Genomic DNA, 144,179 nt, shown 5'->3' on the forward strand with positions numbered 1-144,179 from the left:
TTACTTTATAATCTGGCTATATTTTTCAGTACCCAGTATCACAATGTTGTGTTGCGGAAAAGTGCCTGAATTAGGCTGGTCTATAGAATGGATTGTGATGGGAGAGAGCAGATATATGCTGTATATAGAGAAGAAAGCCTCAGGCACAGAGCAAAGTTGTATAAAGAGAAAGCTGGGCATACACACAAGCACACACACATGATACAATATTCCTATATCTGTGTTTACTTTCAAGAGGTATTTTTCTGAAAAATAAATTACAGCAGTAGGTGAAAAGCCTACAAGGTAATCAGATAGATGTACAGTGCTGCAGATGTACAGTGCTGCCGGGGAACATTGTCTCCAAGGACGAGGACAAGGCTGAGGTACTTAATGCCTTCTTCGCCTCAGTCTTTAATAGCCACTCCAGGTATCCACAGGATATTCAGCCCCCTGAGCTGGAAGACGGGGATGGAGAGCACAATGTACTCCTCATAATCCAGGAGGAAGCAGTCAAGGACATGCTAAGCCACCTGGACACCCACAAGTCTATGGGGCCTGATGGGATCCACCCAAGAGTACTGAGAGAGCTGGCGGAGGAGCTTGCCAAGCCACTCTCCATCGTTTATCAGCAGTCCTGGTTAACAGGGGAGGTCCCAGAAGACTGGAGGCTTGCCAATGTGACTCCCGTCTACAAGAAAGGCCGGAAGGAGGATCCTGGGAACTACAGGCCTGTCAGCCTGACCTCTGTTCCAGGGAAGATTATGGAGCGGTTGGTTTTGAGAGTGCTCACAGGGCATCTGCAGAACAGCCAAAGGATCAGGCCCAGCCAGCATGGGTTCATGAAAGGCAGGTCCTGCTTGACCAACCTGATCTCCTTCTATGACCAGGTGACCCGCTTAGTGGATGAGGGAAAGGCTGTGGACGTTGTCTACCTGGACTTTAGTAAAGCCTTTGACAGCGTCTCCCACAGCATTCTCCTGGAGAAACTGGCGGCTCGAGGCTTAGACGGGTTTACTCTTTGCTGGGTGAGGAAATGGCTGGATGGCCGAGCCCAGAGAGTTGTGGTGAATGGCGTTAAATCCGGCTGGCGGCCGGTCACGAGTGGTGTTCCCCAGGGCTCGGTTCTGGGACCAGTCTTGTTCAATATCTTTATAGATGATCTGGATGAGGGAATTGAGTGCTCCCTCAGTAAGTTTGCAGATGACACCAAGCTGAGTGGGAGTGTTGATCTGCTGGAGGGTAGGAGAGCTCTGCAGAGGGATCTGGACAGGCTGGATCGATGGGCAGAGGCCAACTGTATGAGGTTTAATAAGGCCAAGTGCAGGGTCCTGCACTTTGGCCACAACAACCCCATGCAATGCTACAGGCTTGGGGAGGAGTGGCTGGAGAGCAGCCCGGCGGAAAGGGACCTGGGGGTGCTGGTTGACAGCCGGCTGAATATGAGCCGGCAGTGTGCCCAGGTGGCCAAGAAGGCCAACAGCGTCCTGGCCTGTATCAGCAATAGTGTGGCCAGCAGGAGCAGGGAAGTGATTGTGCCCCTGTACTCGGCACTGGTGAGGCCACAGCTCGAGTACTGTGTTCAGTTTTGGGCCCCTCACTACAAGAAGGATGTTGAGGTGCTCGAGCGTGTCCAAAGAAGGGCAACGAAGCTGGTGAGGGGTCTGGAGCACATGTCTTATGAGGAGCGGCTGAGGGAACTGGGGTTGTTTAGTCTGGAGAAGAGGAGGCTGAGGGGAGACCTTATCGCTCTCTACAACTACCTGAAAGGGGGTTGTGGCGATGAGGGTGTTGGTCTCTTCTCCCAAGTAACTAGTGATAGGACAAGAGGAAATGGCCTCAAGTTGCGCCAGGGGAGGTTTAGATTGGATATTAGGAAAAATTTCTTCACTGAGAGGGTGGTCAGGCATTGGAACAGGCTGCCCAGGGAGGTGGTGGAGTCGCCATCCCTGGAAGTGTTCAAAAAACGTGTGGATGTGGCGCTTCAGGACATGGTTTAGGGGACATGGTGGTTCTGGATTAATGGTTGGACTTGATGATCTTAAAGGTCCTTTCCAACCTAGTGATTCTGTGATTCTGTGATTCTGTGAATTCTGTCTCCTGTACAAAGGGAAAGTATACATCATAGTTACTGTCACCATTGACTGTTATAAGGAATCAAGAGCAAGTGCAACTGCTGGGCTTAAAAAAAGAATAATAACAACTGTCTTAGTGGCACTGCAGCTTTGTGAGCTGCTGAGAGGTTAGGTTGGTGGACAGAAAAAGAGCTAACATATCATTCATAAATCATTGACCCTGAGCAGAGATACAGTTCCTTGGCTTTTCAGACAATCAGGAAATCAACCTCAATTTTCAGTAGTACAAATGAGAAATATTGCACAAGGACAGTCACAGAATCCCAAGTTTCTACAAGACAGATTGATAGAGAATATTCAACTTCAAAGTGCCAGTTTGTACTTAAAATGAGGAACTCATAAACTGTCTTTAAGTATCAGTTCCATTGTATATGTTATTTAGGTTAAATACCTTTTACAATATTTTGGATTTTGAAAGATTATACACTCATCAAGTTACCTTTTTCTGGAATGCCATTGAATATGGTGGGAGAGGAGGCTAGGATGTAGAGCAGGTTATACAGTTGATTTGGTCTTGCTTACAGGCCCTCAGTAAATATAGACAAAAATAATTAGAGAGGGTATAAACTCAAAAGATATGTAGAACCTGGGATGCAACAAGCCCTTTCAACATATCTTTCAAGTTTTAATTTAACAGATAAGGATTTTAAACAAGCAGGTACTCAAAGAAACTTCTCAGCAGCTACCAGTACACTAAGTATATTGCACTCGTGTTCTAAATCAGTAGGAAAAGTCAAATGTAAAACATATTCTAAAAAACACCCAAAAAACAGGTCAGCAAAATGCAATTCTAATTTTGAAAAGGTTGTCCGTCAAATCTAGACCTTGGAAAAACTCTGTTCTGTCCAGCTCCCTGTACATACAGGGTCGTTCAGTTCAACCCTCAGAACCTTGTCAGTTATTGTATTTCACAATATAGTATTGTACCACATCTGTCAAGGGCAAGAATAAATCACTGTCTAAAGTTTTACCTCTCTGACATTCCTAGTTTAGATTGTAATAGCTATGCTGAGGTAATCTTTCTAGAACTGAATACATCCTTCAGTTTTAGTTTTCCTTTTTCTTCATGCAACGAGATGATAAATCACAGGTTTCTTTATCTTTGCATGTCCAGTTTTCATGTTTTTTTTTTTTAATGTTTCATGCATAGCAAGTGGCAGCAAAAGAAAATGTAGCAATTATCAGAGAATATATTCCATAAAAGAACAATACAGGGGAAAAAGAAAGAGTTACAAGTGATGAAGTGGCTTTATAAATTGTGTCTTACACAGCAGGCAGATACAGTTCTAACCTGCCAAGGAAATTATTCACCACTGAACAAAGCCTGAGCTTCTTAAATTAGCAAAACTCTTATTGACTTATAGGCAATAAGAATTTTGCCTGATAGGGCTTGATGTGGCCCTATCTGAACTAGCTAGGACATGAATGTTAAATAAGATTTATGGCCTGATGAGCGTTTTTGTGCTTAAGGCTGTATTTCCAGTGTGTATTTATATATTCAATTTTCTGCATTCAGTAGTTGTACTTTGGTAGATATATGAGTTGCAGAGTAGCTGCTTCATGGGTAATGTGATCCTTCTTCCACTTGTACAGAAACACATAAAGAAGCCTAAATTTCATGCAGAGTGCATAGTGCCCACCTCATTCCATGTGCTATACTTCAAGAGAGTACGTAATTTTCATGGCTTTCCTGAAAAGATTTTTTTTTTCAAACGCTGACACAAAACATCATTTTATTACAGCTCACAGCATTTGTAAAGAGCTGGACAACTGAATTCACGTGCTACATGCCCTGAAGATGAAAGTAGTGAAGAAATGTGCAAGGAAAAACACAGTCTGTCAGCAGGAAAGTATTTTTGCTTTAAAATTATATTTTTTAAAATTTAACTCAAGGCACAGTAAAATTAAGCTAAAGCAAACAGAAATTATTTTTGTGCTGTTTTGTTTATTGCTTACCACCCATCTTTACCCAATACTCATATGTTATTTTCTTATTTTCTTTATTTTCCAAAAGTAGATATTTTGAAAACTATCATGTGTAAACTGTAAATGATTGACTATATCTTAAACCCCAGGTATAGTAAAAAAATAGAAAAATCCAATTCCTTATGAAAACCTAATTCTAACTTTGTATCATTAATAGCCCATAAATACTCATCATATTGTTCTTGCACCTGATGTACTATAAGATGATATACCTTAGAATTCCTAGATAATTTACCATAAGCATTTGTAAATACTTCTTAAAAACAAATGCAACAGTTCATTGTATCATTTACAAACATAGTAAGGGGAAAAAAAAAAAAAGAGATATTTTTATTTAGGCAGAACAGTTCTGGATGTTCTCCAAACTGTTTTTCTGTGATATGGAACAGCTACCCAATTCTAAAAATGCTCTTGTTTGTTTAATTTACTTAATTTCAAAACCTGTATAAACAACAGTACCCGAAGGTCCTTTTGTTACAGTGTATGATTTATCTGTCACAGTTGCATAAAGATTTTCTCTGTGCAGGCAAGACATATAACATGGGTAGGAAGAGGATAATGTGCCACAAGAGAAACTTTTAGAGAGCGGATATAGTCCCCAAGCACCAGGAAAAAGTTAGAAGGGATTGGTGAGGTACTCAGGCTGGAGGTACTCTAGTTGTTGAAAAAAAAAAAAGAAATACTCCCTCTTTTAAAAAATAAATGAGATGTTACAACATTCAAACAAGCTTCACTGCCACCTCAGGAGAGAGCACTCAAAAACTGATTAACACAGATTCAGATGTTAAAACATACATGAAGAGAGAGACAAATGCACACATATACATAGACTCATAAAAATATATTAAAACTAAGTATTCTACCCAACTTCTCCAAATGGCCAGGCTTTGTTAAAAAACAGGATAGGGACCTGGAGTTTAACCAGTACCTCTCATGTTTTATTCCTTTCAGATACAAACATGTCCCTGCAATTTGCAAATTTGTGCCTTTTTCCTTATCATAACTCATTTCATGTGCAAGAACTCATTACCCTAACTTACAGCATACGCAAATATGTGAACTGTGACTCATTTTTTCCACTGAAGCAGTTGGGGTCAACACAGTTGAATACCTTTAATCAATTAGCTACCAGGTTATGACTGCTTAAAAAACTGATAGTGGACCTTTTACAGAGCAACACATCTTTCATTCTCTTGTCTAAAAGGAGAATACCTATGAACGTTAGCTATGATCATCTTAAAACTGCATTAAAAGCTTTATCTTGTCTGTCATATACAAAGAACAATTCCTCAGACTCATAACTTTCCTAAAAACCAAACATCATAGTTCCAGAATTATTTTGTATATTTGTTTCATAAGTGTATTTATCAGTATACTTTCCTTCTCTTAGTGTTTTTTCCTCTTTTCAGGGCTAAGAATGAGTAACACATACTGAATGTACAGAACACCTTAGACTCATCTTACTTTTAGGGATCCAGGTAAAAAATAAAACTCCTGTCTCACTGACAAATTAAGAAACCACATGACTGCAATGGTAAACTGATTGAATAATGTATCATTTTCAAACAAAAATGACAAGTATTGTGCATAACAATGTGTATCATCAGAGAGACCTCTTTTCAAATTGCCTCCTGATTACTTAACACAAGTTTAAGAGAAATGACTATGTACTGGTTGTAAATTATTAAGTTTATTTAAAAAATAAATTAGCCAGAATAAACACTTGCTATATCACATAGCAATTATATAATTATCCCTCCTTCAATCGTTAACTGAGAATTCTTTTGTATGGGAAAGACACGAGAGAGAATTCTCCACAGACAGGAGCCTATGGTTGCCTTTACTAAGTGTTCTTTCCAGACCGCATATCACTAATTTTATGTTGCAGTGGGGAGTTGTATTGGATACAGCAAAATACATTTTTCCTGCAAAGAAGCTCATGAAATTTCCCACGTTGGCTGGGGTAGATTTGATCGGCAGATAAATGGGAAAGTAAATCAAAGAAAATCTCTCAGGGTTGTAACCTAAGCTTGTATTTTCAATCCCGCACATACAGGACCTGTACTGACATCTCAGATATCCACGCTATTCTTGCTTAAGGTAATGCAAATTTTATGTGCACATCTTTGGGTGATTTGATTTGGTTAGCTCTAAGTCCAGTAAAAACAATGTTCTTAAACACTCCATGGATTAAATGGTGTCTCCCATAAAGCGAGTGGGATCTTCAACTTTGGCTTCCACAAAACTGAGATTTTACTCTGTCTCTTTTCAAGGTGGGCTACTGCCTTTGTTGAAAGAACAGATTCTTTCTTTTTTTTGCCTTTTTTTTTTTTTTTTTTGTGTGATTTGTTTTGAAGTAAGTACGTGTGAAAGATACTAGCCTTATGGTCCTGGACACTGATTTTTTTTATTAGCTTCTGAGTAGTTTCAGCAAGGAAAAGCTTTCTCTTACTAACATACCAATATGCAAGGACAGCATCTAAGAGTTCAATCTCTATACCTCTTCAGCTTTTTCTCTTTTTTTTTTTTTTTTTCAGGATAGGTATCACATGTTTGTACAGATGAACACTCTAGCTCAAAGACTGTAGTAACTTTCTGAGAAAGGATTGCTTAGGATGTTTACCCAAATATAGATCTGATTGGATAGCTATGAGATTTATTCAATACCTAGCACTACATAAACTGCATAGTTTTGTCATGAATTATTGATGTCTCCTTGATTATTTTTTTCTGTAACCAACCAGACTAAAGGCTGCTTAATGTTTCTGAGTCCATGAACAACATTAAGTAGACATTAGTATTAAAAGAAGGGAAAAGATGACATTCTTTTTTCTTTTTTTCACCTCTGTATACATCATGATGGTTATATTCAGGCTTCAGTGCTCCCTAACTGAGATATATTAATTAACACAGGAGCCATCCCTACCAAGTTGTGTCAAATAGTGGCCAACGTTCGCATTACAAACTCAGGTCCTTTGCTGCTGCCTCAAGGCTTGTCCTTGATATGATGTTGATTTAAATGATAAAACTTAAATCACTTTCTCCATAATATAGAGGAATATGACTTCTATATACTTCTTAGTATATACTTGGCATGTACTTCTCTTACATACTTCTTAGTGACTTAATATGACCTTTGTATACTACTTAGATCCTCTTAACTTCCATCGACGTACGAACTCCCTATACTCAAGTACAATTGTATTGTAATACAAAAAGCATAGGCTAAAACTCGAGTGGCTATAATTCATTAGCTGACAACATGGCAATTTTATGATACAGATACACCCTGGCTGGCAAGTATTGCCACTCTGCCTACTGGCAACACATAAAGAGAAATCACATGGGGAACTCTGTCCTGGTGCTTATTTTCCACACTGAAAATAAGGAAAAATCCCCATATTTATATATTTTATTTCATGATGTGACAGTTCCTACTTCAGTGTGAAGGGACATATCCCTTGCAGGAAATATTTCTGTTTCTCTCTGAAACACTATTTCATGCTTGGAAGATCCTTGCAAACTCTTAGTCCATTTATGTGCAGATTTCGACTGTCCTGTTTGTCACTGTCCTGACCTCTGTTGCAACTGCTGGAACAAATATTGCCAACAAGAGCCAAAGAATAATAAAAGTGTATGATACACACAATCACATTTGTTACATGACCAGTTCAGGAAACTTGACATTGTTGGCCGCCTAACAATATGAAGTACAGGTGATTTTTTTCAAGGTCCTCTTCATTTATATAGCTTATCTAGACACCTTATGCTACTCCAACTGTTCTAAAGAATTGAAACAATGTTGAATGGAAATAAAGCAGGACTGCAATTAGAAATGCGTGAAGTTTAAAACTGGTGAGTATTGACCTTTTATACAATGCAGGTTGGCACTGTTCTGCAACTCTATTTAGAAAATGAGTCTAATAGGATTTTATTATTATCCATCAATAATCACTCAAACTCAAATCATTCAACCATTTTATGTTAAGACAAAAAGAAATAACAATCACAGTATGCGTCCATTTGACTCTGTATCTGGTCTCTGACACTGGTCACTGAGGATGCTGTAGGAATAAACATTAGAATAAAGGACAGGTAGATACATTATTCCATCCATGAGAGATTTCCAGCTTAAGGATTTCCCATGCTAGAGCTTTCATCCACTTCTATGTATGTGGTCAACAGTCCTTGTTAAATTCTTTATAAATCACTCTACTTGCCTTTTGAATCTGCTTGTACTTCAGATAGTTGTAACATCTTGTGACAATAAATTATATGATCTCAATGTCCACTGGACATGTTTTCTTAATCTTGTGTTTGTTTTGAAACTTCTGTCTAAGAGTTTCTTTCATTTAATACCCCTAGTTTCTGCAGCACGTTAAGTAGGGAAGAATTTTCTTCCATTCAGTTTCTCCATATCGTGCATGACTTAGTGTGACCTCTGTTATATATTTCCCCTTTTAACTACCTCTTTTCTAAAGCAAAGAATCCTAAATAAAAATTTAAAACAGTTATCTGTCCATAACTTTTCCTCATTGTTCTCCTTTATATTTTTACCATTTCTGCCATTTTCTTCTTTGGGCTGGAGCAGAAGGTGTGGGGAGGGACAGAAGGAAGAAGCACAGCATAATTTTACTTTGCATTCAAAGTTGTTATGCTACCCAATTTTTTGGTTGTTGTTATTTAGATCTCCATTTATCCACCCTCAAAAAATCTACATTCCATTTGCCTCAGACCACTGCTGGACACAGAGCTGTCATTCAAACATAACTATACAAAATGGCTCCTAAATGTCTTAGCAATAATATCTAGTTCAGCTAATACTTTACAGGCATTTACTTGGTGCTGTTTTCCCTTATATGTGTAACTTTGTGTTACACTGGATTTCAGTTGACATTTTATTGCCAATGACTCAGTATCATAAGGCATTCCTGAAACTCATTGCGGTCAGTTTAATTTAAACTAAACTGAATAATTAAAAAAAAAAAAATCAGCAAATTCACTTATGTTGTGTGCATAGAGATCCCTGAAGGATGCCAATGGTAACTTCTCTGAATCAAGGCAACTTACCATTTTTTCTACTGTTTGTTTCCTACCTGTTAGTCTATTATTAGTCAACAATAAATTCTTTCCTTTCTTCCCATGTCAGCTTAGGTCTACAAGACTCTTGAAGAAGGTTTTAATCATAAACTGTCAATATCCAAATGTGATATACAACTGCATTCTCTCAATTCCATAACCTTTTTTTATATGTTTTTATAGGCTAATTCAAAGAACTTTCATTGATCTGCAGGTCCATACTTCCTCCAAAGCCACATCATTGTTTCTTTATTATCTGCTTTCTCTTCACATACCCAGTTCTCTTTGTTACAGTTTGCAACAGATTTCCCAATATAGAAGCCAACCTTGTTGGCCTGCAGTTTCCCTAAGTCCTCTCAGAGTCTCATTCCCTCAGTAATGCCATTGGTTATACAACACAATTATAATTTTAACGTTTTTTTATAGCTATTCCTTTAGAAACACTAGATTAGTACCAGGTAATCTAAGCAATATATTACTAAAAAATTATTGATTTTTCCTCTGAAAAATTTTTAATGGCTCTTCAATTTGAGAACTTTTCCACCCCATGTGGAAAACATCTGCTATGGAAATCTCCTTGATCACTTCTATAGAAAATACTGAAAAAAAATATTTATTTAATTTTCCTGATATGGTCTTATTTTCTCTACGAACACCTTTAACGTTTTGACCAGCTATCAGTCTTGACTTCTTGGCAGACTTTCTGTTTCTGATGTGCTTGAAAATGTTTTTCTTAAGATTTTTAGTGCCTTAACATCTTGTATTACAAAGTATTTTATTATGTTTTTTAAATTTTAAATTGCATCTTTTTAAGATCATTCCTGTTTTCCTCATGAGACTTGACTTACTTTTTTCTCTGTTTTAAGGACATAGTTATATTTGTAATAGCTGTTTTATTTTGCTGTTTAATGGTACCGAATTTTTCTATTCCTGCTAAAATCTGTTATTATGGGTCACATAAATATTCTCTGTCTTTCAAAGAAGGGATCTTTAAACCTTATCCACACTCTTCCAGATTTAGGCAAGGTATTTGATTTTATATGGATTCACTATTACTGGTTGAGACAGATCTTAACTTTATTTGACTTTAGGTTTTGATAATGATACCAGTTCTGTATTGGCCCAGTTTATTCTGTCATTTGTTATATCTTCTGTCTTATTGTAGTGCACCAATGATTATCTGCCTCCTGCCAGATCCCTAAGAAACTTGTCATGTCAAGATACTCCCAAAAAATCAAAACCTCTGTTTCTTTGTCCAAGTTACTCAACTCCAAGAAAGTCTTATCTTCCCTTTTCCTATACGATTTTTCAACTACATAGTGATATCAGGCCTGGATCTGCAATTATTACAGAGTATGTTAGTAAGGAGATCTTAGTCTTAGGCATTTTACTTAACAGTTTGTTTCCAGAATCCTTTTTTGTCATATGCATAATGCTATATTGGCTATGGTCAGTGGATCATCTTTATGCTTGTCAGATAAGTCGTGACACTGTCCTCACTGAAATTACAAATTCCACTTTCTTAATATACAATAATCAAAGTACTTCTCTGTCTGCTACCCTACTCACCACCACAAAAAGGTTTTTGGTCGTCACACAGTGGAAGGGTCTTTTCCAAAAGATCGCTCCCAACTCCTTGGCTTTCCTGCCCAACACCTCCATAGTGCAAATGACCTATTTTTTCATGCCATTTGGTCATGAAATCATATACTAACCATGAAAGGGATGACTTGGACAATTTTGTCATTCACACAGAGGAAAATGGATAATCAGCCTTGTGTGTCAACATGAAAGGGATGGCCACGAAATGAAGGAAGCAGGCTGAATGTCAGGAGATGTGGCTGAAGACTTGGATTTTGAATGCGATAGTCTGTGATCTTATGCAAAAGTGGTTGCATATGAGAAAAAACCTTAACAGCCCCTCAGTAATGAGTCTCTCCTCTCACTACAATAGCAAAAAATGGTAGGAATGGAAAACACCTAATTCAAAATTCAAATCCTGATAGACCTCAGGTGTCTTTATTAGTTTCTAGTCCATCTTGGTAAAAGATATTAAAGGATCAGGGATAGTAGAGCCTAAAACTATGGAAATCTTTGTTGCTCTTCAACTGGGGCTCTACTCTTGTTCAAAGAGAATTTGCATTTACTTGCCTTAGGTAAAAGGTCAAATACCCACTTCACAAGTGAGTTATCCATAAAACTCCCTTCCTCCACCCCAGTTCTAATGGATTCCACCCTTCTACCGGGCAAAAGCAAGCTAACAATTGCAGAAAGACTGGGACACCCACAATAAATCTTTCCTCTAAGGTGTGCAGCTGGGCCTATCTCTTGTTTGAAATACATTTTAGCTGGCAGTCCTGGAAGAAGTCAGTATTCTCAGCAAAATACCCAGAAACCTCTTTTGATGCCATCATTAATCAGGCCTGTTGGTTAAAATGCCTAAATATTTTTTTAACGTGATTGAGGACAATGGCATTTTAAATGCAATATCCCAACACTCTGCTAATGCATTCTTAGACATCTATTTTATCATGAGTGAATTTGGGCCACATGAACAAGATTTTTTTAAAGAATCATCTAAAAATTACTATGCAACAAGTCTATTCTCCCTGCACTTGGTATGTATCACATATAAGAAGTTCAGGTATAAGTGCTGCTGTAACAACTCCTTAAATCTGACACTTGATTTTTTATTATGTTTAATGCATGTTGAACTAAGAAAGGGGGGTTTGGTCAAGAAACACAATGTGCTAGTAACAGTCATACAGAAATACGAGGTGATATGAGATATTTTAAAGTACTATCCCAAAAGGCAGTGGCCTGGAGAGAAAGCACCAAAGCCAAAGAATAATCTGAAACTTGTATTCCTGTCATCAGACATAAAGGACAATTATAAAAAAACACATCCACAGCACAGGCATTTTGTGTGTGATCTATTTCAATGCAGCAGCATATGAATGACACCGAGGCACATTCTGTGGAGATGGAAGAAGCTGTTGCTTTGTCAATAAAGCTGTATTTGTTTACACAGGCAAATGACAGTGAAGACTGTCTTGTTCTCAGCCAGCAAAGTAGGCTGGGTGGTAACCATACCCTCTGCCCCCAGCCACCTCGCTCCATTCCTTGACATGCCCTGTGTGCAAAAGGTAAAACTTGGCTGTCCTTGTCTTCCTGTTTGCTTCAGGCTGTTCATTTAGCAGTTACATTTCTTAAATTTTGCTTAGTACCTTAATTCTAAGTCTACATAAAATGTGAGTTTAGCCCAAAGTGCAAATGAAAATGCAATAATAACAGCACTGGAAGTTGAATGATGCTTTTCAGATCACCCAGTTCCGTTCCCTACAAACCCAGGTTACTTTTTATTTTTAATTCTTGCTTTATGTTTGCATTCACTATCTTGGATTTTAATAACTTCATCGCCTAAAACGAATCCATAGCCGGGAACTTCGCCCTGATATCCAGCTTGTTTATGCAAGTTCTTTGTCAGCTTACAAGCCTCCTGCCCTCCTAACTCAGTCAACTGTTAATTAATCACCACTGTTTCCAGCAGTTTTCAGTTCAGAGAGTGTTTCTCTCCACAGCTGTCTGGCTTAATCTGCCACAGAAAATTTCACAAGATAGTGTCAAATGCTATAACAGATTACTTCAAAGAGGTCTCTTTCCCAATAGTAATATTGTCTCACATCACTATATATATGTGTGTGTATAAAATTATACTTTTCAGATAATATTCTTTATAAACTAATAGTACTTGTTTTTCATGTTACCACAATAAAAAGGCTGAAAGAAGCAACCAGAACTTTGTGAGTGAGGATCTAAGCTTCAGTTACGTTTTTAGAAAGAGTAGGCAATATTTGGGAAGCACAAAGGTGAATGACAACTCCTAGTGTTTAAGAGCTCATTCTATTATCAAAAAGTGCTTTAATTTAACCATCCCTTCATTTGTCACATGTAATCATGTGCCAGCACTCAGCTTAACCTAATGGTACGTAAAAAGCCTATCTGTGCTAGGGCATCCAGAAACATATTACCAGAAACATTCGGGATGGTTTGTGAGTTATTATTTATACAAGAAGCTAGATAATTCTTGCTGGTCACTGTGCACCACTGAAAAGAGCCTGGCTCCATCCTCCTTCTACCCTCCCTTCAGGTATTTATATACGTTGATAAGATCCCCCTGAGCCTTCCCTTCTCCAGATTGAACAGCCCCAGCTCTCTCAGCCTTTGCAGTCTTCCATCATCATCATCTCTACCTTTAATTTTACCTAAATCCAAGAAGCAATGATGACTTTAAATTTCTGGTACTAACTGCTGCATTCAGACCTGGTGGGGTGCTATCTCACCTGTGGGAGCATGACCAGCCCTGGGGTTGTCCTCTGCTTCCTGCTCACCTGCTTTTGGTATCCTGGTTTCAGCCAGGATAGAGCTGGTTTTCTTCACAGAAGCCAGTGTGAGGCTGTGTTTTGGATATGGGATGAGAAAATGTTGATAATGTGCTGATGTTTTGAGTTGTTGCTGAGCAGTCAAGGACAGTTCAGCTTCTTGTGCTGGCCTGCCAGCGAGCAGGCTGGGGGTGCACGGGGAGCTGGGAGGGGACACAGCCGGGACAGCTGACCCAGGCTGGCCACAGGGATATTCCCTACCATACGACGTCATGCCCAGTACATAAACTGGAGTTGGCCGGGGGGCGGGAATTACTGCTCGGGGACGGGCTGTTGATCACCGAGTGGTGAGCAATTGCTGTATTGGGCATCACTTGTTCTTGTACGTTCCTTTGGCGGTATTATTATTGTTGTTATCATTGTTGTTTCCTCTCCCTTTCTGTCCTATTAAACTCTTTTTATCTCAACCCACGAGTTTTTTCCCAATTCTCTCCCCCGTCCCACTGCGGGAGGGGGAGTGAGTGAGCGGCTGCGTGGTGCTTAGTTGCCGGCTGGGGCTAAACCACAACATTTGGAAAGCAGCCTCCCTCCTGTTCCTGCCTTTAACTTTACTTCTTCTTCTACTATTTTCTATGTGAAATCTAATAGTTTGTGGTTACTGCTGCCATTGCAGATTAGTTACCCACAGCCCATGTGGCCCTTTAAACAATTTGACATGTTCAAACAGGTTTTATCAGATACATTCCTCACAGAAAACTGGGGCACAAACTGAACAGTTATTTTCATACTTGTGAACAACCTTTAGTTAAAAGTCACTGATGTTGTCATCCTGAACACTTTGATCTAGAAGGCTTGGAGGGGATAAAAAAAAAAAGAAGAAACAACCCAACACCCTATGTAGAAATGTCTCCTCAGCACCTCTTGAAGTTGATTTATAGGTGTCATTTGCCTGCTTTACAAGGCCATTTTCCTTCAATGCACAGTATCCAGAGTACAACAGTTTATCATTCCCAGTCATGAGAAACAAGGGACATGTAATTGAATATGAAGCTGATTCAGAGAAGTTTAATATATTTAGGAGAATCCTTTATTGGGAATTGTGACGAGGATACAGGATAAGCACTTGAGGGCAATATTTGCAAGAGGAAACACTTAACACTTGTTTTCCAGTTGAGTCCTTTTTTTCCCCAAAGAAATTAAAAATTCTCCTTAGAGATACTTCTGATCAGATTCAAGTTAGCAAGACTGAAAATGTTTGTAATTACAGACCCTCCATTACCTATTTCTGCTCAAAGAACACCCTTAATTTGATGAACTTCTTGTGTTTATCTATTTTACAAAAACTTGATCAAGACATTCTACAAGGGCTAAAACATCAATCTCCCAGTCCTAACAAAAGGCACACGCATACAAAATCAAAATGACTTATACTAGATTTATGTAGATAAAGCTTCTTAGAAATCTGACACCTGCTTAAAACTTGAAGCCTCTCAACAGCACATAACGTCCCAGTCTTTGAGTTGAATTTAGAGAAGGCATAACTAAGATTAAGCAAAGCCACATTCAGGACCAAATGGAAGTTAATGTGTGTCTTAAGCAAAAAGGTTTCATGAGATGCAAAGAATTAATTTGACTGACTTTAAGGAACAACATATAAATACTTAGATGTATACACAGCACTTACTTACTTACTTTTTTCCTTAATGGTTTTACCAAGTCATGCTATCATTTATGTACTTTTGACACATACTTTGTGGCTAAAGATGGCGACTGGGGAATTAGTAGCAAGGTGGATAATCTGAGGTAGAAGAAACTGATGATGACAGTCCAATGATAGGTACACTTTGTGCCAGGCACTGTGCATTCATGTGACTGGTCTGAAGTTTCAAATCTGCTTGGAAGCAAAGAGGTAATTTGAGGAATGACAGGTCATTGTCAGTTGAAGGAGTGGATAATAGTCCTTGAAAATGAAAATATAAACAACATCCGACTTCACTGAGAATGTAAATTCATTTTTGAAGACAAATATGTCTGTCAATTCAAAGGTATCTTCTCTTTCTCCTTGTTTTAAACTTTGATTTCCAGCTCAGATTTACTAGACATATTTAAAATTTATTCCTGTGATGCTATTTTTACAAGTTACATTATAGACTAGAACTGCAATTTTAATAGGCTCTAAAAATGAATCCTTGTCTTTTTTGTACACAGAACACTGTGTACTAAATGCAATGCAGTTGAAGTTGCACAAAATACATCAAATTTAATACTTTTTCTCTGCATTTAAAAGTAAGAACTATAAGAAGCTTGTAGTTCACATTTTTCTACAAAAACTGGGATGTAAAGATTTTCTTTAAGTAAGTGTTTGATTATTTTTCCTTCTTGTCCTCCACACAATGTAAATGAAGTCTGAGAAGCTGTTTGTGAAAACAGTAACATTTATCACACTATGTATATTTTGAATTATAACCCTTATGCATAAAATGCAGTTTTCACTTAGAATGAAACAGAAGTCTACAGATGTTAGAGACACAATAGTAATAATAGAAATAATAGGAAACACTAAATAATAGAAATATTATTTTTAGAAAAACACAAAATAAATAATAGAAATATTATTATTTTTTTAATACATGGTCACTTGGTCCAGAAGTACTTCTGCTTTTTGAATCATTTAATTTGGAGAAGATCTCTTCCCAAATTCACTATTTCTGAGGAAAAGGGGCAATTAAAAGTGTCATAATTAAATTATTCTATATGTATTATTAATGCAAATAATAATTCATAATAACAGAACAACATAATCATAATGTGATTAAATTGGTATTACAGTAATTCCTTAGTTTTGGGGTAGTTTACTTAGGTTGCTGATTAATTGTGTCATTAATGCAAAGTATTCTGGAGTAGATGCCATGCACAACTAGAGTAGTTAGCCCAGAGCATTTTAAGTACTTCTGTTCTGCTTCACAGTTAAGGAAGCCGATATTTTTTAGTTTGGAATGGAGCTAACAAAGCCCTGTATATGCAAGCTGGCCTCATGCAAAGCTATTTTGTACGTATTTTCATTGCATTCCCTAGAGTTGAAGTTCTAGCAAGGTCTTATGTTTTATGGCAGATGCAGGTGTCATTTATTGTTACCTTCTGTTTGGGACTACCACAGAAAGTCCATTCTAGAATCAGATCGCTGGGTGCAAAGATGTTCATGCAGATCTGATGAAGGCTCAGGCACCCTATCTCAGCATTTAATGTACCCATTTTTAGGCTACTATTGAACACGCAGATGCTTTCTTCTCTCTCCCTTTATACCATCCTAGGTAACAATGACAATAGTAATATACTTCCAAGTCTTATGTTTTATGTTGCATCTTGAAGCGATGGACACCAGACTTTCTTTGAGGAAGCAAAGCAGAGGTGATTTCATCAACTCAGATACAGTCATTACTCAACCAAACTATTTTGGAAGTTATAATTTGTAAGCCTTTTTTTTTTTAAGACTGTCATTCACAAATTTTAGAGTTATTAGGTATAGGAGGTATCACCAAATTACTGGGGTTGATCTCCAATGTGTCATCAGTTATCAGGTAGCACAAAGATTCTTCTCTAACAAATCCAAATATTGTAGATTCACAAAAGTATTTTAGTTCTCTAGTTTGGATCTACTTCAAATAATTCTAATAGTGAGTGTCCAACATTTTTCTCTGAAATTAAAACTATAGATTAGTGGCCCCACATCTAATATAATGCTTTCAAACACACAAAGAAGATGAACAAGTATCCAAGAGAGACATTAGATGATTTCTACAGTCTAGAGACTGCAGTGCAGGTAATGAACAGCTTGGACTACATCATGGAAGTTGCAAAAACTCAAAGCAGCCCAGTCCTATTGATCTTACTACAGCATTAGCTGGCTGTTTCTAAATGCAAAACATGTGTTAAATCTAAGTTAATGTGGTTTCTGCATTAATTCAATTCTTTCTTGCTTCAGCAAAAAATGCTTGTACTGTACAAATCTTACTGTTGCAGAGCAATTCTTTAGCTATAAACAGTTTGGCTGTTCTTAATGTTCTCTGTACTGCTGAAGATCTCAGAAAAGCTGCAGAGATACATCACGGTAGTCATTAGCAATCAAGAGTTTCCAATTACTAAGTCACACCTACTTGTCAAGGAGTTTGTCCTGGTTTCGGCAGGGATGGAGTTGTTTTTTTCTTCCCGATAACTGGTATCGTGCTGTGTTTTGGATTTCGTATGGGAATAACGTTGATAACACACTGGTGTTTTAGTTGTGGCCAAGCAGCTGCAGTGCTTATAGTCAGTCAAGGACTGTTCAGCTCCCCATGCTCTGCCACGGGGGGTGCACGGGGAGCTGGGAGGGGGCACGGCCGGGACAGCTGACCCGGACTGGCCAAAGGGATATTCCCTGCCATACAACGTCATGCCCAGCACATAAACTGGAGTTGACTGGGGAGCGGGAATCACTGCTCAGGGATGGGCCATCCATTACCGGGCGGTGAGCAATTGCTGTACTGGGCATCATTTGTTCTTGTACATTCCTATTATTATTATTATTATTATTATTATTATTATTATTATTATCGTTGTTTCCTCCTCTCTTGCTGTCCTATTAAGCTGTTTGTATCTCAATCCATGATTTTTTTTTTATGATTCTCTCCCTGTCCCACTGGGCGGGGGGGTGGGGGGAGGAGTGAGCGAGCGGCTGCGTGGTACTTAATTGCTGGCTGGGGCTAAACCACAACACAGTTGATACAAGTGAAGAAAAATGAGGAGTTTGTATTTAGCAAGGAGTTTTCTAAGAAAAATGAACATCACACTTCCAGAATATTTTATTTAAAATGCAGATGCATCACCAGAGAGGCAATTCTACCACACCCGTTTAGTCATGTTACCTTAGCAAACCAGTTAACTGGAGCCATAGTGTGATTTGGAAATTGAGAGAAAGGTTACAATGACTACAAGTGTTTAATCCAAAGGGGTGGTGACTACTCACCTCTTCGGCTTTCCTGAACTAGGCCATGTATAGCTACTGCATTAGCAGATCCTTATCAGGTACAGCAGTGCCTACAGCTGGAAAGATCTCTGACAGATAAAAAATATAGAGATTTGGGTGATGTACAATGAAATAATTGCAATAAATAAAGAGGGTTTTCTTTGGAAGAATGCCTGAAGGCTTCTAAGTACTTTTGCATAAAATCAAATTGCAATTTTATATGAAGTTTTACCAAACTGATGTCATGTAGAAATTCAAGAGATAATAATGATCTAAATCAAAATCTTGTTCTGGGCAAAAAGGAACACATCAAATATGGAGCTAAGAATTTATTTTTAGTTGCAATAATGTTTTCACAGTCTAACAGTCCAAAATAATGCAGAAAAATGTAGTTAATAATACAGTTAAAATTGGTACACAATTTCTATCCCACCCTTTTCTCTGTTGTGATGATCACGTTTCCAATGTCCTTCTGAATCCCGAAGTTCAACAGCTGAACCTTTCTCAACTGCCACAAGGGTGGTAGTGATAACAAGTCATCAGCAAACCTGAGGACTTTGCATGAAGGAATATAATGTTTATGGTGGGAATTTCTTTCCTTTCAGTCTCAGCTATATTTCTACAATCTTTCTCACAACAGACAGTTTCCTTTCCATTGACTCCCAACTCTTCTTCACAGAAAGAGCTATTGTTTGTCATGCACTGACTCCCTAGGCCTGTGGGACTATTGCTACACAAGTACTCAGAGAGGTTAAGGTAACACACTTGGAGTGAATTCACCAGACAATTGTTGCAGTAAGCTAAATCTAACTCAGACTATACCAGCCTGGGTGAGACCTGAGACCTTGCACTGGCCAGTGAATGCAAAGCCTGTCACCTTCTACTAGGGATGGCAGAAACTCATATTTACTGGGCTACAGCTGTCACCAAAGTGAACAGAAACATACCACTGACTTTCTTCTGATGGGATCTGGCTCAGTGTATTCATCCCATTGGGTCAAATGGAAAGCAAAAGAATTGTATTTGTGTTTTCTGAATGTGTGTTCAAAATCATTTTTATATACTAAATATTTTTATATACTAGAGAGAGTTCAGAGGAAAAATGTCAAATCTTTTTTTTACATTCAGTATAGTTAGTGTTGTGAAGAAAAGGGACTTCTTTCAGTAGTTTGAGTGTAAAATTGAAAGTATTGAAACATGGTGAAAGAAAACAAAACTGTCTTCTTTTCTTGCTAAATTGGAGACTTGAAATTGTAAAAATTGAACAATGTGTTCAGAGGCAGAATTGGGAAAGTGGAGGTAGTAAAAAGAAGCCAACTTCCAAAATCTATAATCCATTTTATATTTATTAATCTAGAGCTTGTTTCTAAATAGAGCTGTTTTCTTATTTACACAGATTTTTGAGAGTTAAGTAAGCTAAACCTATGAAAGCTCCTTTTGAGACTGGCCTCTCTCAAATGTGGAATCAGAAATGTTATTAACTTGCAGTGTCTGATGCCAGCGTATGGTTTTGTTGTTTTCTCTTTGAATTAAACAACGCTAATTTCTATATATCTCCATGTTGCTGTTTTCCTCATAGTTAGTTAGTTTACTCTTTAATGTTTCTTTGTTTCCAAATCTTGTTTGAGACCATTGAAAATGGGAAGAGAGTTATAAAACAAATATGTTTGAGATGAATAGCTACATCTTTCATAAATCTGTTTTTTAATTACAAATGAGCTCAACACAGTAATGCATTTTACTTTAATTACGATTTTGATGACCTTCTTAGAGCTGAAAGCCATTTCTCTTTATTTAATGACATGCATGTGTGTGTTTGGGGAGTTTTGTTGCTAAGTGATTTCCAGGAAAGCTAGTGAAGCAAACTAATGAAGTGTCAGATAATATTTTGTAGTGTTTTTATGGGATGGCATTATTGGACCAAAAAAAGACCTGTCTTGCATTTGCAAAATCTTCAGAGTTTGAAGGTTTGAGAGAGCATATCAGACCCAAATTTGAAAAGAATGCCCCATCTCCCCGTTTTACCCTATCCAACATGTACATTTGATCATATAATACAACAATAGGCTAGTGACAGATAACTGCAATGCAGATTTGTCCCATTAATTTACAATAGAAAGTGTGTTTGAATCTTATATTTGGCTGTTTCTTTTTGTTGCTCTTTCTTTTCCTTTCTCACTGTTTCTTTTAAAATAAACATCACCATTGCTCTTTCCTACAGCTTAAGTGCACTGTATATGGTATATAAATTCAGCCTGTAGATACAGAACTTGTCAACATTGGAGTGAATTTGCAGCAGGTGGAAGTGACACAACACTGACTTCAATACAGTTCTGTCACAATGATGATGGAACCTGGGCCAGCTCCACACACAGTTTAAAAACACTTTTTATAACAGAATTGCTCATAAGCAAGCTCTTTCACAAAGGCAACCCAAAAGATTGGGTTCTTAATATGAAAATGCTTAAGCAATCCTAGAAGACAGCTGGTGGAGGATTCTTACAGTGCAGCTTGTTTTGGAGAAGAAAGGAAGCTGTGTAAACTTTGTGTCCTGGTTTGGCAGCAAGGATTTTAAGTCTTCAGTTGGGAAGCTGAAAAGGTGTTAATAAGTTACAGAGCATCTGGGTAGCACTTAGGCATACCCTAATGAAGAGGTAAATGATATGTCCTTTCGTCACAAGCTATATATGGCCTTATCATGCATGTTTCTAAACTGATTCTTTAAAACCACTGCTAACACACGGATAGTATCTGAAGGAAAAGGAATAACTTTCAAGGATAACTGAATGTACAGAAGACAACCTCTACCCCATTTCATTAATTTAAATTTTATTAATTTTTTTCCTAAAAAATTAACTACAATTTTTTTTTTTTTGAGAGTGAAACCAAAAGTGTTGTAAAAAGCACAGAATTTAAGCTAAATTGATTTAAACTTTGAGAAATTCAGGGGACATCATATTTTGGACATCTCCTAATTTAAAAAACATACATAGATTTTCTTTTTCACTCTGGTTTTCCTCTATATCTTCTTGTTTTCACTTAATAAACTATCTCCCCGAATTGATCCTACCAGACCAAAACCATGTTTGTGTAATACATTATTAAAGTGGTGTCAGACTCATGATATAGTATGCTTGGGGCTTTGCAGTAACATTATTTTACTCAAGGGATTCTAAGGCTCAAGGGATTCTAGATCCTTCCACAACATACTGCATAACCTGTTTAGTTGTCTACCATTATGTTACTAAACAAAACCAAAGGTGGTGGTGTTTCCTACATTCTACTTCAGTGTTACTTTCTGTAGGCAGGCTTTTTTCTCCCAAAGAAAAGGCCTAATATTTGAGAGATGCTATGTATTTATTTTACTAAATTTGCCAGTGAGAAGTCACACAGATGGTGGTTAAAGAGAATAACCTGCCATTTCACTGTGAGAGCATGTACCAACCCTGAAACACTCTCAGTTGCTCATGTACCTGCAACTTACAATGTGCTCCTGTTGCAACCTTCTCAAAGGGCCATGCACACCACCCTAATTAGTTAAATGAACTGAGTCCTGCCACTTTTCTCAGGTTTGAAAAGCAAAACACTTCTCATGTTTCTGTGTGACAGAAGAAGGTTGTTCTTATCTACAGAGGAAAATGATACCAGAAAAGGGCATGTATTTCCATTGCAAGGATTCAATGGTAAATAAAACTGATATCACAACACCAATATGCAGCATGATATGTGGGTAACGTATGTCCTGTTAGTAGGAGCGGTGAAAGGGTTGCCGTTTTGTGTCATTCTGTATGTTGCAGTCTGGGCCAGGTAGAGCTCTCCCAAAGGAGAGAAAGGAAGTTTGTGCCCCAAAACAACCGAACATGTTCAAGCAGAAAACTGATTTCTGTCAACTGTATTCTGCCCGTGAAAGAGAAAGAGAAAGGCAGCAAGCTGAAAACTGAAATACAAATAAACTGAAAGTCTTCAACAAAGAGCAAGGGGAAGGTGTGTACGTGGCCCTCAGAGGTGAAAAGATGGATTTTTTCCCAGGAGAAAACGGGCAACTTCCGGAGTAGCGGAGAAGTCCAGAGGAAATATGTAGAGTCTCATAATGCTAAGACTTGCTGAACCAAGAGGAAGAGTGAAAGGAGACCCACCCTGAAACAATATGTTGTGCAGATTTTATTCTAAGCTCTCTTGTTTTAGTGTTACACACCAATTCAGATTTTTGCTCTCAAAAGTTGATGTGGGCTAGTCGCTCTTCCTGTACAGGAAGTTTGGAAATCAAAGGCCTTTTGGTGTCTTGTACCATGCCCACTTTTAGGAAAATCTCAACACCATGGCTTACTAGAGGAGTTCCATCTTTGGAAGATAGTACTGAAATTAATGGTTTACCTGTATTCAGTTTGCACTGGAAGGTCTGAAACCTATAATAGTGCAAAACAGTCATGTTTGAACACCGTCCTCATCCCTGTGTCAATCAAGGTTGGACCAAGGAAAAAGAGTGCAATATTACTTGTCAACAAGATGTTTCTGTGATTAGTAGATATTAGTGTTGCTTTCATACCCTACATAGGCAGTTTTCTTCTGCTGATACTGCTATCAATACTGGCAGTTAATACAAACTGTGGTTTTCGGATTTGTGATTCCAATTCTTGTCTCCTGGGAACTGAGCAGAATCAACCTAATTACTTAATATTTGTAACAGTAGTCAGATAGTTTCCACAACTGAACTTTGACTGGAGCAGACTGGCATATGTGTCAGTTAACTTTTCCTCTACCCACACTGAAAGTTTAGCAACCATCATGTTGCCTCCAGCTAACTTCATAAACAAGTTGTAAATACAGGATTGTAGTATTAGTCATGATGGCCTGGAACAAAATTCTGTTAAAGCACTGAAGATGTCTAACATTTGATTTGTTCTGTAACAATATATTCTGTTCTCTAATAAAAAAAAAATAAAGCAAGGTGGACTTTGTTAGTCTGAGGGTAATGGATTTATCAATTCCCTACAGTCAAGTCAGCTAAACACTTATCAAGTATATGAGTACTTGTTACACCCACGCATAATAAAAAGTCAGACATTTGAAGACAGAAAACAATGTAGCACATTACAGTTAATGTATTTTTTTGAAGGGGGGATAAGTAGATGACCGGTACTTTGTTGTGTCCCTCTCTTCTCTTTCCTCCACCTTCACACCGTCTTCCCTAAAAGTCAGACCTACAGTAATACCTGTTCTGTAATTTAGTTATAGTAATCAAGACATATAATCCAATGAAAGACTGTGTACTACCGTATTCTTCCCTAGTGGTATTGGTGTATGTATGATCTTTGTAGAGGATCGCAACAAAACAACGTTGAGAAGAGTAGTAGGTAAGCATATACAAGGCTGAGCTGTGTTTTAACTCCTTTGTCTGTTTTGGGAGTCACGCTCCTGAATCAGAACCTCCAGTCCCTCTCTCTTTCCCTACAACAATCCCCACACTTCAAAGAAAGTTTGAGGTCCAGCAGGAGACACTCAGATATTTCATCTCAGTTTACTTTTCTTGCCTTTCCCTCCTCAGGGAGGTATGCTACACTATATTTCAAATTTAATTTCTTTTTTAGCCATGACTTTTAAGAAATCACTCCTATTAAGTGAAACTGCAAAAAAAAATTCTCCATTTTTTAGCACAAAGGAGACATTTTGCCTGTGTATGTTTGGTTTTTTGGGGGGAAGTTTTGTGTTCAGAAATAAAATCACTTCATCTGAATACAAAACAAACAACTGTATAACGGACAATGTGGAAATTGTTATTGCTGCATCATTAACAAATGTCTTGTTTGGACATCAGAAGTGCTTTCTGTAAAAGGTGAGCTCTCGTTCACATTACATTTATTCATCTGAAATGTTTGTCTTCAAAAATACATAAATAGGAGCCCAAAGGGAAGTTTTAGAACTGTATGTTTTGAAACATTGATCTGAGCATTGTTAATGGAATTGTTATCTAAATCTTGTAGAAGTAATGAAAATTTCCTCAGGTGTTAAACTGCAGAATCTTCTGTCGCTTTGATATAAGGGTTAGACGACAAAGTGGATTGCCTTGTCCATCAAAGTGTGGCTGAAGAAAATTTCACTGGCTACTGAGGTAGGAGTGACAAATATACAGGGAAGTTCATGTGGAATTTACCAAATTTAAAGGAACTAGATGCTAAACTAAATCCCAGGAAAAAAGCTAGTGCAAGATGATGTTAAGTTTGCATTAATCCATTTATCTCAGGAATAATTTTAGAATTGGATAACAATGGTGACTGCTGAATGAAAGAATGATGGCTTTATCTAAAAGACACATTTAAATTTACTTGATTTAATTTCTTTAACATTGGCAAAACTGAGAAGAATATAACCATATGATTTTCACAGAGAGCCTAAAAGAAAGGTGTAAAGACTTTGCTTAAAAATGTACTTGCCTTCATCTTTCTTCTATAAGGCTAGTCATCATCTTGAGTTTTAAACTGAACTATGAAGAACAGACAAAAAGTAGAGTGTACAGTTTTTTTGAGTAGAATGATTTCCTTAAAGACAACACATTATTTGGCTTGAATTATTGGGTGTCACAGTGGCCAGATGGAAAACTCAATTTACATTTTATTTTAACTGATTTATCAGCTATTCCATTGACAAAGAGATGTGTTACTTTGGTGAGTGAGAAAAATGTTATTTTCTGCTTATAATTGCATTAAAATGTTACAGTATGTTAGAAGTTTTCACTCAAAGCCTTTTCATCACTGTTGCTGTTTCCCAGACTCCTCCATTTTTAGCTGTTCCTAGAAGTGAGAGCTCTATGTGTTACTATGGCTGACATTTTTCTGCCATTTTGTCCATGCCTCCCCATATATTGATGAATGCACAGGATATTAAAAGGGCTGCATATGTTAAGGACTTTGTCAACCCACTGCAAGGTCTTAATTGGTTTGTTGAGACAGTATGGATATTTCTTCAATTTCCTTCAGGGTGACTGACAGCTTAAGAGAACAAGGATTTGATCGTTGACTTCCTAAATCTCTCACCCTTGTTATATCATATACTTTTTTTCAAGAGAACAAGTCAAACACCTAAAGATTGACTCAATCTCCAAAGCTAAGCAGGAGCTTTTGCTCTACTGCTTGACAGAGGAAAAGACAGAAAAGCAGTAGTTAAATTATGTTTTGGTCCACTTGACCTTCCTCTCTACTTGGACACAGTGCATACGCGTTCCTCCTTTGCCTTGCTTACATTTCTCCAACAACAAAGAAAACATGTATTTACTGGCCATGAACAGTATCAAACATCTTTTGTGGACTCATGCTTGTCTCACAAATTCGGGACTACAGAACCATGTCATCGACTCTTTTTCCAGCAGATATAGACATCCATAGAAAGTCTTAGTGTCCGACCATGAGAAAAAGCAATTTTGTACATACCACTTGTTTTTGGAGTGTGTTTTGCTGGTTGCAGCAACGGGGACATCTATGATTTGAGATCTATTTGCTTTTTGCACAGGTTTCCCCCCAAAACTCTTTCCTCTAGAACCTTATACAGAAGCATGCATGGGGTCTGAAATGCTGCAGAGCTGGACCAGTTGATTTAGAGGGTTTTATTTTGTAATGAGAAAAAGAAAGGGGCAAGATTTAGAAAGCATGAGAGGCAGAAAAACAGCCTACTATTTTCAACGGTATTTCACATGCTAGTATGGAAACCTTCAGCACTCCCATGTTTCTTGCGAGAGGGCTTGTATAAGTTCAGTGACATGGTAACTCTTTGTACTCTTTCCTTTAAATTCTGGGAAAGAAAAATAAGAATTCTGTTTAAAATTAGGAGAAGTCTTATTGGCAGCAGCTTAATTCTCTCACAGTAGAAAATAAGTAGGGGTACATTGCAATGAAATATTAGAACAACAGTATTTGAACTGGAGACATGTTTGCATTTCATGACATGCCTGTTTGATTTCCTTTGTTATTTTATTAATGATATTCTTCAATCACCCTGATTTATTAATTTCATGTGAAATGTATATTTTAGTTTGAGCAAATGAGGGTACATTTGAAAGCCATATTTTTGAAAAATCTCCACTCTGACTGATGGATATTGATAATCTTGGCACGGTTGAAGCAGAAATTTTGCAAGCACCAGAAACAAGGTTATTTATTTATTTATTTATCTATCTATCTATCTATCTATCTATCTATCTATCTATCTATCTATCTATCTATCTATCTTTCCCAGGCTGGTAATAAAAGTGAAAATCTTGAGGAATACATCAAATGTAAAGCATGTTTCTCTAAAAGAGGACCTTTCCAGTGAAAACTGGGGGTTAAAAATCTCCTGTTCTGAATTGCAGCCCCAGAGGCCTAAAACTACATTTGATGACAGTTAAAGAAATGCCACAGAGAAGGGAAAAAAGAAATTAGAAAAAATGTTTTGTATTACTTACAGTTCATTCAATTTTCCCCCTAGGCAAATAAACCATTATCTTTGGTGACAGCAAAGTCTTTAACATTATATGAAATTTTCTTATTTTACTCTAACCCCAAGAATAACATTTCTTTAAGAGGTGGGTGAAAGAAATAAGAAATTGATAAAAGAAGTGTTCAACTTTTAATTAAGTTTAGCTGAGAACAGTCAGATTAATGATTTGCTTTATTTTTCCTTCAATATCAGAAATCCTATATCAAAACCCTTAGTTCTGTAAAATGTAGTTTACCATGCAGAGAAACTTCTATGGCTTCCTGCATTTCCATAGCTAATCTTTTTATTATACTAAAGCCAGATTTTATAGCCCAGAGCAATAATTTTTATCTACTGAGGGAGTTTTAAATGGGCATCAATGTTGGGCAGTCTCCCTCCCTTTTCTTCCTCATAGTCAGAAAGCACGCTAAGCAGCTAAAGTATGTCTAAACAACCTGAAATATGTTCACTTACATCTCTCCAAGCTGTGTACTTTGGTGTGGTTCAAAACATCATATTAATATGACCATTCTGCAAATTCAGACTGATTTACGTTTTCTATAGCTTTGGCCTATTTGCTCTGGCTCCTTATATGCAGCACCAAAAAGCTTTCAACTAATTTGTCTTCTAATTCATATTCTTATTTTAGGGCATTTGCGATTTCTTCTCCACATGTTTTAATGAATGTTTTGGTTGAATAATCAAGATGTTGCAAGTGACAAACAGGGTGCTAGCTCACTGTTATACAACAGAGAAGAGAGTGCTGTTGCAGGCTACATATCCTGATGATGGCCCATTTTCACTACTGTGAAGTCCTGACTACATTTGTAAGTGGGTCTATATTCTTCACTTCCTGTTTATCTTAGTATTTGTTTATAGAAAGGAATTCTACCTGCTCTGCTTTGCTGGAATAGTAACCCCTATTTGGATATCATTGTGTGTCCCAGGGTCAAAGATGAAGAGATTAAACCTCTTTCTAAGAAGTAGAGCCACAGCATCTTGCAATTTGTACCATATGGTTCAATCGACTGAATTAAAGAATCTAATTCCAACAAAGAAGGGGGCAGACTCTGAGCTGTCTATAACCATTTCAGTTATAAAAATAAAGAGGCAGTTTAATGCTCAGTAGCATTAAACCCAAACAAACCAAATTGTTTGGAACTGGGAAAGGGAGAGGAAAAATTAAAACGTTATTCTGCTTCTGGGAGTTGATTATGTATGAAGATCTAAGTTGCCTCATCCTGATAACTGCATGTATTTTGGGTCTTCATCTGCTTTGCTCTCCTTCTAAAAAAAGAAAAAGATTTGTAAAACTAGAAGGAAAATAAATAAATGGAATAGGAATGATCCAAGTTTTGAATTACCTTCCATATGTAGGACCAATTAGATTTTTACTCTCCTCATAACAATCTCATTGGGTTTAAAAATGTTACGCTGTTACATGGGAATTAGTTACTTGTCCTCTCTGGTTTATGTTTCTACAGTGGCACAATTTCACAATATAACTTAGTGAATATAAGTGTGTATAATTTAATGAACTTCTTAGCATACAGCTGGGAGTCTTGATTAGGATGCCAAATCATTAGGACAGCTTAGAGGTCTAGGATAAGAACGGTAAAGTTTGTTAATTTCTATCCTACAGATTATCAAAACATGAGTGGAATTAAAATTTTAAGATCAGAAAGTTACTTTGTTTTATAAAAGCCTCTTATTTGAGACAACAGTTGCTTCTTCAGTGTCCTAAAGCTGCATTTTTGCATTTAAGATTTATGGAATTGGCAGGTTTGGGCATCATCAAGTTTGCTGGTGACACACAGAGATCTCCTCTTTCCAAGCTTTTCAGCTGGAAATCTAGCTGGTATGACCAATTTTCTATGCAGTGCTCTTGAAATAGCATACCACTGTCTTTCTTTTCATGTCTTGTCAAGGTTCTTAACCAGTGACTGAACTGAACGAAGTGTGAAATTTACACTTGTAAAGTTTTTTCTAACTGGACATAACAGCACTGGTCAAATCTGTGACAGGACATTCTCCCCCAAATTCTTGGCATCCTTGTCATCTTCATGCCAACATCTTATCTCTGTTCCCAACAGTCAGGTCCTCCTTCCATTCGCTAGTGAATTAAATGGCAAGTTAAGTAATGCTTAATAGTGAATTAAATAATGTTTCATATTAACAGGTTTGCGGATTTCTTCCTGAGCACCCTTCCCCACTTTTAGCTAGATCAGTCACCTTTCCCATTAAGACTAGTGTCCTGTACTGTGTGTTCTGTTATTTCTCCCACATTCAGCAGAATATGTTTAGAAGGCTAGAGTGCTAATACACACCTTGTAACAGCATGCATTTTTGGACAGGCCGCACAGCAGCTGCCCTTTCTCCACAGTAGGGAATATACATTTTTGATGCATTAATGAATAAGGTTGTCCAGCTCTCTCAGTCTGAGGCTGAAAAGCAGCTGCAGGATGTACAGACAATACACCTATAGATACAAGGGCCATGGCTGAATGGCAGAAAACTAAGAAATAATTGAGTAGTTTAGGGCTACAAGCATTTCAATATTTATCGGCATGAAAGGCTTTTCTTAAAAGCTTTTATAGTTTTAAAGGCCACCTTTTGGAGAGCCAGAGGTACAGCTATCACTGCTAGACAGCACATACAAAAATGTACACATGTGTGAATTGTCATATATAAAGTAGAGAAAAAGGACATGTGTTTGTGAATGAAGCTTTTCCATAAGAATAATCTCTTCAATTCTGCTTTTTTAACAGTTATCAAAATTATGCATAGCTGGACTTTCACAACTCTCAGAATTGCATGTCTGCCTTTTACTATCTAAGAAAATGAATAAGACTCCTAAGAAACATGGTGGTATTTTCAAGCTTTCATAAAAATCAGACTTCACCCTAATTTATTTAATTATAAAAGAGGACAGAAAAAAGAACTTCTCTCATCTTTTTTCTTTAAAACAGTTAACTTAGCACACCCTAGATTTAAACCTAGTATGATCTTTATTACTTTGTAAATGGAACTTCTCAGAGTTATTTGTCTTTGGAACAAATCAAGAAGGAAACCATATGTACCGCTGCAGACTATCTCAAAATGCAGCTTCATAAGCCCTTATTTCAATTGAGATGGGATAAAGAGAATCATTTATTTTCATAATGGCTCTATTAGGGCAGACCATGCCTCTACCTAGAAATGCCCTGTTAGCAAAGCTGTCATCCAACAATGATCTCTGGGAAGGTGAATGAATATAACACAGACTGTTCCTGCATTCATTTTAGAATAGTCAATAACTCCCCCCATGCCTCCACTATTTCACAAAGCATCATAATTTCTTAAGGTTTATTTTTTGTTTAGTAATAATGCCCTCTCATGGACCAGAATTCGATCCAAAGTGAAAACTTGCCTAAGAGGGGAATTATACACTAGAGAAATATTTACAAGATCTATTGTAATTTCTCTTGCAAGCAGTCTACAGAGTCATTCTTCAGGCTGTGTGAAGTTGATATACTGAATTTCTTCTCCCACTACCCCTGGTCATATTCCAGGGTGATATATGACTGTTCAAGGCACTATAGGGGTAAGAGCAAGGAGATCCAGTTTCAGAACCAAATTCTTTGTAGGACACTTGGGAACAGGACATGCTAATAATAATAGGTTGGACAGCTACTGTGAAAAGGTGTTACTTGGGAATATTCAAAGCTTAAGGGGTTCCAGGAAAGCATAATCTTTAAATAAGAACCCAAGCCTCACTGAACTCAGGGTGTCCTTTGAGCTAAAGACTGGATTTTGCATGTCATTGTTCACTACTGAAATATCAATCTAAGATGGACTTTTCATTTTCAAGATTAAAAAAGGAAGAACACTTTGGATTTCCACAGAAATTTTGGATTATTGCACTAGCTTAAAAATGATTCTCAATTTCTGCTGGAATAACTGGTCACATGTGTTTCAAATGCAACAAATTACATGCAGATTTGATTTCACAGGATGAGGAGGGGAAAAAACGTGTTTCAGTTGTGTAACATCCTAAATGGAGTATACGGAAATGCAAGACACGTGAGAAATAATGTTATTCTATTTTTAAATAAAAAGAAAAATGTGAAGCAAAACAATTGTAATGATTAGTTTGACACTGACCAGTGCACATGCAGAAATAAGATTATGATACGGTAGATTATGATGAGCCACAGAACATTTACTTCAAAGTGTCAACAGAAAAGTTTGAAGAACAAAGTTAGATTTATAATGAGAAGACACTGAGTTGCTGGAGCGTGTCCAGAGAAGAGCAATGAAGCTGGTGAGGGGTCTGGAGCACAAGTCTTACAAGAAACAGCTGAGGGAACTGGAGTTGTTTAGTCTGGAGAAGAGGAGGCTAAAGGGAGACCTCATCACTTTCTACAGCTACCTGAAAGGGGGTTGTGGTGAGGTGGGTGTTGGTCTCTCCTCCCAAGTAACTATCGGAAGGATGAGAGGAAATGACCTCAAGTTGCACCAGGGGAGGTTTAGACTAGATATTAGGAAAAAATTCTTTACTGAAAGAGCAATCAAGCATTGGAACAGGCTGCCCAGGGAAGTGGTGGAATCACCATCATTGAATGTGTTCATGGCCCTTCGGGACATGGTTTAGTGGGTGGTGTTGGGTTGACGGTTGGAATTGATGATCTCAGAGTTCTTTTGCAACCTCAATGATTCTATGATTTTATGATTCTGAAAGTGCCAGTTTATAGTATGATGAGAACAAGAGCTGATGAGTTTGAAATTATGATGTGAAATATCCTTTTTACATTATGGTATCAGTTTATTATGTAATATCTTGGAAATTAACCTTTTATGGCTTGTTAGTGGTCAAATATCTATACTGTGATACAGCTCAGAAGTTTGTGTTCTTTGGGTATCTTTGCATGCATAACAGCATTTGGAAATTGTTTAGGTAAGAAACTGAAGAACTGAAGAAAGATTTTAGGTTTTAAGATGAATACACTATTTGTGCAATTTAGTTGCTGAGAGTTGCACCTAACTACAAAAATACCCTATAGAACAGTGAATTTAAAATGAATTGCTTAATCTTAGGTCTATCTTTTTTTGTTTAAAAAAAAAGAAAAAAAGCTTGCAGGAGTTGAAGCAGCTATTGGGAGAAGACTAATCAATCCACTAGTCCAAAGTCCCTGGTTGTAGTGTACTATTATGATTTGGGTGCTCTGATCTTGAAGCCTGAATTGATGTAGGAATTTACAACGATGGCTCTAAAGGGCTTTAGATCAAACCCAGCTTCACTAATCATGGACTTTTTTGCTGTGGTAAGGAGACATTATCCCTCACATCCTTAACTCGTCTGATCAGCACTGGAAAATAAATGCTTACAACATCCACAACCCTCTTCTATCTTAAAAGGAAAAAGATTATAATAAAGACTCCGGTTCAGATGTCGGTTCAGATACAAGTTCTTAGCATAAGAAACCATGACAGCTGTAAGGGGTTAAAACAACCGCTGTTCTAGAATTCTGCAAATTCCAGAAACAACAAAAAAACAAGTCATAAGAGCCAACAACTTTGGAATTGTTCAGAAGTCAATCTTTATATATCTCTAAGTGAAATCAATATTTTCTCTCACTGGATATGCTACTGTTATTTTACTAAACAACATCACCTATTGCACTTAACTCACTGGCAGGAGTAAAATTCTGTTGCTCTCTTTTCATGCTTTGATGTACATTTTCCTTGGTGAAACATCCATCTACTTATTCTTGATACTAACACGAACACACTTGGTGTAGAATACGGAAGAGGAATAAATGCATAGAGGTAATTACTGGCTCCTGATTAAGCGTTGACAAGAGTAGTCCTGGCTTGTACTTGGATTAGTCACTTTCAGGTGACATTGGGTAAGAAACTTCAGATCTCTCTTTTAGGGATGAAAGGCAACAAAACCTTTTTTGTGGATCTGGCCTGAAGACAGTGTCAATTTGCATCAGCTGACACTGTGACAGACTGTGAGTAAGTGGGCATAAGATATTCTGTCACCAGACAAAGTGACATTAATATTGTGCCTCACCATGAGTTATCATGGCCACAAGCCATTAGTTCCAATTAAAATAATGATTTTCTCTTTTAGGATGCAACGCCAGACTTTGTATCAGGTCAGTGATTAACGCATGTTCCTTTTGTGCCTTTAATGGTGAAATATAAACAGGGTAGGCTAATCATCCATCTTCCTTCTAACGGACATTTTTAAGTAGGACAAGCACACACTGGATGCAGACGTTCACTTAGGTGTAGTAACTATTTAGTGAACACAGGCATTTGTCTCAAATTCAACCTGGGGCTTAGAGGCAGAAGTTCCAAGAGATGCCAGTTTCTGGTGTTGATTATCTACAAAGTACTGTATTTTTGAAAAACACTAGATAACTTTTTTTTCTGTCTTCATGATTTTCTAAGTAGAAATTCTCCAGGTTTTGGTTTTTATGTTTTCTTTCCTTGGAGAGATCGTCAGTGGATTTTACATCAAGTTATTCCAAGTGATTCATCTAAGAAGGACTGAAACACAATGTCATGCTGTCACAGTTTTAACTAGCTATTGCATGTTGACTATGACATGGTGTTAACTGTCTATCCTTATTTTTGTTCAAGGCATACACAAGATAATAAGATATACACAGCTCTAACGAAAGAGGGTTCAGCAAACAAATTACCTAGTGTTTACTGTGGGCTACAAACACAGATACGATTATTAAATATTCGTATTAGTTTGAAAGTGACAGAAATAGTATGTTTATAAAAACCAAAACAACCCAGAGAGATGATTTGCTGTAACTAGAAGTCATACAGCTCACAATGTAGGTTTCAAATAACCTTTTGTATCTACACTTCTGAAAATCATGCAAAACAGTTTTTAGGGACTACTTTTTTGAGCTACATTCCTCAATACTTTCAGCCTTCTGTCTGCAATTTTAATCCTCTCTATGCCTATAGAAGGGCTGCAGTTAGCTGCCACAGGGCACAGTGTCTAGTGGCCCAGGAAGCCATCTTAGCATTTCTCTAATAGTATTATTTGCTTTGCTTTGTACATACCCATATTATGTATCCATGCCCTGGAAGTCTTCTTAAGTATAAAGGAAGCGCAGAGCAAATAAATAAGTTGTTCGTTTTGGAGACTGTAGTAAAAGATTGTATTAGGCAGTTCCATATTTGAATTGTTCAAGCACCAAAGACCCCTGGAAGGAATGGGCTCTTGGAAGCTGCCTCTTCTCAAGTGGTATTTGTCCATTTGCTCAGATATGTTGCAGGGGAGGGACTGTGCATGGTTTTGGAATGCATCTTACCAGCTTGAAACTTGTCTTCCCAGTTTAAAGATTGGTCACCTAAACTGGAAAGCCAGCATCCCAGCAGCCTTGTTTTACAGGGTTTAGCATCCTGTTACACCCCTCCTTATCATTGAATTGTGAAATGAAGTCCAGTGTAGATAGAAAGATTTAAAAGATGCTGTTCCACTCTTATCTCACCATGCTTTCCTCATTGTGGTAAGATAAGCCTCCTATATAAGAACTGGCATTTTCCTAAATGGCTGGAAGAAAAGTATGTCCAAAATCACTATCATGTGCTGACAATAGATATGTGATTAAGAACACCTGTAGATAAGATATTGAGAAAACATTGCTAGGAACTGCCTCTATTAAAACACAAGTGTAGTTTTACCACATCTGACAGCTGATACCAGCACCTACTTCATTTGTAGTTCCAGGAGCAGACATTTCACCCTCATTTCCATTTCACAGTGTCCAAGGTTTGTAATATCATGGGAAAGGGTAGGGGATACCAGATCAATTATGCCAGAAAACTAGCCCCTTCACTGCTAAAGCAAATCAAATGTTTTTAACATTTTAATATGGAAAAGACTGTTGTTAGAGAAGGATTTTTTTGCTTGTTTGGAAGGGATGAAAGCTTGATCAAAATTCGTCTAGCAGGGTGAATTTCTTAGATAAGGGATTCCTTACCCCATAATAAACCAAGAAAGGAACCCAAGAGCCAGGTATTTGCTCCACTTATTAATTCTCTTGGCAGATTAAAAAAGAAGAAGGAGGCAGAGCATTATCAAAATCCTCAAGACAGACTACTAGAGAGGGAAAAATGACTGAAAACTATACTGCAGTAGCTCCCAAATAGGATCTTACCACATCTCCTACTTAAGTCACTATTACTTGTTATCAGAGAAAGCAGAGACAGCTGATCGATATGGTACTATGCAGAGAAACAACTGAATTTTGCTTGTCATGAGGAAAGATCTCATCTGATGAGGCCAATACAGTAACACGCAATGCATTCAGGATACATATCAAGTTGGAGTTTTAAAACTCCTGAGGTTTTTTATGGAATACTAAAATTCTTGCAATCTTTTAAAGAAAGGGAGGGGAAGAAGGGAGACTAAATATCAATTATTTCAAGTTACTTGATCTGTGCCATCACAAGCAATAAAAACAAAGCCTCCTCTTCATGTTTACATCACTATTCGCAGTACCCCCACGTCTCCATGGATACTTGGGCATGTTTGAGTCTTTGAGAGCAAACTCGTCACACCAGGAGTACTAAGAATATCTGGAACTAAGAGAGCAGCCATGCAGCCAGGGAACAAGATTTCTACATATACCATTGGTGTTTCTTTGTAAACTTACATTAATCAAAAGAGAATGTTAGTTCCATTTAGAAATGTTCCACTAACAAGAAAGGTAGCATTTTTATTCACCAGACCCCCAGCTACATTGATTTTGTCAGTTAAAAGTATTGTTGTCTCTCAGGATTAACTATAAATCTTAATAGGGAAGAGCCGTTGTCTTTTCAGTACTGCTGCCATGCAATTCTTCCCCCTCCCTCTTCAAAATGACAGAGAAAAATGGGTTTCTGTCCAAGCCTACAATGAGAAACAAATGCAGTTCTGCTCTCAGTAATCTCTAGCTCAGAGTATTTTCTTCAGTTTTCTTCCAGGACTATTTCATGTTCTGGTTTTGTTTTCTTTTCCTCTTTCCTCCAATAGACATCTGTTTCTTTTTTCCCAAGACAGGTTAGTTCACAGCCTCAGTCACTTTGGCACTTGAAGTCTCCACCAGACCGCCTTTCTATATATCTGCGAAGGAGTTTGCTTTTCATTCCGCTTTAATAGAATCATAGAATGGTTTGGGTTGGAAGGGTCCTTAAAGATCATCTAGTTCAACCCCTCTGCCATGGTCAGGGACATCTTACACTAGAGTAGGTTGCTCAAAGTCCCATCCAACCTGGCCTTGAACACTTCCAGCGATGGGACATCCACAACTTCTCTGGGCAACCTGTTCCAGTGTTTCACCAAGCTCATAGTGAAGAATTTATTCCTTGTATCTAATCTAAATCTACCCTCTTTTAGTCTAAAACTACCCCTTGTCCTATCATTACACACCCTTGTAAAAAGTCCCTCTCCAGCTTTCTTACAGGCCCCTTTCAGCTATGTCCTTCTTTTGCTGGTGGCCCCAGAACTGAACACAGTACTCCAAGTGGGGACTCATCAGAGCAGGGTAGAGGGGCAGAATCACCTTGCTCAACCTGCTGGCCGCTCTTCTTTTGATGCAGCCCAGGATACAGTTGGCTTTCTGGGCTGCAGGCGCACTTTGCTGGCTCATGTTGAGTTTCTCATCAACTGACATCCCCAAGTCTTTCTTGGCAGGGCTGCTCTCAATCCATTCTCCTCCCAGCCTATGTCTGTGCTTGGGCTTGCCCTGACCCATGTGCAGGACCTTGCACTTGGCCTTATTCAACTTCATGAGGTTTGTATGGGCCCATCTCTCAAGCCTGTCAAGGTCCATTTGGATTGCATCCCTTCCCTCCAGTATGTCAACTGCACCACAGAGCTTGGTGTTGTCGGCAAACCTGCTGAGGATGCACTCAATCCCACTGTCCATGTCACCAACAAAGATATTGAATAGTGCCTGTCCCAATGTCGACTCTTGAGGAATGCCACTCGTCACTGGTCTCCACTTGGACTTTGAGCTGTTGACCACTTTCTTCTCCTACAATGATCTGTGCATCCCTGTTACACCTTTGAAACTGGTTTGACACCGGTCAAAACAGACTTAGTACTTAGTGTCAACTGGTCTGCACCCATGCAAGACGATGCTTCAGAAGAAACTGCTGCCTCTTCTCTACAAAAATCAAATTATATTTTTTTCAGGTGCCAATAGCAAACACAGAAATAATCACTCAGGCAAACTGTGTCTTCAAAATTCAGGAGATGCTATGATGCAAACCCTCCCGTGATATTGCACACGGAATGTAAAATTCTTAATGGAAATTTTTTTTATTCAGGTATTCAAGTTTGACAGGATACTGTCGCCAGTGACTTGAAATTCTGTCCTTCCATGTTATTAGTATCCTAATGGCCTGGGGATGGCAGGGGGACAGGGAAAGGAACAGTATGAAAGAAGCTGCCTGCTTTTCCAGAGTAGACCGTAATTTTGCTTTTCCAGCAAGCCCTGTGACTCTCCAGAGCTCTCACTGTCCATCACATGTCAAATATTAAAAGGCTGAAGTGCTGGGACTCTTCAAGGACTGCAGCATCTCTGTTGAAAATGCCAACTCGGATCCTAGGGCTAGCATAGCTTAGAGAGGGTTTATAAACAAGCAGGGTCAAGCACAGCAAAGACCGTGGCCACTGCAGCCTGCAGACTGGGACAGTGGCTGCAGTCTTGTTTTCCAGTGGCCTGAGCTGAGGAGGTTCCCTCTCCACCTCTTACTTCTCCTCCCTCACAGAGCTTCCTTGTGGAGAGCCTGGGCAAATAAGCTACTGACACCACAGTTGTCTGCTTAATAAAGAGCCAGTTTGCACAAGCTACCCATCTTTCTAGAAGAGCCCCAGACTGCATCTAGAAGGACCATATCCACTCCTGATGTCATCACACAGTTGACTTCAGTGGTATTAAGTTGCTTCCATGTAGGCCTAAAACCAGCCATAAGACTCTGTGATACAGATGATTTCTTTACTGAAAAACAGTGAGATACACATTAAAACCTTTGCATTTATGCTTCATATGTGTCATTGTTTTTAAAAGAAAGGGAAAGCTAAAGCAATTGAAAGTGAAAAAAACATTTGAGTGGGTTAAAGAGTTTTCTGATGTTGTTAAAATGATTGTTAACGCTACCAGTATGAAGAAAATTTCCTGCTTTTCATATGTCCATGCTACATGGAATCCACCATAAGCATACTGTATGTAATGAATGAAGACCTTCATAACCTGCTTGAATGGGTTCCTGTATGATAATGAAGAATGCTTTTGTTTAAGGCACGGCAACTGGTCATTTTCTCATGGTTACATTGCAAAAAAAAATTAGACAAAATACAGTGAAGTGGTTGTAATGAATGTGAGCTAGAAACTTTTTTTTTAAAGATTGCCTCCTTATGTTGGAGAAAAGCTATTATAAATTATACTTTTCATGATGCATGCACCTGCATGCCTAAAATTTCCTCATCATAAATGCTAAAATGAATGATAATGATATTAAAGGTTTTTCCTGAAGATCAAAGCTATATGTTAATAAGAAACTACTTAAGCTGAATTGCATTCCATGTAGTAGTTTTATCACTGTCCTCTCTCTATATCTGTTGCAGATGAAACTAAAAAATTGTAAATGCTACAGGAAAATGAAAATACTTTGTATTTGTGGCTGCTTTCTTGTTAGGCTCAAGCAACAGTCTTCTAAGATTGGGTAGAAGTCACTGTCTTTAATTGCAGTAGAGGGAAGAAAGTTAAGGTCTTCAGTTCCCTGTCTGGGTCCCTGTAGATATGTGGATCACTGTCTGCTTCAAAGTGGTGCTACCTAAAGCTTGCTTGGGGTCCTCCTAATCCCCCCCCTCACCTCATCCATGGTGCTAGCCTGTTCTGCTCTTCAGTCCTAGACCAGCCCTTAGTCTACTGCTAACATTCAAAGTTGTGCCAGATAGGTCAGTTGGCACAAAATCCAGAGCCTAAAGGGTTTCATGTTCTTCCCACTGTGGGATGTTTTTGTGCTGGAGCTAATGTTTCCTTTAGAACTGCAGATGTTACAGGCTCATGCTACAAGAAGGCCAAGGTCGAACTAGGGCCAGGCAGTATGAGTTTCCAAGTGAGCTTTCTCTCATGCTTGAACCTGCTCTTTCCAATGTTGCTACACAGACAATGGTTTAGCAAGTCCCAGCAAGACACAGAATCTAGTACTGGCACATTTAAATCATATTACCTGTTTATGTAAAATATTTTTCTTGTGGAAGTAAAAGGACAGTCTAAGTCTCTAATAAAAACATAGCTTAAAACCAATACGTATTTTTGTTTTATTATCTGTTGCTGCAACAGCGTCCCTATTACAATCATTAGTCTTTCCAGGGCCAAACTTTATTTGCAGTGTGAAGGCTCATGCAGTGGTCCATCTGGCTCCTGGCTGGGAAGAGAACCTTTCATGCCAAAATGCACCTCTGAGAGAAAGCACACGGGATGTATAATGGGGCCCAAGCTAGCAATGTCAAAACATTTTTCATATCCTCATATTTGTGGCATCAATCATGACAAAATCTGGATGTCTCTCAGTATTAAATATTTAAAAACTGTATCATGTAACTGTTCATGAGTTCTGTCTTATTTGTGAGCAAGCAAGAAATTTCACTACCTCAAACCACCTCAAGCCTCTGCATTCAAGTCTGTTGATTTCTGAGTGAAGAGACCTTCAGAAGCAAGATATACCAAAAAATTTGAAATTGTAATTGAAAGCTCTGTCATGTTTTGGACATGAACATTTTTTTGGGCAGGGGGTCTGTTGTCACTGCACAACATGCCATGCTGATATAATGGAAAATATAAGTAATTGGAGAGATGGTGTTCTCTTGGTTTACCTGGGCAAACACTAGTAGTGAAATCTCTTGTGCATCTACAGTCCTGGTATCCACAAAGCAGCTTTATTGCACCTGAGGATCTGAACTTTGGTTGGTTAATTGGTCTGAATTTGAGCTTGGAGGTTTGTTCGTCACCTGTAGCTGTTCCCCTACCTGACTTGTGTCATGACATAGAGAAGAATGAGTGAAGAATAGTGCCTCTGTGAGCAGTGGAAATGTATCCTAGTCTCCAGACCTTACCTGTTAACTGAAATTAATCATATGGAAAGCAAAAGCTTATGCTATGTACCTGACCCTGAGCAGTGTTAGCTGAGGAGTAAAGAAAATGAATAGTTCAATGAGCAAAAAGTCCCAGTACTCTCAGCATTTACAGGGAGGAAGGGGGGAGAAAGAAAAAGCAGAAAATACCTGAAGGATAAAAATTGCTAGATTATATCTCATAACAGCTCAGCCGCCATGGCTAGTGTTAACGATCCATGTGTGAGGGGCCCAAAGGTTGCCACGTATGAACTGTGCTCTTTTCTTACAGAAGTGACAAGCTGGAAAAGTTCCATTACTGCTCCAGCTAGATCCATAATGACTCCTCTGCCTTTTTTTCTGCTGTAGGTAATGGCTTACCCAAGCAATTACCTTCTTTTGTCTTCATAGAGTTGAGGATAAATTATTTCATCCTCTTTGCAGGGGGCATTTTAAACTAAAGTTATTTTTAGGGAGAAATAAATTCTTTCATGTAAGATGCAGGAGTTGTTGCTCCTCAGGCAGCCGAGAGAAAATGAAAGGCACTTCAAGTCTTTAAAACCTGGGTTCTGATGTTTAGCTTGAGATCAAAGAAAGAATGGGGAAAGGAGGGGAAGCTGAGTTTCTAGTAAGCTAACAGTATATACAGCCTTGTATACGCGTCCTTTGAAGGACTTACCATTGCATTTCTGATCTTTGAACTCTTTTTCTTATTTTATGAAGGTGAGCTGAATTTCTCTTCAGTTGTCTTATTGTGAAACTAATGACTATGCCTTAGATGCCTTGAGAAGATTCTACTAACCTGAAAAAGAAAGAACACAGTGTCTGGAACTTGATTATTACAGTCACACTTTTGTTTGTGAGAAAAATGCCAAAGTAGTTTTAAACGATTAACATCCGAAAATAATATTTTGAAAGCACAATTCAGGGTTTTGATGTCACACCATAGTACTTTAAACTCGATGCTGTTACTTTAGTATGTTTATTTTGTTTGCAGTAACCCTATGTACTTTCTTTTGAAGCTGCTTTATTTTTTGAGTGGTACATTTAAAATTCAAAATTCATTTTTTTGTCGCTTTTCCACACACTTGCAGAGCTACTGCCGACTCGCACGAAGCATAATAACCAAGCTAAATGAGCTACTAATAGCATTTGTAACTAATACAGATGCCAGACAAGTGTCCCTGGCCCAGCAGAATGACAAAACATTCTTGTTGTTTTTGAGATAATGCTAAGTATACCGCTTACTTTCTGACACTTTGAGGAAAACCGTAGCTAATAGCATGTAACTGAGGGCAGTGCTGTCTATTTATCAGCGTACGGAGCCAGAGAGATTGGTTGTGGAGTTCAGAAGCAAGCTGTATTGATCTCAGCTACGGTACACTCTTATTGTTTCCTACACTTACCCAACCTGATGTTATTCACTGGGACCAGGAATCAATTAGGGCTTATAGCTTCTGCTATGGAAAAATAAAAGATATATTTTCCAATACTGTGTGGGATGCCAAATATTTGGTGTTCTGACAGGAACAGAACTAACAAAAATAAGAAGCAAATTCTTTTAATATTTTCATGTGGTAGTAACGGCCTCCATTAATACAAATCTTTTCCTTTGTAGTTCTTTAAGACCTTTACTGAGATGGGGAAGGAATGTAATTCTCATTGTTTACAGCTTGTGAAATTGATATAACAGAGGGAAGAGCTGCCTTGCTCCAGGGGAAAAGAGATGGTTGAAGTAAGAAAAGTGGAAGCATACTTGCAAGAGTGGTTTGAGTGCTTATAAATATTGATGCAATAGTGTCTCACATTGTGATGATTTCTGAGCTTCACAAACTCATATGAAATTCTTGTTATGTTACTATGTGATTTTGTCAATAGAGAATGATAGCTTTTAATATAAAAAACAGTACATTTGCAAGCATATGGTAGAACCCCTGGAGAGGTTCTGATTTGGATCAAATGAGCTGAGTGATACAGAGATGATAACATGAGGAATTGTTTTTTACTCCGTGTGTTGAGACCTGTTTGTTTATTTCTGGGACAAAGACTGAGCGCTTATTCACTTACAGCCTTCCCTGTTTCTTCATTGCACACCCATATCACACATCACAGGAATGGTATTACGGAAAACTGTTCAACCCACTGACAAATCAAGTTTTCCAGCTACGTATTATTCTCACTGTCACTCAAGAAGCCTCAATGAAGGTAGGTGCAAGGCTGCAACAAAAGATGGAAAAAATGGCCCTAAGCTCAGCACTGATTGTAGCGCAAACAGGCTGCTTAGCAAAAGTAGAGAACATTGTGTAAGTTTCTGGGAAATTCAGAAGATCCACTGCCCAGCTGATGCAGATTTCTGTAGGATCACCTCATGTGTCCTTGGCATGTGTTAAGTGGGAAAGGAAGATGGGGAAACTCCAAGGATCTTTGGAAAAATTTCATATATCCCTTCTTTGTAAGCATTACTTTTCCCTGGGGAAGGACCCCAGCTTGTGAAACCCTGTGGGAACACCCCTGGGATTTCTGGATGCATTGAGGATGTGACTGGGAACACCATGGCTTCATGTGGTTATGAGGTTTCACAACACATAGGCTATTGTAGCTATGGCAACAATAATCACCTTAGCACAGAACGCATCAAGAAGTTCAAAGGCACAGCTGCTGGAAATTGAACACATTATCACAAAGGTACCTGCTGACATTGCAGATACATACTGGAAGAGGATAGAAGTAAGTACTGATACAGGTGGATGAACTGTGGGAAAAGGACAATTGCATCTTCATCTCATTCATCCTCCCAAGTCTCCTGCCTATTATTGCAACAGTCTGGGACCTGGCCTACCTAGGCTGACACATCTCTGCCAAGCAAAACAAAACCTAAAACCTGCTAATTTCCCTACCGTCTCATTTCTACTGCACGGTGTGTACCAGTGCTCCTGATCTGCCAGATGAGACCATCACCATGGCAGATCTAATGTGGGCCTCTTCTGACTGAAAGGCTGGAGACATGCTGCCTTTGGTCCCTACGAGCTCAGAATAATGAAAGCAGTAATCCCTAGAATTACTTACTTCCTCCCTTTGTTCGCCTCTGATGCTCCCAGGCTGCCAGGGCTCCCAGGGCTCCTGCTGTTCCCTGTATCAGGAGGAGCCTGTGCAAACCCATGGATCCAACAAGAGCCAAAAGAACATTCTGGGCAGAGCCCTCCTTGCACAGGCACCTCAGGCAATGGCCATGGCAGGCTTTGCAACCTGCTTGAGGGTTAGGTTTTTTTTCCCACCTGGTCTTCATCTTTTAACTCTCCTACCAGGTTAGCTGAGGTGAAGTATCTGCAGGTGAACACACTGGATGGTCGCCATCATGGTTGGATCCCTTCCTAAGCTTTTGCCCAAGACCTACTCAGATTAAGCATAGTTCCCAAACTTGTCTCTGTCATAAAAGAAAAATCTACTGTAAGCTCTTATGGCATTGATCTCTGTCTTCTCTATCCTACTAGCTAATCAATCTGCACTTATGGCATCTTAAAGTTCTGGAAAAAATCCTGCTCTTGCTAATTACCTGCTTATACTTATTGCTAAGCCTAAGGCAGGGATGAGTGTATGGGGTTGATAATCAAAACCCTTGGGTAATTCTGGAGATTTCGTGGTAAGTTGCTAAGACAACTCGTCATGAACTAGGCATAACTAGGGCTGAGGGAAAAAGAGGGAGAGTTCATGTTTCTGAGAAGTGGGAACTAATCACGATGGTCTGGGCATGGATAAGATACGCATGTTGTCAGGGATATGCATACTGTACCTGTGTGATGGGATATCCTGGTTGTAAAGGAATGGAACAGATTTAGATGCCCAAAGTGTAACAGGTATTTGTGGGTGAGAGGCTGGTTCACTGTTAGGAGAGAGAAACTGCACACAGACTCTTAGATCTTCAGACATCTAAATAATGGTAAATGAATCCCACTGACTTAGTGTGAACGTTTTACAGTAAGCAAGTTAAACAGCTTAGTCTTCATTATATTCCCAGAGCAAGGTTGGATCCTGAAGCAGGATCCTGAAGGATCTGTATCCAGTGGGGAGAAGTGAATAGGGAGATAGGAGAGGCCAAAACTGATCAAAAAGCCAAAACAACATGTTAGTCCTGATAAATACCATCTCAGCTCATCAAGTAGGAGAGCTAAAGGAGGAAGATCAGCAAAAGGTGCCCAAGGTTGCATATTTTAATTTTGACAGTGATTTTGGTTACATAAAGGGGAAAGGCAGACTTCATGGGTTCTATAAAAGCAGCAAGAAAACATCTCAGTAGCTTAAGAAAAATATGTTGTATAGCGTTTCTATTTTCAAATCTGATTTTATCTTTCAAATTCTCTTCTGTACTGAAGTTTTTTTCATGATCACAAAACCAGAAAATATTTTTCTCTTTCAAACAGTTCAACACAGATGAGTATGCAGATAGTAAAGGGTCAAAACATAAGCAGTAAGCAATTTTGGAAATCTATAGAGGGAAAAATTCTCATTTGTTCATACCAACAGCCTGGAAATATATTAGACATAGAAAAAAACACCAATTGCTTGGGGCAAGAAACATTGCAAGGTTATGACCTTGGTGCCTATTCTGTCTGCAACAGAGCCTTGGAAAGCCTGGCTTGTTTGTTCTGCAAGGCCTTTTAGAAGAAGAAGTATCAAGTTTTTAATCCCCTGATACTATATGCTTCAGGATACAACTGTTCAAGGTAGTAACCTAATCCAAGTGCACGGGTTTGTTAAAAAGGATGGCTGTGTGCACCAAAGCCATCCTCAACCTCAGCCCAGGTATCTTACATTGAGTAAGTTGCTGAATTTTTTTATATCTCCATTTTTCATATCCAAAATGGAGTAAAATATATCTGTCTAAGAAGGTATAATCAGCAAAGTGATGTCAAATATCATTGGGTACAGAGTCAGAGTTGTTCTGACTGTATCAGATGTCACATAGCCTTTCCCATTCTTCTTCACTCATACCATTGGTTTCACCAGAAAGATGCTGCTGTGATTTTTCTGCAGGGAAGCTGCAGGATTCCCCTTTGCTAAGTTTGCCCTGAAATTTGCAAGAGTATAGGACCAAGCTGCTTGCTTCTTAGCATGTACTGATATGCATATGTGTGCTATGTATGTATACAGATTCATGTAGAATTTGTGAGTAAGGCTATTCAGCTGTCTCTGTGCAAATAAAAAAAAGGGCAAAGTTCTGAACAGTTTTTTTTTTCATTGTAATTCTCCTGTTAAACAGCATGCACTTAGATATTCAGAGGACTATAAGTTTCTAATCTGTGCAGAGAATTCAGATTGATTTAACCAAAAAGAGACCCTCTCACTGAACCTGCAAGCCACTGGGGCATTAAAAGGTTAAAGAATTTATTCAGTGTGGGAAACCTAAAATACTGAGTGACCACACAAATGGCCTACTTTGCATTTTTGCAAGTGTGTCTCAGATCTGGATGTGTTGCCAGAAATCCAATGCCACTTCAACTGCAGCGCAGCTTCCAGACCAAAATATATATCAAATATATTTTACTATTTTTGAGTATTTCTCCAAATCCAATCTTAGATTATTCCTCATAACAGTTTTCTTTTTTTTTTTCATTTTAAGATCTTTTGGAAAGTTTGGATTCTCACTTTCATGTACTTGTACCTACAGATTTGGAGGAGATTATTTTCTGTATAGGATCAAAAAGCAAGTGCCAATGGATATAAAGCAGCTGGCAAGCAGACAGAACACACCATTTGTTATTTTTTTTATTTCATTAACTTCATGTATATTTTTCTGCCTGGCCTCATTTGACAAAGATTGCACACAGTAGATGTGAGAAACATTTTAATGCAAACTACCCTCAAAACTGCTGTTTTTAAATGATAGGGTCTATTTCCAAACACGAGCATGTCTAATTGCAGACAGACAACATCACCAAGTAATTTTCCTTAGGTAATCTCTCTTTATTATAAATTCAACCAGAAACAATAGATGAGATTATCCTATAAGCACCAGCATGCATTGCTATTAGAACCGCACTGGCCCAAAGAGCTGTTTCTGGCATTAACCCTTCTCTGAGAAACACGGCAAGACTGTATTTTTCCTGATGTCATTGAAATAGAGTTTTTAATTGCAGAATTTTGATTTTTCTCCTTCCGTCTTCCACATTGTACTGTTTTTGTAGGTGGTGTCCCTACATTCCAGGAATGTGGGTGTCAACATGGTTAGGTCAAGTCTTCTCATAATAACATCCCCTTAAAAAGACAATTGTGAATGGACAAGCTGACTTCATTTTTGTTCTGATGGTTTCAGTCCCATGGGATGTCCCCTCCCCAAGATGTCTGATTTCTTTAACTAAATCCCAGAAAATCAAACATACAAAAATACCAACTACAGCTAAAAAGAGAGGTCAGACAACTAGAGCTTCCATGAATTGCCTAAAATGTTCTCTTCTTTTCACAATATTTTTTCTATTACTTTGTGATTTCCCATTTGCTTCTTACACTAAAGGAGAGCTATATCCTTGTGAAATTAACTCATAAACTTTCCTTTATCAGCTTTAGATGTTACTGAGGAGGTTGAAGGTTAATTTGAGTATTTATCTTGGCCTGCTCCATTGCTCACCTTCCTCCAGTTCCTTTCCTGCCAGAGCTTATTAAGCTCAAAACTGGATTTATTCATATAATCATCTCTGCTCTCAGGAAAATAAAGTAGGTTTGAGGCTAGTCCTCAAGTTTATTCAGAGGATACCATGCAAGGATTTTTATTTTTTTTAAAGACAACACACAACATCAAAGAGCAAAGCAGGCAAACCTGCAGCCTCTTAGTTTTCATTTTTCAAGAAAACAGTGTAGCTCAGATGGTATTTAGGTTTTCCCCCTTTACATATTGAAAGTATCAGTTTTGGTTTTAATTGCTGATTTCTTTGTCGTACCTGTAACATATCAGATGAAGGCTTTAAAGGAAGAAGTCGAATGTCATTTTTGCAACTCAAATACTGAACTGATCAAAAGCTCTTCAGTCTTGTCACTTAAACTGATTAAAGCTCATTTAAAAGATGTGTGCAAAAAACTTGAGGAATTTAAGTATCATGGCAGATAACTGCACTGAATGGTCAAAAATATGTTGTAATGTCTGCAGGTGGCACAAATTTTACACGGCTGTGTTGAGGACACTCAGTGGTTACAAAGCAGACCCCATCCTGGGATCATGTCCTCTTTCTCCTATTCCTTAGTCTGTATAGTCTGTATTTTCCAAACCAAGGACTCACTAGGTTTTCTTTTTGTACTTTAGCACATCCTTAGCTGAAGAACTGTTGGACATAAAACTTTGCTTTGTTGCCCTGTTGCTTAAGACACTGTCTTGAAAAATGTGAATCTTCTGGTAAAAAAAAGAAAAAAGAAGATTGAAAGCAAATCTCCTGGTTTCAGGGCATACAAATAAACCCACAAAGTTTTTCTTCCATGTGACTTTGCATTGTGGGAGGTGGGGTTGTATTTTTCTTCTTCTACCTATATTTTAAAATAAAAAGAGTAATTGACCAAGTCCTTGAAGAAAATCTGCCTTAGGGCTGAGGCCCGACTAAAGGACCAGAAGAGGCTTGCTGCGTGTCTGGTTTTGTTGGCAGCTTGTGGTGGGAGTCCTGCCTCTGCCTGGCTGCTGTGCAGGTAGGGTAGAAATGTGCCGGAGAAGGGGGCTAGATCCTGTACGGTGGAGGGATGGAAATGGAGCAGGTGACCAAGATTTAGGCACTGCAGCATCTGACTTAACAGATAAATTCTAGCGTTGATCCACACATCTACTCAGCGCTCTTCACATTTCTGCAGCACAAGGCAGAGCTGAATCCAGGACTCTCGAAACCAGAGTAGCAGCCTGTACATTGAACTACCCTTCATACCAGTATAGAAAGCACATTGCTCTCCTCCTCTCCCTCCCCCTTCAGCGTACAACAAATGGAAGATTTCAGTTCCTTCTGTTCATTTAAGGTTGGAGTGACTATCAGTGAGGCTGCAAAGATGGGTAACCCCATTAAAACTCAGAGTGTATAAATAATTTTTGCTCTGCTCGTATATTATTAAAACTGTGAGGCCAGATTCTTAACAGGGGTAAAGTGATGTAACTCTGAGAAAATCAATTAAGTTATGAGGATTTAAGCAACAGAGAATTTCACCCCTATGGCACTTGTATCTTAGACGCTAGTACACTTTTTTCAGATGTGATTATGTACTTACTTGCTAAGAATCACAGCTTACAGAAAATGTGAAGTGGTAGGAAGTACTGCCACATAGAAAAATCGAAGAAAAAGCAGCAGAAGAAAGAGTTTCCCCAGCAACAATCCCTCAGTGTTCCAGTTTTCCAGCTTAATGATACATAATTTTAGCTTCTTTAAAAACAAATCATGGTAATGGAACCTCTGATTTGTGTTTCTTTTCTTTTTTAAAATAAAGTGTTTAAATATTTATTGCCAATAAGGGCATTTATATATTACATTCTGCAACAGCCCTTCACTAACAAATAGTTTCCTGCATGTCATTTGTTGCTGTAGAGTTGTCACTGCCACCATTCACTAACTGAGAAGCATCATAAACATCAGACTTTAACATCTTTGCATTTTCTGCCTCTCAGATGGGATTTGTGTTTCATTTCCAGCTTCTAATACGGGATGCATTTCCCTGGTTGGAAGGGGGAAAAAAAAACGGAGAAGGAAAAAAGGTACAAGCAATGTTTTTATTAAACCTTTCTCTTAGCTTTACTCAAGCTTTTTTTTTTTTCCTTTTGTAGACTCCATGTATTTTTAATGATTTTTCTGTTGCTTATAGAAAGTTGAGAGGATGAGAGAAGGAAAGAGAGAGCACTCAGATAGAATAATTCAATTTTCTACTTTGTGAAGAGAAAAATCTGTCTTTGGGCTACATCTAAAAAAATAATAAAAAATGATTTTTTCCCTTTGTAGCCTTTAATACATTTTATTTAAAGAACAAAACCTTTTTTAATCTCTGCTTCCTTTTTGGAAAATGAAGTCATGTGCTTTGCAAAATCACAGACGCAGATGATGCACATACTTGAATTTGTAAGGAAACAGGACAATTGTACAATGGAACAGAAGACAACTTACATGAAAAACAAGCTTTTGACAAATCAAAGTCACAGATCCAGTATACTAAGCCCTTCTTTTGTGTCACATAAGGGAAGTGGGGAAGAATGAAAGAGGAGGAGAGAATATAATGTGTCTTTCTCATACCATAATTAGATGGCTTAGTAGTCATTTTTGCTTAATGACAATTACATTCTTGAACACTATCAATTTTTTGCAATGTTTTTCTGTGTCTGTCAAAAACAACATTTTACACAGAGGAGCTGGGGTTAGTATCCCCAAGTATATCCAAGTACTAGCTTTTGGTGGGAGTTTGATGCTGAGGAAACGGTACAAACTGCTACTGAAGGTGAAACCAGTGTTCTCCATGCCATGTTTGGGAAGGAAAGCCTGGCACTGGTGGTGTTGCCTATGAGCCATGATAAGTAGAAGCCCACCACCTCCAATGTGAAAATGTATGTGGGACCACTGATGGCTGCACCTGATGAAAGGCTCCAGGCAATGCTTCTTCCAGCACAGGGACTGCATCCAAAGTGATGGAAATTTGACATCTTGAGGGTCAGAGCAACCTCGGCAACTTTTACAAATTTAGTATGCCTTTACCTCTCACACTTATAGGGTAAAGGACATATATACGTATTTTTACTGATACAGAAGCATAGAGTGGGAGAGCAAGCTCCAAGCTCCTCCCCTGCATTGCTCAGGCTTGGAACAGGAAGATGCAACACAATAAAGTATAGAATTGTCTCTACTCCACCTATTCTGTTTTTCATATCCTTTGGACTAATGTGCATTGAGAACTGGCTCAATACACTCTCCTGAGAAAATAGGATCTGGAAATTTATTCCAGCATCTGCCTATGTTCAGATCTGGCTTTTGCAATAGAAAGTGTCTGGAAGTCTTTGTATGCGTGTCCATCAAACTAATGACAGCTCACCCTGTGGAACACTGGTGACTGAGAGGAGAAACAGGTACAAATCAAGGAGAGTTTTATTAAATTGCTACATAAAAAGAGGTCTAAGCTTGATGAATCAAACTGGTTTACATCTTTGTGTCAAATTTTCCACTATGCTCAATCCCTTATTCTGATATTGTAATGTTTGAAATGCATTCCTTTCTTGCTTTTCACTGGAAGTGGGAGAAAAGAAGTATCAACATTTTCTTAAAAATGTAGAGCTTATGTTTCACAACTTGTATGATGCAGCTCAACATTATTTTTATTATTACCATTGCAAGTCGCTCTCAATACAATAATTTGCACTGAAATAGTGCAGGCAAAACTCAGTGTCTGAACAATGACAGCAGCGGAGCTGTGGTTGTACTGCATAGAGTTATTTTTCTGCTTTAATGTTTGCTCAGGTTGAGCATCACTTTGTGCTTAGGGTAGATCATGAACCAAGTGCTCACAGACATCAGTGGGATTTGATCTGGGTGTAAAACTGGGCTTGTGCCTGACTTTTGGTATATTTATCCACTACTTACTGTTACAGGGAAAACCCTGCTCAACTCATGTGGTTTAAATCAAATCAGGTTTGAAGCAGTTTATTCATTTATTGACAGCATATGATTAACTGGAGAACTGTGAACTACGTATTCAGGATCAATATGTACAATATTGCAGATGGACCGCAACATTAGTCACTTCCAAAATGTTAATAAGCACTTAAAATTTATAAACACCCCTCTGTAACTAATCCGCAAAAGTTTAACCCCACAAAGACACATGAACGTGTTCTATTCCCACCTCCACCTGCCCTGTGACCCCCAACACATGTGTGCCTCTGCAAGGCCCCCGCTGCAACCCCTGGTGTGGGTCTCCCCATATCTTACTCCCAGGAGTGGAGCACAGGCTGCGCCCAGCACCCATCCCATGGGAGGGGGCTCTGCCTGTCCCAGGTGGAGAGGGCGATGCTGGCGGGGAGCTGCAGGCAGTACCCAACCTGGCTGCCTGTGCCTTCCCTCCCCAAGGTCACTCTGTTCCTGCTGAGAATTATCACGGTTCTTTTAAACTTCTTTTCAAGCTTACTCCTCATTTTCTCAAAAAAAACCCCCAAAACCCAAAACCCAGAGCAAATCCCTAGTAATTCCATGGTTACTGCTTAATTGTGCTGATGGTTGTTTTGTGCAAACTACCATCACTGGTAATTCCTTCTTAGCTTTACCAGTTTTGGGGCACCTAAACTTGCCACACCATCTTTTGCATCCCTATGAGGTCTGCTTAGCCAGCTCAAGGAGGCTCCTGGCAATGCTGAAAGGGTTTTGATTAACAGACTCATTGACACTACAGTAACTCACGTTTTAAAGAGCTGTAGCAGAGACCTGTTTGGGCCTAGTTCTGCTTAATGGCTCTGGCTGAGGAATGAAAACTCCCTATCTGCTAACAACTGCATTTTAGAGAAGGTGAATAACGATTATTGACACTTAAAATTACTAACAATTTGCTGCTGAAGACCATTTTGAAACTCCAGCTAACCCCACGTTAATGCTTATCAAAGGTACAAGTGAGACAGTGGATTTTAATAGTAGAGCTCAAGGACTGATGCGTTTAACTGCCATTAGTGTTAATAGGAGTTATTCACCTGAATCCATGCATATCGAGAAACAAAGTCTTCCTTGTACATAAGAAATTCAAGCTGCCTTATTTGGAGCAGAGAAGAACAATTTACTAAGAAACAGCTGACTCGTAACAAGATGGCAATTCTGGCTCTAGAGGCTCTTCTCCAAGCTGCAGACTCCCCACTTTTCAAAATATCTACTGTTTGCTGCTGTCTGCAAAGAGCATCTAAAGGGTTTTTTCAAGCACTTTGAGTCTGGCTTCTCAGTCAGGAAAGAATCTTTTTGGTGCTGAACTGCTACTGACACATCTACCTGGTGTCTTAAAAACAGGAGGAATTCCTGCAGCATTGCAGAGTTGTGTGGTGTTGGGTTGTTACTTGCAGGAAATTAGGGTACATTTCATGAATTAGAAATAAACTAAAAAGTCTAAAAAGTTCTGTAAGCATTTTGAGGGGCTAGCATAGAGTCATATTCTTTTAAAGAAGACTATTCTATTATTTTATTCATTTTGATTTACCCAAAGGAATAAAGGTTCTTTTTAAATTCTAATTTCCACAGCAGCCATAAAAAAAAAAAAATCCCATCAGCTGGAGGAATATAAAACAGATTTTGGAATGGAAATCTACAGCAGACCTAAGATCATCCTCTTATTTGCTACTCAAGTTGATTAATGGAATTAACAAAGGTGTCGAATAGGGGAAACCCAGCTCCAAGTTTATTATGTGAATTGATGATTACCTATTGTTTCTTGTTCAACTGAGTATTCTCATTTTACCTAAGGCTAATAGTCCTCTAAAAGCTCTACTGTCATTGGGAAGAGAAAAAATCCCCCAGGAGAGCAATTCAGAGTGGTTAAACTGGGCTTTGGCTCTAAATTGCCCATTTCGACAGCATCTCTCTTCTCTGCTGACTGCAGATGGAGCCTGTGAAGAGCTGGCTGCCTCCCTAGGCAAGAGTTAGTTTATGGAAATATCCACCTCTGAGTCTTACTGGCTCCTTAAAGGCCTGGAAAAAAATACTGTCCAAGGGAACTATTTTTTAATGGCTCTTTCCTAAAGGCTTCAGATTTTCTATTAAGATTTAGAATTTGCCATGCTGCTTCATGTTGGTTTTGCCATTAAAAATATTTCAATGTATTTTTCTTGGTAAATCCAGTTTGCTGTAAGATAGAGAGTGTTTCTCATGAAAAGCAGAGCTCCTGTACACTGCTGGATACATTTTTTTGTTGTTTGTTTTAGTGTTTTGGGTAGATATTAACGTATTGCTTCTCTGCAGTCTTAATGATTTAGTTCCAGGTTTGTTAGGAAATGTTCTTGGGGTTGAGCGTAGGAGAATGTGATACAAATCGCAGATAGCATTGTTGCTTACATGACTTTCAGTGTAGGACCCTTGGGAAGTATGTACTAAACAAATATATTAATATGACAGGACCTGTTTCATTGGATTTGTGTCCTGAAAGACAAGGTGAAATAGGAAATTGAGCAAGCAGGTAGGATGAAGTAAGTGATTTGAGGAGAGCTCCAGCTGATATAATAGCTCAAATCCACCAAAATCAATAGCAATCCATGAGGCCTTCAAGACACCGAATGTCTCACTGAAAACTTCATGAATTCTGTTTCTTTCTTTTAGAGCTTCTATTCTGAGTACACTTTCAACCACAGCAGTAAAACCAGTTCCTGTTACATGTGAAGAAGTAATCTTCTTTTTGATGTACTCTGCCCATTTATCTTTATCATTTTACTGGATGAGCCTGACCTGTTTGATACTATTGACCATGAATGTAAAACTTTTAAATTATGATTAAAGCAATGCTTTCTTCTTTCTGACACTGCATATTCTTTGAGGTTCCATTTATTTTTAATTAGGATGCCATCATTTTCCAGTCTGCCAGACAAATCAGTGCTTAGCAGCAGGAATAAATACTGGTGTGGACATAGGAACATTTTGCCCTCTACTGAGCAAGGGGAAGAATACTTAGTGTAACCCTTATCATTTAACAAAGGATGGATCAGGACACTTCCATGATGCTCAAAAGAGCAGTGAAAGAAAGACCTACCCAATGTGCAAATCAGATTTCTTTTTCTATGTCAGATTGCCTGCAATATGCCATACAATAGTTCATCTGTTCAACCACTTGTTGGTTGAACAAGTGTATCCAGTCAGACTGTAAATGCAGGAGAATTGGCTGGATAATTTTAGGATAATAAATGGTTGAAATCTCAATAATGGCTTAAGTCTGTTCCCACTCAAGCCAGTGAAAAAGTCTTCTGGCTTTTCACCATCGAAGTAAGGGTTATGCCAACAGTAAGTCAATTTTGAAAATCTTATCCTTAGCACATAATGTATAATCATTCATTTCTTGCATCCAGTCTGTTTCATTTGACTATTCACACCTACCTTTGGTAACATGGTATAGCACAGCTTGCTAGACCAAATACGAAACATCTTCTTCGATAAGCAGTCAGCATTAGTGATGATTCAGATGTTATTTCAGGAGACTACTCTTAACAACTCAAGTTGTTCACAATTTGATGTGAAATTTTGCTAATTTGTGGACTTTTGTGAATTCAGTTTTGCAAGACATCTTAAAGTGCTGGCTGGTCTGCAGGTGTACAACTTAACTATTGTGTATATAATGTCCCTAACTTATTCTAACTTTGAATGTATTGAAAGTTTCAATAATTCTCCAGTTAATATTTAGCTGGCAAGCTGCTAGAGGCTTGGGGAATCTATTTAAATAATCATATCAAATTTATCCAAATTCATACATTGTACCAGGAGTCGGTTAGCACTATAATCAGAAGATCTTCTTTGAAATTCATTAGGCTCCTGCTTGACAGGAAGTACCACAGAAACAGCTTTTCTAATCGTCTTCCATTGCTTCCTGGGTAAAGGAATGGTTAAAGTACAGCAGTACATAAATGGAGAAAACTTTTTCTAACTTTAAAATGTTGCCTTTCATATGACTCGCGTGCAAAGTATTAATACTCTACTCCCAAGTATTCCTCTAACCCCAAAATTCTGCCACCACTATGTCTGAGAGAAATATTTTTCTTTTGCTCAGGTGTCAGGGACCTTTGGTTTTGGAGTAGGAGGTTGAAAATTCTATTACTCAAGGTATAGGCTGATAGCAATAATTTACTCTTAGGTATTCTTTCTCTCTATGCTGCTCTGATTCATTATAATGTGTGCATATCTTCTACACGAGCAAAATGGACTACTTTACAATTGTCTTTCAGTGAATCTTCCCAATATTCACATTTAAAAACAAAGAAATGTAACTGTTGTTGTCCATAAAGACTTATTTTTTTAGCTTTGTATTGTATCCTAAGTATGAGTCATGTTTCTCAAGTGGAATGGAAGCCTCTTCATTCAAAAGTTTTTATTAATGCCCTTTGCTGTTTCTTATAAGTGGCATACATATTTCCAGTTTAAAAATTATATTGATGTTTGATCAGAGCTTTAGACAAGGAGCGGGAAATCTCAGGACTGTAAGTCTTTAGGAAGTGTTCATGTCTTTAATGTGCTTCAGATGATTAGTATTAATGGTTTGGGTGCTGTGGACACTGTGGAGGTGATTCTCAGAGTCTGCGCAGGAAGGAGATGGGGGCATAGCTCCTGCAGGGTCTCCCAGTCACTGTGCCAAGCTTCCAGCCTGTCGGAGAGGAGAGAAAAATATTTTTCTCTCTAGTTCTTCAGCATTGTTTTTATTGCTGGTAATGACAGCTATCTAAAAATAATGACTATGCGTGCTCAAAGTCAGTTACCTAAATATATATTTAGACTCCTGAAAAACTTTATTAATTCTTTGTAGATCCTCACTTCTTTTCACAAGTATCTGTTGTTACAGCCCCTTACAATGCATTTAGGATTACTAAATCTAGAATCTGCATTTGTATACATCGTCTTAATTACTTTCACAAAATGCAACTGAAGCAGGAGTGCTGGTGTTTGTGTGTTGTCCATGTAGTAAGTAGGTCATGCCAATGGCATACTCTTGTGCCTATCCACACTCGCAGAGTGTGATGGCTTCCTGCTGCTGTGCAGATACTAAGGCAAAGTCAAAGGAGTTTATTACCAAAGCAAGAGACACTGATCCCACAATGACACTATTTTATTGCATTTATATGATGGCTGTGTCTTTATTGCATGACATGCATGTCTACATGGATACATGTGGACAATCAGGAGTCCAGCCTGCCCCTGCTCGGATCAAGTTCCTTGTTAAACAGAAATCTGACTTAAATTTTGTGTTCTCATGATTTTGAGTGAATAAAGATCTCGTCTGAACAGCTGGGTCAGATGTGACTTGAATTCTGTATACAGCTTGCCCATTTCTGAAAAGAAGAGTATTTGAGTACTTCAGAGTTTTTCTAATATCAGAAAGCTATTTTGCTGCATTCTGGAGTATGAACTAATTAAGCTCAGTTTTAGTTCCATTTAATTTTGATAGAAATAGATAAATTACATATTCAAAAGATTTTATTTAGTAGAACCCAATTATTGTGAGTGAAAGGAATATGGGGCAATGATTCATTGCATTTACTGCTGGACAAAAATCTCATCATACAGTTTAATGTAAAAGTCTGCCTGCTCCCTAGTTAGGACACGAAAAAGCCAATGCACCGTTTAATGCACATCAGAAACAAAAAGAAAATATAGCTCAGAAATTCTGCAAGAGAGGAGGAACTCTTTTTTTATTGAAGAAGAAATAATTTATATATTTTAATTCACATGGAAACTGCAGAGAACATAAAAAGCAAATGTTTTAAATTTAAAATTAAAAAGAGATACAGTTCAGGCTGATTGTTGCCTGCAGGAAATCTTCCAGGCTGTTTTCTGACATTCTAAATATAAAATATGCCATGTGAGAAATGTTTGATTCATTCTGAAGCCTGTGATGAATGTTTGCCAGGAACCATTGACCATTGCCTCATCTCAAGTGGAATCAAATTGGAGCTTTCCCAGAGAAAGCAGAGGTAGACCTCTGAAGTTCAGTATTTAATCTAACTTTCTTGTACACCTTTAATCTTGCCTGAACAGATAAAGCAAACTGCCTTCACAGCTTAGTGAAAAATGACCACTGTTCATTGCACAGTGAGTCTGTAACTGTGGAAATATAATTATTTGTAAACAAGGACAGTGGATTGGTAGGAAAGTTGCTTACCCTTTTTTTTTTTATTCCCTTTTTCATTCAAACTTTTTTTTTCATTCAAAAGAATGGAAAAAACCCACCCAACCCTGCCTTCATTCAAAAGGCAGGAGGATCCTGTCTCTTGAAAATGGTCTTTGGAGATTTGCCTCTTTCCTTGTCTCTTTTAACAATAGGAATTATAGACAGAAGTTGAGGGTCTGCTGTTGAATGTCAGAATACAACAGGTGAAAAGACAGGTACAAAAGTCCATACACATGTCTTGTTTATAGACTGTGTGGTCAGAAAACACACACACAATCTTAAGGTATTTTGAACATTACATAGTACAAAGATAATTGGACTGGAATCCCAAACTGAACGAAACTTTCCTAAGTATGGGAATATAAACAACCTCTGCTGTGAGATTTAAATCACAGTTTGCACGAACTTTAAAGAATAATAATAGACAAAAGCAACATCTGAATGTGTGATACTTTTGCAGAATTGTGACCTGGCATTCATACTAATATTAACTGTTCAAACTTATTAGCATTTTCTTATACATTTCCTGTTCTTTTGAGAAACTTCTGGGTTTTTTACTGGCTACTCCTCATATTTTATTTTTCTGGAACCTCTCTTTCTTCCTTCCAGAAAACCTAAAACATGGGAATTTCAATTTAAAAGGTCAAGTCAGTATTTGTTGCCTTTTAACTACAGCTTTCTATTATAAAATGTTGATGAGAAATTAATTGGAAAAAGTCAAGAGGGTATTCTTCATGACATTATTCCAGGGCATAGTTTTCAAGCTGTTTACTACAGAGACAACAAGTTACAAGTTCTGTCCACATGTAAGATAGCATGCACTGGGGCATAATGATAAGCAGATGGCATTATTTGCAGTGGAAGTAATAGCAACTAGAAGCATTGCTGCCTACATTATTTTGCAAATGCAAAATTATGTCGTGTTGAAGTGTGGAACTTTGTGTGCTTTCCCTATGCAAGGCATAGGTATTGATAGTAATTAGTAAGAGAGCTGGTGGTGATAAGTAAACAGGGAGTAGCTATTCGGAAGTAGGTGGTATTTAAAAACAACACAACCACAGCAGTCACTAACAAAAGATAGAACAAGACAGAACAAAAACTAGTGAAATATGTCAGGAAATAGAGGTAAGATGAAATTGGACACTCTTTCTGTCATTAAAGATGTTGTTTCTGAAAGTCTTTATATGAATATGCCATTCAGAAAATCTGAAGCTTCTAACTTTTATTACCAATGATACTGCCTAATTTACCACCACCATCTGCCTGGCAATTATTGCTGGAAGTAGTGCATCCAAGCCAGATTATTTCAGAGAATGACTTTATAGGACATGACTGCACTGTGAGATGGAGTGCGATAGGGAGATTCCCAGGCTAACAGAGACCTAAATTACATATTTTACATACATATGCACACACAAATATATGCAGGTGTGTGCATAGATCTGCAATATGTTTCTATGTATGGACAGATACATAATAGTATAGAACTGAGACTTATGCCATTTCATTATGATAGAGCTTTGCCAGGTTAGTGCAATGTTCCCCTCTTGAGACTTAAATAAAGCTCTGTGTTTGAAAAAATAAAGAAAACAATTTAGAATTTTATTAAAATTATTTCCTTTGGAAAGACATCTTTACATGAACTTGGAGTTATATTTCCTCTAGACATATGTCCTCGTTGTCTCCTGCACGTAGAGCCAGACTGTAGCTTTTTTAGAGTCACCGATACATTGAAAGTGATGGTGCAGAAGGGATTTACATCTGTGGTAAGTCCCAAAGGCATTCAGGCTCCAGAGGTAACAGTGACAACAGTACCTGCTGGAAGACTACAGCATGTCCTTCCTCAGGTGGTCTGGAAAAAGGATGGGCAATGAACACAAGTCAGACTGTTCCCTGCCGTGCTGTAGAGCACAGCAAACTGCTTTTCTTTCTTCTCATCTCTGCAGTGAAGAACAGGATGTTGTGTCACTGCAGACTGCAACGGGAGGAGAACATCAGGCACTGCAAATTCACTGCAACTGCTAGCTGGCAGGAAGGACACCAGAGCTGAGAATCTACTGTGTGTGGTACATAGTGCTGTACTCCACAGAAAAAACAATCAGAGGACAACCACCATGCTCTTGGGAACTGAGACTTCCAGAATGAAAGGAAGACTGTGCACCCAATCAGAGGAAAAATGAAATTATTTTGGAATAATCTGCCTTTGTAAACTCTTCTGGTAAAAAATTCAATAGTAATAATAACAATAATAATAATTTTAAAATGGCAGTAATAGAGACACAATTAATTTCCAGGCTCATGTTTTGGGCATTGTTCCTGATAGGAAGGGTCACCAAAGTAATTCAGTATCCTCATTTATTTGTATGCTGGCAATGGCAAGGGATCTAAGAACGTAGAACAGTCACTCAAGTAATGCAGTGCAGGGTGCCCTCCTTGCACTAAAGAGTTTACAGTCTAAGCAGGTGAAACAGGCAAGAGACAGGAGAAGGAAAGTACCTGCACCTCCATTTTGTGCATTGGAAACAGAGCCTCTGCCCCAAAACCTGGTATTTCCTGATGCCCGTGGAGCTTGGACTGCAACCTGGAAAGACGAAGCAGCATGTGCTCCGTCGCGCAGGAAGCTCTCTAGCACTGAAAGCAACTAACTGCACCACAAAATGTTAGGATCTTTGTTACCATGAGCAGCTCAAGGATGTAAAGGGCCAAGTTATAACTTAAACTAGGATCCACCAGATGATTTAGCCACAAGATCACCTTCTTCTGAAGCCCGATGTCCTCTCTAGGGTTCTGCTAACACCACTGTGACTGTAAATCGCATACACAAGCACAGGAGCTCTACGTTAGCTGTGCTGGGTACTCTCATCCGATTAGTCATGTCAGCATGGACATCAGCAAAGGCAGCATTTTGCTCTTGGTGCTGACCCTCTCTGCTGCTCAAAGCTAGAGTTTTAGCTGAGCTAGCTAGTGTGAAAGTAGCTTGGCTACATCTGTGGCTCACATCTGCCACAACAACTTCAGCAGACAGACTCCAAGATGCGAAAAGTAACATCGTAGTCAGTTAGAAAAGTTATACTAGCAAGAAAATAGCATAAACAAGAAGTACTAGCAAAGGTCCTGAGGAAACTTGCAATCATTCAGACCTCTTAAGCTTACATGGAGTATTGTCTACATGAACTGAACTGTTGCAGTCATAAAAAGGCTGTAACAGATTGAAGAGAGAGTGATTCTGTTCTATCCATAAGAAAAAAAAAATCAACATGGGAAAAAAAAGTGCCAATTGTAAAGTGTAAAAGCTGTGCCAATTAGTTCTCTAATATATGGCTTTTTGAAGAGCCAAAGAACATTTTTAAGCGGGACTTTTTAAATTTTATTTGAATAGATGGATTGCTTAATTGTACAGAAGCAATCACGTAAAGTCAAAAGACTGTATTAAAAAAAATAAATTTCTTTTTAAGTCCAACACCAATGTGTTATAAATTTGAGGTACTCTATTTTCATAAAGGATCCTGTCCATCCAGCATTGTACACTAGCCTAAACATTGCTGTTACGTTGAATCAGTGAAGGTACTTCACTCTAAACAAGGGAACAATGTGACCCAGTGAGCACCAGTAAAGTTTGTTTTAGGCTGGGCTCTGAACTGAAGTCTGCGTGAACATCTTCTCCTCACAAAGCTTCAAACTACAGTACATTTGTTTCTCTCACACAGCTCACATGGTTCTGAGTGGCAAAGTATTAGCAAACAAACAAACAGGAATGTTTTTTAACACCTGCTATGCTTCAAAGCTAAATACTATTTTTAACAAATTGATCTCTAGCTACTGATCATACAATAATGAATAAAATTAAAACAGAAATTGTTCATTCTATTATGTACCTACATGTGAATACGTAAGAAATCTACTGCACTGAAGATGTAGCTTTTGTCATACAATTTAGAAAATGTATTAATAATGGCTTTGAATGTAACTGCATATATAATGGCACGTATGACAGTCAGTGAGAAGAACAGAGCAGGAGCAATACACATAGTCCCAAACACCAACATCATTTTGATTCCTAAAATCTTCTCTCCCTTGACAAGTAATGGTGATACCCAGAAAATTCTTGGTTACCTGTGGGATTTTGCAGCAATTCTCATGACTTTCAGATGATTAAAGTTGTATCCATATGTTCTTCAAATTTTCACTGCAGTGGTTTTTGCAGTCGTAAGTGGAAAATGAATTGAAATGAATTTTGTAGGAGCATGTGGGTTAAAACTGTCTGAAAGCCTATAAACAAAAGATTATGATAGTGACTAGGGTAAAAACATCTAGTAGGGTAATGAAGGGTGCAGTTTCAGGATTGTTCCTATTTAACATCTTCATTAGCAATCTGGGAGAAAGAATAAACAGCATGTTAATGAAATGCACAAATGATACTAAATTAGGAAGAGTCACAAATACTAGTGAGGACAGAAGCATAACGCAAAGGCCCTAGGGAGAAATGTGGGAAGGAAATAACAAAACAAGCCACTAGTCAGAAAAATCCATACTAATACTTTAAAGCTAGAGCAGTGTGAATCAATGTGAGGGAAAATCCACAAAAGTAGTAACACTGGAAGAGAGTCAGTGAGCAACATATTAGATACGTGTTGTAATGTGATATGCTGGCCATAAAAGCCAATATACTCTGGGCCATATAAGCAAAGGAATAAAGTCATGGATCAAAGAGGCCATAGTTCCTCTAAATGGCTCTCTGCCTACTAAAAATTGAATATTCTTTTATGGGAACAGAAGAGTATTGATACTGAAGAGAGCATAGCTATGCTCAGTTGTAGTGGTAGGTGTTTTGGTTAAAAAAGTTCTGCAAGAAATAACAGGGAAGGAGTGATGTATAAATGTATGGAAAATGTATGATGATGATGAAATGGAAGATAGGTTAATGGCACGAAAAGTACTTGGCTAAATTCTGAAAAGTTTTTTTTTTAACCATTATTCCAATCAATCTCATTTTCTTCTTTAATGAAAGACAGCAGATGACAAGACAGCATGTAGCTTGCAAAAGGAAAGCAGTGATCACTTTCCTATTGGTAAAATATTTATCCTCCCCACTCATCATCACCTATGTTATAAATCTAAAGAAAGAAATACATTGTGAAAAACTTGGGATCAATATAGTTCTTCACACTGTGATAATCTTATACCTGAAATCAGCTGAAAGTTGATTCAGTTGAAAAGTTGATCAGCTTGCTTCTTTTTTAATGAGAAAGACTATAAGGTCATAGGAAAAGGGAGAGAAAGAGTGGTTAAAATCTATCCTAATATTTCTGGTTTTTAAACAGAATGCAATTTAAGTCTGCATGTCACATGAATAGACATTTTCTTTTGAACAAGAAAGCATCGCTTTTTTTGCAAGATGGAGGGGTACAAAGAAAAGGAAGAAAGAAAGAAAGAACAAAACCCAACAAAGCCAGTTGTGTCATTGAACTAATCCATGCTACGTTTATGTTTTTGACACTGAATGCATTCTAATTCTACTTTCCTTTTCTACTGCTCACACAGAATATAATAAAACTGTAACTGAGTAAACTCAGTTGAACCATAGAGTAAACAGTAAAATTACAATATAACTGTAACTGAAAAAACCCTCATGATCCTGGGAGTGATGCTACTTCTACAAAAGGAGAGATTGAATAGATCAATATTCTTCAGTTTGTAAAAAATAGGAAGGCATCGGTAACATTTATTATTATGCACATTCATATAAATACGCTTATTGATATGAAAAATATGGAAGAGTGAATAATCGCTCCTCATTCTTTTTCTTCTCACAATAAAAGAATGCAAGAGTAGAAAATGAGAAGATCAGCCAGCTGGTGTAAAACAGAAAGAAATATTATTCTGCACTGCGTATAATTAAACCTCAGAACTCATTACCAGAGGATGGGTGCAAAAGGAGATCGGAGAGATCATGGAAGATAAGGGTATGGAGGGACACTGAGAAGAAATTTTCACATACAACTTGGTGCTCCATGTGTCCCTGAACTTCAGTTTACTGGAAGCTAGGACTATATATGAAAAACATGGGGGTCCCTGTGTTCATGTTCACTTTCTTACTCTCTTCCGCATGTGTTTCTACCTATACACCAGGTATGGTATAGGCCTTGTACCATTAAGCTGACCCAGTGAAGCCTTCTTTATGCTAAAAATTACAATAATAATCAGAAAGAATCACAATGAAATACTCAATCTGTGATGACACTTTTTTTAACAAAAGGGCAATAGGAGGAAATTTTGAACACATACACACACACATACAAAAAAGGAGCAAGGATTGGCAAAGCAGCAGAACTAAGAATTAAGAATGGGTTTTTGGAGGAAGAGCAATATTAATTGAATGTCATCTTGCCAACTGCTCTTTTGCCATCAGGATCTGCATTATGGTGCAAACACCAAAGTCTCTGCCTGAACATCTGAGAAACAGTTCACTGCTTTGGGAAATAACCTAAACGCCAAAGCATTTAAAAAAATATTATTTTTGGGGGACTTATCTCCACAGCAGGAATGTATAGAATATTGATCAATTGTTAATAAAAATTTTGTGGTCAACAAAATATTTTTGTGAGTTTTAAGGGTATTGCATGGTGACACAATTGTTCAGTACACACCAGGTCAAATCCAGCGTAAAATTAAGCTTTTTTAAAGAGGTAATGATGAGCTGGGATGCACCAAGAATAATGTAGTGGGAGGGACCTTTGTTGGCAAAGATGAAATCCAGCAGATGTTCTTGGGTGTGCATGATTGCTTCTTTACTAGATTTATGCATCTGTCTGTCTTCATTGTGGTAGATGGAGGTGAATATCTCACACTATGCATCAATGGAAAAGCATGAAGACCTTATATTTAAGGAGTGTTAGACTCCCTTGTCAGCAACAACTTGTTCAGGTCTTCTTGTCCCGTCTTCAAACACTCCACAGATGTTGAAAGATTTGTTAAAATTGTTAGATATTTTTGGTAGGTTAAATATGTGTTTCAGTTAAATATGTATTTCAGTTTTCTTTGTCAGGTGAGAACAATTTTAGACGTTTTTAATAAGGAAAAAAAGAGCAGACATATAAAAATAAATAAAAGACTTGCTTTATGCACACCTACAGTGCATGGTAAGCATCATCCCAGAGGGAAGATTAAGACAGACAGACTCTGGTTTAATAACAAAAGGTTAGAGATATTACTGCGGCATAAGACACAGTTTATCTAATTATTAAACCTATTTGGATTGTCAAAACCTTTGAAAACTAAATGTATTAATAAAATATTTGGGTTTTTTGAGAGGGTAAACATTTCTTCTCTTAGATGAACTCTGTTAACTTAGTTGAATTACTTTTTCATAATATTTTCATAATGTATTTAGCTAAGGATCTGTGTAATTGTGTTTATTCCTCCTATAAAGGATAAAGAATGGTATCTGGGAGAAGATTCTGCAGTCATTTTGTTATCAGATTTATTGTAGCCTTTTGAGGGGCTATGTCCCTTCATGTGCCTCTACAGGTCTTTCCTAAAGGATTTTGGTCCTTGATCAAGAGTGTATTTCAGACTGCAAGTATATGATAGTACTTTGTTTATAGGAGGAGCAACTCATTTTGGTTCCCATCCCAGAAAAAGTTCCCCATGAGCTCTGGCTGTGGGCTGACACTTGTCACAAAGACCTACTGGGGACAGCTTCAACATGTGGCCTAACTAAAAAAGCATCTCTCTAATGTATTAATTTTTTTTTCTCTGTGGTTGAGATTTCTGCAACACACATGCTTTCTTGGCTTAAGCCAAACTATTAATACAGTAATAAATAATATTTTACAGTTACTCATTATTCTAACCTTTTTCTGTATCCAAAGCACATTTCTCAGACAAGTATTGGCACCAGCCACAAACTGTAGTTCATAGCAGGTCCTGATTTCTTAGCTTCCTGAAATGTTAAAGAATTATGCCAAAAATATATGAATGACTACATGCTGCATCCCCATGTCCTTTTCCACTTAACTAAGGAGCAGAGGATGGGCACACTTACATACTCCATATTTATCACTGAGCTCTGATTATTGCAGTACAGTACACCACTTTAACCATAACAACAGCCACCACTGTTTTAAATATAATAGAACTCTGGAGTTAATTAACGTAACAGGTAGATGGAAAGAAAAAACAACCTGGGAATTAATAGCAGAGGACAGAAGATCAGATTCTTGCTATACTGGCTGTACACCTGTTGAATTTTCTTCTGACTCCTAATGTTTCGCTACGATTTCTTGGCATTCAGCACAGCTCCCCGGAGTATCCCGAGTGCAATGCTTGATACTTGCCCAGTAAGATCCAAAAGATGCTGAAGTATGAATACTTATGTGAGGATTTATAGATCTGTAAAACTGGCAGCTTAATTATAATTTATATTTAAAACATTTCAGCCTGCTCAAGAAATTAAATATGATATGATATAATGTTTGCTTAACTGTAGTGTTTGTTTCACACTGCCACATTTGTGTAAAGTAGCAATACTGTAAGTGAAAATTTCATGTTTTGTGACCATAGGCTGAAATTTAATTTGTATATTAAGTTTTACAGTAGCAGAAGATTCAAGACATCACCGTTTCTTAAGACTTAGTACAGTAGTTGATATTCAGTATCCTTTATTGACCTTGGGAATTATACATAGCTATGAATGGGAGGATTGACAAGCATTAGAAACACATTATCTTGAATTTTTGCATATGCCTTGAAAATTTATAGTCTGTTGCATATGTGAAATAATGGATTTGCTTTTAGATAGCTTATCAGAAAAAAGAAAGTAGTCCGTATGCAAAAAATTAAGTTTAATAGTTTCCAAGCATTTAAGTTTATCTAAGGTGATGATATGAGAATACCTCTGAATTTTTAAAAATGCCCCCTGCCAGGAAGCAAACATACTAAAGTGCTCAGATAACAGAATCCTACAGCTACATGTTGTAAGTGTATAAGCAAAGAAACACAAACATACCACATATGATATTGATAAATAATATGATATTACTAATTTGCAGCAAAATTATCCTACCAGTTACCAATCTTCAGAACTGTAAAAAAACCAAATCACTCTTCTGAATTATGTCATGGGCGGTATTTATTGCGGCTTAATCAAAATTTACTAAAAATTAATTAGTTCAACAGTCTTCTGTTTGAGTAGATCAGGATTGTTATTCTATATCAACTGAGTTTGAGTCAGCAAAAGACTATGCTTCATTGCTCATTTAGAGGGCAGTACCGAAGCAGCCATTGCACAGGCTTCAAAGGATGTAAGCACATGCTTTAAAATAAGCATGTTTTGGCATTGACCAGAGTATCATATTTTCTCTAAAGAGAAATGAATTGGTTTAAATCTATTAAGTGATGTAACTACATTGTAAGCTGTTTCCTGCAATGTACATAGTTTAATGAAATTTAATAGGATGCATACATACTTAATTAATATATTCTTAGTTAAGAAACTGACACTTGATTGATCATATTACACTGAATAATAAATATTATATTATGTTATATGATAGTAAGAAGTTTAGTTTGGAGTCCTGCATAGATATGGTCGTGTGAGTGGTCATATGACATTGTGTAACATCCAAGGACATAAGAGTTCATTCTGGTGTGTATACTTGTGAAATAAGATTCCCTGTTATATATACCTAAAGTATATAGAGCTAAAATTAGCTCTCCAGAAAACAACTTTGGAAAAAAACCCTTCTTTTCTTTCACTCATAAAACTTCAGAGTTCAATTTACAAGTACGTAATTTTCCAGAAGGGATTGTATATTTCTTCTGTTTCTAATGTTTTAGTATTACTAAAGACAATCATTACCAGGATATAGAGACAACCTCTGTTTATTAGTGTATGTTATGGAAATATCCTGCTTATCCTTTTTTAATAATAGATAATATAGAATAGGTACTTAGGAAGAATCCTCTGGGTAACATCCCCTCCTATAGTTCATTTGACCAAATCCTCTTTTCTAGTAGGAAAAAACACCTTTCAATGGTTTAGTTAAGAATTACCTATATACTAGTATCCAGTCTTCAAATAAGCATGGGGGGAGAAGGAACTAGATGATCTTTAAGTTCCCTTCCAATCCAAACGATTCTATGATCTCTTCTACGATCTAAGTACACGGAGAAATTGTCAAATACATCATCCAAAAGTTTCTTTTCAAAAGGCACCAAAAGAGAAATACGAAATAGCCACTCAGGCATTTTCTATGTGGAAAGGCACAGTTAAGAATGAACGGGAAGATCCTATTCCATGGACCAGAAACGCTAAGTATGGCTATGGATTGTGTTAAATAACAATTAATATAAAACTGTAGATTGAGATCCACAAATTATACACAAATGAGAGTGAATATCTCTTATTTTAAAGACATGAGGAGTCCTGGTGGGGTACCAATGAGTGGGGCTGGTTGACCCAGTGGGTGTACCACAACCAGACGAACATGAACGAGTGGGTACAGAGCACAGCCATAAATTGCTTTGACCTGCTCTTTGCCTGGGAAAAGGCACAGTAAGAGAGGAGGCACTGAAGACCCGTTTTGTGACTGCTGTACAGCTGAGCAGAGAAGAGAGGAGGCCTCAGTGCTATGGCCACAATATACCTGGTAGTACGTGCACACTCATATTTTGGGGATGCTACTCTGTGCTGTGCCCAGTGACTCTCTAGACTAATGGGGAGAGATGGAGGAAGTTGCAAGCTCTCTATTTCTCTGGTCGCTTCGGGACAATATGTTAAACTTCTACCTTGATGCTGAGCAGAAGGTAATTTCACGTCTTCAGAGCTCAGAGAAATATTGGATGAAATCTTGGTGACAAGTCCAACTTCTTCCTATTGCTCCAGAGGCACAAATTGTCTCTAAAAACAAGTACCTGAAATTTCTTCAAATGCTATGCAAAAACCTAAGTTGAGTGTGTATGGGAGATATACACACACACAAAAAACCCAGCTCTGTGTTTGTGATGGAGGCAGAGATATCTGTGAAATATAACCAGACAAATATTAATCTTGTTAAATAAAAGTGCAATACAGTAATATGGAAGATTCGTGTTAAAAAGAAACCCAAAAAATTAAAAACATGAAAGAGAAAAGGAGAGATCAATATAGAAACTCAGTAGTTTTTTTTTATTAACGTTAATACTTGCTGAATCTCAGATCTCACAAACACTTCTGTCAGTAAATGTAGCATTACTGAGTTCCTTTAAGCTGACTGGGACAGTTTGGACTAGCTACAATTATTCCTGTGAATACATGTAAGCTGGACGAGAACCCAATTTGTACTAAAAACATTAAGACCACCACTGCTGACAGCAAAACCACTATAGGCAAAGTGAATTAAAAAATCTTTTGTATGTAACAATACCACAAACATGAAGTAGTGCAGATTGAATTATCTGTAGCACAACTCTGTAGAGAATTAAAACCCTTTTGAGATAAATTCTAATGGTAGGATCCTTAAAGGATAATTTTCAACTCACAACACAAAATCCGGTTAATAGAAAATGGCATTACAAGGTATCACATGATAGCATCTGATGTATTACAATAGAAAATGAATTAAATGATGATTAATTAATTTCAAGCATAACAGATGATAGCAATATCTGTAATCAAAAGTGATTACATTATACCAAGATCAAATAATATAATGAAGGTATGTATTTGAATAAATAATACAGGCTAACATGCACCATTTATCTGCTGTAAGGCAACACAAGGTGACTGATAAATTATCCTTTTTTTTAATGGACAAGCAAGAAAAAATGGGTAAGTATTAAAGAAGCACAGGCTGACTGTCTGAATTTCAGTTTTCATCATAACTACTCTCCTCCTCTGTTACTCTTATTTTTTTTCAAGTTAATTTAGGGTATAATTCTCTGTCCTTTTTAAGGCCAAAGGTGTTTTATTTGTTGGTTTTAAGCTGTAGCTCATATTGTTTCTGTGCAATTCAAACAGAGAAAAATATATTTTTGGGAAAACACATCTTTTACTAAAATTTGACATGCACTAAATGCAGGAAGCAATAAGTATAACTACAATATTCATAGGGGACAAAAACACCAAATGAAGGAATTCGGTTTTGAGTTTACAGGTAGGAAGCAATAAGTATAACTACAATATTCATAGGGGACAAAAACACCAAATGAAGGAATTCGGTTTTGAGTTTACAGGTTTAGTGAGGTATCTAAACTATTATTTTGGGGTTTGTTGGATTCCTTGTTGCTACCCAGATGTGTAAAAAACCTTCAGTTGGAAATATCATAAAACACTATATCCCTCCTGTTTTAGGTCACTCTCAGCACCTTGCAATCATAGATGTGTTCTTGCCTTTAGCAGTTCAGCCCAATTACTGCCTTTGGCGCCAGACTTCCTCTAGCACTTTGTCCCACATGACATTTATAAGAAATCAGGGAAGACTTCCAGTCAGTACAAATTTCAGAATGCCAGGCCTGAGTAAGTCCTTAATCCTCCCAGTTTTTCTTTCTTGAAAAGGTGCAGATAATTACATACAAAAGGCATTCTAAACCTATAAAGATTTGGTCTCGTGAAACAGCCTCAAATTGTGCATCCCAAGAGAAACATCTAAAATCGCTTTTGAAAAATTTAGGTCAGTATATAATTAGAGCCCCAAGTTACCCGAGAGTATCAAGTTTGAGCTGTGTAATGTTAGACACATGCATTGACAGTTTGGTTACATTCAGTGGCAGTCTGAACTTTCAAACGCATGCCTGTGAAAATAGCAGGGAAAATAAACTCCTAAAAATCACAGAAGACTTTCTCTCTTTTTTTTTTCCATTTGTGCATTTACAGCAACCAGTTTTTACCAAAGATATTTACTAGATATTTATAGTAAATTTTGTGATCCTGACACTTTCATGACAAAGTACAAACTTGTCATAGTATCCTACAAGTGTGAAACTGTAAGTGAGAAACTAAAGAGTAAGGTACTTCTCTACTCATGTTTCTGTTTAGAATTCAGAGCACGAAGTGGAAAAAAGGCACATGAACAAATTCTGTTTCAATCTCTGGAGATAAATCCGGCGTTTATTTGACTGGAAGAAGTCTGCTGCAGCATTGTTTTGTACTAATGCCACCCCTAAGACCCAGGGGCTCTGGGAATTGTCATGCCTGGAAGACAGACATCACTGAGAAATGGCTTTGCTCTGCCACGCGAGGATGTCATCCTCCATGTTCAGATACAAAGAGAAAGACTGTCTACCTACTCAGCCATCTTACTCCTGTGACCATGCCTCAAGCATATGCTCATTGCATATAGGTAACATATAGTTAGACAAACTCGACAGCTTAAACTCTTAATCCTACCTGAGATTTCTATGAAGACCTAAGGCACTGCTGCCAACTCAGTCAGGCCATATTGCTAATCTGCAGTGTGAGAGATGTACTTTCTACTTCTCTCTCTGCTGCGTGATGAGAAAATTTTATGTTTCAGATCCTATTTTTGCAAGAATGGAAGGCACTGAAACAGATTTACTCCTTAGAGCATTGCAACTATCAATGAGAAGTGTAACAGAAGAAGTTCTGTGATCAGAAGAACAGAGTAGGTGTCCTATGGATGTCTGTATTGGAGTGGAGTTTGATTTTGTCTAAGCAGCAGTAAATACCAAATGAAGCTTTATCTCACTTAGATGCAGTTATAACAACTCTATCAAGCGTAAATCTAATCAGGGTTGAATTCACACTTTATTTTGTAATTAATATTGACACCAATAGCATCTCTCCGCTATGCTAGCTGTTAATATCCACACTACTGGTAGAAGTGAGCTATTTTATGACACGTGTACCCCTCTGCAAAAAAAGTGGGTGAATCTGGCTAACTGGTTTAAAATCTTCTAGGAGGACTCACATAAACATGTGGATCACAGAAGTCTCAATTCTGTAAGGAACTGGGCAAAAAATACAAACAGAGAAAACACCATCCCTGATACGTAGCCATTCCTGAACCTAATGTACAGGCTGGCTGTACAAATCAGGTTATCCCATTTTACTGTAAATTTTATGTTGGCATTCATTACCTTAACAAAAGGAACTGAACCAACTATCCAGACTACTCTAAGTGTATTGTGAAGCAGAAAATTGCTGCTATTTGCAACTTGCTGTGGTTTCCTGTCATGGTAGATTTTCCACACTTGGGATTTTAGATGCATATATTACACAGCTGTGTCAGTGTCACACACTTCAGCCATCTTTCTTTCTTCATATCCCTATTCCTTTAGAAAGTCTTTTCCATTTCAGGTGCAATCTAAAGAGTAGCCTCTTAACCTGAAGTTTAAGTTGTGGTAATATATTGTCTGACAGGTTTCTGAAGTGAGCAGGTACAGTAAGCAAAGTTTTCTCTGGTATAATGTTTGAGATAAAATAAAATGAAGGTTACTTTTAGGTCAGACGTACTTGCATTGTCCTGGGAAGGGTAAGCAGGATCCTTCTGCATTAGATGAGCTCTCTCTTCAGTAGGTGGTTCCAGTCCTGGTGGCTAACAGTGACTTCTGGGCCAAGGACTTTGCTGATAGCATAACTGAAGCAGGTTCAGATTTCTTCAAAACTCATCTTTACATGCCTTTATATGCCTCTGAAACTTTACCACAGAATTTACAGTTCCAGTGAGATTGTATATATACTTATACACATATATATGTGTACGTTATATCACACAAATGTACATATATATTACTAGCAGAAAACAGTTGTCTCTCTATAATTGATGTCCCATTCCCCTCAGTAGCCTAACTCTTTTACAGGAACCTCTTCTATGACAGTTGTGCTTTTAGACCTGATGCAAAAGTCTGTTTAATACATATTTGAAGATTGTCCCTTGGCACGGGTCATAATCCTGACTTCCCAAATCAACTTTAAGAGGAATTACTAGATGGAAAACTGTCTTTGTCAACTCTGTGAGGCTATGAATACTCATGAAAACTGCTTTGAGTAGAACAATAAATTGGTAACTCTAGCGTCTAGGAAAAGTGCTAGAAAAAGTGCTAAAAAATTCCTTAACTGCAAGAATCTGCTGGCAAACTTCACCACAGCGGTCTTAAAAGAGGACACTGAATTCATATGAAAATTACTTAATAAAGTCAATCCAGTGATAGGGTTCAGTCATCCAGACCAAAATCAATAAGATTACTAGATTTTAAAGCAAGCAGAGTAACATTCAGCTGTCTATAATTTTTGTAGCCTGAAGATCCATTTGAGGCTATTCTACTCCTAATTTCCTAATTTCTGTTCTATCACTAATTTAGTTTACAACTGTCTACATAAAATTCTTTCATAAAACTGATCAAAGTAAATTTCAAAGACCATTGTTACTAAATAAGAAAATTCTCTGTGTTGCCAAGTTGCTTGAAAAAACATAAGTGAATGGTAGACAAAGGAACAGGATATTTTACTTCTAGTCTCCAAAGCATATTTTAAAAACTGTCTTGTGCTAATAATTTCTGCTTTAAATATTTTCTTTTGTAACTGGATCTTAGATTCCTTTCACTTTGTCAATCACTTAGGCTTCAAGTTTAAATATGCAAGCACACAGAGCACAACAAAGGAACACACTAATCTTATTCTGTCAAAAGCAGATCCTATTTCTTATTCCCCAAGGCCAGTCAAACCAGAGCTGGGCTAAGACATTAAATACAGTGAAACAAATATATACATATTCTTACCTCTTGCTAGAATACCGTCCTGAAATGTAGGAAAAAATATTCCACATTTTCTTTCTCACAGCTTCAGTTATTGCAAAAACAAACAAGTAAACATATTCCCTTTGAGCAAATTTTCAAAGATATTTCAATGCAACCCCTAATTTTGCTGAAGTGGGTAGATCCACCTGCCATTTTGCTGTACGTTTGGCTAGTAATTTGTGCAATGCATAGTCTTATGGAAATCTATGAAACCGTTTGATCAGTTGTGAATCTAATCATGTTCTCCCCTTGATAAATGAACTCCTTTGATAAACTCAGGTCCTTTGGACTTTCAGTCCATTGTCTCACTTGCAAATACACTTGCATAAACAGTTGTAGGTAGAACTTGGAATGTCTTTTTAAAGGCACATCATTTTCCAGTTAAATACCGCACATAATACATCTTTTTAAAGTGTATTGCTTTTTCTTTGATACATTTACTCCAGATAAATATAGCCTTGAACATTGTTGCCTGTTGGACAAATTTCCTAGGAACTATAACTGAAAAACTGGAGTTCTTAAAAAACTATTATCTGCAAAGAGACACAAGGGTAAAGGAGAAACTCATCATTTCAGCTGAAGCTTTGTAACTCTTTTATTGTCCCCATTATACTTTCAGTGTATCAGATTAACACTGTATCCTTTCATTTGTTTGTTTTGGTTTTTTTTTTAATTCACATTATTACTTTGTTTAGGACACAGTCCTGTGTTTACACCCCCAGGAAAATAATACTTCCATTTTAGTAAAATGGAAGCGGTAAACGTGCAGTACAATGGATGAATAGTGATAGTAAGATGAATTTGCTAGTTTTTTTTCAAAGAAAAATAATCAAGAGAAGGTGAAACCATGTCAGAACAATTTTATGCTAGCTCATTCTTCAAAACAGTTTTCTAGATTCAAGAAAGACCTTTCTGCAATATAAACCATTAGCGGTACTGTTTTGAAGAAGCTGTTGTATGACGTCACGTATCATGAACGCTTCTGGTGCAGATGTTTCTGCAGGATTAATAAGACACATTTTTCCTTTACCTATGCCAAGACAGTAACGTAAGGCCTCAAGAAGGAAAGGTTAGCATACACCACATTGCAGAGATAACTCAGTGTGAAAGACCAAACCAGTCTTCCAAATTAGCCACACAATATTCTGAGGGGCTTCTGTTGGAAACACAGATAATATGGAAAGAAATGAGCAGACTTATTTGGACTGATGTTTTTTTGCTTCAACAACTTATTTAAATGTATGTGTATGCAGCAACACATACACACATTTGTGCACACACCTAAATGGACAAAGCAGTTCGAGGAGTGTTTCTCACTTACATAATCTGCCTTCTCAGCAGAAAGAGAAATGAGTCAGAAATATCTGCTGTTGCTGTTTCTGCATGAATAAGGTCATTTTCCACTGTCCTTTCCCCTCTTCTTGCCTGAAATATTCAGTGCTGTCATTTCAATATGCAGACCATTAAATCTAATAATTAGAAATTATTAAAGAAATTTTTGTCTGAAACATATATGTAAGTACATGCTCTTTTCACAGTGTTTGAATGACTGTCACATCAAATCCCCAATTGCCCAAGTACACATCACCAGTATATTGCTACTCTAACATAACTCAAAACTGAAGGAGTGTAAAGTGTCAATATTTTTTTTGATGGTTGGAGAAGGTAGGGAAAAAGAGCATACATCAAGCTGCAAACAGAATAGTACTTACTTTGTTCACAAAACACCTGATGATATGCTGATGTCCCTCCAGTTTGTGTATCTCTGATGAAAATTAAATTTAAAAAAATTAAATTCTATTTCTCAGTGCATATCATTGAAAATCCGGTGGTCGCATTGAAATCCTTACAGCCATGAGAATACAGACTGAAAAGATGTCTGAATTTATTTAGCTAGAGCTAAACCTTTTTTTAAATTTTACCGACCAAGATGTTAAGCAATGAATTTTAAAGTGCCTGAGCTTTTTTGGAAAAAATATTTTAAAAAGTGCATACCATAATTGTAGGCAGATTTAATCTCACTGGAAACATTATTCATTTATCTGCCAGAGAAAATAAAACACTGAGGTATCAATAAATACAGTATACGCCTATATCCACAGTACTAGAAATTGTTCAAGAATGACAAATAATAATAATAAAAAACCCAAAACCTCAAAGTGACTTCAACAATAAAGGAAAACATGTTTGACATAACAACGGCTGCAGTTTTGGCATGCTTGCATGGGACAGAAGGATCAGAAATCTGCTCTTCAGTTGGGCACTCATTTATGACATAGGTTGTTTTGAATACTCAAGGTGAACATATACACCTGTAAACTAATAAGGGTTGTGGGAATATGGAATAGACGGAGCTAATAGCTAAGGACTAATGACATCTGAAAGTCAGATATTCTCAGCAAGACTGGTCTAATAGCCTTGGTTTGGGGCTCCAGTTAAAATTCATGGGCTAACAATATTATTTTCCTCTGGTCTGGAATCTGCTGTTAAACTGAGGCATGAGCCTTTCTCCTTTGAATCTGTTCATGGATGAATGCATGCAGTGGACATAAACAATTCAAACGATTTTCAGCATAAATGCCACAGACTTACAAAGCAAGTATATCTGTCTGGAGGTAAATTAAAACTCTGCTAAAAACTGTAAGCTCAAATCAGTAAGCTTTGAAATAACCTGGGGAAGGAGCTACAGTTGCCAGGTTGTGGCCTGCATACCATTTGAGAGTGGTCTGTGGAGAATTCATAGGTCGGATGGCAGTGTCTCCTCCTTGCTCCCAGTTCACTGAAGGGAAGAGGTGGTAAGAGAATCAGGTGGCAAGGAAACATGTAGAGGATGCAGCAGAGGAACAGAACAGATGGGCGTGGGAGACAAAACGAGGAGCAAAAGTGACAGCACAATCATTGCATTCTAGACAACTAAAAATACACAAATGCTTTTATATTTGTTTCCCTCGCTGCAGTTGCCAGAAAGATGTCACATAATCACAAGTAGAAGGGGAGGTAGCATATTCAAATAGAAGTCACAGTGAAGGAGAGGCATTAGCCGCTCTCTGCTTTAAATGATGCCCCCGTGTCTGAAAGTCAGGGATCCAGTGGCTTAGGGAATTTGTGACCCCATACAGAAAAGTCATCTCCTCCAGTTCTTTTGTGATGTCTGAGAGTGTTAGCAGAGCTGCCTTGAATAAGCTTGGCTGTTATAACAGACATAAGGAAAAAAAATGTTGTTTCTAGATGTGAGTTTTTAAGGTCTTCAAGGTGAAATCTTACACTTCAGGAATTGTAAAGTATCAAATTCAAAGTTTTGTTTTGTGGACAGAATCATTGCAAATGCCAAAAATGAAGGCTTGCTTATAGCTACATGAAAAGTTACCAGCAAACAGCTCAGATGTAATTTTTATGGCTAATACGGTCCTGTCAGCTATTTCCTTCTCCAGTTGGTGCTGTTAGAAGAAGGCATTGAGAGGAGAAACTAGAACACAGGAAAAGCAATGGTTAAAATGGTTAATCATCTGACAAATGGGGAATGTACCTGTGCTTTTGAGATAGTTTTGGTATGTATAGTAAATAGATAACTGGACAAAATCTACAAGCATTTCTGGAAGCGAGGACCAGCACCGACGTCTCTCAATCCTCAGCTAAACCTCATCATTACTAAATACAGGGACATACAGTCTCCTTCCTATTACTTACTGAACTAAGTTCTCTGGAAAGGGTCGCTGCTTCAGCAGGCTGTGGAGGAAGAACCCTTTTCTCCTAATTCCTCTCTACATGGTGTAGGCTAACCCACCACAGAAGGAATTGGGTGTATAGCTTGGGATAAATTTGCAGTAGGTGAAATTAATCACAGACTACACCCTCGGTTTGCTGAGCATGAGGAGACACGGGTTCAAGTATGTTTTTGTGTTTTGTATTCCCCTTGAACCTTTTTGTATTTCCCTTGAATATTTTCCTAGTTAGTATGTTGCATTGGCTGCCTGGAGTTTACAGTTCTGAATCAAAAGTTCTTTACCCTTTTCTTTAAAAGAAAAAAAAGATAAGGACACCAACAGGAACAGTGAAAGTACCCATCATAATTTAATGGTACTTTTATTATAGTTGAGGCAATTTAAGGACATAACCAAGATAAGCTCCACAGGAAGAGAGAGCATCTTTTACTGGATCAACAAATACAGCTGGAAGAGTACAAGGATCTGGGGACACATATGCCCTCCTGCAAGTTTCAAATGGAAACAGCCAGCTTCTAAAAATATTTATTTAGAAATTAAATATTTGTGTAAAAAAGTATTATTTTATAGAAAGCTTGTCTTTTAACAAAAGAATTATCTCTTTCTTTAAAATAATATTCTGGAGGATCTTGATAGCCAAAGGCTTTATCACCTAATCAAGTAAATTAAAAGCTGTTGATTTTACTATGTTTACATGGTTTTTGTTTTCTGATGTTTCAATCCACAAGTTTAAGCTGCCTCATTTAACTGAACCTTACTGTGTCTCCTCTCAGCTATATTTTTGCAATACTACTGTCTAACTTACAAAAAAGGTGCCAATAACTTTTCTCTTTTGAAGTGTACAGTAACACCAGCATTTAAGTTAATGATTTTGCTAATACTTAACTGAGTTTATATATCCTTGTTAAAGAATTTCATTGTTTACATACTCAATGATCAGACACTTTTATCTGTTATCAAACTGAAATTATGTCAGTGCTGAGCTTCTGCATGTGTTCATACAGACTTACCCACATATTTTATTTCCATAGAAAAAAATTCGATGTACACTGAGGCCTACTACGCAATGGAAGTTGTACTCTGAATGGAAAAGATACGATTAAGTAAATACATATAAATGAAATGTAAACAGATTTTACACTTATTTTTCATACCAATAGGAAGAATTTGGCTAAAATCTCAAAAGTATATCATGACATGGAATTGGTTAAGAATAGTTTCAGGCTAAATCAATTTTTTACCACCAGATAGCGATCCCACATAAGTTGTGTAGCCAGACCACTTTTACACAACAGCTTGTGTTGCATCTGATTTATTGTAACATCACTGTAGTAGAACTGTTGGCTTGAAGAGGCGAACTGTAGACTTAATGGCAATTCAGAAAAAAGGAGCAAGAATAAAGTGCTTTCTTCTTGATGATAACTTAAGTCAGAAATAAGAGACCTGTTGGTCTATAATCCTTCCAATGGAAAACATTCTCTCCCAAATACCTCTGGTGAAGGGATCTTACGGCTTTCTTATCATATTACACATTTTTGAGTGCTATATGTCACTTCCTTTTTGTGTCAAATTAATTAGTGTTTCCTTTTCCTTCCCCTCAGCATCATAGGCATTTCTTAGCAGAACATATATATTTTCCACAGATTATTATTTACCCAGGTTGCGGTAATATCTAAAAATGGGTCAGGCATAATCTAAACACAGAAGACATAATCTCTGCTCTCAAGAGACAGCGAGCAATTTTCGCCCAGTAAATACGATTTTTGCCATGACTAGTAAAAAGCCGCAGACCTTTTGCTGCCCTGGCAGCGCAGGGTCTCAGGGTTCATCCGGCTCGCTGTGGCCGTAGCTGGGCTCATCCTGGTTTGGCAGTTGCTGAGACGAGCAGTGCTTACGGGCTCCCTTTCTTTAGCTTTGCCCTGTGATCCCCCATATGGCACCTGGGGGGATATGGTCCTGGCCATATTGGGCCACCACCATCCACCGCTCCAGGCAGGGAGTCAGCAGGCGACGAACAGCAGCCCTGGTGTGCTCTGAGGCTGGGGAAGGAACTGTGCCGCTCTGGCTTCAGATGAGAGCCCCTGAGAGGGAAACAGGGTCTGTGAGAAAAAAGCGTATAAAAGAAACCCCAAGTGGAAGATCAGAGAGAGAGAAATCCCCATCGTGATCACCATACTGCTCCCAGCAAAGACCTCAGCATGCTTGTTGCTATCCCCTCCTCTTCCTCCCCACTTTCTCTAGGAAGACTGAAACCATCATCCTCAGGATACAAAGGGACACGGGAAGGTGAGCACCACAACAAAATAAAGTAAATACTAGGAAAGATTTTCTTTTTCTTTTTTTGTGTATAGCAATTTAAGTGGTATTACACTTTTTTGTATTAATTAAATAAGCTGTGCTCTTAGTCTGTTAAAATATTGATTGAACTAACAGTAACATTTTAGCCTATGTATATATTTTGTTCCCTTTTGCACACAATCAGATTTTGAGCCTAAAAAAGTAAAGCAGATTCAAATATACAATAGAATCAAATACTGTTTTTGCATTCTTCATAGTTAGAAAATAATTCCTTGATTTGATCATTTCTTGGAGGTATGATAGCAAAATAGGTCTTCAAAGAGGAAAAGATAGAAATGGTTCCTGAGTAGTATTTAAGCCCTAAATATTGTGGTAGAAAATCTGTGAACCCTTATTTAGCCCTTAACTTGGTATCGGCTCTACCTTTATTCTCCAGGCATGTGATTGTAACATGTATGACACACTTCAGTTTTCTACCTATTAATCCGAAATAGATACAACCCAGCACAATGGGATTTTTTCATAAAAATAAGAATAATAATGGAAAGGGGCCTTGTAATGGGGATGAAGTAAATGCATGCTATTCTGGTTTGCTGGTGGTTTTTTTCCAGTTCAGGAAAGATCTTTCCACTGATTTTTTACAGATGCGGTGGTGAAAGATCTTACAGGCAAAAATGAGAAAATAAGAAAGATAAAATTATGAAGGCATTGTTAAGAATGGAGTATGTGTTTAAGTATCCTCTTGCACACACCCAAAACGTGAGGGCAATCTTGATTTTTCTGTGAGGTACTTTAATGCAGCTAAAGTCAAAAACTTGCAGACTGTACTGACAAGCTGGGAAATTTTAGCCTGGCAAACAACTACTTTGAAATGAATTGGGATGTTCACAGTGGATAACAAGCTAAATGTGAGTTCCCAAAAGAGACAGTTAAAAGTATAAAGAGGGAAATCTTGTGTAAAATTAGGGGGCAATATCATCTTAATATAGGAGCAAACACTGCTGGAATGCAGTACTCTTGGTGGTAGTTGAAATTGGAGAAAGTTTGTAGAAAATCCAGGAGGGTGATTAACAGATTTGGAAACAGGTCACTGTTGAGGGTTTTAATCTGCTTATCAAAGAGGCAAAGGGACAAATTTAAGGGTGGTGGTGTACATGATTACGTGTGTGGGTGACTTTCTCACATACATAAAGTGTCTCTTGGTAAACAAAACTTTGATCAAGGGTTCTCTAATATAGTAGACAAAAGTATACACAAAATTCAATGGCTGGAAGCTGAAGCAAGACAAATTGAGAGTGATAGAATAAGACTTCAATTTTTAACAGTGAGGATAATTAACTAGTGAGTACCTTGTTGAAATTGTGGTTGGTTTTCCCTGGAAATTTCAATTAAGACTCAGAATATTTTTCTTAGCAAAACTCTTTTAATTCTGCTGGAATTAATTCTGGTAAATCCTGTAATCTTTGTTATTTAAAAGGTGAGATTAGATTATCACAATAATAATTTCTGGCTTTGCCATCTATGTTCAATAATAATTTCTCTCATATTCTCATTGTTGTCTCATACAAACATTTTCTTTTATCCTTTTTTTCCTAAATCCCCTTTCCCTGGATATAGCCCTTACTTTCTAACTTCTTCTCTGTCGGCCTCTGCTTCCTTCTCTCGGGCTCCTACACTGCAGACCCCTGTTCACATTGATTCTTTGGCTTACAACCTGAACATGAGCAAGTCAGTAGATTCAAGCTGTAAGAGGACAATAATGTTTTGCAAAAAATATTGCCTCCCCAAAGAGATAATGGCTAGCTTGCATTAGCTAATATAAATATTAGGGGTCTGAGAGTAGGCTCAAAGTAATTAGAAAAATTATTTCAGTGTGCAAAGCTTTTATAACTTTGATTTTATGAATTGCCATATCATTTTAGAAGGGGTGTGTCTCTGGAACCTCTGTCTCCAGTGATCCCCAGTGAGACTGAAAATTTCAGTGAATTAGTTTTTTCATTTAGCAGTCTTAGAATAGTCTGGTTTTAAACAGAAAGGAAACCTTTACTACAGCAGAAATGCTCCTCTGATATAAGTTTTCTGAACAGTAAATGGATCAAGGTCCAAATTAGGTCTTCACTGTGTCAGGTGCAATGGTAACAACCAAACAAAAGCATCCCATAGCCTTAGGTCTGACAGTGTGTTGAATGAATTTGTATGCACACTAGAAGTGTCTTTCTGAAACATGAAGATGCCCAAGAGAGAGACTCTGGAAAGGTTTTGCAGACATTTTGTAGTTCAAGACATTATTTGTTCAATAATGAAAGAAAAAGGTTTAGAGAGCAATCAGATTTTTATGGACAAAAGCTAGGCTCTTGTCCTGCAGGGAGAAAGGATCATAGGCAGTGATTTTTGTATGTGTCAGGAAGAGATTAAAAAAAAGAGTTTGACAGCTGGAGAAGTGACAGAAGAGAAAGAACTGCTCATTCTATCTCATTTATTTTGTATGCTTTTATACTCCATTTTCTCGGAGTGTGATTTCTAGCTTTTTCCTCCTCTATTAAATAGTCTCCTTCTTTTTTACACTCTTAGCACAAAAAATAATTCTTTTTCATGTTCCTGCTCAGTGCTTTTTCTGTCCCACTATCCTACACTGCTCTTAATATTGAACAACAACATTTCCCAAACTTTTTGTAAGTGCATCCCCATTTTGGTCACATCTGTGTTCACATGACTGCTGTAGTCTCCCCTGAAGTCATCTGCATGTGTTTTACTCTCTGTGCAGAAGCTAGTGAGAACTGATTACAAGTATGCATACCCACACCTCTGCCCTGGTCAAAGTGGGTACTGCCCAGCACATAAAAGTAACTAACTGTTCCCTAATTAGCCTGAACACTTGAAATCTCCCAAAAGATTTGAAACACATTTGGTTCTCCAATTTGGTTCTCTCATACTTTCACCTTGTTTCTACTCTTCAAAAGTGCACTAAGACTGACCAGCCCAGTAACCATGTGGTGATCGTATGGCCAAAGACTTGATTGTGCACTGGGAAGAATGCCTTGAAGTGATAATTCCACTTCTCTTGGAGTTATGACAACTCCAAGAGTTTTCACTCCAAGCAGTGACAATACAAAGGGGAAGATACTAACCTCCAAGACCTCTTACAATTTCACTATTTATTCCATCTTAAAGTACTACTGCTTTTGAATACAAATGACGGGACAAGCCAATGAAACACTGCTAGTTGCGAATGAGACAAGACAATCTTCTTTATCTATACAACCACAAGGTTGTGATATGCACTTGGGCTAAAAAAGTGTCACTAGTTTACTTATGCCTGTTATGAGTGTGGAAAAAATCCCATATCCTTAATCAGAACACTGATTCTCCCCACAAAAAGAACAGATGTAACTGTAATAATGCTTTTTTAGTTTAGTATGTTCAGGAGTTGGTTTAAGCCAAATGGTGGAACTGAATCTCAGCTGCTGCCCTGGAGTTGCTGTAGAGCAGCAAAACCTTTTGAGTATAAACAAAAGATTTTTGTGTGTGGGAGGATGATGGGACTGGAAGGTGTCTTTTACTTTTGACAGGGATTAGGATGATGCTTGTGGCATAATGTTTTGTTGGCCTGGCAAAAAATCCTGAGCCTCGGCCTCTTAAATGTCATGGAGTTTTCATAGGAAAGATTTTTATTAGGAAATGTCAAAGCAAATATCTAAGCATGGGATGGCTCAAAGCTGCCTGTCATACATACAGTATTGATGGATTCTTGGCTGTGTCTTTTGTTAAGTAAATGAGAACACTGGCTTCATGAATTGTGGTTACATGTCTAAATGCAAGAGCTGCCCACACAAAACCTGTGTTGAAACTTTCTAAGCTGACATGGTCGATAGAAGTGAGAAGTTCTGATTCAAAATAAAGAATCAGGACATCTGTTTCAAGTTTCATGCTTTTGGGGGGATATGATGGAGGGGGAACACATTAATGTGACAAATACTGATCAATTTATTTCAAACTTTCCTTTGATGATAAAGATACAAAGTGAAGATACTAAAATATTTGCCACTTTTCCACAAATGCAAATAATAAATATATCTTAATCCTTTCTTTCAAAGTTAGAGTTTAACATTCCTCATTATGCTTCAAGCATACAAACCTGGAAACCAGGGAATAAAGCAACAGTTCTTCTGAAGGTTATATCAAGAATATATATTTGAACTAGATGATCATTGTAGGTCCCTTCCAACTGAACTATTCTAAGGAGTATTTACATAATAATATATGTAATGTACTTCTTGGTGATGGTAGAAAGAAAGAAAAATACAGCTGAGTACCAGCATAAATGCTGATGCAACTGCTTAACTGTGGATGGGTTTCTGAAGACAGAAGTATCTTTGTTAAGCCAGTTTTCCATTTGACCCTTGTTTAGGTGGCATGTATACTGCCAGTGATGAATTTCTGAAGCAATACCTTGAATATCAGCTCTTATACTACTAAGTTACAAGGCCAGCTAATAAGTATTTTTACCATCTGGCTGCCATTCTCCTAATTATCATCTTTCAAGGCATTCTTAAGAAAGATTTCAAATGACACAGTAGAGATATTTTATACAATATTTTTCATAAAGTCAAACTATGAGCAAAACTGTGTACAGAAAATAAGTCATGCTTTTCACAATAAGGATGTAACATTATCACACAAAACCACACTGAAAATCTAGGAAGCAAGCCTAGGTTACAATTCTCAGTCCTGATTAAGATTCTTCTTGACTAACCTTAGTTTGAACTGTTTCAACTAGTTATCTATTTTTCCTAAATGGAAAGGTGCCTATCTCTTCATTACCTGTATGTATGCTAGAAAAAATGCTTCTAGAATCCTTCAGAATAAGTGTAAGATGCAAAACCTAGCTTTGTACATGTTAAAAATTCACCAGCTCTTTTTCTGAGAAGTTCTGCTGAAAAGATTTTGATAGGACTTTTTGGTATTTCAGTTAAAAATTTTACATCAGCAGAATATGGTAAAACTTTATGAGTATGTTCATCAAATATATATACGGGCTTAGTTGGCAAGCAATATCCAGCCTGCACTGTAAATAAAGGAAACAGTCATGTGACACAGCTAGCATGCAGTACTGTAATTAAAAGCTGTGTCCACTGATTATGTATATGACAAAAGAAATGTCCGAGAGGCACCTTCTAATTTACCCAGCTAATTGTTGCACGAACACGTTACTCACTGGCCGTTAGCTCTTCACTTTACCCTTTTTACTGTGAGTGGGTTCTTTTTGAGATAGATAAAAGACAACATTTTTTTAAAAGGAGCTATGTAACTTAGGTGCTGTAGTGGGTTGACCTGGACTGGCTGCCAGACACCCACCCAGCTATTCAGTCCTCTTCCTCAACAGGATGGGGAGAGAAAATAAGATGAAGAAGCTCACAGGTCAAGATAATGACAGGGAGAAAACTTACCAAGTACTGTTAAGGCCCAAAGAGACTAGATGTGAGGAAAATTAATTTAATTTGTTGTTAAATAAAATAATTTGGGTAGTGAGAATCAATGGCAAATTAACACACCTTCTTTCCACCCTCTTTTCCCAGGCTAAACTTCACTCCTTCATTCCCAATTCTCTACCTCCCCCTCTCAGGCAGCACAGGTGGGATGGACAGTTGTGGAAAGTGCATAATGGTTCTTCTCTGCTGCTTCTTCCTCCTCACACTTTTCCCCTGTTCCAGTGTAGGTCTTTCCCATGGGCTGCAGTCCTTCAGGATAAGCCTGCTCCTGCATGGTCTTCTCCACTGGCTGAAGTTCCCTCTGGAAATATCCACCTGCTCCAATGTGGGGTCTTCCATGGGCTGCAGTGTAGACCTCTGCTCCAGCTGGTCTCTCCATAAGTCTCAGGGGCGTCTCTGCTCCAGTGCCTGGAGCACCTCCTCACCCTCCTTCTTCACTGACCTTGATGTCTGCAGGGCTGTTTATGTCATTGAAACTGGCTAGTGTCTTGTCAGATAACAAGAAAGGTTTTTTAAAAGTACATTAATAGCAAGAGGATGTCTAAAGGAAACATTGCACTGATACTTGTTGAAGATGGTCATCTGACAAATAGGGATGAAGTAAAAGCGGAGGCATTCAGCGATTTTTTTGCCTCAGTCTTTAATAATACTGATACATATTGGGCTGCCCAGTCCCCTGAGTTGGAGGACCATGAGTGTGGGAACAGTGACTTTCCTCTTCTGGACACTGAGATTGTAGGGGACCAGCTGTTCACAAGTCCATGGGGCCTGATGGGATTCATCCCAGAGTTCTGTAGAAGCTAGGAGACGTTATGGCAGGACCATTTTTGATCATCTACCAAACATCTTGGGAGCCTGGGAAGGTCCTTGCCTAGAAGATAACCAATGTCATTCCAATTTATAAGAAGGGTGTAAGTGAAAACCCAGGGAACTACAGACCGGTTAGTCTAACCTCAGTTACTGGAAAAAGTTATGGAGAAGATTATCCTGGGTACTATTGAAAAGCATTTAAAGAATAATGCAGTCATCAGGCACAGTCAACATGGGTTCCAAAGGGAAAGTCCTGTTTAACTAATTTGATATCCTTCTGTGACAAGGTAACCTGCCTAGTGGATGAAGTTTTTCTGGATTTTAGTAAGACCATGGATGCAGTTTTTCTGCATTTTAGTAAGGCTTTTGATACTGTCCCTCACAACATCCTTCTGGACAAGTTGTCCAACTGCAGGATGAGTAGGTTCACTGTGCGCTGGGTGAAGAACTGGATGAATGGCAGGGCTCAAAGGGTTGTAGTGAATGGAGCTACATCTGGCTGGTGACTGGTCAGCAGTGGTGTTCCTCAGGGTTCAATTCTAGGGCCAGTCCTGTTCAATATATTTATGAACGATCTGGATGCAGGATTTGAATGCACCATTAACAAGTTTGCGGATGATACCAAACTGGGAGGTGCTGTTAACTCTCTTGAGAGACAAGACGCTTTGCAGAGGGATCTAGAGAGACTGAAACATCAGGTTAAGACTAATGGTGGATGAAAAGCTCACATCCATTCATCCACATTAACTGGTGGATGAAAAGCTGGACATGAGCCGGCAATGTGCGCTCACAACTCAGAAAGCCAACCATAACCTGGGCTGCATCCAAAGCAGCACGACCAGCAGGTCGAGGGGGGTGATTCTGCCCCTCTGCTCTGCTCTGGTGAGACCCCACCTGGAGTCCTGTGTCCAGCTCGGGAGCCCTCAACATAGGAAAGACAGGGACCTGTTGGAGTGGGTCCAGAGGAGGGACACAAAAGCTAAGAGAGTTAGTGTTGTTCAGCCTGGAGAAGAGAAGGCTCAAGGGACACTTTATTGCAGCCTTCCAGTACTTAAAGGGGGCCTACAAGGAAGATGGGGACAGACTTTTTAGCAGGGCCTGTTGCAATAGGACAAGGGGTAATGGTTTTTAACTAAAAGAGGGCAGATTCAGATCTAAAGAAGAAGTTTTTCACAATGATGGTTGGTGAATAACTGACACAGGTTGCCCAGAGAGGTGGTAGATGCCCCATCCCTGGAAACATTCAAGGCCAGGTTGGACAGGGCTGTCAGCAACCTGATCTAGTTGAAGATGTCCCTGCTCATTGCAGGTGGGTTGGACCAAGTTACCTCTAAAGTCCCCCTCAACCCAAAGATTCTATGATTCTATGATTCTAATGGGATGAAATGTAACAAGTCCAAATGCCCAATTCTGCACCTAAGACAGAGTGACACCAGGTAAAAGTATAAATTGAGAGATGAGTGGCTGGAGAGCAACCCTGCAGAAAGGGATCTGGGTGTGCTATTTTGACAGCAGGCTCAATATGAGTCAGCTTTGTGGCCTGGCAGCCAAGAGGGCAAACTACATCCTGGGGTGCATCAAACAGCATAAACAGTTGATAAGAAGAGTTGATTATCCCACTGTATTCAGCATTGGTGCAGGCTCACCTTGAGTGCTGTGTGCAGTTCTGGGCCCCACCACTGAAGAAGGATGTGAAGGTCCTTGAATGCATCCAGAGGAGGGCAACAAAGCTGATGAAAAGGCTCCTTTAAGGAGCAGCTGAGGTCTTTGGGTTTGCCTAGTTTGGAGAAAAGGAGGCTGAGGGGTGACCTCATTGCTCTCCACAGCTTCCTGAGGAGGGGATGTGGAGAAGGAGGTGCTGATCTCTTCTCCCTGGGATCCAGTGACAGGACATGTGGGGATGGTTCAAAGATGCTTCTGTCAGGGGATGTTTAGACTGGACATTAGGAAGCATTTCTTTACTGAAAAGATGGTTAGACACTGGAACAGATTTCCTAGAGTCGTGGTTGATGCCCCAAGCCTGTCAGTATTTAAAAGGTATTTGTACATGGCTTAATTACATGCTTTAACTTTTGGTCAGCCCTGAAGTGGTCAGGCAGCTGGACTAGATGATCGTTGTAGATCCCTTCCAGCTGAAATTGTTCTGTTCTATTCTATTCTATTCTATTCTATTCTATTCTATTCTATTCTATTCTATTCTATTCTATTCTATTCTATTCTGCTCTGCTCTGCTCTGCTCTGCTCTGCTCTGCTCTGCTCTGTTCTATATTTTCTTCTCATTCCTGACTCTCACAGCTGTTTTAAATGTTTTATCATTTCTTAAATATGTTCCCCAGAGGTGTCACCATCTTGGCTGACAGGTCCAGTTGTGCCTTGTGGTGCATCTATTGGAACTGACTGGAACTGTCCAGTTTGGGGAAGCCTCTGGCCTCTCCTCACAGGAGGCACCCCTGCAACCCCTCTGCTGCCAACGCCATTACCCAATGGAGGCACAAAAGTCTCAGTAAACTATCACCTTTGTCCAAAAATATATGACTTTACAGTATTAATAAATATCTTAACCTTACTAGAGAGGAGAATTATTTTTTAAAGAAGGTGCATTGAGAAATTACTAGAAACAAAGAAACATCAATTTTATGTATCAAAAGACAAATCATAGTAGGAGGCACCAGTGAATCAACGCTTCTGTTTTGGCATGTTTAAAGTTAATTAAACCTATGATTTCTTGAAAAAATCAAACATTTCCCTCCTCTCAGTACTCAGTTTAAACTCTAATTTGATAAATATCAGTCATAAGCAAATGATGTGAGAGTGGCATGATGAGTAATCTCACATTTCCTCTAGCATTTCATTTATCATTCAGGTGAGTTTAATTAAAGGCAAACAACAATTCCAGCAAAAAATAATATGTATGAATATTTCTAAGTGGGGAAATGCTTTGAGGTATCATAATAAGTCTTGGTTTTCTCTAGTAATTTTCAAAGTCTGTTACATGTTTTTTCTCCCCCTTTTGGATTTGTGATTTTATTGGGGATTTTGCTCTCACCAAAATGTGTACTTAGGCTAGAGATGACATTGTCTGGGCCATAGAAACAAAACTAACTTTTAAAGAGACTTCCCTGTTATTTCTTTACTGCACTGTACACAAAGTTCACAAAGTGAACGGAAAATATATGTTTGTGTGGTTGCAAGAGATACACTAACTATGCTGTGCCAGTGTATCTCACACCTCAACTGATAATTTGCTAAATTGCTGTAACTTGATTGTATTTAATTTAGTACCATTAGTATATAAGTGGTATCAGTTATGATGGGTCTTAGTATTCTTCACCTTATGAAATAGACTTGGGCAAACTCATTGCATAAGTGACAAAATGTTTCTCTAGTGCCGCGCAGTATGGATATATACAGTGGTTTTGCCTCCTGTTATGAATTCACCTGACCCTCCCTAGTTCCCAAAACTTGTGAATTACATCTGAAAAGGACTTGACAAGCACACACAACTTAGCAACATGTTACTACAGTGCTATTTTCTTTGGCAGTGGTGTGGTACTTACTTTGCAGTGTATTGGTGGGGCAGAACAATAAAAATTGTGGGAGTTTGTCTGATCTTTTCCTTCTCTAAGATTCCTCTGAAAGAATTGAAAAGAGGCAAACCTTAATATTAATTCAAAATGAGCCATTGCACTTGTCATTCTGCCTCTCTCTGAAAGAGATTTTCTTGGGAACAGTCATGAACAGGTCAGAAGATTTAAAATTGCCCTCTCAAATCTGTATTACATCTTTAGAAGAGCTTTCAATAATTTGGGATTACTGTGATGAAAAATCCTCTAGCAGGTACCCATCCATCGTGAAGAAACTTTGCAGTAAGTTGTACGATTATATTTTGTAAATGTACAGTATGGAAAGAAGTCAAGAATACTTCAAACAGAAGCTTTTAAATAATAAATGTCAAAATTAAATTTCTAGTATTAATAGTTTATGTAGAGCTTTGTATTTTAAGATTACATTTATTTAGTTTTGGACTGCTGCAGGACTTTTGTAACTCCCACACTTATGCAAATCTTTTCCATGGAATGCAAAACACAGCTGTCCTACATATGTTACCCATTGTTCCTGATCTACTTCTGTGTTAAATGCATTAGCTAAACAATGGGACAAGCTTTAGTACAATGATGTTAATCAAGTTATACTTTCAAAGTACAAAATGAAATGTGACACTATACAATGGTGTTTGATTCAAAATATGTCCAAATTGGTATTGCATTGTACTTTTGTAATGATTTTTTTAAAAAATCAAAAAAAAGGGGAAAAGTCTCTATTTAAATGCAATGTAAAAAGCTAATAAGTATCTTATCTATGGGAATAATAACGTAAAATGATTTCAAACAAAGCAAAATGAGCCCTCTACAAAAGGTCACTACTATCATGAGGCATTGCTTATTCAGCTTTAAAGTATTATCCACCATCCCAAAAATTAATCTTTGCATTGATTATCTGCCATTTTCCTAAGACTACATGTTGTGTGTGGCCTAGAGAAAGAAAATGTGTATAATTATATTTTAAAATGTAACATAATTAAATGTAATGTATATGAAATGTACAAATGTAATGTATAACAGAATTATAACAGGTGTTATAATTTAATATTTGAAGGCTCTGGGAAAGTAGGATGGTACTGCCATTCAGGAAGCATTCCTTTCAAATTTATATATATATTTGCATTTGTATATTCTATTTCAAATATTTTATTTGTATATTCTATTTTATATTTGATATTCGATTTGTAAACATAAGCAAGATTTATTAGTTTTTTAATTCAGGTCATCCTACCTCAAGTAATCATCTCTTACCATAGAAATATATAGTTCTCGGTTTGCAGGATTTCACAGGATATCAACTGTATTAGTGTTAGTTTACTTGGAGTGTTAGTAGGATTTCTATAAAGGAGGGGTTTGGTAATTGTTAATTTATGATTAAACTATTGTTTCATGATCAGTATTTGTGCACTTGAAGTGGTAACTCTTTAAGATGCAATGGGAATCCAATTCCCATCGAGCCTGTGTGACCATGTACAAGAGCTGTGAAGGAGTGCTCGTTAAATATGACTCTGTGCCTTTTTCCTCTGAAAAGACACTGTATATTCATTGTGAGAACTGTAACTCATGAGCTGATTAGAAATTTCTTTTAGAGTTCTAAAGTTTGAGATATGTTAGAACCTGTGAAGTCCTTATTTTGATGGGACCCCAGGAAGGATACCACAGGGCAAGAAAATGGCTTTTTAGGCTGGAAAGGATTCATGTCTCAGAAAAATGAAAACATTAATTCTGTAAGGTACTTTGTATTCACCTGGGTCTCACCTCCACCATTTGTGAAAGGCACAATATAGATAATGGTTTCACAGATACACTTTAAATGACAATTAATTTATAGACAATTGTCTGAGATTCTTGGAGAAAAATGTAAAAATGCCTTGTACTGCTTGATTTATTAATTTAAGTAATTTTGAAGTGTTACACAAGTTCTCAGTGTGCTCCCTAAATCAAGTTATTTAATTTCATGAACACCAATAGAATTTGCAGTGCTGCTGCAAACAGGAGTGGGATTTCCCAGCTGGCACATGATCTACCACAACTGAAAATTCATGAGCAGGGCAATATGAAAGGAATCTCTCACACAGCTCAATGCTGACATTTAAAAAGTCTTATCTACAGAACTAGATACCTATTATTCAAATCTCTTGGATGTTTAGCTTTTGAAATAGCTTAAAGGAATAAATAAAATAATAATATTTCATTGAAAAAAATGACCTCCACTGATCTACATGCCTGAGGCTAAATCCAATTCTTAGTTACATCTGCAGAATGCTATTCAAGTCAGTAGGGTAATAAGGACATAGCTGAGAGACCAGCTGACTAATTTTTAAACAGCCAAAGTTCAAGTGAGATATACTTTAGAAAGAATTTAAAACTGAACAGCCTTTTCTTTGACTAAAGAGTATCTTTCACTTTTTTATCAGTTTTTTTCACACAGTTTTGTCTTTGCTAAGTAGAAAAGTGATTCTTGTTGGACAAAAAAGAAATGGCTAGAAATTTTAATGAAAATAATAAATAAATTTCATTCTATTTACACAAGCAAATTTACTCATGGAATTTCAGAGGGCACTGAAAAAAACATAAAAGTTAGTAAGAAGAAATCAGTGTGATAAAAAAAAAACTTGTCTAACAAAACAGAAGTCAAATTAGTGTCTCACTCTTGCCCTGGATAGATATCAGGAAGTCAGACTTGAGTACGAGTAGAACTTGGTCAGTGCCACAGTGGCTTCAATATGGTTATCATGAGTAAAGCTCCATTTTCCATTCTGCAATCTTATTTTATTTTTAAGATTTAAGAATATATATAATTCTGAAATAACATCAAATCAAGTCCCATCAAAGTGAAAAACTAGAAAAATATCAAATACCCATCATAAGTATCTGAGGCAAATTTAGACCTCTCGAGTAGCATATGAGAAAAATTGCACCTGGGAATGTTATATCAAGAATCCTTAATTAATTTTTGTTCGTTCATTCTCAACACTGATGTAAATTCCTGCATGACTGGGGTACTGGTTATTCCAACACTAGACACTTTCCCTGTTTCTTGTTGGAGCCATTCCATTTTAATAAATAATACATATTCTTTGGTAGAGATATTTTTATGCTGCTCTCCAGCATCCTTAAGCATTAGACTATGAAGTTATTCTCCCTTTTTGTCTATCATTCTGGCCCAATGCAGTTATAATGTTTTATATAACATGCAAAAACTTTGACTGGGGGGGGGCGGAGAGAGAGACTGATTGTCTCCATATCTAGATCACCTAAAACTTCCAACGTGGAAGTTGAAGTTGTTGATCTGATGAAATTTTCCAAATCTCAAACATGTTTTCTGTGTGGAGTTAGCTTGGGTCCTGGCAGATATTTCTCCCTTTCTTTCTATTTTGTTAGTGACAGAAATTCTTTTTTGGGGGGGAGGGGGAAGTGTTCACTTCTGATAATTTCTGTTTTCTGTGTAACTTCATTTTAAGGTGAAAAGGCATTGTGTTGGAAAATTCCCAACAATCTCTAGTTACATACTGAGTCTGAGATCATCTGTCTTCTTATCTCTGATGGGGCATTGTAACACCCTGCCATTTTATTCAGGAGGCTAAATAAGGAACTTGAATAAACAGAAAGATTATGCTGCGTCTTAACCCTTCTTCTGAATCCCCATATAACTTTATACCATCTAAGCCACATGAGGCAAAAGAAGCTGAGTATTTCTGAATGATTTTTTTACAGCCCTAAACACAGATAAATTTAAATCTGATTATTTTGAAAATGTGATATTTAACCTTTCATCTTGGTTTACACAATGACATGTCATGATTATATATTACAGATTCACTGAGGAACATTTGTATATTTTTGGAAAACTAGCACTCTTCACAAAAATAAATACGGTGTCTTCCACATCCAGAGTACTGACCTTGGCACACTGGTCTCTTAATACTTAAAAAAATAGTGATGATTCATTAAATAAGGTACTTTGTTCTATTAGAACATTTGTGATTTTAGCCGGTATTTCCTTCAGCTATTCCAGTGCTGCGTAGTATAGAGCACACTCCATGTAAATATATAAATAACTAGAAAGTAGCGGGATGGGAGCAGAGACTTAAATTGCTGTGCTTTGTCTTAGTCTCCAGCTTACCCATGTACTTTACTTGTAATAGATCACAGGGTTTTTTTAAGTCTCATACACTGTGAATGAAATGACTTATTAAATTAACCTGTTTTCTTGGCTATGTCTGATATATTCACAAAGATTAAACCATGACCAATTAAGAGATCTAGCCAGCGTTTCCAGTATTTTTGCAGTATGGAAAGTGAACTCATGTCTCCATCAGAAAATTGAAAATTCCAAGAAAATCCATTTTCTAAAATGCATGTATCTATAAACAGTTTTCTGTTTTAGATGAAGTATTTCTATTAAGCCCCTCCATAAAAAAGAAAAAAAAGAAGAAAAAAGCTTTTAATTAAGATTGTTCTAAGTTAGTTGCCCAAGGGCAAGTAGGATTGTATATGAAGGGATTTTTTTTTTTTCCAGTTAGGACAGTGATTTATTAATTTTAATGTTGACTTCCCATGCTATCCCTAGTGAGCTGGAAATGTTCTTGGGTTTATGACACTTTATCAGGAGCTGGGAATTGACCTTGGAGCTCCCTGGTGAATTCCTGTTTTTCTAGCAGGCTATAGTGCTGGATGACTGCAAAGGCAGTTGGTAAGAGGAATCTTAAAAAAGGAAGTCCTTGTTTTATGCTTCTGCTTTTGGACCATCCCCACTTATAAATAGCTCTAGCCCCAAAGTGGAAATTTCTGTTTTATGTAAAAGTATTGTTGATCTGAGTGGTATGTTAAGGGAAATTGAGGTGGTGTTATCTGTTGCCGGTATGAGTTGTGCCTGTTTCAGAAAGTCCAGGTTAGTTTCTTTGAAAATGTATTTATCTGTATTTTAACATCTGGGTTCAATTTCTCAATAGTTTTGTTTTTTATCAATATTTGGACTGGAATCTCACTAAACAACTTCTGCATCATATGTATGCAGAACTGCCATGGTTGATAGATCTCACTTTCCCTCCTGTCCCCCCTCCCCGCATTGATCTCTCTCACCTACCTACCGTATCACACAAAATTGTGTTGGGATAGCTTTTCAAGGACTAATGTCTTTAAAGTTCAAAGAAAAACTTAAAAAGAAGACAATCAAGGAAAAAAACAGACCAGCAGTAGACCACTGAACCTTAAAGAACAATGAGATCCTCTGTTTCAGCTCTTGCTTATATCACATCTGGAAAACTAATACAAAAACACAGTCCCATGTTTTCTAATTATTTTCTTTTTTTTACCTTGCTGTCTTTTGTAGAGACTAAGCTAAACTAGTTTATATACTAGCTTGTATTTTGCAACCTGCCAGTACCTATGTCAGCTGCACAGTTTACCAGAAAAAGAAGGATGCATATTGGAGGTGGTACAGGAGAAAGGACTTTGACTCCAAATTATGCACATCAACAACGACAATACAAAACCCAAACAATACCGCTACCGGCTCTACTGGTTTCAGTTGAGCGCCACATTATGTATGCTGTGATGTCTTTTTTTTGGTCAATTGACAGGATCATCTCAGTCTCGTATCTCATGTCTGTGGAAAAGGAAAAATTGCAACTTGTCTGGGGCTTACTGATTGTGCTCAGCTACAAACCAGAATAAAAGAGTGTTCATACCATCATCATAGCAGTATACAGTATGAACAGTAATAAAGTTAGCTTTTATAGTGGCTCAAGTTCTCAGAGGTCCTTTTCATTCAAATGTTTGGCCTTGGGGAAAAAAAAATCAAAATTGAGGCATCTAAAACCCCTAAATTAAACTGTGAGTTGGAGAGAGAGAATTGGCATGAGATTCAGCAGACCATGGCTAAAGAAACAAGGAGTAAGGACGTTCAAGTCTGAAAAGATCAAAGTATTACAAGTCCTTTGCATGATATGTGCAATCTTGTAATCGATACGATGTTTAACACAATGAACAAGTACTTCAATACTGAGAAAATATGTTCTGATTAGTTCAAGTGATAAAACGTGCTATTACATTCCGAAACTGCTGGACCTTGCACAATTGCTTTCTCAACAAAGGCTGCAAACACAACAGTGCATTAGTCTGGTCTCCCATATATGAGTAAGGATGTGCAAACCTTTGCTTAATTGAACTGTAAAATGGAACAGTGGTTTAAACAGTGTGTAAAATCTTGGCCATTAAGAGAAACTCTGCTAAAGAAGATATTTCTGTACTCACAGTAATATCTACTAATTTCAGTTGGCTCAGTCAGTAGAACTTCTCTCTGTGTTTTTCTTACTATGTTCCTAAACTCCAACTTAAAATTCTCATTAAGAGAAGGAAATAGAAACAGACACAGCAACAGGAATTATTCCAGTTCTTTTGTGCTGCTCTATTTATAAAAAAGTAACACAGTGAGGTTAGGCAAAATGCAAACTTTCTCATATTTTAGATGGAAAAGCTGTAGGGTGAGCATAAAGGTAAAGAAAATAAGCTTGAAAGATAGTTGAACAGGTAATGATGTTACTGAGCACTATAGTGACATGACTTTCGCTATTGCTCTGCCTCTATTTTCTTGACAGTCAGCCCAAATTATTAGAGCACAGTGTAAACTATACTGCTGAAAAGGAATAATCCAATTTAGGAATTCACAGCCATTGCTAACCTTAACACATTTTGCCTTGGTAAGAAGGCTGAAAATATAGTGTGGAGATATGCAATGTGATTCTGTTCTATGCTAAATATGTTTTACAAAGCAGCCACACAAATCCAACATTTGATGCAATCCTTTGAGTAAATACCATTATTAGTACCTGTTATGCTCAATTTTGTGTATTCAAGCAGACATGGGACCTCGTGGTCTAAATTGGGGGGCAGATGAGTGGGAGGAAATAGACAAAAGAATTATTCTTTTTATCTTCTATAGATGGGGAATTTTGGCAGACTGGAAGTATGTGATTTGGTACCAAAACATAAAATAAATCCATGTCATTTCCCCAAATTAAACCCCCCTTTTACTTCCAGTGAAAAAACATCTTTGAATCATATAGGTATTTTTGGATGGTGGCACTGTCAGGCTCTGTGGGACAGGCAGAGAGTACTTGAAGTTGCAGTACTCCGGTTCCCAAGGCTGCTTTCACTAGAATTCAAACCAAGTGTGTCTTCAATCAATGTCTTCAAAATACACTTCAGAGCTTGATTAAGACTTTTTCAGTCATGTCTGCTGGTAATTTCTCCACTATATCTAGTAATAATCCATTCACATATCCCAAATGCTTGTAGAATGAGAAAAGCCTCCTGAACAGCAGGCTTAGTTCCTGGGGAAATCATTCCCACAGAGTGGGCTCGTGAATAGCTGCAGTCTGGAAGCAGGAAGGGTTGTACAAAGTCTGCACAGATTTTGGTCAGCTGGAATACACCACTTCTCAGAGAGCATCCTGATTCACTTTGCTGAGTCCAATTTCTGGGCTTACTGATCTGGATTTTATACCACTGAGTCAGCAAGGTTGCATGAAGAGAGCTTATACAGAGGGAAAGCAATATTCAGACAAAGGCACCCAAGGTGACATGGACTGATTTGTGAATAGGTTATTTCATTTCAATACTGTGAAACATATTTGAGAAAAGGTACAGAGAAGAGGATATGTGGTATTTGATGACATTTTTGTATGAAGAAATCATAATTTGATTTGCTGAAACCAGAAAACAAAGATAAAAGATGTGTTGCTATGTCACTGGCTTGTTTAATTCAGAATCAGAGTAATATAATAAAGAGTAATAAAATGTCCGGATACTATTTTCCAGAAGAACCAAGGATGTTACAGAAAGACAATTACACAGCTTAACAAGAAGTTTTTCTAAAATTTAGAAAGGAGTTAGGACTGTCATCTTCATTAAAGATATAGAACTCCCCTGAGGCTCTCAGAAGGAAATGTGAAGGAGAGAGTGAACTAGAAAATGGGTAGTTGCAACAAAAAATAATTACTAGATAGCTATTAAAGGTTATGGTGCAGATCGGGGGATAAACACTGCCACCTTTAGCATTGGGCTGGGTGGCTGTAAGTCATGGTGAGAATTTCATGTGGCTAGGGAACATGGTGTAAGCACTCTCAGAGGGAGAAACATTACGAAGTATTTTTCTCTTGATAAAAATGCATAATGACAAATTGACCTACAAGTACCTAAGGTGACTGAGCTCTTCCTGAGCTGTAAAACTTCACATCTGAAGCAGTTAAGAGGGAACAAGAAAAAAGCTCCAGAACACTATTAGTTTAACCTTAATTTTCAGAGACATTATGAATTTGTATTCCTTGTGAGCGGGACGTGCATTTCTCACCAGTACTGTCCAATCTGTGGGGACACACTGCATTTTTTCTTTTCCACAGCTTAAAACCCAGTGAATAAATTTGCTGCTTGAGGGAATTCAAGTAAGTGAACGTAACTACTGAAGATGACTGTCAGGTTGCCAAGATGAAGTACATGCAAAGGGAGCATGTGAAAAGAATAAACTTAGTGAACTAAGAAAAGAAGTGCTTTCTTAAGCAGAAAAATATTTCTCAGTGAAATTACAGTATTACAACTCACTACCTTTGATGATCAGTGAATAGCTAATATAGACTTCAGAAACAGTGACTCTTCCATTAGAGTACAGTTGATCAACTTTAGGTGAATTCCCACTTCTGGAAAATGAAGCCATCTACAGAGGTATAAGTAAGAAGTAGTGGGGAAAATTTTATTATACCTCAGTAGGACTGGATATATTTAGGATTTTGTTGGTGGAGATGGGAGATTATGGTTCACGTTTTCTCAGAGATAAGGGGAAATTCAAAATTAATCTCCCATACCTTAAGGGAACCTTAAGCTATTCAGGTCTAAGAGCCAATTTCTCTTTGAACTTGCTCTGAATATTTTGTTGCATTTTTGAAATTTTAGCTACTTGAAGAATTAAGTTCAAATTTTATAATTTGTAGTGCATTTTGACTAATATATTGTTCATCACAAAAAACCTTTTTTGCCTGAAAGTTTATGGTTTGATGAAAAGGGGGGAGAGTTATATTGCTGTGAAAAGAAAAAAATTGAAAATATACAATTTTCACGGGGAAAATAAGCCACCATCATTCTGGAGTCATCTTGCAGTTTTAAAATATCTGGATTAAATAATGTTTGAAATACTGGATGAAATACTGATTTTTTTAATAATTTCTAAAAATAATTAATTATTTCTAATTTAGTTTGTTCACAAGCCTCCCACCCCAACACTTCTATATTTTTCTAAACAACTGCTCAATAGGTAAAGGTTCCAGCTGTTTTATTTGTATACTTACAGGGGACATAAGTGATGTTATCTTGCTTTGAACAGTGCTGTAAGAGATACTTATGTTTTATTACAGTGGAAATCAGTGGATGGTGTAGGGGCAAAAAAAAAGAGTGTGGAAACAAGAGAATGCAAAAAAAAAAAGAAAAGAGGGGATTATGCTTTTACTTTTCACTGAAACAATTTGGGTTGTGAAATCTCATATTGCAACATGAATTTCAATCAAATTTCTTGAAAGAAGGTGACTCCTGTAAAACACTGAAAGGCTTAAGGAGTTTATTTCAGGTGCCAGTGACTGATCTCATTTACATTTTCAAAAGCAAGAATTCCAACTGACTGAATTATTAAATTGAAACACTCAGAGCAAACACTCCACTAAGGAAGGATCCATGTACTCTTTCTACTTTCAAGAACACAGGCTGTATTTTTTAAGCCACACGGAAATGAAAATATTTGTTACCAGGGAAATTTCAGGAGGCAGAAGGGAGACTGAACTACTGAGTTTGTATGTGTATGAAAACCAAAAGTTAAAGTGAAAGTTACTCTCAGACTCTGAATCATCTCTGGAAGAAATCAGACGTACGCAGAGTCAAAGTGCGTTACCACTGATTTAATGGCATTCCAGATACTGTGAATTTGTTGTTAAAAGCCTAGGTAGGTCAATGGTGCTGAAACATTTGTGGATGAAATGAGCTAGAGAAATGTGCATCCTTTGCAACTTGGAGCTGTTAAATAAACATTCTCATGTACTTATCAGCAAACTCTGCTGCTTTTTCTCTTTGAGAAATCTCTATGAATGGACTAACATTTTCTTGAATTGGATAATGAGTACAGAATACTGCTGCAAAAATGCTCTCCAGTTTGTTCCACAGCTATTCTTTATCAGGTGCTAAGTATTCAAAATCTCCAGCTGTTTAACTGAGCATTTAGGACAGGTGGGTTTCCTGATAAGTGAGATAAATAGTGTCATTTAGACCAGCCCGGTGCTAGAGCTAGTGTACATAAATCATTATGTGGTTGAATACACCTGTGTGAAGAAAACCAACACAAATCTTACGCATTGTTTAAATTCCAGCCTGAAAAGAAAATCATAGAGATGACCTCTAGGACTTAAACTGTCTCAGTAGAGAACCGACTCCCTTGTACTGTGGAAGGCTTTTCACTGTTTGGTTAACACTCACTGGGTTGTGACTGGCTCTTTGTGCCTATGTTTGCTAGAATAATCACTACAAGCAAAGAGATCACAAACAAATTCCAAATGCACTCACACAGCACTCCCCCCGTCAGGATTTCAGCTCTAACAGTGACCGCTTGTACTTGTTTTGGTTAGGATAGAGTTAAATTTCTTATAGCAGCTTGTAGGGGGCTAAGTTTTGGGTTTGTGCTGAAAACAGTGTTGACGACACACTGATGTTTTAGTTACTGCCGAGCAGTGCTCATGCAGCAGCAGGGCCTTTTCTGTGCCTCACGCTGCCTCGCCAGTGTGTGGGCTGGAGGTGCGTAAGAAGTTGGGAGGGGACACAGCCACAACAGCAGAACCCAATGGACCAAAGGAATATTCCATACCATATGACATCATGCTCAGCAGTAAAACTGTGGGGGATGTTGGCGCGGGGAGGGACACTGCTCTGGGGCGGCCTGGGCATCGGACATTGGTGATGAGCCATTGTCTTCATTTGCATCAGTTGCCTTTCTCGGGTTTTATTTTCCTCTCTCTGTTATTTTTTTTCTCTTTTCCTTAAAATTTTTTTAAAAATATTATTTTATATATTTTTATTTATTAAACTGTTTTTATCTCAACCCACGAGTTTCTTTCTCAGTTTTACCATTCCTTCTGATTCTCCCCTCATCCCACTGGGGAGGGCAGAGTCTGAGAGCAGCTGTGTGGTGCTTAGCTGCCGGACAGAGTTAAATCACAGCGCCGCTCTGCAGAGGGCTGCTGTATGCCAACTTAATTGTTACATCCTCAACTAATAGTAGTCTGATGACCTATAGCATAGTGGCAAAAGATTTCATTGTATCCAGTGTGTACTTCAGTGCATTCAATATGTTAGTGATCATTCTTTGAGTCATTGCCGTGCCAAGGAATTGCCCCTGGAATATATTTTATAATTTACAGTCAAATAAGTAAGCGGCACTCAAGATTGTACGACGAAATCCTAAATTATGATAACCTGAAAATTGTTTTGGGAAGAAATCATAGCGTTGTTGAGAAACTCATCTGAAGAGACAAGACTTGATAGCTTCTGGCTTGCCAAGAGGACATGAAAGCATGTGAGCTGCAGTGCTTGTGGGGGCAATAGTGCTCGTGCTTTCTGCCAGTTCAGCTCTTCCATTGCCCTTCAACACTATTCTTTAATCCCTTATTTCCTGAGGTGTGAACTATTAACTTATTGTTCCTCTTTACCACATACTGATTCTTTCCTTCCCCCACTTCAGTTATGAAAACTTACCTTTTGGGGCTAGAAATATGTATCTTTAACTACATTTCTTGACCTGGACACCCTCAGCATTAAGGTCATAAACCTTTCCAATTTTAGTCTCTTGAAACCTTCACACAGCTATCCCACAGGTTTGATCTCATCATCAGCTTTTTCATCATCAATGCTTCATGCATGCCATGACTTGCCTGACTACTAGGGACCCCTCAAGTTTAATCATCAATGACTTGGCTTTCCCAAAGAATTTGTGTCCTTTAAAAATCCAACTTAGCTAGAGTAGGCCTTCTGAAATAAGGATGCCTACCGCTGAGCTAAAAAGACTAGGTAAAAAAAAAAAAGCACAGAGAACCAAAACACCATAAGGTTTGCCTGTAGATATCACAGTCTTGAAGTTATTTTAAATACTGAGCCCTTAAAACCCTAAAGATTCAAAAGTCTGGGCTAAAAAAAAAAATACATGTGTGTTCATTTGAACACAAGCTGCTTCTGCATCTTTGATTTATCCTTGAAACAGATGTGTTTTGAGTTGAAGTTAGATTTCAAAAGAGAAAGTAAACATTCAATAGAAAATATTTTTCTTGTTTAGAGTAGAGACTGAAAGTGTAAATTTTGCTCTGAAAAGATAAAATTGTATTCTAAATGTTCCATTCAGAAGTTCAGAAATGGATCAGAAATGTAATGCACAAAAGTACAGAAAATTAGTCATGAATGTTAGGCACATTTTTTCAACTGATCAGGTCCACAGTTTTAAACGGGAACATATAATATTTGGCTGTTGTGATAATTACATATCTTCAATGCTTGAAATGATTGAACACCCTATCTGTAAAGTTTTTCAACCAGTTTAACTTTATTTCCCCTATGCAGAGACCAGAAGTAGTCGAATCCTTCTCTCTTGTTCTTCAGATCAAACACTCGATACCCATGCTCAACTACCTGATAGTTGTTTTTGTCTTTGTGTCTAGTCACCTACTCTGACACATACACAGATGCATATATATGTAGATACCTTGCTGAAACCTTCCCTCTTCAGTTAAGCCCTAGGCTAACTCCTACAGCGTTTTCCTCTCATCCTCCCCAGCATGTGCAAGACACTTCCTCTCATCTTTCAGCTTTGCCCAACTGCTCCATGCCTGCAGCTTTCTTTGTGCTTCCTTCTGCTTCCTTTCTCTGCTTGTGCTTTTTACAAGCCTCTCTCTTGATTTACCTTCTTTTATAGATCCTCAGCCTCCCAGCTAGTTTTTCCTATGCTCAGCCTTGCATCAGGACCTCCTATTTTGCTCTTTCCTGCTAAATGACTTCCCAGTCTTCCATCTGAGGGAAGACATACTTCATCGAGAAGCTGTTTTTACCAATAATCCTATCCATTATTTACAAAAAAGGAAATCTGTAAGTCTCCTAAATTATGGTTTCCAGGCACACATCCTGTTTTTTATTTAATAAGACCAATATATTGTGTGAGCAATAAGCAAGGTCAGGACTATGAATATCAATGCTCCGTTCCATTTTAACTCTCAAAAGCTGTTAGATATAAGTGTTATGATCCAGCTGTACGATCATACATCCTGTTGGACACAGGCAATGCTGGAAATATTTCTGCATGTGAATAGTTGGCAAGAAGAAATTTATAACTGTCGTGGTTTAGCCCCAGTTGGCAACTAAGCACCACGCAGCTGCTCACTCACTCCCCCACAGTGGGACGGGGAGAGAATCAGAAGAGTAAAAGTGAGGAAATTCATGGGTTGAGATAAAGACAGTTTAACAGGTAAAGCAAAAGCTGCACTCGCAAGCAGAGCAAAACAAGGAATCCATTCACCACTCCCCATGGTTAGGCAGGGGTTCAGCCGTCTCCAGGGAAGCAGGGCTCCATCACGCGTAATGGCTACTTGGGAAGACAGACGCCATCACTCTGAACGTCCCTCTACCCCTTCCTTCTTCTTTGTCCCAGCTTTATATACTGAGCATGACGTCATATAGTATGGAGTATCTCTTTGGCCAGCCTGGGTCAGCTGTCCTGGCTGTGTCCCCTCCCAGCTCCCCGTGCACCCTCAGCTTTTTGCTGGCAGGCCAGCACGAGAAGCTGGACTGTCCTTGACTGCTCAACAACAACCCAAAACATCAGCATGTTATCAACATTTTCTCATCCCAGATCTAAAACACAGCCTCACACTGGCTTCTGTGAAGAAAATTAACTCTACCCTGGCTGAAACCAGGACAATAACCTTGTCCTTAATAGTATCATCTTCTTAATCCCTTTGGTGGATAGAGAAATATTATGACTATGTAATATTTGGAGAGACCTATCTTGAGTTATTCAAAGTCAAGCTGGAGTATGTATTAGGGACATGATTGTATGTCTTATCTTTAACTTCACATCTTATTTATAGTACATTTCCTCCTTTTGTATCTTCACTGTGAAGACAACAATCCTAGTGATAAAGCAGATAAAGAACTGGCAGGCATCTAGGTTTAACCATCCTGTCATTTAGGGCTGCTCTCAAGGCCTGTGTATAAATGAGCTTTGAAGTGAACTTGACCCCCTTTCTTTTAGTATGTATGAAAGAGTAGTTTATACTAAAACAGGAATTTAAAGATTCTACCTTTAGCTATGTGTATATAACTATCGATTACTGCATAAAATTGTAATGTGTATACCTATAATGAATATAAAACTAAACAAACCTATATAAAAGTATATACTGTTATTATTTATTGTATGTATACCTATGTGCTATTCATCTTCACCATTCAAACAGTTCAAATATTTTATAATATGTCTATAAATACAACAATGAAATTAGAATGACATTTTATATAAATCTGTTCTTTTTGCCTTAAATATGAATAAACCAACCTGGACTAAAATAATTGTGTGAAAATAAATGAGTTTATTGTAAGCTTCATTTATCATTTGAGGTTATGACATTGCAGCATACCAGAGGATCATTGAATTCTTCTTCTGCCTCCCACATCTGCTGTGTGGACTCCCCATTTTATTCAGGAAAAAAAAAAAACCAAACCCAAACAAAAAACCAAACAAAAAGCCAAACAGCAACTTCTAGATGTCTCAGAACATTTTTTTTTGGTTGCTGATTTCACCATCCACCCTATTTCTTCTTCCTGTGTCTGAATGGCTCTCCAGTTCTGGACTTACATGGAGTGGCCTGAATAGTATGACAGATTGTACTTGCAGGATAAAGACATTCACAGAATTATTTTTTTTCCTTGCTGATCTAATAAGACTTCTGAACTTACTGGGTCTTCTTTACTGCTTTCCATTACTGTTATGCATCATAATCTTAGGAGCCAGAAAACAGTGCAATATTCCAAGGCGTCAAAACATGTGTAGTTGTACCAGCAGCAGCAGTGTGGCAAAGTTGAAATGCACTCTTGCCTTCCCTTCTTCCTCACTTTTTGCTTTGTCCCGTTAGCATTAACCTCCAGACCTTGGTGTGCCGGTGGCAAGGAGGAGAAGCCTGTTTCTTAGCCCTCTCTGGGGAGCCCCCGCAAACCTGAAGGCTAGTTCTGTGCATGTGTTTGGAAAGCATGTTAGAGCGAAGCTGTATGATCAGCTTTTGTTTTGCAACCAGGATCTGAGTCAACAGCTGTTTTTGTACATGTTTGTTCCACCTGCTCATCCTGTTTCTGGGGCTGACGAACTCAGTGCATACCTTTAAAAAGATGCCAGTGGAGTCTGGGTCTTGACCATTGAATGGTGCTCTGCCTATGTAATATATTGATTCAAAGAAATCCAAACTTAAGAAATTTAAACTCAATAACATCAAAGTGGTATTTAGCAGACATCTTTATTGCAGCACTGGATGCATGGGGGATATCTCCTCCTAACATGTGCGCGCTGAAACAAAAGTTCATCCTTTATATACCTTAAAGACATGAATATTCACACATTTTCCAAGAAATCACCGCCTCTTGCTTATCTACTACATTTACGTAATGCTGGCATTGCAAAACTACACCACGTGTGCGCGGGGGTCTTGGATGGTCGTCGGTGGTCATTTGGGGAGTCAGCCCCCTCCTTCTTTTTCCCTTTTATGGTCACGAGTCTCTTGAGGATAATTTCTTCTCCTTGGATGTTTGCCCCTTCTGTTGTTCAGCCAAGCAGTTCCTTCTTATCATCCTTGTTAGAGCATTCCTGCCAGTCTGTCTCTACGCTCAAGGTTAAGGTATTTTCTCTGTTCTCTTTAATCTCTCAGTCCTTGCTCTTAACTCTTTTTTGTTTCAATTTTCATGAGGCCTGCTTTCCTCATTATTAACCATTTACACCTAGTTACAATGTTAGCATTGAGGCAAATACAGCCTAAGAACTATGAGAGTAGGCCGTTAAACATAATCACACAGTTATTAGGCTAAAGGATTCTATACTAAAGTTAAACTAATCATGTAATCAATAACCTTCCATATGTTAAGAAATTTGCAAAATTTACAGTTGATTAGTGACACATGCTGAAACCTTATAATTGTTTTAGATCCTGTTTCAATATGTTATCGGAAGGGGATTGCAGTATCCGCTCCTAGCTCATCATGTCTGCCTACACAGTGAGAACTGAGAACAATTAAGTGACAGATCCTGCAATAAGTTTGTCTATGTGCTTGGGTCCTGTTCCGTACTCATCCTGAGGCTGAATTTGAAGCTCTGTTCTTGACGTTCGTAGGTTTCCATGGGTTAGAGGATCCCATAGTATGGTTTTAGTGAGGTGCTTGTTCTGTGAAGGAGTGGAAGGAGGACTGAAGGACTTATCCAGGTTGCAAAGCACCTACACATGGCCCGTGTGTTTATTAGTGAGCATTGGCTCCCTCCCATCATATAGCTCACATGTGGCCAGAGCTGCACAAAAGACACATGGAAAGGATAAAGTCTCCACACAGAAGAGATTTTAGTCTAAACTAATAGAAGATGATTGGACACAGAATTTCATTATGAGATGAGAAGCTAGATCTGACTTCACGTGTCATCTATTTTCTGATTGAAGTTAATATGCCTTTAAAAGCATGAATCAAAGGAGTATTTCAATTTAAACTGTCTTGTGCTAGTGTCTAACTGACCTGAAAGATAAAGAAATGTAAATGGTATTCAAACCTCTTAATTGCTGCCAGTAGCAATTCCTTTGTTACTCTGCAAGGGAAACTGTAGAGGCACATCTTTTAGAGAACAAAGCCCCAGGTAAAAAAGCAGTAAGTACCTCATTAAGCAATACCGCACTTGCACTACAAGTGTGCATAAGACCCCACAGACTTCACGCCAGGTGTTAAAATAGGTTACGTTGAATAGATGACTAAATTGTTCCAATGACAGTCTCTCTTTGATGAAAGGTGCCTAGAGCTACCAGTACTTAGGTTTGCCTACCGTATCCATCTGTCTTTTACCATTCAATACAGTTCACTTCTCTCTCAATGTAGTATCTTCAAGGTATTTGAAAATTGGGAATTAAGGATTATAAAATAATAGCTCTTGCAGTAACCACTCACAGTTGGGAGACTGTTAAAGTGATTGGGTATTTATTTTAGTGAGCATCACAGAGCACTAAAACAAATAAAAACACATTAGTTGTGAGTTACTGAAGGAGACATTGTGAACCATTGACGCTGGGTGAATCAAGCTTAGGAAATTTTAAATATTCTTTGTGTGTTAGTAGATAAATGTATATAACTTTTTAGATATACTCTAAGCCAGACTGCAGACATTATCCTTTCATCTTCTGTATACTTAGTAACTTTGTGAAATGCATTGAATGCTATGATAGAGAGATGCCATAAAAGAAAAGTGCCTGGCCAATTCCTGCTTGCTTTGCTCATGCAATTAGGTAATGCCTGCATCAGTAAATCAAACAATGATTTTTCCAGCACTCGATGAACAGATTTCTTGGCTGTATTCGGCAACAAAATGAGAAAACTTTTAGGTCTCTTGCATCCCAAAAATGCTTCAAAGTGAAAAAAAAAACCAACAAAAACTCAGCACTTGCTGAGAGAAGCTACCTTCTTTTTTAATAGATGCAACAGATCTCACTGAAGCCAGGTAGATTCCTGGTTCTGACAGTGAATTTCAGAATAATTCAAGGCACAAATTTGAGCGTGTGCCAACAAAAAAAGTACATAAAATTAATTCATAAATGTATCTATTAAATGGATCATTAAATAAAATCAAATGCAACTAAGTAAAACCCAAGAACTGGTTTAAAAATAAAACAAAAAAATCTACTGTTTCTCCCAGCAGAAAAGAATGAAGAAAAAGTTCATGTTTGATTACAGTCACGCATCGTAGCACTCAGCTACTGGGATGAGGAATATAGTATAGAAATCTAATTAGAAGCAAGTTTATTTGTCTTGCTAATTTTTTGCTTTTCTTCAGTCTTTCACAAGGAAGAACATTCATTGAAGTCATGCAAAGTAAGTGGTATTTAAAGAAAGACAACTACTCAAAATGTGTATGTGCTTCACACAGTTGCATAAGAAAAGAGTTTGCTTAAAAATTTTTACTGTCCATTCCCGAAAATTACTCAGCCTAGTCTTTATGGAAGGGCACCTGTAGACTAAATATGTCATAGCCTACATCTACCCCAGTTCCCTCAGCAGAGTTGGGGAATGCTACTGGGCTCAGGGACTCCATCCCCTCTGCCATTAAGTGACAGCACAGTCCTGGCACCAGCTATAGCTCAGACCAACTATAACTCTCTCCCTAGCCCCCTTCTGATGTTTGCACAGTCCAAGAACCGAAAGAATAAAGGAATTTATGTACATCCATACGAGCTTTCCACTCCAACTGGACTCATCTGCAAAGACCAGCTCAGTGTACACTTTTGGTACTGGTATAGCTGATGGGATACCACGATGCGTGCTGAATGCTGCCCTCTGGCATGGCCCCAGGACAGGTTTGCCCAAACGCAGCGATGCTTCTGGCTCACCTAGGGTAAGTGTTTTGGGAGTGAGTTTGCTACATGTGAAGAGCATTAAAAAACATTCAAGGTGTGCTCCTTGGCTCCTAAACCAAGATCTCTCCTAAAACTTGCCTTCCCTTGGCCAGATTTCTCCTGGGGCTCTTGGCCTGCCCTGCTGCTGCAGCAGCAGTTTAACTGCACTTAACATTGACATCAACCAGAGTAACTAGCTGGGGCAGTGATGTGAGAAATATTCCCTCACTAATATTGCTCATTCCCTGTTGCCTTCTTACTGGCCTGCTCACCTAGGGCACCACAGCTTGCTGGCTGGCCAAGTGCTGGCGTGCTCTTGAGTCACTTGCCATACATCTGCGTTTATAAGTAGAAAATCCAGGAGCAGGGAGGATCTTCATACCCTCCTATGACTACTGTGGATTTAAGTACTAGTCCATCCTAGCTGCAGTCTGTCCTAGGTGGGCTTACAGAGAAATCTTTTAGCAAAAGACTTCCTCCCACAGACACAATGTTTTTTAACAAGAAGTGTTTTTTCTAGTAGAACCAATGTCTGGTCCCTGCATGAAGCATATGATATCAGAATGGCAGTGAGCATTTTGAAATTAAATGATTGGTACCGCTGTTTAAGCTGCTGCCAATTTAAAAAGCATGCCAAGAAAAATCATAACCTTAAAAGTTACTGAAAGCACCTAGAATACATCTGGCTTTTGGGATGTTTGTTCACTCGTACATGTGATGACCATTATAAATCACTGAAATGGCCTCTAATCATTATGCTTGATGCATTTCTCTAAATATGGACCATCTACAAATTTCCAAAGAAATGTATAACTGACCTGTGCTGATAACAGGAAGGCAGACAGACAAGGTTGTTGAAAAGTCCAAAAAGAGTGTTGAAGAAGCTCAAAATTTCATATTATCAGTTTGGTAATGCTTTGTTAGAGATAGATTTTTGGGACAATTTTCTTCAAGCTCTGCACAGGATAAGGTTTTTAGTCCTCTGGAAAAACTTTGTATGATTAACTCTGATGAAAAATGGATTAAAAATAAACAGTATTTAATCAACTTGGTTGTAATCATACTATAAGTAAATTATTGTCTTACTGCTTCATCTAAACTGTTTTCTATTTTTCATTTTTCTATATTATAAACATTTGTTGAAAGTTTCCAATCTCTTTCATTATTTTTAATCATAATGGACCATATGATGCCAATCAGCAAATTAACCAAGTAGTTTATGCATGGAAAAATAAGTAGACAACTTATACAAAATAATTAATGAGTGATCAATAAATATTTTCTCACTAAGACATCAAATAATTTCCTCTTCAACATCACACAAGCATGACATTCTTAAAAGACATATTGGAGTCAGAGTCTTAGCAGTACAAAAATACTATATGGTTCTGAGACAATTAATTAAAAAGATCCCAACAGACTCATGAATTACACAAGACCTGAAATAAGATCTTTAAAATGTGATATTATGTACATTTTAATTTGGTATAATATGACTAGATGATACTTAATACAATGTCATTTGTACAATGTACACAATTGTACATTTGTACAACTTGCATAATGTGTGCTCACAGCCAGAAGGTCAAGCGTATCCTGGGCTGCATCCAAAGCAGCGTGGTCAGCAAGTTGAGGGAGGGGATTCTGCCCCTCTACACCGCTCTGTTGAGACCCCACCTGGAGTCCTGCATCCAGCTCTGGAGCCCTCAGCACAGGAAAGACAGGGACCTGTTGGAGAGGGTCCAGAGGAGGGACACAAAAATGATCCAAGGGATGGAACACCTCTCCTGTGAGGACAGGCTGAGAGAGTTGGGGTTGTTCAGCCTGGAGAAGAGAAGGCTCCAGGGACACCTTCTTTGCAGCCTTCTGGTACTTAAAGGGGGTTTATAAGAAAGATGGGGACAGACTTTTTAGCAGGGCCTGAAGCAATAGGACAAGGGGTAATGGTTTTAAACTGAAAGAGGGCAGATTCAGGCTAGATATGAGAAAGAAATTTTTCACAATGAGGATTGGTGAAACCCTGGCCCAGGTTGCCCAGAGAGGTGGTAGATGCCCCATCCCTGGAAGCATTCAAGGCCAGGTTAAATGGGACTCTGAGATACCTGCTCTAGTTGAAGATATTCCTTCTCATTGCAGGGGGATTGGACTAGGTGACCTTTAAAGGCCCCTTCCAACCCAAATTATTCTACATTTCTATGGTTCTATGTTTGCCTACAGCTTTTTTATTTCATAATGGCAGTTTATGTGTTCAGTGCCTGGCCAAGAAGTATAGTAACTGGTAAATGGATGTTTACAATATTTTTTATCCTGTGCATGGCAAATTGGTCCTAATTAAGCAAGATTAGAGTGGTATTGATGCTTCCATGTGAAATGAAAAAACCTCACCACCAAGGGCCAATTTACATCCTTATTATTCACCACACATGAAAATAAAATACCTTTGGCATGATAAATGAGGATTTCTTGTCAGCAGTCCAGTGTCTACAACACATTTGGAACTGGTTTCTTTGCTCAAATTGATAACAAATACCTGATCTGAACAAAATGCTCTCTTTTGGTTTTTCAACATGCTATGCTAGTTCACACTGAATTATGTTACATTAGATCATGAGCCAAGCAGTGGGGGAGGCGGGAAAGGGGAAGGGAGGGGGTGGCGAGGAGAGTGAATGTGTGACATAATCTAAAGAGTGCTTTAAAATCGTTGGAAGTACAGAGGGAGCAGCAGTATATCAGGAGCCCCTGTTAAGTGCTGAAACTTGGGTTCAAAAGGGCATAGATCCTGACCCTTGCTGCCTTCATCACTTATTTATAGCTTTCAGACACACATTATTACGTAGGGAGGCTGTGACAAGATACGGATGCAGAAGAGCAGCAGCTGCATGGCTGGCAGACCCTAAAATCTCAGTCACAGAGTAGTTCTTAGTACATGAAGCATCATTATAAAACAAAGAACAAAATACAAAATCCCTGACAGTCCCACCTCCCAGCAATATGCATTAGACTAGACAGTTATTACTTAATAAAGAATGATAAAAAATACTACCCAGCACTTAATAATTTACCAGTGGTTTATTATGCTGTTACACGTTATGACATTTCTGTAATTTATTTTTCTTTAAAGTCATGTAATGAAACACTAAATTTTAAATCTAAGTTGTTTTCTTCCTGCAGAAAGGAAGAAAAAGAAATTTCAGGCGAGAATACTCTAAATAGATATTTAATGCAGGTGGCAAGAAGGAAGAGTAATAGAAATAGTTGTGGAAACTGTTCCAACACCCACCTGCTTGCAGAAATCTCAATTTCTTTATATTTTAATGGTTGAAAAAACATTTCAAATGCTAGCGTAGATACCTATTACAGTTCAGAATATGATAACAGACAATAAGTGTGCAAGCATAATCGACACTTCCACCGGGTCGGGGGGTTCTGATGAGGTTGTAACAGTTTCTCTTTGACTAGACTCTTCTGATTACATCCCGTTTGTTTTCCCTTTTTACTGACAAACTTGACTTCCAAATTATGGTAATGTTATCATGCTCTTTCCCAGGATGAATTTAGAGAAATTCACCTGAAAACAATTTTTCCTTGTTAAATTTTTTCATCACCCAGCCAGTTTCTGAGACAGTCAGCTGCTGACCACTTGTTATTCTTATGCCCTTATTTGCATCCAGACTTTTTCCTAACAGGATTTAAGAAAAGTTAGATAAAAGTTTAGGACCTAGACCTTAAGTGTTATTGTGTGTGAGGCAAAAGAGGAATAAGTTGTAATAAATATCTGCAAGATTAAAAATAAAAACCTCTTCCTGCCCTGCAGAGTGCCTTCACTATTTGCACAAAACGATGTTCTTGGCTCAAATTCTGGTGAGGTCCTGTGAGACAAAGTCCATCTCACAGAAATAGCTCTGCTTCTTTTGTTGGGACAGAATGTCACGTTCTTCTCTGTGGAAAGCAAGCTGGTTAATCATTGTGTAAATTTGATTATGGAAATATTTTCAAATTACCCTAAGTGACTGAGGGACCTCAGCCCTAGTTTTTGAAATAATTTTGGAATTCGTGTACTTTAAGTACAGATGTTTGAAGACCTAGAGTGACCATTTCCCTTTCAAAATGAAAAGGCTAAATCAATGGCCCTGGAGAAGTAAATTACCAAAATCTTAGCTGAGGGGAAATGAGAAAGCCAATAAGAAAAATTATGCTTCTCCAATAGTTTGAGTTGGAAAGGATATTTTAAGGTCATCTAGACCAACCCCCCTGCAGTGAGCAGGGACATTGTCAGCTAGAGCAGGTTGTTCAGAGTCCCGTCCAGCCTGGCCTTAAATGTTTCCAGGGATGGGGCATCTACCACCTCTCTGGGCAACCTGGGCCAGGGTTTCACCACCCTCATTGTGAAAAATGTCTTCCTTAGATCTAGTCTGAATCTGCCCTCTTTTAGTTTAACACCATTACCCCTTGTCCTATCGCTACAGACCCTGCTAAAAAGTCTGTCCCCATCTTTCTTAGAAGCCCTCTTAAGTACTGGAAGGCTGCAATAAGGTGTTCCTGGAGCCTTCTCTTCTCCAGGCTGAACAACCCCAACTCTCTCAGCCTGTCCTCACAGGAGAGGTGTTCCATCCCTTGGATCATTTTTGTGTCCCTCCTCTGGACCCTCTCCAACAGGTCCATGTCTTTCCTGTGCTGAGGGCTGCAGAGCTGGACACAGGTATTGGGTTTATAGCAAGGATTTGGTAGCAGAGGGTGCTGCAGGTGTGGCTTCTGTGAGAAGCTGCTAGAAGCTTCCCCTATGTCTGACAGAGCCAATGCAAGGAGGGGCAGGAGGGGCTCCAGGCACCGGAGCAGAGATTCCCCTGCAGCCCGTGGTAAAGACCATGGTGAAGTCGGCTCTGCCCCTGCAACACATGGAACTGCACGGTGGAACAGATCTCCACCTGCAGCCTGGGGAGGACCCCACACCACAGCAGGTGGATGCCCAAAGGAGGCCGTGACCCTGTGGGAAGCCCATACTGGAGCAGGCTTCTGGCAGGACCTGTGGCCCCGTGGAGAGAGGAGCCCAGGCTGGAGCAGGGTTGCTGGCAGGACTTGTGACCCCGTGGGGGACCCAGGCTGGAGCAGTCTGTTCCTGAAGGACGGTACCCTGTGGAGAAGGGATCCAGGCTGGAACAGTTTGTGAAGAACTGCAGCCTGTGGGAAGGACTCACGTTGGAGTTCCTGGAGGACTGTCTCCCGTGGGAGGGACACCACACTGGAGGAGGGGAAGAGTGTGAGGAGTCCTCCCCCAGAGTAGAAAAGAGCAGCAGAAACGTGTGATGAACTGACTGTAACCCCCATTCCCTGTCCCCCTGCTGCCACTGGAGTGGAAGAGATAGAGAAAATCAGGTGTCAAGTTGAACATGGGAAGAAGGGCTGGTTGGGGGAAAGATGTTTTAAGATTTGGTTTTAGTTCTCATCTGATTTGATTAACTATTTGATTAATAAATTAAATTAATTTTCTCCAAATTGAATCTGTTTTGCCTGTGATGGTAATTGCTGAGTGATGTCTCCTTGTCCTTATCTTGACCCACAAGCTTTTTGTTATATTTTCTCTCCCTTGTCCAGCTGAGAAGGGCAGTGATAGAGTAGCTTTGGTGAGCACCTGTCATCCAACCAAGATTGACCCACTACAATGCAGTACTCCAGCTGGGGACTCACCAGAAAGGAACAGAGGGGCAGAATCCCCTCCCTTGACCTGCTGGCCACAACTTTTTTTGATGCAGCCCAGGATACGGTTGGCCTTCTGGGCTGTGAGTGCACATTGCTGGCTCATGTCCAGCTTTTCATCCACCAGTACACCCAAGTCCTTCTCAGCAGGGCTGCTCTCAATCCCCTCGTGCCCTAACCTGTATTGATGCTGGGGATTGCCCTGACCCAGGTGCAGGACCCTGCACTTGGCCTTGTTGAACCTTATGAGGTTCACATGGGCCCATCCCTCCAGCTTGTCGAGGTCCCTCTGGATGGCATCCCATCCCTCAGGTGTGTCAGCTGCACCACTGATCTTGGTGTCATCTGCAAACTTGCTGAGGGTGCACTCTGTCCCACTATGTCATTGATGATGAGGTTAAAGAGTACTGGTCCCAGTACAGAAACCTAAGGGACACAGCTCATCACTGATCTCCACCTGGATATTGAGCCTTTGACCACTACCCTCTGGATGCAATCATCCAACCAATTCCTCATCTCCTGAACAGTCATCCAATCCATATCCCTCCAATTTAGAGAGAAGGATATTGTGGGGGACCATGTCAGAGGTCTTACAGAAGTCCAGAGAGACAACATCTGTAGCTCTTCCCTCGTTCACTGATGCGATCACTCCATCACAGAAGGCTGCTACATTGGTCAGGCAGGACTTGCCCTTGGTGAAGCCATGCCGGCTGTCTTTAATCAGCACCTCCAGCACCTGGCTCATTCAGACCCCCAAAAGAAAAGACTGCTATGGAGAATAGTGTGGGTAAAAAAAAAAAAATACAACATAGAAACTTCTATTTTTCATTTTGGTTTGGAAAATCCAACCTTTTTCTGTTTTAATGCTGACATTCTTCACAGCATGAATATTCTGCCTTTCAATCAGTTATGCCATTCCTTTAGGAGACTTTCCAGAATACCCTCAAAATGCAAATGATGTCATAAATACCACTTTGCTTAAGTATGCAAATCTGACATACATCAAATAATCATAAGCCTGAAACATATTTTCACTGAAAAAAGAAAATCTGTCAGCAATGTAATCAAAGCAAAATCCTGATTTAGGTCTAGTTGTCTCTAACTGTGCAAGACCAAGCTCTACACTGGACTGGATTCCTTTGGTTGCTGGTTTTTACTCACATGCTATTTACTCACTCTATCTAATATTATGCTTTTGTTCTCTACCTTTCTGCTCTCTCTGGCTTCCTCTTGTGTCATGGATTGCATCAGACATTTTTGCCACACTGGTCTTACTTCATTAAATCTTTCTGAAGCTCCTCCATCTTCCTAAGTCATCATTAATTATCTTGCATGTACAAGAATTAGTGGCCTGATTTTTACCCCCTCATCCTATTAACTAATATTATCACTCCAATTTCTTCTGAAAATAAGTAATACGCAGCACTGTATCAGTGAACATGCAGCCTGTGAAGCCCGTGCTTTTGCATACAACATAAATGCATTCAGAAAATAACATCTGTAGACTGGTATCTCTATATCATTGTTAATTAGTGTGGATGTTATTATCATGTTGTCTCCTTGAGCTCTCTCATCTGTCATTATCTATTTTGTGTCTTATAACGATTTCAAGAATATCCACAGTCTTTGTTCCTAGGGTCCATTTTTTCCACCAGCTTGCTATTTAAGGCTCAAACCAATGCGTAGTCAGCTTTTTCTTTTCCAAGATAAAAGGGACACAGAAGTCTTTAAGTTATAAACAATTTTGATTTGAGACCACTTTTTATTCTGTTTCTATACAGCACTGGACTCAGCAGTGAGGTTCTTGGGCATATGACATACAGAACAGTAAATGAAGGAATAACAAATGTGCTTATAATCTAGGATTTATGGTTTGAAATCACAGTGTAGAAAGTTCTCTGTCATCATGTTTTGGTGAACAGAGACATCTATGACTATACAAAGGGTTTGTATGATCAAACTTCATACCAGAAAAGATCAATACAGAGTTTTCTGGAGTTGCTGGAACTACTCAGAGGAAGATTCTGTTTGGGGAAAGAAGGGAAAAAGACCTACTGTCATGTCCCTCTGGACATGAGAGGTAGCCCCCCTACAAAGGCTGTTTCAGGTCCCATAGGGCACTGAGGGTCCCCACTGAGGCATGAGCAAACTGACGCAGAAGTGAGGGATCATACAGGACTGACAAGGTGGACGCGGCCCTGCGGATGCGGTTAGAGAGGACGCCCAGGTGACATCTGAAGGCAGGGGTCCTGGAGCAGAGCTGACTGAGCTCCAGGCCACCCTGAGCTGGGGGATGCCCCCACCACTGGCATTAAATGCTGTCTGGAACTTGATGAAGAGTTTGGGGGCTGGGAATGGATAATAACCCAAACACTATGCCCAGGTAGAAACTTTGAAAAAAACTTGAAAAAAACTTGACTTGAAAGAAACTTGTTTCTCACAGGTTAAACATTGCCATGGTGCAATCATAGTGTCCAATTTATGGTGATGAGACAAAGGCAGGAAGGGGGAAGCCTATATTGTGAACAACAGATTGCAATCAGACTTTCAGTATGATTTACCATAGCCGTTGTATTTTCACTTACTGTTATATACATCTTTCTGCCTCTTAGTCTGAAAAGAAATTAATAGCATTTCTGTTCATTGTGTCTGCTGCCTTTCCCTATCACCACAGTTCCCTGTGAATAATTCATACAGTCTAATGTACTTCCTTTTAATTCTGTAACACTAGGACATTTAATTTACGTACGAAATAAGAAAGGAGATTCCTTTTATCAGATTAATGAATTAGCTCTGAATGGAAAATCATCTTACTGGTTGGTGGATTCTCACTGCCACTACCCCCTTATGAAGAAGTAACAAAAGGCTTTTTGTTGTTGATGTTGGAGATTTTAGGATTTGGGGGACCTTTTTTTTTTTTTAATCTGGTCTACTCTGTAATAATTTCTAATGAATAATTCAAATGTCATGGGAAACCAAACCTGCTAGAGACTCACTTTCTCATTATTAATCGTAGATTTCCTCTTCTATTAGTAATACCACACTGAAAGTTTGTACTGAAGAAATCTAATGAGTGTGACTTAGAGCATTTTTAATTCTTCATCCTCCACCAAAGGTGCAATGAAATTGCCTTGGGTTATGTGCACAGACTTTCCCATGAGACATAAAATTAAAAAAAACTCTTTTGTTTCTTAAGGAGATTTTATTTTACTTCAGACATGAATAGCAACACCAGGGATTTTCCTTCTTCCTCTGTAAAAAACAACTTAACTTTCTTCACATGATTGCATGATGATTAACTTCACAATACAAGAGCATTAATCCCAGAACACTTTGATGTTGCTCATGACCAAAATGCACCACTATTTATTTAAATATAATGGAAAAAGCATTTACTTTGGGGAACATTTGAAATTTTTTCCCCCATGTTATTATAACAGGTAAGATAAGATTTTAATGAAGTTTAAACTAAACTTAATTTATTTTACTTTATGTAAATAACTCCAAGCCTTTTGTTTTGGAAGATCAAAGTTATTCACATATCCTCATCTTCACATAATTGCACAAACAATTTCATGGGAATGCTTTTTTGTTTTGTTGGGGATTTTTTGTCTTTTTATTTTTTTAATCCCAGACAAGTATTTATATCTGAGAGAAATTCCAGAAAAGTGTCCCAGTCTTCGCACATATGAAAGGGAGCAGATACTCACAAGCTATAAATTGCCATAATTTACTGCAATTTTGCACCAGCTGAGGACTGGGTATAAAATAAATCTGTGTTTATCTGACAGCTTGAACTCAACTTTTCCATTACCAGTAAGGGAATGACTAAAATTTTAACAATGATGTTACATCTATACTGAACTACATGAAGGAATATAGGAATGAGATTAGATGAAAAACCACACTTTCCTCTGTATTTGAGTGACAGCAGAATAAAAAAGGTAGTCATACTCCTGGTTGTTATGTCCCTGTCAGTTAGATGTCTTAGGGTTTGATGGTTGAGGTGCCATCTGAATCTTCATTCATGGAGCAGTGGCTTATGAGCATAGGCCCAAAGATTTCAAGTTTGTAGCTGGTGGCTTATCCTGGAACAACATACTATAAGAAGTAAATGTGTGCAGCCAAAGCTCAATGCACAAGTTCTCTCAGAAAATAAGAAAACTTACATAAGTTGTAAGAAAATACAACAGACATAAGTTGTAAGAAAATACAGCCACACAAAGTTTTGAATGCCCCACAGCAGGGAACTGCAGCCATACTCCTGTGTCAACAACTGTGAGAACAACGATAAGGCTAGGATGGGAGATACTATTACATTTAGGTCATAACTAAAGTACTACTGAAACAAGCCCTCTCTGCCTGCTGTGTATTCTATACATCATCGTACACACTAAGCACTGTATACAAATGTAAAGATCTTCAAAACTGTATTTGTTCAGAACTCATATCAGCATTAGAAGCAGTTCTTAGCAGTGTACACCATAATATTTTGAATGGGAAGTTCTAATATTATGATTTTTTTAAGATCCCTAACTAAACACAAACTTGCTGGCACTTTTTTTAATATATATATATATAAATTAAAAAAAAAAAGACTCTATTACTGCATCATTTGTATAAGATGAAGTCGATTGAAGTTAAACTGTTCATAAATGGTAAAACTAGGGTCAAGAATCCTGCCTCCAGGTCTGCTGCTCTAAGAGATCTGTGAGAGCGTATTATAACTGATTAATTTACAAAAAAAAGGCATTGGACTCAACTCATTTTCACTGCATACTGTTATTATGTGTGCCAGGAAATTACAGCTTACATGAACTAGAAATATTGCCTCTATTATGCATGAAAGGAGGGATGCAGGAAAATGAATTTTTAGGTAAGCTGTAAGACGATGACTAGAGTGTTTTCTGAAACACACACTATTAAACACTTATTTGTTTTATATACTAATTAGTTGTTTTGAAATTTTTGGAGCTTTTTGTGGTTACCAGGGCAACTCAAACTTTTACACACTACCTTTTGGACAGAATTTGCACAATAGGCTCACGTGAAGGTGACTTACTGGTCTGCCACATTGTACTGTGGAAGATATCCATTTAAAAGGCTGGAGCTAAGAATCTGATTCATCATCTAATTCACTGTCCCCAGACACAATGAAGTTTATGGGCTTCAGTGGGTATTCTGAAATTTATCTACCAGCCCTTATGAATACTCACATTTTATGCAGCTACCTGCTAGGACACTCAAAGGCATCCAGAACCTTTCATATGAATGTGTCCTACACTGTGAGTCCTGCCTATTGGAGGTTTAATGTGACATGACAGGATATGATACACTAATGATAAACTGCTTTGCATTTACCACCAGGTTTTCCAAAGGAGATACAGGCACCTTGAAACACAGCTCCAGTTTATTAGTTTAGCTGCAAAATCCCACTGAGATGTGCATAATAAAGTGGGATTAATAGAATGTTCAGGATAGCAAAATAGATCATGTAGAAAGGTATTTTAATAGGCCATCCTCCATCTATCCTAGTCTCTGTTTTTCAAAAATAACACAATATTCTTGGACTTAGGAGGACAACAAACCAGAATTAGACTCGCTGTGTTGTAACCCAGTGATGGGCGATTTAGCTGTGGAGGGTTGGATGCCAGTGTATTTGAAATTCATACCACTGAACGAAACTAGAAAAAAAATTTGGAAAAGGGAACTTCAAGTCTTTTATTGTAATTCTCATAACCCCTCTATTTGATCTGAGCCTTAAGTAATGTTTAATATTTTAAGAAACATTTTGACAAAATATATTAGATCACTCTACTGTTAGCACTGCTAACATCAGCTGACACTAGAAAGTAATATGGTGTTAAACAGCATTTGTTGAAGACTTCTGAAATATTCTAAGGTCTATTGAAAACCGATTGGTGCATTCACAATGCACTATTAAAGTGCTTATTAAAAAGTTAGATATGTCTACAAGAATAAAGATTCAGTATTGTCACAAATGTGTGGCTGGCATCACAGCCACATAAGATCATTCCTACTCCAGGTCCAGGTGACAGCAATTAGAAGAGACAGAGTTAGGCTGCAGGGGGAAATAACAGTGGATTGACAACATTAGCAATAACACACCTCTAAGAAGTTTTTCTCTTCCCAAAGTTTGCTTAATAGTCAATTCTCCCACCAGATTAATAAAGAAGAAGTAATTATGAGAGGTGTCTTCGGAACATGCTGAGAGAAAATGTGTATGGGTTACTGAAACTAACCAGGACTCATTAACACACAGCCCAGCCCAATACCCCCAAAATAACAAAAAAAAGCTCTGATGCAAGGAGGAACATGGAGATAAAAATGCATTTTTTTCCATTACTGGAAACAGGATAACTCACTTCAGAAGGGCATTTAAAACAGTGGAAAACTATCATTAATTTTGACATCGTCCTAATTTATCTTTGCTAGAAATCATCAAATAAAAGTTATTTAAACTCATAAGAACTTGGTACTGATAACCTTCTGTAGAAGATGGAAGTTATTCTGGAGCAACATTAAAGGTCCTTTCAAAATTAGGGTCACAGAGACAAGCAGAAGCATCAGTGATACAGTTCTTTGTATGAAAAATCAAGAGGTGCATATAGATTCTCAAAGGATACAATTAGTCTTCAGGTGACCATAGGCAATCAACTGTTCCATTTTCAAAGGCTCAAAACAAAATTAATTTTGAAAATAATTGGGAAACAGTCTCCCTACACTAGACCTTTGGAAAGCTGCTTCTCCTTTGGTGGATATAAAATGGTTCACATGAAATTTTACAATAAATCCCTAGAAACATTAAGTAATTTGAAGAGTGTCTCAAGCCAGCCTACAGAGGGTTTACGGTAGGTAAAATTCTTGCTATGCTAATGTTCTTCCTATTGCTACTGTGAAATATGTTTATCTGATTCGTGTGATGAAGTGTAATCTTCTGTACTTTCATGGATTTCTCCTGCACCATAAAAAGGGGTATTTTACAGGAGAAAGTTAAACTACTTTGCTGGTATATCAGCTCAAACTAGTTTGACCACTGACCGCATAGTATTGTGTAAAGAAAGTGCATGCATAAGGTTTGGGGTCATCCTGGGGGCACGCCGAGGAAGATTCGAGAAGACTCTAGCAGGAGAAGAGGGCATGCGCTGAAGAAGACACGCCTGTTCATTAATATGTATTAGAAGACACGCCCATTCATGAATATGTATTAGCGAACAGGATCACGCTGAGGAAGAGTCGAGAAGATTCTAGAAGGAGAAGAGGGCATGCGCCGAAGAAGACACGCCTATTCATGAATATGTATTAACGGACAGGATATAAACCAGGAACAGGAACTGAACCACGTGCATCTTGGTGGAGCAGAGACTCCTGGCGTACCCAGTGCTGTTTGCTTGCCTCTATTTGCTTAATAAATTGTAAATTTGAATTGGAATCCTGTTTGGGACTAAATCATTTATAACACTACCATACTATGTTGGTGATTCACCTACCATCAAATAAATAAATAAAAACTTTTACGTCTTTCCCAATGAACCAGCTCCAAGATTTCTGTAAAAAAACCAATCTCCCAGAACATTAATATTTCCAAAGGAAGAGTTAGCTCTGTCAGATCCAAGATGGAGTCAGAAAGAAGGCACAGGTGTCACAATGAGCTAGCAATAATCTGCCCATGCTTTGTTGCATGCTCTTCTGTTAAACTCCCCTGTTAGCTGGCACTGCGCTATGGGGCAGGTTAAAAGATCTTTGTCATCTTGTTACACAGCTGAGGTGCTGTGCCAAAAAAAGCATTTAGCATTCAGGTACAAAAGTTAAAAGCTCTGTCAAGTTATGGTGTTTTGTGTTGTGTTGGAAGAAATGGAATTATACAGAAACTAAGAAATCTACCATTTTGTCTTCCTGTGTGTTCATATACTAGATATAAACCTTTTTTTTTATACCTACTCTGGAGTGTTTTAGCACTTAAGTATAAATCCATCTAAGAGAATTAGGGAATTCTCATAGACGTGATGTTCAGGTATAATTTTGAAAAATGGCAATGCAGTAGCCATTTGAGCTTATTTGTGTAAAATGTTATGTATGTTGAAACCATCTGTTTAGAAGTAGATCAGAGGGGAAATATATCTGCGTGACTTTAAATCTGCAGAATGGGGCTCCAAGAATTCAGCATACATCAGTCAGTAGCTTGCACTGCTACCTAAAGTGTCTTTAACATACAAAGACTTCTTGGATAATTTTTTTGGCACTAAGCCTGTCTTCAACACAATGCATCATCTGTAATCATGCAAATTACTTGGCTTCCAATGGATCTCCTAGAGAAGGTGCATTCTAATTAAATTTAAAGGCAGACTGGGGTTTTTTAATTAGGATGAATTATAAACATGTTACTGTTTATGGTAGTGCGCTTTATGCTTTACAGTGTAAAAATGCATTGTAATTTCTAAAATTACTTCAAACACTGGTAGGATATTTTATTTATTCCTCTGCACTGAATTAAAGCCATAAATGCTTGGTACTGTCACTAGAATGAGAAGGCTATAAACATTAGTTAAATTAGAATATAGTAGAGTGTGAGAGTGTGTGTGCTCATGCGCATGTGTGTGAGACAGAGAGAGTGATCAAGCAGAAGATAGTAGCTGTATGTTAAAATTATTTTCTTACATAAATGGGCTGTGCCATATTACATTTATTAAAATGTATTTATGGAACATTAACCATGATACTTGCTTCTGATAATTAAAATAAATGAAGAAATTACACAGACTACCAATCAAGAACACTTCTTGTGCCTGTGGACTGTGGAGTGAATTCTAATTTCCATTACACTGGTCAAATTCTATCAAAGTCAGTGAGTCATTTGGCATTTGAACCTGGGTAATGAAAGGCAATCATTTAATATGGCCTTGTAACATTTTCTATCGGTTTATATATACCTAACCATTGAAGTTCACAGTGGTCCTCTCTCTTTCTGTAATTTTGCACTGTACATTGGTACACCCATTTCAAGATGTTAAACAATGCATGGTATAATCAGGTTGGCTGTTAATCACATAACAGATTGTCTGTTAATCACATCCCAGCAGTGACCAAAGGAGAAAAAAGAGAAAGGGAATGCACTTTGTGGAAGACAAAACAAAATGAAAAAAAAAGAAACAAAAAACTTTGGCAAAATCTATCAATGAGAAGGCCTGCCCGGGTCTTCCATGCCACCTAGACTTTATAACAGAGCTGGAGGGTAACTGTTTCTGTAGACATCCCTTTCACTGGCAAGGGAAATAATGTGAATTGCTGGTAAGAAGTCACAGCATTTCTGGACAGTTAGCTGCAATGGCTATGACACATTCCTCCGTAGGTATGCAGTAGTTTTGTCATGAAAACTGCAGAGGAATTGCATGGTTTGGTCCAGGGTGGACCTGTTGAAGGCAGGCATTTTCATTATTGCTTCCAGACTTCCCTTAGCACCTGTGACAGGACTCTGAGACAAATTCAGATTCCTAATTCCCATCTTCAAGTTTTGTCCTGGACTATTCCATGTGTTTTTCCTAAAGGTCTTTGACAGAAATAATGACCAATAGCTTCTCCTTCCTGATGCAGCAGACCTCTACCCTCCAATGGGACCATACTGTTTGTGACAGAGCTCAATCTTCTCAGCTGTTGGTCCCAAACATGGAGCTAATTCTTCCAGAAGGTGCTGTCATATATCTTACTGTTTACTGGTCTCTGCAAAACGTTTTTCTCTCTGATTGTGCCCTTTATCAAATAAGAATGTATATATTCACAACTAAAACCCCAGAAAACTTGATGCAGCAAGACACACTGTGGTATGTTGACATGCAGTTTTCCCTGGGGCTGGAGATAAGGGAGAAACCAACATATAACAGATGTGACACTGCTTATTGGAAGATTCTTAGACAGAACAGTGATAAACACTATCTAAATCTGTACAGAAGAGAGAGAGAGTAATCCTCAACTTTAGCTAATCTCTTTTTTCATCTTCTCACTAATTACTCTGCACAAACTTTAACTCATTGTTATTTAAAACCCATAATATTAAAAATTAAGCTGCGCACCTGAAAAAAATACAAGGATTAAGAGTTGTTTTTGGTTTTGATGAACTTTCATGCTCTGCTATGCTAGTCACACAGTTTAGTGTGTAATAACTTAAACAAATGATTAAAAAAATGTTTTGAAATCCAACAAGTCAGTAAACTGGAAGAGATTACTCAAAGGTGTAAATGAAATGGATGGAGGAGTGGAGAGAGTATCGGAGACTGTGAAATGGCATGCTCATATTACCAGGGCATGCTCACATTGCCAGACCTCAGTTAACAGGGTCTTCCTTCTTATGCTTGGAAACAAGAAACTCCTAGGGTTCAATGTCTTTTATTATGATAATTTTACTCCATTTTAAAAACTAGTATCAAATTACTGATGTTGCACCTTACAAAAACCACCAGAATGTAAGGCACCACAAAAGAACGAAAGTGGGCATGTGTCCTGGTTTCAGCCAGGATAGAACTGGTTTTCTTCACAGAAGCCAGCGTGAGACTGTGTTTTGGATTTGGGATGAGAAACTGTTGATAAGGTGCTGATGTTTTGGGTTGTTGCTGAGCAGTCAAGGGCAGTCCAGCTTCTCATGCTGGCCTGCCAGCGAGCAGGCTGGGGGTGCACGGGGAGCTGGGAGGGGGCACAGCCGGGACAGCTGACCCAGGCTGGCCAAAGGGATATTCCATACCATACGACGTCATGCCCAGTACATAAAATGGAGTTGGCCAGGGGGTGGAAATCGCTGCTCGGGGGTGGGCTGTCAATCAGCGGGAGGTAAGGAATTGTTGTATTGGGCATCACTTGTTCTTGTACATTCCTTTGTCCTTATTTTTATTGTTGTTATCGTTGTTGTTTCCTTCTCTCTTGCTGTCCTATTAAACTGTTTTTATCTCAACCCATGAGGTTTTTTCCTAATTCTCTCCCCTGTCCCACTGCGGGAGGGGGAGTGAGCAAGCAGCTGCGTGGTGCTTAGTTGCCGGCTGGGGCTAAACCACGGCAGCATGGAAACCGAAAGTTTTCAAAAAGAGCCTCCTACTCAAAGACAGAGACTAGGAGGGGACACAGGAGTACAGATGCAGACACCAAAATGCTAAATGGAGAGGACAAAAACATTTTTACGGTTTTGTTGCTGTTTATTGTCCAGTTGTGAAGTCATGGGGGCTGGGCTGCCCGTAGGGATCCGAATGGGCACTCCTGTGGTGCTGTCGGTGCCAACTCATGGAAAAGAGCATCGATGAGCTGGGTTGCTGCCAGGTCATTCCTGTGGCACGTGGACCCACTGCCATAGATGAGTCTTTTTGAGCTGGATCCACCCCTATGGGCTCTGTACTGTTGTCTGGTGGATTAACAGCTGTTGAAGACATGCCATGCTTTGGTGGATTGATGTCCATGGGCTCCGTGTTGTCCTTTGGTGGGCTAACACACCTGGGCCTCACACTGTGCCTCGGCAAATAGACATGCCAGGGCCCCATGCTGTTCACTTGTGTGCCTACAGCTGTGCACTGCATGCTATTGATGGCAAGAGCAAAGGCAATTGTTCTCATGGCATGAGGGGTGATGTTGTTCCTCCTGCTGCCTCTGCTTCCTCGTCTTGGGAGGTGCCTTCTGCCTCCGTGGTTTCAGGATCTGGCTCTGTGCTGTCCCACACCAAAGTGGGCAACCACCCGCCTCACTGCTGCAGCTCCTCTTCCTTCCAAGCAGACTTGACATCTGAGGGCCTTGAAGCCGTGTGAACTGTGGGCCAGCTGCAGGGGCCCCTGTTTTTATAGGTCCCAAGCAAAAGACAGTGAGGTGGCTGGTGACAGCAGAAGGCCACAGTGATGGTGATTGTGACTGTGGCCAATGTGTGCGGCCAAATATGGCAGGTTTGGGCGTAGGCGGACTGTGGCCTGAAAGATCATTTTCTGGGAGGACTTTTTTTTTTTTTTTAATAGAAACTGACAGGAGCTGGTTCTACATGAGTTATCCTTGGAATACAAAATACAGGAGAACATGACACAGAGGTAACAAGCTGACTGCACAACCCTACCAGAAGTCCCAGATTTCCAAGTTAACCTCTGTGTAATATGAAAACTGTTGTGTTTGCACCTGGTCACTAATCGTCAGGTTTATATTGTCTTGCACTAAGTAGTCTGGATTTTGAAAACCGAATCTCCCATATCTCTATGAATATTTCTGTCTTTTCTTCTATTTGTTGTTTGACACTCGTATGAGTTGACTTTTCATTCAAGACTTCTTAAAGGCCATACCCTTGACCTGCACGTACTTTATTTTTGTTGATGCATCTTCTTCTCAGGAGTTCAAAAATACTTCTGCTAAAATATCATCAGTAGGTGACCTGAATCATTGTAGGCTGCTACAAGTTCAGGATCTATTATAATGGAGACCCTTGTCAGACTAGAGCAAACTAACTCTGCCTTGTCTCACATTTGCTTTTGTGCCTGGGAAATTCTTCTTAGCAGCTTTAAGGTCACTCCTATTCCCCATTCCTTGTGACTTGTCTTTGTCACATCTAGCTATCTCACAGAAAGATAATTATCTATGACACTTTGCATGTGAGTGTACACTTTGCAATGGCTGCCAGGAGGAAAATTATTCTTAACGACAGTTTCCCTTTTGAAATTTTTTGTGCAGTATCACAAAATATTTAGGTTCCATACAAAAGTAAATTAATTGAAAGGCAAAAGTAAGTACTGTCTTCCTGTATGTTTTAAAATACTAGCTGCATCTTTATTTTGGTATGTGTAATATCTAGGACATATCAGTTAAACTAAAGTTAATGTAGGAAAATTAAGGACGGGATATTCAGAGATGTTTCTATTACCATAAACAGAATGAATAAATGCACCTTTGAAAATCCATAATCATTTATGTTCTCAGGCTTTTCAGTAAAAGCCATGAAGTCTCACTTCAGTATTTTTCTCATTTTGCATACATTTATTTTTCTCTCTTAATTTTTCCCAAGTTCTAAAAATCTTTTCCTGTACAGAAGGAAAACAAAACTTTCTTTTGTCAGTCAAGACAACCTTATGTATTACTTTTGGAAATGCCAAGTTAAAATAATGTTCACTGTGGACAAAAACCCACTCATTAGGAAGCATAAAAGGATGTTGCTGAAGTGTACTCTTCTATCATTCTGTCACCTTGAAATTGTTGCTGGTTCACAGCTGGACTACAACAACCCAAAGTGCATTGCTAAGTGAAAGGAGAAGGTAGGTGACAATTACATGAAAAGTGACTACAAGTAATTTTGTTAAGAGGAAGCTGCCAACTATAAAGCAATATTTACATCTAAAAAGGAAAAAAAAATGGTATAAAACCTTCCCTCTCCGAGCTTTCCTTAATCCGCGGCTAAGAAAACATCTCCTAGTACTGAGCAAAACAAGAGATAAATAAACTTCTAAACCAGAAAAACCCCAACACCCCAAGGAAGCTGGAATAGTCAATATGGAAGGATTGTGTTGAGTTATACATTTTACTGAGGATGAACTGTCAATGTAAATACTTGGTAAGTAAACGTAAATAAGCTAAATCACATCAGTCATCCTGTACGTCCAGTATTTCACAACCTGCATTCAATAAATATGTTGTACAACGTAGAAATTTCATATTAATTGAGAGTGGTTATTTAGACACACTCAATAATTTATAACCTCCACTACTACAAGCAAAGAGGTATCCTATCTTAATTATATTGTCAGTTGTTAACAGGATTATTGAGATTGGTTGAGGCAATATTAGTTTTATATATTAACAATAGGAATTTTTCAGACTTTGTTTCCATATAACAGCTACAAGCTCTATTTTGTCTGTGTGTCCAGGATATTAGTCTGAAATATATGGTACATAAATGTTCCATTTATTTTTGTTCCTATGCCATATGCTCTCAATATGCTTTCAGAGCTGAAGCAAATACTTCCCACGTAGACATTATGCTGTATTATTACTGCTGACTCCAGCATTAATCCAAGGGAGTTACATAACTTTCTAGATGACGTGGTGGTAATGAACAGCAAAAGAAAGCAACGCCTTGTTAATCTGCTCTATCCTGGTTTTATGCTGTGCTCCTCATCTTTGTACCCAAGTGCCAAATCCAGATGACATGAATTTCAAGACATGGTTCACATGAAGATTAGGTACCAAATCTTGCTGTTGGAAAAAGCCAGATAAACCTTTGCATGCTGTTGAATTTTACATGCCATAAACATTTTGGTTTCCCATTTTAAAGACTCCTAGGTATCTAGAGTTTTGCATTTCTGTGTCCCTGGAAATATCTTACGGTTGATAGGGCTGAGGAAATGGTGCTTAATTAATGTCTAAACTGTAACAAAATCCAGACACTGTAAGTCTTTAAAAGTCACCTGAGGGGCTGGATCCTGTATGTGCTTTTGGAGCAAGTTTAACATACAGTGGCTTCCAGAATACACCCTCTATACAATTCTCCTTGATCTTTCCATACTGTGCAGCTCTACATAGTTACCTGACACTAGGTACGTAAGTACAGGATAAAATGGCATTTTATCATAGATTTTTAGTTTTTCTCTCTCTGAATTTTCTTAACTTCTCTGTTTCTATATGTGCCCTCTGGAAATGCACATATATTAAGTTTTAAGATCATTTTCCTCATTATTTCACTGTAGTTTATGCTTTAGATATAAAAACTAAATCATAATGAAAAGAAAATACACAAATTCATAACATTTGGATCCATTTAATTAATTAAAATTCCAAGGGACAGATTAGATTGGAAGATCCTTCAAGTTTCCTATCTGAACTTATTCCTTATTTTTATGGGTCTTTTTAGGATCAGAAGGTACAGTTACCAGGAATAGCTAATCCCTCTTGCTTCCTTGTAAACAAAAGAAGCTTTGAGTATACACCATTTATTTATTAAGTGTCTACAAAAGGGAAGGCTGATAAGAAATTAACAATGTTCAATTTATTAAATCAGCTTTTCAGTACTTCCTACAAACAGTTCTGTTCTTAGTCTTTACTATATGTGCAAGCATGTTAGCTTTGGGTATGGAAGAATTTATGACCTTATTCCTTTAAGTACCAGAGACTGATGTGGCTATTTCAAACAGCTAACCTCTTCTGCTATGTGTGTTTAATAAAGGCTACTGTCTTCGCGAGGCACAATTCCAGCACACATCTGCACTGGCCCCCACTGTGGACTTATCTTTTCTCTAGCCTTTCAATACAAAACCACCTTTGTGAAATAAGTTGGGATTTTCATTTTTCAAGCTTAATACCCAGAAATTCAGCAATGAGTTATAAGTTATGTAGTTTAATATCATTATATATAACTGCATTTAATGGATGGAAATAACTATATATTTGGAGTGTGTATGTATATGCATATATGTACATCCTTGTCCCCCATCTTTTAAAATTTCCTCTTCCTCAACTGTTATTTAGTGATGGGAGGGGGTGGTAGTCATTTATCATTATGCTTATGGAGTGCTGAGCATAAGAAGTCTGAATTCCGGTCATCTAGATGCCATATGGCCTATTAGTAATGAATGTTATTAATGGTATTTTTTGAAACTTCAGAATGAGTAGAATGTTAAATAAGACATTAATTTTTTATGTTCTAGTCAGGAAGGACAAAAAAGAAAATGGAACCTAATCACTTCATCTCAAAGCCATAGACTATAATTAATGTTTAAAACATATGTATAACCAAACATAGAAACAGTCTAAGCTACTCACAAGCAGAGAGATAATTTTCTTGAGGTAAAAGACAAAATAACTCAAGAACCCTATGCTTTTATAAGCATATGGCTTCTGATTTTTTTCAAATTTTTTATATGTATATACACATATGTATATGCACACACATATATAAAAACAACAAACAGTTCAACTGGAGCATACAGTCAACTTGGATTCAATTTGCTTAGACTGGAAACCAAGGTGACACTTGGACTGTAAGCTATTTGGGCACAAAGAATCTTCTTTTGTTAAAGATTTAATATAAAGACTACTAAAATAGAACTGTGAGCTTTCTTTTTTTCCTATTTGTCACTGTAAACGAAAAAACCCCCAACAAAAAACCCCAACCCTATCTCAAAATACATTATTGACATTCTCTCCCTCTTTCATACCTGACCTTCTCAGAGCTTGTACAGGACCCAGAGACCTCTAAAATGCATGGGCTTCATCCCATCAGCTAACCTGGATTTACTTGCAGTACTTACTTGAATTCTTTGCTGTATTCATAGGTCAGTGAGTGCCTGCTGTTTGTTTATAGCACATTATTCATTTACGTTTTCTGTAAGTTGTCAACATTGGGGAAAGGGAGTTTGTTTTAGGAAGTTATCAACTAAAACAGCATCTTGCTCAAAAAAATTAATGACAAACTGTTAACTCATTAAAAAAAAAAAAGTAGAACAAATGTGTCATTAATTATGCAGTTTGAACCCACTACATGACTGTTCTTTCAATGCATAGAAAGCAAGAACTGGATTAACTCCTGAGGGTACCAGACTGCATCCGTAGAAGCACTGGTATCACAATAATTCACTACACATGGGAACAGAAGTGAGACCACCACTACTCTGTTGAAGGACAAACACAAATGTTTATAACCTTATAAGATTATTCTGCAAATCAGCTGAAGCCACAGGAATTGCTGGATGTATTTTCTGGACCTTTCTGCCAAATTCCTTTGGCTTCTCCATTTCTACTGACATCTGGAATCTGGCTAGCTTTTGGTACTCCAGTGAGGCAGCCAGGTATGGGATGAGGTGACTTGCCTCATCACTTTCAGTCTTCCCAGTTTTTTGCTTCCAGGGATGGTCTTGCACCTCACTTACTCTGATCAAGCTCAGACAAATAGTTTGGGCCAAAAGAATTTCCAGTGTAACTTATTAGCTAAAGTGGATTTGAAACAAGAAAAATGTGTATTTTACAGAACGGCTGATTTTGATATTTAATTAATCTGCTCAGTCTACGTATCAGTTTTTTTTTTTTTTAATGTGGCCCCGTGCGTTCTTCTGCAATCTTGCTATCCATCCATTACTCTCTCTCCCCAATAACCTCTGAGTGCAATGACTAACTTAACATTTAAAAGAAAATGTCTCAAAGATAATAACACTGCTACAAACTTCAGGAACAATTGCCTGCTGTCTGTGAAAGAGACAAATGAGAGTCTCTGCTAAAGGGAAGGAAGGCAGAACTCAGCTGTGACATGCTCTGTCAAAAGCTGCTCAGCCAGTCTTGACTAGTAATAGCATTGTGTCTCTTTCTGAATTAGGACATAATAGGGGTTATTATAGGGAAAAAGAAGAAATAGGATGTTCAGAAAAAGGACCCAACCTATAGGAAATCAAGTTTCATTCTGGCCTTTCAAAGCAACTAGATTTTTTTATTTCCTTTTTTTTTTTCTCTCCAGCCCTCTGTGCTTTGGCTTCTCTAGAATTTTATCAGTCTTCTAAACTGTATGTTGATACTTAGGTTACTTTAATTTGGAATGGGAATCCACTGTAAGGAACACATCTGAAATACATCATTGACAGGCTGCCTGAGGTATACAGAATGATCAGGCTAATACTTTTCAAGAATATTTTTGAATGACTAAAATTTTTGTAGTATGTGGTCAGACCTTCACTAATCCTATCCCTTTTCTAGTCTCACTCCTTTCCATGACTTTGTAGTCACATGCAGAAAGCACAACTGCAGCAGCAGACAAAAAAGTAATTTTAGGCTGCTGTGCTCCCCTTCCTGAATGTGTCCTGGAAGTGTCATTCTGTTTGGTGTATGGTGTGTTGAGATAAAGCCATAGTATGCTGAAAGAACAATAGAGCATGACAGCGCTGCACTGATTTCTGCCTCATCTGAAAGTTAATGTCATTATCCAGAGTTTGCCTGATTATAAATAGTACGTAAATTCATCACCAAGTGAATCAGTGTAAGTAGGCTAATCATAAAAGATCTGTGGGGTTTTTGTGTTGGGTCTTTTTTGTGGTTTTGATTTTTTTTTACAGAAATATTGTGTTGATCAATCTCTAAGAATTCAAGATTCTCCTAAAATCAATTTCGTTAGGCGTGGGTAAATACAGTTACCCATGAGGGCCCAGCAGTGTTAGTCTTTGTCTTGAGATCAGGCAATTAAGGATCTAAGACAGATATGCAGGCAATGTAAAGTAGCTTTAGGTAGCCCAAAACATGAATGAAAGCTAAAAACAGATTTTTACAATAGCTGGTTGCTGGTGTGTTGTGATTCTATCAGAACTTCAGTGGTGGCTATAGAAGAGTTCTACAAAGTCTTGTCCGCCACTGATGAACAGGTACTACCTTTAACAGGCTGCAGTTGTGTTACTGATTTTTATATATTATTTTGCTTGTGCTCATTATGAATGCATATTCACTTTTTTAATTTCTAGTAAAATATTTAACAGAGATGAACATTAGTGGAGGGTGCAAAGTTTCTGTGAATGCTAAGTATGTGCAAAAAATGCATTTTCAGTTCCAGTGAAGTTTTTGTGTCAGATATGTGCATAAGCACAAGCATATGTTTGGACTATGGGTGAATTACAGTTTTGATCCAGTAATTCTATTAAAATCCTGTAAGTGCAGATTATCTCAGGACAATCCACTACATTCTAAACTACGGTCCTAGGCATGGTAGCCAGCTGTAGCCGTGTCTGTTTCAAATACTTAAAAATTGTTAAACAAAATGTTAGGAAAAGAGTTATTAAAATGTGCGTGGCCCATTTCTTTGCTTTTTTACATAAACACAGTGTCTAACACATGTGCTTTTCAATGAATACATCATGGTTTCCGTAGTTAGCTTTTAAGGCAAGCACCATCACAAAACTTAAGACAAAATCACTACACTTTACAATATTGCTATTAAAATAGACATTACAATTCCAATATTGTATTACAATATGGCTGAAATTTGCACTTGCTATTACTCTCCTATAATAGCTCTCCTCAGCTATAACTGTACAAGTCTGATTTTAACTGTTTCCTGAAACATAGTCCTCAGGAAAGGGCAATGAAACTCCAAGGTGCCATAATCTACAACTGTTCAGACGCAAAGAATTCTAGAAATTTAGCTATTTCCTAGCATGTTGTGTTGCTTGTATACCAAATAAGATAGGAAAAAGGACATGGGATAAAACAAAAAATATTCCAACAAGATAAAGCAGTGCTTTTTTTCTACTGCAAAAATAGTTTAATAACATTTTGAAATATGTAAAAAACCAAACACAACAAACACGAAAACCCTATTTGCTTTCTAGGACTTTGATAGCTGGAGAGAAGTCAAGGGAGTAATTTTTTGGTGTCTGTTCTTCACAGCAGTCAGAGCAGCTGTGCTGTCCTGATCAGCATCACAGAGACATAGTCTCTAAATGCTGAAACTTGTGACCTTCTCAGCAGAATGCTGTTAAGCAGCTCTTTGTTGCTTCAGGTTATTTCCAGTTCATTTCTCCTTAGATATGAGCTTTTTGTGGCATTTAATAGATTCAGTTCTAAATACAGAAGTCAGGTTACAGTTCAGCACCACATGGTCACTCTCTTGAAGGGATAATTGCTGAAGAAGGACGGTGATCCCTGTAGCACCAGATGATGAAATGGAGCTTCACCCTTGCCTAATGCAGTTGTTCTAGTCAGAGCATTCAGTGCCTTGCACTTGGTTTATGTTCTCCTTGACTGGAGGTTGTTTCATGCTATAAAATCCACATGACTAAAACTATTGTTCATTGATGCAGTCATGAAGAAAAAGTCAAGTATAAACACCAGAGAACATTATTTCCCGCTCAGTGACCCAACGTTGGTTAACTGAATGTAACTTGACAAGTCATGTTTTCAATGCTCAAATCAAAGACTTCTACAGAAAATACAGTTGAACACAAAGCACTCAAAAATTTGTTTTCTCTGTCTCAGATGTGTAATTTCAATCCTCAGTAAAATTAAACATGCATATTTCATCCCAAATAACTCTCAGAATATGTCCCCGGACTTTGAACATAATAATGTTGATGAAAAATACTTTAAAAAATTTAATTTTTGTACTTATTTTTAGAGAGATTCTAAAAGTAACAAATATCATCAGGAAGTTATGCTCTGTTGAAAGATAAGATCCTCCATGGGAACTTCTGGGGAGCTGTTCCATTAAAAAGCGTTGTCTGTAGCACTTGAGCTGCCCTTGTAGATGTAGGTGGAATATTTCAGTTATTGCTTGCAGAAAGGGTTCAGAGATATGAAGGAGGAATAACATTCCTAAAGAGAGGGAGGATAAGAAAATTTCTGCAATCTGCTTAGATGATATTTCAATTCCAAATGCACTTTAGGAGAATTCATAGAGGTCTGATGTGAGAAGCACATAGAAAGTAATTAAGTAGACTATGGCAATTTTGTTACTGATTTCTTAATATTCATAGGTTGCAAAACCTAATGCAGTAAGCGATTGGGTTAGTGAAATACTTTCATGGTAACTTCAATTCATTCAGCCCTTTTCAGAGACCACTGTCATTCATGTGAAGCAGACCATTCTGCAGTGGTCCAATCTGATAAAGCATTGCCAAACAAAAATTTATATTAATGTTTATTTGTCAAAGATCCTGAAAAGCTGTGCAATAATTTGTCTTTTGATGGTGCAACAATAAACAAAACATTGGAATGAATAAGGAATGCTCTTAATGTACATAATGGTAGAATTTCAAACATGTCAGTAAGTTTATGCTTTTTTGTAATTAAATTAATTACTTCCCCAAACACTGAAATTACTTTTAAATGGATTATTGTAACACACGTCAAATAAATAAATCACATTCCCAGTCCCATTGCCCTTTTGCACTCATTTCCCCTTGATGTTAATGGGAGCTCTGTTTAGAGAGGGAACACAGGAGCAGACAGTTAATACGTTATTAAGTAGTGTTTTGAAATGGCACTGTGAATTCTTCCGTGGTGTGGAATGCTAACTAAATATTGTTATAACAGTCCTGGACTGTCTCTGAAATAGACATAACCTGAGGTTTACAGGAAATTAATAACAGTTCAGAAAAGTGAGAAAATATCCAATTATTAAATCATTCACACTTTTTGTTTGTTTATTATTGTTCATAGCTAGGAATGAACCTTGCAGCAAGAAATCTACCAAGTAATTCTGCAAAATGATAGACAAGCTTTCAGTATTTAGGCAGCTTTTATTTGAAATATAGTAGAGTATAAACTGTGTATACTATGCTTTTACACAACTTTCACAAGCAGACCAAAGATAGAAGTGACAAATTCAAGTCCTAACTGAAATCTGAAAATTAATGCTTGGGATCATTAGCTAACTGGTGTATATTTTGTAGGTGTAATGAAGCTATTTAAACCAAATTTACAAAAAACCCCACCATGGATGTGTTAATGATTTCTTATTGCTTTCACTCTTGATCACTGCTACAGTATATAGATTTAGCCCTTCTGTTAAACAGTTCATGCCAGCAAACACATCATATCTGGGAGACTTAGTGCCAAGCCATTACCTGTGTTAATGATGTTAAAAACAGTAATTAAACTGGTCTCTGAGGAAAAGACTCAGTTTTTAAGACTGTTTAATTCCAGATACATCTTGATTTAACATATCTTTTATACACAGGTTTTCCATAAAAGTATTAGTGAAAGAAATAATTAAATCTGAGGTACTTTTTAGCTAATAACTTTTACAGAGACTCAGTGACAGAGACACATGGAACTATATCGAGAGTGAGAAATTGTGGATCACGTGTTGCAGAACCTACCCCTGTACACACCTCCACAGAATAAAGTTTCCCTATCTACTTAGATTGAAAGTTTGCATGATAACTGAAACCAGTTTAGATTAATGGACTGAAAAGAGATATTTCCCCTTGTGAAATAAGAGTTAACTTTTAATACGCATCAATTATTAATTCACACTAACTTTCTCAACTCCAAACACAGTGATCTACAATGAACTATGATTCAAACAGGACAGAAGATTAGAATGTCCTTCCAAAAGGTCAGGTCTGACTCCCTGGATAGCATAAAGAAATCAGTTGCCAACCAGTCCTACTGTCTAAAATGAGACTGTTGTACTTCTACGTTGTATCCACAAAGATAATTTCTGTCAAGCAAGCTTCACATACCTCATTCTGAAGCATCACTACATTCTTTGCATCCCCAGTTAGTAACAAGTCACTAGAAACGGATAACGCTGCTTGGAAATTACATCTTCTGTTCAGCTGCTTGAAATTTCCCAGTGCTCCACTGAGAATATTTTATGAGAAAATCAATGATTGGGATGCTAAAGCATCTTAAACCAGATACATACTGTTGTGGTCATAAATATAAATGTAAAGGGTGTACTCACTTTGGAATCAGGTGTATATTAATTTTTACATGATGTGCTTTTGTATATGTGTGACAGTAAACCAGTCTCAGGACAGAAGGGTTTCACCATCTGTGTGCTAATCTGGTGATTTTAGATGGATGTGGTGGAAGTTAAGGAAATCCTACTATTAGAGTTGATAATCTGAAATACAAAATCAATAAAATTGTTTATATTTTCCACATTTTTTTCACGAATTTCATCACTGACACTATTTTTCTTTAAGTTTTACACTTCAAAAAAACCAAACAGCTCCCCCAAGCTAAAGAATGACCACATTCATGTGAAAACATATCTTTTAAAAAATGAAAACACAAGACAGAAGTCAGCGTCACAGTAAGAAAATGTGGAGGTACATGCTTTTAGAGCTGAAAATTCTACAAAAAATAAATTTAAATTCAGTGTTAACTGAAATTTGGGAGCAGTGAAGTCATGTCAAAGAAAAGAAACTGACAAAACCAGCAGAGACTATTATTCTAATACCAGTGAACTCCAGTCATGGGGTCTAACATATCTAGAAGTATAATGAAACCATTATGAGACTGAGCCCTGGGGCTCAGTCCTGTATGAACAACTCAATAGCCCGGTCCAAAACACCTTGTTCCAGTAATATTACTAAAAGAAGAGCAGAAGGTTTGATTTTGCAGTGCTGAAGCAAATGGGAGCTTTGCCTTTGAATGACATGGATAGACTCAGATACTACTCTCTTGTAGGTAAGAGATGTGTGCTAAACACCAAATTCTGCTGTTGAGTTATTCAAAATTAATGTATAACTTGGAATCCCTGCACATAAACCCCCAGCAATCAAATAAACCAGTTGTTAACAATTATCTGCCATTCTTTAGTCCAAGTTCTGACCTGAAGACCAATACAGAGGGGAGAAGTCAGACAATCTGTGTTGGACTACCACTGCTTTCTCAACAACCTAATCTCAGGAAAGAGAAAAAAAAGAGCAGGTGTGAATGAAATGACAGATATTTTACATCTCTTTGGCAAAACAGCATTTTATCATTCTTCAAACATTGGTCCATCTGTTGAGACACCATCAATACCATCAACATCTCGATTCTGTTGAAAAACTTTCAGAGTACTAATTTGGTACTTTGGGATAAGGTAGATTAAAAAATATCTTTCGAATACCATATGCTCTAATATAGTCTAAATATGACTTCCCCCCCCGCACCTCCGACTTCCCAGAGGGAGCAAAGGATGATGAATCTTTAACAAATGCCAAAATCTACTCTACTGAGTCAGACTCCCTGTGAAATCCCAGTAAATTTAATAAAGTGCATGTGTATAAAAAAGGGTGCATTTTGCAAGGAGGGATTGCTAATGTGGTAGAAGATTGGTGAAGAGTGAATATTTGTAAGTTTATACAAAGCATCTCCTGAGGAAAATGACAAAAGATTATGGATTATGTATGTTAGTATTTTAGGAAAAATCCAGTTTAATATGCTCACAACAGTAGTTCTGCTAATGTTCCTGACCTGGGAAAGGTTAATGAAATACTTCCTCTCAAGTGGCTGTAATCCTCAATGTGGGATATAAATTTTCAGTTGCATTCAGCTGTTAGTTCTAACTTTGTTCCTTCAGCCTTTCCATCTGTCTAGTTATGCGAGACCTTTATTGAAAATACTACTGTTTTCTACAGTAATGGTCCAAAGCACTACAGAGCACCTAAAGTAAGATGAAGGGCAAAAAGGCCAAAGGTGAAAAGTAACCGTATTTTAGATCAACCCTGTAAAACCTTTCTGTAAAAGGTTCATTGAAACTATGGAGAATTGAGAACAGACTGACCCTCATGAGAAGGTCTGGAAATTTTGCAGAACTAACCGTGGAAGTTCTTGTTGGATTAATTTACTCTGAAGGCAATTGTGGAAGAATACAGGGAATTCTTCACTTCTATGCCAGTCTGAAATAAAAAATTATCTTCAGGCTGCTTCATATGAAGAAAATTAACATTGGAAAATAATATTTTTTAGTTTTGCATGACTGAGCAGATTATTTTTGATTGCTGTTCGCCTCAGTTACATGGGTTCTCTTTGTAAAATAATTATGTTAATCTTTAGGTTTGAAAAGCACTGCAGTGATTGCTTTGCTTATAAAGACAAGATCTGTTTTGCTTCTTTCCACTCCTCAAACTCCTTTTCATCTTCACCTGAGCTGCTGCTTTGTGCCTTCACTATGTGAATGTTAAGTCAACCATAGACATGCTAGTCCAGTTTTAAATATATGTAAAAGTATACCTCTATTTGCAGGTGAACAAGGATTTGTTATTCACAGCTCTGGATGGCGTTTCCACAGTAGATATTTTGTATATACGAGTTGGACATGAGGAAAGACACATACAGTATGAGCTGATCAGTGATTTTGATATTCCTTTGTAACGTCTAAATGAAAAAGGAACAAAGTTCACCATCATCAAAAACACTGACATAGACTGAGTTGAGATATTTATATTTAAGTGTATATAATCAGAACCTCAGATTTCATTTGCTAACCATCTGACTGTGCAACTTGACCACATGACACAGACACAACAATTGCTCCCCAGTCAGTGAGCTACTTATGAGTCTTAATGCATGATAATTCAGTTGAGCATTTTCCTTCTTGTGCTGTCGCAGACATGCAAGAGAAGGCCTGATTTACATGCAATGCTTGGCAAATAGAGAGATAGAGCAGTACTAAGGAAAATAATAATATTTACTTTTCCTAATATATTCATAAACTAATCAAATCAAACTCCACACAATTAAGTAAGCTTTAGATCTATGATCAGAAATTACTGGCTACAATAACCAGATGGCATAGGGCAGAAATAAGCATATATACTACTTTTTTTCATAGAATATTTAACATAAGAATTGTAAAACCTAACCCAGATGTTTGAATAAGTAACAAAAATGAAAAATTGTGTCAAATAATCAAACTGTGACACCAACTGATAGCAAATATTTTATGCTCTGTCACTTAATTATTGAAGCATACGTATTAAAATATATAGTCCATACAAACAGACTATCCTAGAAAAATAAGAGGCAAAACACCAGCAGTAAGTGATTGCTGTGGTTGCACAAAACGGACATACTCCATTTGGAGCCCCAAGGTGTGTTTTACTAGCTAAGATGATGCTATGTGTCAGTTACTAAGTTTTCCATTTTAACAGAGTTTAATAATATAACTTTTTAAAAATAGAATAAATTTAGTAATTCATAAATCTTACATGTTCTGGTTTTGTATATACTTCTTTCCTCTTTCTCTCCTCTGATTCAATAATAAAATGTTGTAAATTGCCAGGGGAAAGTGAGCTTTTCCTGATCTGAATTGCCTAATGACTCAAATCTATGTTAACTGAAATGTAAATAAATTGACTATTAGAAGTTTTCGGTTCCATGACTTCTGTATCACCCAGGTGTGTATGCGCAGATTGCCACTCAGTCATGCCAGTTCATGCATTCAGATAGTGTTGTTCTTTCATGAAAGACACACTTTTGGCCATTTTTGAAGGAGAATGGTATCCTACAGCAGTTCTTCTACTTGTTTTGAGAGAAAAGGGTGTATTACCTTCATTGCATTATGTGCGTGTGACACGGTGTTGTGTTTACTCATTCTTAAAAGAACCACAAAGTACAGAGTAATGCAGAAGAGAATGGTTATAGTTTTCTAATTACATTTCACAGCCTTCAGCTCATAATTTCCAAGGCCATGTTCAGCTCAGTTTTGTATGTCAGCCCCCATAAGTTTTACATCATTTCTATCTCTTTCTGTTTATAACTGCAGGCAGCCTGATTCTAGCTGTGGAGTTTTGGTGTTGTTCCTGGACTGCATCTTGAAGGAACCTGAATTCACATCTCTATGGCTTCCTGACTGCTATCTGTATGGTCATGTAACGCAAATATTTGGAAAATAGTTTTGTGAAGATGAATTTGACCAAAAGACAAAAAAACCCCACATAAGGTTATTTTGGCTCTCCAAAGGTTCAACAGAAGATGAAGTGCCACACCTCAGGTTTAATTCTCACTATAAATAAAGGAAGGTATATATAAACGGCATTGCCTCATGCCTAAAAGGAATTCACTCTAAAGGAAATACAGCCAATATTTTTACTGCAATGCCAATATCCACTGACTAACCTTACTTGCGTTCAGACTCTACTAAATCAATGAGAAGACGTATAGCATTTGGGAGGATGCCTACTATCCTACTGCCCCCAGTTACATGAGTAGCAATGTAAATTCGATTGAATGATGAACTCCTGGGTTATATTGGCATCAAGCAGTTCTGTGATCTGATCAGGATGGGGCTGTGGAAACTTGTCCCCATCTCTAATCTCAGTCTACCCTTCTCATTTCCACTAATGTAAATTTCATTCTAGGATCCTCACTGATTTGATACTTTCATTTTTATCATTGAATTTATATACATCTTCAGAACATGTCATTTTTCTCATAAGCAGCAAATAAAGGCTGTATCTGCACAAGTATGCACAACTGCTTAGTACCACCACCGCTCCTCCAAAATGAGTAGGATGTCTCTGGAAAAGAACCCCATAAGGTCCTTTGTGGCCTTAACTACTCAACCTAAATAAAGTTTTGCCAAGTCCAAGAGTGTGTACAGATTTAATTTCCTCCATAGAGATTACTGATTTCAAGTAACTGAGCACAGTAGGCAGCTGGAAACGAGGAAAGTCTGAACTCTAAATTCACTTTTGGTATCAAAATTCTTCTATAATATTTATATGTCCATTCAAACTAGATTTTCACTCTTCCTTGACTGCATGGTCAGAAAGAGCTATGAAATACTGCTTTCCCATGTCATCAGCCTTGAGTTGAATATAACATGGCTGGACAGCACATTAGCCTTTATACTGAGAAAATCATCATATGAACACAGAATCACAGAATCTTTAAGGCTGGAAAAGACCTTTAAGATCATCAAGTCCAACCATCAACCCAACACCACCATGTCCACTAAACCATGTCCCAAAGTGCCACGTCTACATGTTTTTTGAACACTTCCAGGGATGGTGACTCCACCACTTCCCTGGGCAGCCTGTTCCAATGCTTTTGACCACTCTCTCAGGAAAGAAATTTTTCCTAATATCTAACCTAAACATCCCCTGGCGCAACTTGAGGCCATTTCGTCTCGTTTTGTTGCTAGCTACCTGGGAGAAGAAACCAACATCCACCTCACCACAACACCCTTTCAGTTAGTTGTAGAGACTGATGAGGTCTCCCCTCAGCCTCCTCTTTCCAGACTAAACCACCCTAGTTCCCTCAGCTGCTCCTCGTAAGACTTGTGCTCCAGACCCCTCACCAGCTTTGTTGCCCTTCTCTGGACACACTCCAGCACCTCAACATCCTTCTTGTAGTGAAGGGCCCAAAACTGAACACAGGATTCGAGGTGTGGCCTCACCAGTGCCGAGTACAGGGGCACAATCACTTCCCTACCCCTGCTGGCCACACCATTTCTGATACAGGCCAGGATGCTGTTGGCCTTCTTGGCCACCTGGGCACACTGCCGGCTCATGTTCAGCCGGCTGTCAACCAGCACCCCCAGGTCCCTTTCCGCCGGGCTGCTCTCCAGCCACTCCTCCCCAAGCCTGTAGCGTTGCATGGGGTTGTTGTGACCCAAGTGCAGGACCCGGCACTTGGCCTTATTAAATCTCATACAGTTGACCTCAGCCCATCGATCCAGCCTGTTGTCTCTCTATATTTCTGATTTGAGCAATATGATAGCTTCACTTAATTGCCTTTCTCTGGTTTACACCCACTGGTGGTGATGGACTCCAGAAGGTGTTAGCATACCCCATGTGATAAGGAAGATTTGGAAATTACTTTTCTCCTATCTCCAGATAACTGACCTTAACCTGTGCCAGGCTAATTTATGGCGCAAATCTCTCATACAAACTCTCCAACTATCTTCCTCAATTTTGCCTTTCAGAAAAAACAAGTAAACGCATTAATATGTTGTTAGTAATAACAGTAATTCATGTCACAAGAATATTGGACAGAAATAAATATTTGTAAATCACTTAGAAGGTGAAACAAACTAAATAAGTGCTAAGCATTCTAATTCAAGGAATTTTGTGGGTGTTATTTCCCCTCTCTTGGAATAATTTGTAATGCTAAAAAAAATATTGATGATTTTATTTACACAAAATTTTAAGTATCTTTATCAGTTTTTTATATATAGGTTTTGAAGTCTTGATTTAGTTTATGAGCTATGACACCTGTCACTGTGTTACTTTGCTTCCCTGTGTCACTTTGCTTCCCTATTAGGGTTTCTCATACACACCAGAAATGCTAGTGGGACCTAACAATCTAAAAAGACTGTGGACTCTCTTGTTCAACTGACCTTACACAAGCAAGTCTGCTTAAAAAATGACATAATAATTTGGACTGCTGTTTTTTCCTTTCTCTTTACTAAAGCAATTAGTCCCCAAATACGTACTGATTCATTATGGTCACTCCATGAAGTTAAACACCAACTCTGTAATACTCAGATACAGAATCAGAGAGTGAGTCAGGCTAATTAAATTGGCCCAACCACTTTAGCAAGCAAATTGGGCCAAATTAATTGGCAGAGAGTGAGATAAGGAAATTCAGGCACTATTCTGTGAAATATCATTTTAATTATATCTAAAGAAAAACATTGCCCTTAATTTCAAATTTCTTAATTAGGAATATGAATAAGTAGCAATAAAAATCTTTGTGGTCTGCAAATATAAAAATATGGGATGAAGTTTGTTTTGGCCAAGCCTGTTAACCAGTGAGCAAAGAGGACTATAAATATTATTAGCTATATTTGTCTTACATGCAGACCTGTAGCCGCAGAAAAAAGGTTAATAGGGTGGGTATGCATCAAAAGGAAGATAAATCTGATATAAACAGTGTAAGAAACATTGCAGTGGGAGGATTCATTTGCAGTAAGATATTTTAACACCCAAAGAAAATACCATATATACGACAAGTAACGTATTTTTCAATACAATTCTGGTTTCAGTTGAAATAGAAGTGAAGACTTTTGGATTCTCTTTGGGTTTGTATTCAAACACATCAAAATACTCTTTCAGCTTTGGTTTAAGAAATAATAGTTCAGAGCAGTTTCAGTTAATTGCCTTGATTATAACAAAGGTTGAAGCATGTGGTGTAACTACATAAGGTCAATAGTTCTGTTACAGTTTTTGTCAGCTGAAGAGCTATTCAGTTTTCCTTCACCATTGTTTGGTTTTGAAAAGAGCAGACTACAATACTGGTGCTCACAATATACACCATGCAAATACAAACAAATAATTTACATCTCCCACTTTTGGAAAAAGCAGTATTAATACATTCTGTGGTACTGTGGTGGGTTGACCCTGGCTGAAGGCCAGGTGCACACCAAAGCCGCTCTATCACTCCCCCTCCTCAACTGGAAATGCGAGAGAAAATATAACAAGAAGCTTGTGGGTCGACATAAGGTCAGGGAGAGATCATTCAACAATTACCATCATGGGAAAAACAGACTCAACTTGGGGAAAAATTAATTTAATTACCAACCAAATCAGAGTAGGGTGATGAGAACTAAATCCAAACCATAAGAACACCTTTTCCCCACCCTTCCCTTCTTCCTGGGCTTAACTTTACTGCCCAATTCTCTACCTCCTCTCTTCCAAGTGTGGTTGTGGTCAGTTCGTCACACGTTGTTTTTGCTGTCCCTTCCTCCTCAGGGGCAGGACTCCTCACACTCTTCCCCCGCTTTAGCATGGGGTCCTTCCCATGGGAGACAGCCCTCCATTAACTTCTCCAATGTGAGTCCTTCCCACAGGCTGCAGTTCTTCACAAACTGCTCCAGCCTGGGTCCCTTCCATGGGGTGCCGTCCTTCAGGAACAGTCTGCTCCAGCCTGGGTCCCCCCACGGGGTCACAAGTCCTTCCAGCAACCTTGCTCCAGCCTGGGCTCCTCTCTCCACAGGGCCACAGGTCCTGCCAGGAGCCTGCTCCAGCATGGGTTTCCCATGGGGTCATGGCCTCCTTCGGGCATCCCCCTAGTCTGGCGTGGGGCCCTCCCTGGGCTGCAGGTGGAGATCTGCTCCAGCGTGGAGCTCCATGGCTGCAGGGCACAGCCGGCCTCACCGTGGTCTTCACCACACCGGGGAATCTCTGCTCCGGCACCTGGAGCACCTCCTGCCCCTCCTTCTGCCCTGGCCTTGGTGTCTGCAGGGTTGTTTCTCTTACATATTCTCACTCTTCTCTTTGGCTGCAGTTGCACAGTTTTTTCCCCCCTTCTTAACTCTGCTCTCCCAGAGGCGCTGCCACTGTTGCCGATGGTCTCGGCCTTGGCCAGTGGTGGGTCTGTCTTGGAGCCGGCTGGTGTTGGCTCTGTCGGACATGGGGGAAGCTTCTAGCAGCTTCTCACAGAAGCCACCCCTGCAGCCCCCTCTGCTACCGAAACCTTGCCACACAAACCCAATATAGGTACATACCAAGAAATCCTGCGGAACTCTCTCTTTTCACCTCACGCCCTTCACTAAGAGACTTATTTTTGTATTAATAGGTGTCAAGGTTTTTCTTGTCGGGGAAATTATGTTTTCTTGAGCTCATGCCTTTAGTGGCAAAACAACCAACTATGACGTTTTGGGCCAGAAACTGGTAAGCGGAACTGGTGCTGAGTAGTTTAGCTGCAAGTGTACGCCAGATCAAAATATGTTCACTACAATTAAGAAGCAGTGCACTTTTAAACTTGTCCAATAAGTATTCTCCATCTCTTGAAGTTAAT

This window comes from Phaethon aethereus (genome assembly GCF_964289735.1).
Source record: "Phaethon aethereus genome assembly, chromosome: 2".
Taxonomy (NCBI): Eukaryota; Metazoa; Chordata; class Aves; order Phaethontiformes; family Phaethontidae; genus Phaethon; species Phaethon aethereus.